This window comes from Jaculus jaculus, chromosome 1 (assembly GCF_020740685.1).
Source record: "Jaculus jaculus isolate mJacJac1 chromosome 1, mJacJac1.mat.Y.cur, whole genome shotgun sequence".
In the NCBI taxonomy this organism is placed as follows: Eukaryota; Metazoa; Chordata; class Mammalia; order Rodentia; family Dipodidae; genus Jaculus; species Jaculus jaculus.
This window is the reverse complement of record NC_059102.1, coordinates 241,176,917-241,281,859: the sequence shown is the minus strand read 5'-3', so window position 1 is coordinate 241,281,859 and position 104,943 is coordinate 241,176,917. Positions and strand designations below refer to the sequence as shown.

Sequence of the window (104,943 nt, the reverse complement as noted above, 5' to 3'; positions counted from 1 at the left end):
ACTGGTAGTGACCATCCCTGCACCCTTAGACCTGGCTTTGCCCCCTACATAGGACAGGATGAATACTGAGCTGTCCCAGAGTGAGGCTGGCTCTAGCTGGACCTAGGCCCGATGACATCCTTGGAAGCCAGCATCCAAGTCCTAATTTTATCACCTCCCCCTACCAGGTGGGAGCTAATTTGCAAATGGGAGAACTGAGGTTTGTGGCAGGAAGGGATTTTATCTCTTGAGTGGCTGAGTCCTGGCATGGCCCAGAGCCCTGATGGTTGATCTACTGAGCCAGTCAGAACTTAGATACACTCCTGTCCTAGCGCTCCTGAGCTGCTCTGAAAATCGAATCAACCATCCTTCTTTCCTTCCTTCCTTCCTTCCTTCCTTCCCCCCTTCCTTCCTTCCTTCCTTCCTTCCTTCCTTCCTTCCTTCCTTCCCCCCTTCCTTCCTTCCTTCCTTCCTTCCTTCCTTCCTTCCTTCCTTTCTTCCTTCCTGTGGCATATGTGTATGCCTGTCCCATGTGGTGCGCATGCACATGTGTGTGCTCATGAGCATGGAGGCCAGCAGTTGACATTGGGTGTCTTTCTCGATCACTCTCCATATTATCATGCTGGGCAGGGTCTCACTTGAGCCCAAAACTTGCAAATTCAGCTAGTTTAGCTAGCCAGTTTGTCCCAAGGACTCTGTTTTCACCTCCTGGGTGTTAGGATTACAGGCAGGACCGCCAACATGGCATTTGTGCATTTACATGGGTGCTGGGAATCCAAACTCAGGTCCTCATGCTTGCACAGAAAGCACTTTATCCACTGAGCCATCTCGCCAGCCCCTGGAAATGCAATTTATAAATACTTGGGGTTTTGTGTGTGTGTGATACTGTGGACTGAGCCTAGGACCTCATGCATACTAGGCAAGTACTCTACCACTAAACTATCTTCCCAACCCCCCTTTGTTTCACTTTATATTTTTAATCTATTTTATTTATTAGTTGTTTATTTGAGAGAGAGAATGGGCATGCCAGGACCTCTAGCTACTGCAAAGGAACTCCAGACACATGTGCCACCTTGTGCATATCTGGTTTATGTGGGTCCTGGGGAATCAAACCTGGGTCATTTGGCTTTACAGGCAAATGCCTTAACCACTAAGCCATCTCTCCAGCCCTTTACTTTATATTTTGAGACAGGATCTTCTTAAGGTACCCAAGCTATCCTTGAGCTTTCAACTGTCCTGCCTCAGCCTCTCAAACAGCTTGAATCACAGGCTTGTGCCACATGCCTCACTTCATTTTTCTTTAAGTAACAAATTAGATCTTGGATCTGCCTGTAGTTATCTGGTGAGCTATGTGTCTGTCATGTGACAAGGACATTGAGTCACATGTGGATCACCACTTATGTATATTGATACTGGTACTGTTAGGAACTGTTGGCCACATGTCATACTTCAAGTTCATGTAATGTCAGGTGGTCATACTTCTCTGTCATGTATGACATCATGACAACCTCATTGTCCCAATGTCCCCCTGGTTACACATGCCATATAGGATGTAGGGTACTCTTTTGGTCAAATCAAGCCCCCACTCGGTCCTCAAGAAAGTCCACCCTGAGGATCACCTCTGGAGGCATACACAAGTTGCAGGATATCAGCTGGGGTTCTTCTCCAGACCCGCTGTCCTCGTGGGTGATGTCACCATTACTTGGCTGGACTCAAGGGTCTTAAGAGGGCCATCAGGTGTCCCCAGGGGCCTCGGAGTGCTTGTCAAAGAAAGCAAAGTCCAGCCTGGGCTCCTGGCTCTGCAGACACTGGGCCGCACTAGGGGGAATGGGGTTGTTCCAGAGGCTGTGGGCACAGAGATGGGTGTCAGCCCAGAGCTGTTCCCTCATCCTCCGGTCTCTGTCCCCGCCACCCCCCAGGTGAGAGATGGAGGCCCCAAGTGGAAGAGCCCTGCTGCGTCACTCAGCGGAGGTACTGTGTGGAAGAATGCTCTACTGACATGGCCCCAGTGCAAGCCTGTGTGCCCGCGCTCAGCGCTACATACACTCACCACTACATACACTCACCACTCTCAGACTGATAACATCACCGTCCTCCAGTTTACAATTAAGCACAACAGGTTCAGAGAGGTCAAATGACTGATGCAAAGTTAACACAGTGGGCAAATAGCAGAGCTGGGATTAGATCCAGGTCTACTGGTTGCCACAATTCCTCTTGGAGTAGTCCAAGTCTTCCTAGGATATCCTCAACCCAGGCCTTGCCTCTTCCCACAGGAAGTCCCTTTAGATTAGGCCCCAACTCCCACCCCTGCGCCTCAGTTACCGGATGACTTGGATGCAAGAGCCCCGGGCCAGCCCTTGAGCCAAAAGCCAGGCTCCCTGCGCTGAGATCCGGTTCTTCTCCAGGCTTCCCAGTGGGCAGTGGGGGAAGGGCAAAGACAGGCAGGCATGTCTTTGAACTTCCCCATGTCCCTCTTCTGCACACTGCCAGCATACAGCAGGGGACTTGGGGTGGGACATGTAGGCTGAAAGCTATGGCTCAGGGAGGACCAAGCGTCACAGGGGCTTGGGTCAGACCCGAGTGTGCCCTCCAAGGGGGGTCTCTGGGGGGCTGGGGTGGTCCAGCAGCCTCTGGGCTTTCCCAGGATGTAGGTCCCTTCTGCCCTCCCCACTTCGGGTGAGCCTGTCATACTCCACTCTCTTCAGCTGGATCATCTGTGGCAGCACCTGGGCCAGTTCAGCAGCAGCCTCATCCCCAAGGAGGTTCCAGGACAGCCTGCAAAGTGGGGGTGGGGTGAGGTGAAGGGTGAGGATGGAGAGGACACCAGCGGGGGTGGGTACAAGAGGTGCTGCCTGACCAGGGACTCGAGTCCTTTCTTCTGCATACTTCTCAGGACAGACAGCTTCTTCCTACCTGCCTGCTCCCACCCCCACCTCCAACTCCTCAGCTGCTCTGATACCCGGAATCCACAGAGCTTGGGAACCAGCTGTCCTGGAGTACAAAAAGCATGGTCCTCCTCCTTACAACGTGCTCCCTCCAGGCATAAAATGGCCTCGATATCCATGACCTCACAGTGCCCGACACTACCTACACAAGACCATCGTAAGAGGAGGGAAAGACCGCGACATCAAAATAAAAGACTGATTGACATGGGGAGGGGTTATGATGGAGAATGGAATTTCAAAGGGGAAAGTGGGGGAGGGAGGGTATTACCATGGGATAGTTTTTATAATCATGGGAAGTGTTTTTAAAATTGAGAAAAAATAAAATAAGATTAAAAAAAAAAAGCATGGTCCTCACCACAACGTGAGGTGCGTGTCTACCGTCTCGATGCCTGCTCTACACGTTTGCCACGATCTGTGCACCTGGCTGATGGCTTTCTTTCAGATTCCCTCCCCCCCGCCCTATTCTTTAATAACTTCATGTCCAAAAGAAGCATGTGTCCCCACCACCCATGAAAGCACCTTGTGAAGGACCTAACGAGGAAGGCAGTAAAGACGAAAAATAAACAATGGCAAAATAGCTGGGATCTATGTCCTTCAGAATGTTGAGTCCCTGCCCACCTCTACCCCCACCACTGGTTAAAAAGAAAGGACCGGGCCGGGGAGATGGCTTAGCAGTTAAGGCGCTTGCTTGTGAAGCCAAAGGACCCAGGTTTGATTCCCCAAGACCCACGTAGGCCAGATGCCCAAGGTGGCGCATGCTCCTGGAATTCGTTTGCAGTGGTTGGAGGCCCTGGCATGCCTATTCTCTCTCTCTCCTTCTCTGCCACTTTCTCTCTTTCAAATAAATACATAAAAATATTTTTTTTTTTTTAAAAAAAGGGTGAGTGGTGTCAGCTTTCAAGATGAGCGAGGGCTGACCTGAGGCCTTCTCTGTGATGTGCCTCAGAGAATCAAGGTCTTTAGGGGCTGGTGGTGAAGGGCAGTGACAGAAAACTTGCCTAGCATGCATGAGGCCCTGGGTTCCACCTCTGGGCCTGTAAAAGAGCCATGACCTGAGGTATTTTCTGTGGTATAACTCAAAGAATACATGAGGTCCTGAGTTCTATTCCAAGCACCACAAACATAAAAACAGAAAACAGCAAAATTCCTAATTTTGAACATGCAGACTTAAAAAAATCCCCTGGTATTCACTCATGCCCTACACTTTTGGAAGTAGCCTTTTTTGCCACTGTGGAGAGACTAGCCCCAGCGTCTGGTTTGGCCATTTGGCAGCGCCGCCATATTCCAAGGTCTGAACCAGTGCAGTTGTCAAGGGGGAGCCAGGCACAGGCAGGTTGGGCAGCAGGATGTCCACCAGCATATGCCTCTGAGTCACCAACAGCCTTTCATGAACGGAGGCTCATAGGCCAAGCAAGATGCCACCCAAGGAAAGGGTCAGAACAGGGACCCTTCTTACAGTTCCACCTCCCCTCCCCACAGATGGGCAACAGGTAGGAGAGGCTGAACCACTTTGTCTTGGATTACTGGAGCTCACGTCATAAACTTCTAAGCAAGAAAGAGCTTCCCCCTCTACAGATGGGAGGACCCGTGGAGGAGAGGACAGCGCCAAGTCACACAGTGGGCAGGGCCATTCCCCCCCCTCCCCCGCGTCACTTGCTTCCCCCAGCTCAAGGGACCACCCAAACACTCACAAGATTTCTTCCAGGGCTGGGCAGAGGATGAGACTGGCAACAAGGCGCTTGGCGGCTTGGTCATCAATTTCACAGGAAACCATGCTGGGATGAAATGGGGGTGTCTGAGTCAGCAGCATCTCAGGAAGAACCCCTCCTCCCACAGCGAGAGCAGGAGGGAGCAGAGCATTCCGACGAGGGGCAAGATGGGAATCTTAAGACAGTGCCCTTCTTTCTTGACCCCTACCGGCGAGTCCTCTGTTCCTTCAGACCTTCTGGTGTGTGTCGGGCTCCTCAGGAGGAGGCTTGTGGCCCTACGACAGCCCTTCCTCCCTGGCACCCAGGGGAGGCTACTTACTCAATCTGTCTGAGCAGCCGGAACCCTTTGCAGAAGTGTGGGACCCCTCCAGCCAGCTTGTTCCCTGCCAAGCTATGGGTCAGGGGAGACGGCCATGAGGAACATTCTAGATCCTTTCTGTTTTGCTTCCTGCCCAGCCAGGACTCCCTACTCACATGATCTCTTCCATATTTGGACACCACTCTAGGGCCTGGACCAGGCGCAAGGCCCCCTTTGGGCCCAGGTGGCTGGATGGTAGGCTGTGGAAAGGGCAGGGCAAGAGAAGCCTAGGGTCGGCTCTGTGGATTGGGAGGTTTTCCTAAGCCCAACCCCCTCTCAACCTTGCCTCAGCCTGTAACAGACCATAACTGCTCCCCCCACCCCCTGCCTCCTGTCCCTGCCTAGCGAGGATCCTGATGGGTTTCAAGAGCTCCACTTTGAAACCAGGTGTGGTGGCACACGCCTTGAATTTAAGGCCACCCTGAGACCACCAGGTCAGCCTCGGCTTGAGCAAGACCCTACCTTGAAAATAAAAAAAAAAATTAAAAAATCTCTAACTTTGAGGTTTGACACTCAAGTTCAAGTCCTGGCTTCTCAATGCATTAGAATGGCAAGCTCTCCATACTTCACTTGTCCTAGCCTTATTGCCCTTCCTGGAAACTGAAGCATGCAAGACTCCCAGCCCCTGGGGCTACTGAGAGCTCAGGAGGCCCTGGGTTTCACCTGTGGAGGGCAGAGCCCTGGTCTTAAAGCTTTCTGTCTCATAGCCCTTTGCTCACGTGTCCTTGCCCATCCAGGCAGGCCATACTGACATTGGTAACTTTTGTTTTGTTTTTCGAGGTAGGGTTTCTCTCTAGCCCAGGCTGACCTGGAATTCACTATGTAGTCTCAGGGTGACCTTGAATCCACAGCGATCCTCCAACCTCTGCCTCCCTAGTGCTGGGATTAAAGGCGGGCACGACCATGTCTGGGTCTAACATTGGTAACTTCTTTTGCAGATAAGGAAACTGAGCCAGGGACAGGGCCAGCACTATGCTGGGTCTCCTGATGGCTCTGCTGGGACATCAGAGACTGGGGAGTGGCAGCTTGGCAGGGGCCCATGCTCTGGTTTGGTGTTAGGCCAGCTGATGAACCATGGGTTGCCCACTGCTCCCAGGCTCTCTCCCCACAAGCCCTGCATGCACACTGAGTGGGGTGGGGGACACTCACCTCAGGACTGTCAGGTGTGGGGGCAACCCCTGAGCCAGCTCCAAAGCTGTGGGATCCCCCAGAACATTATGGCCAAGCCTGAAAGAGGAGGGGGTGATGCATGGAGTGTGGGCAGCCTGCTCAGGACACATGCACTGCATCCCTGGAGGCCAAGAAGTCCAGGGGACCTGTACACACCCCACCTACGCAGGTACTCACATGACTTCCTCTAGACGCCTGCAAAGGGTGAGGGACTTTGCCAACTGCACTCCTCCAGCCAGGCCAATGCTGTTCCCTGAAAGACTGCAGGAGAGGGTCACGGTCAGGTTTCCCCACTCCCACCTCACCCCACCACATCTGTAGGGGCCCAAGGAACAATCCCCCCTCCCCGCATGCCTCCGACTTGATGAAACATAATGACTCAGAGGACAGGGACCAGGGTGGCTCATGGTCCTATAGCTAGAGCCAGAGAAGATCACCAAGCCCCCTGCCTGGACACAGAGGCTGGGGGAAGGAGGAACCTTCTAGTGCTCATCTGATTCAGAGGGTCAGTGTCGCCCAGGAGAACGGACGGCTGCTGCCTGCCCCTCTCAACAGGGCTGGTACTCACTCTATCTTCCTGAGCTCTGGAAACTCTGGCAGGATGGCAGCTAAATGCTCGGCACCAGTGTCCCCAATCTGAGTGTGGCTTAAGCTTAGGGAGAAAAGCAGAGGCCCAGAGCTATCAGTCAGCCGCCTGCCCATCTCTTCTTGTTCACACCACTCCCGGATGAGAAGCAACGCAGGCTAGGGCCTCAGCTCTTCTGAGAAAGCCTCATGGCCCTGTGCTCAGTGAGGACTCCCAACTCCTGGCTTCTGTTTAGGATGTTCCCCCTATTATTCATCCTAAGTATTTCTTCCTACAACTGATAGTCTTGTATTCTATCTTTGGTCTCCAAGGCTGTCCCCTGGGATTGGTTATGCAGTGTGGACACGTGTTTTGAAGGGGCTGAGACTAAGATATGACAAACACCCTTGAATAACTGGGCAGCAGCTCAGAGAGGCTCCTCCATCTGCCGCTGTTCTCCCCGACCAAGTCCAGTATCTCCAGTGTGGCCTGGGCCACTGAGTCCCACCATCCTCCTGTCTGCCCTTCTCAAGAGTTGGAGTTACAGGTATGCATAGCCACACCTAGCCTGGAAGCTGACCTTGGGTGGGCTCCCCAGTTCAGGCAGATGAGCTGCTTCTCTGAGCAATGGAAAGCTTTTCTCTCTCATTGTCACCATGATCATTTCTGCCTTTTCTCCACTCTGGCAGGCCCTGCCTCTGTGAGTGGCAAGAATAAAGTCAAATGAAATGGCCCAGGCAAACCGGCTCAGTCTCTTGTTAAATGTCTGCTTATCTAAGAGGTATTTCTTTTTTCCTTTTGCAGATACATTTCAGTGACCATCTCTCAGTGAATTCATCTTAGGCCCTGTACCCCTTCCTATGCCTTTATGCTGCTGAAGTTGGTCTCAGACGAAGCCAAAGCAAGGCCTGTGTCATTGCTTGGGTTTTTTTTTTTCTTTCTTCAAGGTAGGGTCTTGCTCTAGCCCAGGCTAACCTGGAATTCACTATGTAGTATCAGGGTGGCTTTGAACTCACAGTGATCCTCCTACCTCTGCCTCCAAAGTGCTGGGATTAAAGGTGTGAGCCACCATGCCCAGCTCATATGGGTTTAAATTTTTTTTCTTTATTTATTGGTGGGGCAGGGGGAGGAAATGGGCACACCGGGGCCTCTTACCACTGCAAATGCACTCCAGATGCGTGCACCACTTTGTGCATCTGGCTTTATGTGGATACTGGGGAATCAAACCTTTGGTTGTTCTGGCAAGTGCCTTATCACTGAGCCATCTCTCCAGCCCCATGTACATGTTTGTTGTTGTTTTGTTTTTTGAGTAGGGTCTCATTTTAGCTCAGGCTGACCTGGAATTCACTATGTAGTCTCTCAGGGTGGCCTCGAACTCATGGTGATCTTCCTGCTTCTGCTTTCTGGGTGCTGGGATTAAAGGTGTGCACCACCATGCCCAGCAACATTTTTTTTAAAACATATTTGTTTTATTTATTTGATAGAGACAGGGAGAAAGAGGCAGACAGAAAGACCGTTATGGGCACCCTAGGATGTTCTGTCACTGCAAACAAACTTAGATTTATGCGCCATTTAGTGTATCTGGCTTTATGTGGGTACTGGGGAAATGAACCTGTGTGGTCAGGCATTCAGGCTTGGCAAGCAAGCAAGCAAGTGCCTTTAATCATTGAGTCATCTATCCAGCCCAGATTTGTTTTTAGTCACAATATTTTGTGTTTGGAAGAACCACATTAAAAGAACATTGCAGAGCTAAAGTGAGACCCTCCCTCAAAAAACCAAAAAAATAAAATAAAAATAAAAATATTAAAAAAAGAGCATTGTATTTGGTTGTCAGGCAGGCAGGGAGTGAAGTCCAAAGGCAGCGGTCAAGTCTAGCCTTTCATGTCACGAAGTGTGGTCCATGGCCCCAGGTGCATCACTGTGGTGTTTGTTGAAAACACAGAGTGTGGGCATTTGGACCTGTGTGGTTTGAATTTGCATTGATGTGAAGGGCTGTTCTAGAGCTTGGACCTAACTCCCTCAGGTCTCCTGCATAACTAGGAGAAAGGTGGTTGCACTAATGGCCAGTGGGCATCAACCAGGGAGATACAGGGTTGTCCCTAGAGGGAGCCATCAAGGATCCTCAGGGAGACGCACTGTGCTTTCCTGGGTGGTGTCCCAACAGAATTGGCTAGGGGATGGTGTGTGTGTGTGTGGGGGGTGTCATTCTCTCACTTACCAGAGGCACTGCAGGACGGTCATGTGGCTTAGTCCTTGAATGAGCATGGCCAGCATGGAGCCTCCCAGTGGAAAGTGGCTGAAGCTGGGGAGAGGAGGCTGGATGAGCTTGGCATGGCTGGGGTGTAGACCAAGGCCCTGTCTAGTGGGAACTTGCAAGGCCTCTGGGTTGAGCGTACCCTGGGGCCTCCAGGACAGCCCCTCAGTGTGAAAAATATACAAAGCAAACAGCACCCGAAAATCCTACCTAGATTATTGGGGTCATGTGGGCAATTATTGGGGTTCTACTTTCTGAACACATGGACCCAGACACGGGGTCAATAATGGTGATTACGTAGTAAGTATGTGAAAGGCAACTTGATGTGCTCAAATCGAGACAGCCTCAGCCAGCAAGGATAGCCAGCACCCCACCAAGGGCTGAGGGCTGACCCCAGATGGCATCTCCTAATCTGGGTCCACACTCTTCGCCGTTCGGCTGCAGGGGGACAGCCTGAAGAAGATGGCTAGGTTTGAGGGGAGCTGGAGGAAATGATAGATCTAGAGAGGGATGAGGCCTCTGGGCTGAGGATCCCATCTCCTCCTTTCACACAGGAGTGATGGTGTGCCAACTAATAGATAGGGAAACTGAGGCAGAAAGTGGTGAAGAACAGTATGAGTACATGGGACCCAAGATTGAGAATGATGGGCCGGGGGTGGGGGACTCTTCCCTGCTGACCACCAGTTCCTAGCCCTGGCTCAGGCAACCTGGACACACAGATTTGTCAAGCACATGAATGAGCCAAAGAAGCCATTGGGTATCTAGCACTCAAGTAGAAGGCTCCAGGAGGCTGATGCCTGGGGAAGACGCAAGCAATAATTCTGCAGGAAGACAGGTGGCCTTGGGTGTCACAAATCCCTCTCATTACCCATGGCCCCGCACAGGACAAGCCAAGAGGGACAAAGGGGACTGTCATTGTTATGGGGCCAAAAGTCCAAAGGCTACTTTTTAAATACGCACTACATATGTAGAGAAAAATCTGGAAACATTCACAAGCTTCCTGTTCCAGGAAGGGTTTTCAGAGAGTGTCATCTCCAGAGGAGTTTGCCCTCTGGGTGACATACTTCTGTAATGATGGAATTTTTTTTTTTTTATAACCAGGGTACATTTTAGGTCATCAGAAAAAAAAATTCAGATGAAAAGCATAAAATGCAGTGTGTTCAATGTGTTCACAAGATACTGCTTAAATAGGAATCTGTCCAACATGGGACTTTTTTTTTTTTTTTTTTTTTTTTTAGGTTGGGCTGTTTCTGGAGGTTCTACAAATTTGGTGATTCCAAATTACCAGGGTGAGTAAAAGTGGCCAATTACTAAGGAAAAATTATAGACACGGGTAGTAGGCACTAGGGTGGGCCTGCCCAGTTTGTGTACCCTCCTCTGTTAGCACCAGAAGCATCACTCTCTAAGCTCAGAGGCCAGGATGGGCATGTGACCCCACCTGGCCAATGAGTCCATCATGATTTGTTTAGGTGGACATGTGACCCAAACTCATCCAATAAGTGTCCAGCTAGTCAAAGATGCTCCTTTTCCATGAAGATGAGAGAGTGAGAGGTGGACAGCCTGCCTTGGTGAAGGATATATGTTGACCAGTATCCAACCTCTGGATCCAGTCCTGCCTGGAATTAGTTTGCCTTTTAACTTTCTTTCTTTCTTTTTTTTTTTTTTTAAGGTATGGTCCTGCTGTAGCCCAGGCAGACCTGGAACTCATTCGGTAGTCTCAGGCTGGCCTCGAACTCACAGAGATCCTCCTACTTTTGCCTCCCAAGTGCTAGGATTAAAGGCGCACGCCACCATGCCCAGCTGCCTCCTAACTTTCAATGACATGAGCTTATAAACTCCTGCCATTGAGTTGGAGGTTTTGTTTCCAGGAAAGGTTTTGGAGGGTGTTTGGCTTACCTGTCTCCTCCAGAGACTGGACAGTGTGTTCACAAGAGACACAGTGATTCCTAGGCCTGCTCTGTACATCCCTCTCCATGAACCCACACTTTCCCCTCCCCAGTGGATTCCCCCCTCTCAACCCCTACCCACCCACACTTACTGCAGCCTCCTCAATTCACAGGTCCCTTGGAGGGCTTGCACCAGCAGCTCGGTGTTCTCTGCATCACACTGATTGTGAGAGAAGCTGGAAGGGACCAGGCAGGAGGCTAGGATCAGGCAAGCATGCCCAGGCCCTGAAATGGAGCTGTCCAACCAGCTCCCAGCCCCTGAGCTCCGGGGAGGCTGCAGACCCTAGGCTAGGCTTGTTGTCTTGCCTGGGTGAAGGCTGCACAGAGGAGGCTGGGGAGAGGGATAAGCATGCGTGCAATGATCCTTCTGTCCCTGCGTGTTCTCTGCACCCTGGCTCCATCTTCAGCTGAGGCAGAGCTGGATTGGGAGCCCCATTTTGACAGATGTGCAGTCCCAGCCCAGGGAGGAAGAGGTCAGACACCATGAATCAAAGATAAAGTCGGAACCAAAAACACAGTGTTCATGCTGGTGTGGGCCAAACTGGAGCTACTGGACTTGGTCAGGAGAACTGTGACACGTGGAAGAGCCTCTGTCCACCATACCACAGGCCATCTGTCTGCCCAGCCCTTCCCTTGGCTGGCCATTCCTTCCTGGGTCCCCACAATGGCTGACTCACTCTAGCTCCTCCAGGTGGTAACAGCATCCCAGTCCAGAGGCCAGATGGGTGAGGCCATCAGCGCTCACATAGCTGGAGGTCAGCCTGGTAGGGACCAAAGGGTAGTAGCAGGTCAGGGACCCTGGGCCGCAGCAGCTCTGAAGCTGGTGACAGGGACTGGGGCATGGCTGCTGGCTTGTTGTAAACCTCTCCCATATGGACTACTCAAGCCAAGATTATAGCCCAAGGCAGGAGCCAGGGGTGTCCTTTAAAGCACAGTCATCAGGGAGCAACTTTGTCAGCCAGGCCATGGTTGACTGGACTCTGGTCCAGCTAACACTGTTTACCACAGCCCTGCATCTTCTGGACAAGTACTAGAGAGAGGTCAATGACTGTTGGCTCTGATGAGTTTCTTTGCTATGTAGCCCAGGCTGGCCTCAAACTTAGAGTGATCCTCCTGCCTCAGCCTCCAAAGTGCTAGGATTATAGGCATGTACAACCACACCAGCTTAAGAGTTTCTCTTCTTCCTTCTTGCTTATTTATTTATTTTTATTTTATTTATTTGAGAGAGAGAGGGAAAGAAAAAGACAGATAGAGAGAATAGGCATGCCAGAACCTTCAGTCATTGCAAACAAACTCCAGATGCATGTGCATCCTTGTACATCTGCCTTATGTGGGTACTGGGGAATTGAACGTGGGTCCTTTGACTTCACAGGCAAATGCTTTAACTACTAAGCCATCCCTCCAGCCCACCTTCTTATTCTTTAAAAAATATTTTATTACTTATTTGACATGCAGTCAAATAAATAAGAGAGAGAAAAAGGCAGAGAGACAGGGAGAAGGAGAGAGAGAGAGAGAGAGAGAGAGAGAGAGAGAGAGGGAGAGAGAGAAACAGGCACATCAGAGTCTATACGTACCTGAAACTCTTCAGCTCACACAGGGACAGCAGGAGATTTCTCAGCAGCTGAGAGCTAGCATCGTCACCATTGCAGAGGTTCATCTGAGACAAGCTAAAAGGGTCCACGAATATTCTAGAAGAGTTTAAGCTGGGCATCTCTCAGGGGTTACTACAAGGGAAGGACCCTCTAAGAACTTCCCTATGCCATCCTGGGTCTCTGGTCCATAGGGAAGTGGGGCAGTGGGCTGGAGGAGACATTGGGGCAAGTGGAGAACTCTGGGCCACCCGCAGCCAGGGTGGCTGGTGCCAACCTGAGCTGCCGTAGCCTGTTGCAAGTCACCATCAGCTGTCTCACAAGAAGACTGTGGTGGGTTCCAAGATCACAGTGAGCCAATCTGGAGGCAGACAGGGAGGGGTAGTTTCTGAACACAGTCTGTTATGGGAGATTCAGTCTCTGCATTTCAGTGTAAATCAATGCTGGTCAAAGAACGTCCTACAATTTATTATGAACAGTGCTATGAAGGAAGAGTCCAGATGGGTAGCTTATATGACTGCACAAGTTATTCACTGCACAAAGGTGGGCACCTTGGCAAGGAGATAAGTTGGGCCTGAGATTAACCATGCTGTTTCCAGAGTGTGTACATGCATAGAAGTGTCCCCTCAAAAGGTGTAATTTTATGTTTGTTTTTTTTTTTTTGGTGGTGGTGTTTCGAGGTAGGGTCTCACTCTAGCTCAGGCTGGCCTGGGATCCATTATGTAGTCTCAGGATGGCCTCGAACTCTAAGTGATCCTCCTACTTCTGCCTTCCAAGTGCTGGGATTAAAGGCGTGTGCCACCACACCCAGCTAAAAGGTGCTATTTTAATATCCACCAGTTGGGTGTTACATGTTATAAACCCTGTGTCTATGAATGTGGATAATGGGAGGCCTTGGCTAGGTCTTGCAGGTCAGGGATCCTCTTTGAGATGGTGGAATTTAAGCAGAAGCTTAAAGGATGAAGGAATATGACTAAGTGAAGGAGGAAGAAAGTAGGAAGGAAAATGACGTTCTGGACAGAGAAAATGGCTTGTGCAAAGGCCCAGAGGTCAAAATGAGCAAGGTAGTATTTGAGGAACTGGAAGAAGGTAGGGGTGAATTGGGCTGCCACTGGGGTAGGGAGAGTGTGGGGAGCAGACCTGTTAAGCTGTGGGAAGACATCAAAGAACACTGAGCAGAGGCATAAACAGCATTAGTGTGAAGATGCCACATCTCCAGATCCCTGCCCTCAGCCACTCCCCTGAGACCCCAGGTACTGGGTCCCACCTGAGTGCCACAGCCTCTGGATTCTCTTCGTGATGGGGAAATTCCAGCTGGATCCACAGCTGCTGCTGGGTCTCAGAGATGCTGAGGAGGGAGAGGAACCAGCATGAGGCCCAGGGCAACTTGTCCTGGTGGGCTGAGCTGGGCCTGGCTGCTGGCTTGGGACTCCCAGCTTCCAGACCTCGGCATGGCTCTCTCTGGAGTGGGATAGGCTCCCCCATCACATGTACCAAAGGTGGCATCTTTCAGTTCTTTCTTTTTTGGTGTTGGGATGGGGGTCTAGGCTTCCCACTTGCCAGGCTGGTATTCCAGCTTGAAGCTGTGCCTCCAGCCTGCTGCCCAGACTGGCTTCTCTCCCCCAGGCTCCAATGATTTTCCTGCCTAAGCCTCATTTGTAGCTGGGATTCCAGGCATACTGGTGAACCTTTTCAGACCATGACAGAGCTTAAACAGACATCCAAAGGCAGTTCCAGAATTTTCCAAGAAGGCGCTGAAAGGTGGCAGTGTTGGGGGAAGAGCAGAGCAGGGAGGGGACTTGACTTCAGGCCATATTGGTACTGGAGCTCCCCGTCTGCCCAGATGCCAGGGTCATGGGTGGCGTAAGGGTGGGGCTGTGACTTGGGTAAACTTTGGAGATTGAGCTCAGAAAGATACTAGAGCCTTCCCAGGGTCTTTCTGGGTCACTCCTAAAGCAACCGAGGTGATGCTATGTGGCTGGTGGCCGCCCAGGCCTCTTCATCCCCTGCTCACCTGCTCCTCCAGCCCAAAGGGAGGGCAGGATACTGTTTCAGAGCTGGAGGCCAGAGAGGCACCGCCCTGAGCTGCGGCCAGCCACTCTCCAGGGTGAGATCAGCAGCCAAATCTTTGTTCCCAGTCACTCCTGTCAACCCTGGTTATGCAGGGGTCACTTCTGGGTAACCAGTGTGGACTCCCAGCTGTGTCTGCCTGGATAAACTCTCTCTCTAAACCCAAAGCTGCCCCCCTTTGACATTGTAGCCTGCTTACTATACAAGTCCCGCCAAACATGTAGTGCTCCTTGTGTATGTCCAGGAGCAGCTGCCACCTTAGGGCACAGAGAATTTGCTAGTGACACACCTGTTACCCCACAGGACAAAAGACTAACATCTAGACGAGTGGACGAGGGAGGGTCAAAGGACAGTCCTGTCCCCATGCTCATGGCAAGGCGAGTTCCCAGGGGGCTCTCCCTTGGACTCACCTTAGCTCAGCAATGAGGCCTAAGGCATGGGTACACACTTCCAGCAGGGCTGGCACTCCGACTTGGCCCACCCACGGCTCCTGTACTCTGTCAGGAAGGGACACAGACGACGTTTCCTAGGGTGAGGAGCCACTAAAGAGCATACTCTGGAGGGGTAGTTCCAAGAGGGGCCTGTGGGCTTTTGACTTATTTCACATAAATTATAAAATTATAAAATCAGTCATGTGTTAAAAAAGGAAATTAAGGGCTGGAGAGATGGCTTAGCGGTTAAGCGCTTGCCTGTGAAGCCTAAGGACCCCGGTTCGAGGCTCGGTTCCCCAGGTCCCACGTTAGCCAGATGCACAAGGGGGCGCACGCGTCTGGAGTTCATTTGCAGAGGCTGGAAGCCTTGGCGCGCCCATTCTCTCTCTCTCCCTCTATCTGTCTTTCTCTGTGTGTCTGTCGCTCTCAAATAAATAAATAAATAATGAACAAAAAATATTTAAAAAAAAAAAGGAAATTAACATCATTCTTATTCCAACAATAATTTTGCAACAATGCAAACCAAGAATTGTTTTACATCCTTCCTTTTGAGACAGGGTATCACTGTGTAGACAGCTGTATTTCACTATCATTTTATTTATTTATTATTATTATTTTTTTTTTTTGAGGTAGAGTCTCACTCTAAGTCAGGCCAACCTGGAATTCACTATGTAGTCTCAGGGTGGCCTCCAACTCATGGCAATCCTCCTACCTCTGCCTCCCAAGTGCTGGGATTAAAGGCGTGTGCCGCCATGCCTGGCTTCATTTTTAAAATTTAATTAATTTATTTATTTGAGAGACAGAAAGATGCAGATAGAAAGAGAGAGAGAGAGAGAGAAAATAGACATGCCAGGACCTCTGGCCACTGCAAACAATCTCCAGACACATGCACCATCTTATGCATCTGACTTACTTGGGGACTGGGGACTGGGGAAGTGAACCTGGATCCTTAGACTTTGCGAGCAAGTGCCTTAACTGCTAAGCCAACTCTGCAGCCCTCCTTTTTGTGTTTTTGAGACAGAGTCTCATGTAGCCCAGGCTGAACTTGAACTCCCTATGGAGCCAAGGATGACCCTGAACTTGTAATCTTGCTGCCCTTGTTTCCTGAGTACAAGGGTTACAGTTGGGGATCACTAAACTTAGTCAATTTACCATAATTTTAAGAAATCTGACTTTGGTGAACAATCAAGTCTTAGACGCCTTGTTGTGGGCTACAGTCAGCCATGCACAGTGCTGCTCCTGAAACCAGGTGTTGGAGTATAGACATATAAGCTCATCTCATGGAGTCTTTGTCATATCTTCTTTTTAAATTTTTTTAAATGTATTTTATTTATTTACTTATTTGAAATAGAGAAAGAGAGAGACAGAATGGGCACACCAAGGCCTCCAGCCACTGCAAAAGAACTCCAGATACATGCACCCCCTTATGCATCTGGTTTACGTGGGTCCTGGAGAGTCAAACCGGGATCCTTTGGCTTTGCAGGCAAACACCTTAACTGCTAAGCCATCTCCCCAGCCCTATATCTTCTTGATATAGCAAAGTCAGTGGTTAGAGGAGCAAGCTCACGGCACCACAAGGAAATGACCAGACACATCTATGGCCTGTCCCACCCTGAATGTGCCTGATCTCGTCTGACTAGACACATACCTGCAGAGGGCAGATGCAGCTGTAGACTAAGAGAGGGCAGAGCTGTCACTCTACACAATTTAGAACCTTGCAGGCTTGGACCAAGAGCTGGCTGTTTCACTCAGAGGCCATGTGGGAATTTTAGTTAGATAGGGAATTGCCACTGGGTTCCTATAATCAACCGCAAACTTCTTTATTTTTAAAGAGATTCATGGTTGAATATTTAGGAGTGATATTTTGTGAGATCTGTAAGTTAAAATACTTTAGCCAGAAACAGTATGAAGGCTGGAGAGATGGCTCAGAGGTTAAGAGCACTTCCTGTGCAACCTTGAGGACCTGAAGAGGCCCGAGAGACCTATTGAGTTTGATCCCACCGAAACAGCTAGGCATGTTCACACATGTCTATAAAACCAGTCCCAAAGTGAAGAAGAGATCACAAAAACAAGAAAAAAAAAAAAAAAAAAAGGCAAGCTCTGGGATCAGCAAGAGATTCCAGCTCACCAAAGAATGGGCAGAAGAATAAAGCCTGACACCCGAGGTATGTGTGTGTATGCGCATGCATGCAAAATGTCTGTGAGCATATGCTTATCATGGCGCATGTGTGGAGGTCAGAGGACGAGTTCAGGTGTCAGTCCTCGCTTTCTGTCTCTCTGAAACAGAGTTTCTCTAGATGGCCCAGGAGCATCCTCAGGGAGCCTAGTGTCTGCCTCCCTTCACGCTTTAGGCTTGCTGGGATGACCGACGTTCCTGCTACAGCGTCTGGCTTACATGGGTCGTGGGGAATTGAGCCTCGAACAGGGGTCTTTAGGCTTCGCAGGCAAGCGCTTAACCACTAAGCCATCTCTCCAGCTCATTTATTTATTTATTTTTGGTTTTTCGATGCTGACCCGGAATTCATTATGTAGTCTCAGGCTGGCCTCAAACTCACAGCAATCCTCTTACCTCAGCCTCCAGAATGCTGAGATTAGAGGCATGTGCCATCATGCCCAGTGTGATTTTTTTTTGTTGTTATTATTTTTTTTTCGAAGTAGGGTCTCACTCTAGCCCAGACTCACCAAGAATTCACTATGTAATGTCACGCTGGTCTCAAATTTACAGTGATCCTCCTACCTCTGCCTCCTGAGTGCTGGGATGATAGGTGTGTGCCACCACATCTGGCCTTTTTTAATTATTAGATATTGTTTCTTTTGCACTGGTGAGGATTGAACTCAGGCTGCATGAATGCTAGGCAATTTCTCTATCACTGAACTATACCCCCAGCTCTGTTTGTTTCATTAAACCCCAAAGCATGGCTTCCTCCTCTTCAAGGACAACTTTCCTGTGTGCCTGAGGAGTGGTCCTGGGACCGAAGGGTAGGGAGCAGAAAATGACCAGGCCATGATTCTGGGCCCTCCTCCCTCACCCTCCCTACCCTATCCCAGCCCAGGAGATACCTGAGGCCAAGCAGCCCCGTCTGCCGTCTCACGAGGCTCAAGAGGACTGTCAGCTGCTGCAGGTCCAAGTGGCACTGCGTCAGCCTGGGGACAGAGGTCAGTCAGTAGCATGGCTCTAGCATACACCCTACTCCTCAGCATCCCCAGGGTCTGTGCCCATCACTCACGAGAGCTCCATCAGCTGCTGGGCTTGGCTCAGGCCAGCGGCCAGTCTGGGCAGGTGCTCGGGCTCGAAGCTGCACTCGCTCAGCCTGAGGGCAGAAGGTAAGAACAGGGGCCTGGAGGGGCCATGGGCCACTGCCTCCCTGTCTAGTCTTCTCAGGACTTCCCAGCACTCAAAGAGTACAGACCTGGGCCAGGGCCTACGGAAGGTGCCTTGGGAGCTTTCTGACTATTTGTGAAGTCTCCCACCCCTCCACAGCCACAGAGCTATTGGAAGTCAGTGACTTGTGGAGCCTGACTCCATGCCAGGCACAGTGCCAGCCCCAGGGCACAGGGTGCCTGCCAGCTGCGCATCTCATTTAGTCCTCTCAGCATCGTGTTTGGGGAGCTGCTGATGGCTTGGGCGACCACTGACTAACCACAGTGCATGCAGCTGCTGAGTTATTTTCTCGGGAGGCAGAACTGGCTGGGGCTGAATCAGCCTGACTCCACCAGCTACTGCTTTAGTTCAGGGTCCTGGGGGAAGGGTGAGCCTGCGAGTGAGTTGTGACCCTGCCCTCCTCCGAGAATTTTCTCTCAGAAAGGGCAGAGGAGGGAATGCCACCCAGTGTGAACAGAGCAGAGAGGCTCATCAGTCAGGGCATTTTCATAGTGTGTGTGTATGTGTGTGTGTGTGTGACAGAGAAAGACAGAGAGAAAGAGAGAGAGAGAGGGAGGGAGGGAGAGCGCAAAGTCTTCAGGGCTGAAGCCTGTATGTGCATGCACATGTGTGTACATATGTATATACTATGTAGTATGCATTTTGTGTATATAGTAAGTACATATGTGATGTGTGTGAGTACATTATCGTGTATGTATTTTTGTGTGTATGTTATATGTACGTGTGTGTTGTGTCGTATGTAGTTTGGTGGGTGTTGTGTGTGAGGTTGGAGGAGGAGAAGAGCATGGGAAGTGGCACCGGGGTCTGGCTGTGAGCGATGCCATTAGGCTAAGGAATTTCAGTTGCATCTTGGGGACAAGAAGAAGCCATGGAGGGCTCAGGATGTACAGCGACACAGTCAGATGTGCACAGTTCTGCTCCTGACAGTGCTGTGGGGTGAGCGTGTGTGCGTGGGCGGGGGGAGAAAGCCAGGCTGGAGATAGAGGACTATTTGGAGGTCATAAGCCATGCAGAGGAAGTGGTCCAAGGCAAGGATGGCGGGGCTGGGCTGGGAGAAGGAGACCCAGCTCAGGACTGCGGGTGCTGCAGAGAGCCAGGCCTTTCCAGGTGCTGAGCGCAGCACTCACTGAATGCTCACACTCCCCCTACAGGCAGGCTGCACTGTGGTCCCCGCTGTTCAGAGAATAGAAACCCAGCGAGCTCAAGTACCTTGTTCAGCCTCACACAGCTGCAAAGTGGCAGGGCTAGGCTTCCTGCATCTTAACCTTGACCTCCAGAAGTCTCAAGACTTATAGCCAGCATGTAGGAAAGAGGAACGAGTACAATGCAAAGGTCCTGCCTAAAGTGAGACACGCAGCATCGTGGCTGATCTGAGGACCAAATTCAGGCAGCGAGCTAGAGCAGGTCCAGTGAGAGAGTCATGGGCCTGCTCAACACCCAACCTGTGATTACCTCAGTGTTATGCCAGCCTCATCCTGCTTGGAGAAGCGAATCCGGAAGTGCTGCTTGAAACCCAGGCTGTGAGAGAGGAGAGCAGGGAGGCATGACATCAGCATCCTGGGCCCCCGGGGGATGCAGAGAGCAGAAGGCTGGGCCCACGGCATGAGGGGAGATGGAAGGGTCTTTGTCTCCCAGAAACCCTTCACCCACTCTGCGTGGATGGGCACATCCGGCCCTCTCCATTCCCATAGCACCCACATCATGGACCCCCTGATTCCCTCCCGCAGAAGTGAGACTCAGTCACAGAGACACAAGGCTGTAGTGTAAGGCTCTTGCAATCCCCTCCATCAGTCAGTGGTTAACAGCTTACTTCACCAAGGCCTGCCGGATATGAGGGCAGAAAGGCAGGGTCTCCAGCAGGTGCAGGGTCCCTTCCAGAGAGATGCGATTGTGGCTGAGGCTAGGGGAGAAGTGAGATTCGGTGGGGGCTCTGTCCTGCCCCTTGCCTCCTTTTCAGCTTATCGTCTAAGATGCTGACACTGAGGCCCAGAGAGAAGTCCAAAGGGTTACTACTACCTCACCCAGGTGGCAAGGTCCCAGGTCCTGCATTCTCAAGACCTGGCCTTGCCATGCCTGTGGCTCCTGTGGTTACGGAGGCCAAGCTGGCCACTCCAGCCTGGGCTAAGTAAGGGATTCTCAGAGCATCCTGCTCAGTTGCCTAGCAACAGGTTGAATCATGGCTCTGGTGTCACTGGGGAGACAGACTGAATGTGTGTGTGTCCTCCTGCTGCAGGACATCTTACAAATTTGTGTCCCATGGATAGGATCAAAGAGATGTCAGGGATGCAATTAATAGGTGGCTGCAGTTCCACACCAGCTGGAAGGGATGAGATGTCGACTTCTTGCCTTGGGGTCAGCTTGGCTGAAGGGGACACGGAGGGGCAGATCCACCCTTCTATGAGCCAGAGTCTCTCTTCAGTGTCTGGCCGTGGATATGCCCAGGGTGGGCATGAGGGAGGAGGAAGCCCAGGAAGGGGGTCAGATCTCCCCTTGCCCTCATTGGTCCTTGCTTTCATGGGCCTGGGGACACTCTCTAAAGAACTCATGTTCTTGCTGCAGGCAGTTGCCCAGCTGTCTTGGGACTGTCCTCCACTTACTCAAGCCAGCCGGCGATGGGCAGCTGCGGCAGGTATTCCAAAATGTATCTGAGCCCATCGTCCCCCAAGAGGTTGTCTGTGAGGCTACAAGAGGAAAAGAGTAGTTGGGAGTGGTCACTCTGCTTCCCCACGCTCTGGCGGCTCCTCGTAGTCCCCATGGTCACTAGCTGCCTGGCCACTAGTCACACCACCACCACTCTGAGCCACCACGCCCACCTTCGCCAACCATCATTTCCATCACCTTGAGCATTGCCAACAGCTCCCGCCACCCCTACGCCTTCCCCTCACCAGCACCACAGTAAGCCAGCTCTCGTTTTCTCTGTTAATATCTGGTGATGCCCTGGGCTGGGGTCTCCCCTGCAGACTTGCAGGAGTTACAGGAAAACTAGCCAGCTTTTCCCTGCCCGTGGTTGATGCCAGTTGGAAGCCATAATTTCCGAACAGGAATAAACTCAGGAAAGGGAAAAAACATTTGGCAGACACGTGTATCTCACAGATTTCTTCCTTTAATTTGGGAGTGTGACATCAGAAACTGCTAGAAGCTGTATCCGAATGCCATGTCCTATTCCCTTCCTGGGTCTCAGCTGCACCTTCAGAAATGTAATCATGGTACCCTGAGCATCTGACTTTCTTCCTATCTCTCTGACCCATTTGACATTCGTTTATTTGGCCTTTTCCTGAGAAGCTTCACGTAAAAATCACTTTGTCTCACAAAGCCAACTAATAAAATGACCTTTAAAATTAAAAAAAAAATCCCCTTTACAATGAAAAGCAGAAAATCCTGGAGACATGTTGCTCATTCATCCTTTCTTAAAACACATGCTTTTGGGGACTGGAGAGATGGCTTAGCAGTTAAGGCAGTTGCCTGTGAAGCCTAACGACCCAGGTTCGATTCTCCAGTACCCATGTAAGCCAGTTGCACGAGGTGGCACATATATCTGGAACTTGTTTACAGTGGCTGAAGGCCCTGGTGTGCCCATTCTTTCTCCCCCTGGCCTCAATATAAGTAAATAAATATTTAAAAAAAAACACATGCCAGGCATGGTGGTGCATGCCTTTAATCCCAGCACTCAGAAGGAAGAGGTAGGAGGATCGCCATGAGTTTGAGGCCACCCTGAGGCCCTACCTTGAAAAACAAAACAAACAAACCACGCGCTTTTCACCAGCCGTGATGCTCTTCTCAGCCACATCACAAATGAAATGTGTGTTTTGATACAGGGTCTTGCTATGTGCTGACCTTGACCTTTCTATGTAGCCTGGGTTGGCTTGCCATAGCAATCCTTGAACCGAGGTTAGGTGTGTAACACCTCACCTGGCCACAAAAGAAATTTGAACTGTGTGGCTATACATTTATTTTTGTAGACGGTTACTTTCTCTCCCAATAGTCCTGGGCTGACTCCATCAACTGTGAACAAAGACTGCATTGCACTAGTTGTGTGATGCTGGACAAGGTCTTAAGTGGTGCTCCAGGCCCCACATTTGAAAATCTGCAAAGGCTGAATGTAGTGGGCCAGCATGAGGCTGGGATAGTAGCCCAAGCCTGTAATCCCAGGGTTTAAGAGGTGGATGTGGAAGGATCAGGAGTTCAAGATCATCCTCGGCCACATATGGAGTTGGAGGTCAGCCTGGACTACATGGGGTCATATCTCAAAAAACTAAAACCACTCTAACTAAACAAATAAACAAACCTCATAAGCCAAGATAAACCCTTCTCTCCCTCCCTTTCCTTCCTTCCTCCCTACCTCCTCCCTTCTTCCCCTCCTCTTCCCCCTCCTTTCTTCCCTCCTTTCCTCCTTCCTTCTAAATTTCTAAGTTGTTTTTGTCAGATATTTGGTCATAGAGATGAGAAAAGAAACTAGCCACAGTGGGTGCAGGACAGAAATAAGAACACAGTGAAGAAGGTCTTAAGGAGTGACTGAGTGTCCTGTGCGGTCCTTTTGACATCACATATAAGTGCAAGCTTACAGGGATTCACACCCTCAGGGATTCACACCCTCCAGCCCCACCCATGTGCACACTCCTTTCCCCTCCTCCTTCTCAGCTTACTCCAGCTGCCTGAGGGCTTCACACTGGCTCAGCATGTGACACAATGGCTTCATGTGCTCCTGGCGAAGGCTGCAGCCCGTGAACCTGCAAGAACAAACAGGGGACACGAGGCTCTCAATCCTGGCTTTTCCCAGGCGCCACCTGAGTTCCAGATGGTCCCCACTCCACCTCTGGAATTACCCATCATGCATGGTTCCTGTGCTATGAGGCTGGTCCCACTTGGAGCCCCACATCCTTCTCTGGGCAGGAGTGGTTCTTAAAATGTGGTCCCCAACCAACCATGTCAGCATTACTTGGGAACTGAATCTTGGGGTCCCACCAAACCCATGGAGTCAGAGACTCTAGGCCAAGGTCTTCTGGGTGATGGTGACTCAAGTCCAAGGGCTATAGCTCACCCCGTCCCCACTCCAAGGAGAAAACTTAGACCTGGGGACTGAGGGGAGGGGAGGTAGAATAAGGGTGACAGCTACTTTTACCAAGGGCTGGGATGTAAAGTGATAATAAGGCCGACTATGCAATGCTTACAGCGAGACTGCACAACAAGATAAATGGAAAGCCAGAAATTTTTTAACTTAAAAAAATTTAAATCCTAAAAATCAAAAGTTGCTAAAATTACTAGCTAAAAAATTTAGCCAGGCGTGGTGGCGCACGCCTTTAATCCCAGCACTCAGGAGGCAAAAATAGGAGGACTGCTGTGAGTTCAAGGCCACCCTGAGACTACATAGTGAATTCCAGCTCCGCCTGAGCTAGAATGAGACCCTACCTTGAAAAACAAAACAAAATCACCATGATTGCTTTAATTTTTCTGATTCTTTTAAAAACATTTTATTATTTACGTGTCTTATTATATTATGTGTATATGTCCTCTTGCCACTGCAAATGAATGCCAGACCCTTGGGCCATTTTTTGCTTCCAATTTCACGTGGGTGGCTTGGGAACTGAACCTGGGCTGGTAAGCTTTTCTAGCAAGAGTCTTTAGCCACTGAATCATCTCCTTCTCTAGAGTCTTAAATTCTCCATCACACTCTTCATATTGTCCTTAAACTCACCCTCTCTCTTTCTTAAAACAGAGTTTCTCTACGTAGCCCGGACTTGTTCTGAATTTAGGCTTCTCTTGCCTCAGCCTCCTGAGTGCTGGGATCACAAGCATGCACTGCGTGTGTGCTCCTGTTGCTTACTATTGAACGCTGTACAGACAAAGTGGGTGCTTCTGGGCTTGGAGCACTCAGCTGGTTGAGCTCTGCCCAGTGTCTTTTCTCCTTGCCGTGTGACCTCACTGTCAGTGCCTAGCAATGTTAGCCATTCACTGACTTATTCCACAGCCAGCAGAGGAAGGTAACGCCTCAAAGGGGCTCCCAGGGAGCTCACCAGAATGTAGCTACCTCTGCAGCTATATCCCTCAAAGGCCACCCTCTTCCCTCACTGTCCCGACTCCAGAGCTGTTGTCAGCTGAGCACTGTCACGAGTCTGTAGGGGAGGAACGTCCCTTGTCTGCGCATGCTCTGGGCCTTACATGTTGCTTTGTCCAACCCTGCCATTGCTCTGCCTTCTACAGCTATAGAAGCTGGGGGTGTCAGAGGGTAAGCTGCTGGCGCAAGGCACCAGGCCCTGGTAGCACTGGGACTCGAGAGCTACTGGGAAAGTTGGGAGGCCCTTTCTGCAGGCTGGGCCCTAGGCCCTGGTCTAGTTAGATGCATGTGAACTGCGAGTCAACCCTCTCTGGACCCCTGTTCCTGCGTGATGCAGAAGCTTGTATCCTGCACTCTGCTCTTGCTTCCCAGGAGTCGGGCCTATCTGTCACCTGATTCCACTGGCTGTCGGGAATGGGTGTGTAGAGGGGAAGACTTACCCACAGCACACTCCGTTCTGCTCCTTGCTGGATCCAAAGTGCAGGGCCACGTGATGCAGGGAACTGCAGCAGAGCGGACACCAAAGGCTCAGCCTCTCTTGGCCTTGGTCTTGGCCGTGGGGTGCTAGCGGGTGCGTGTGCAGGGGAGGGCACGCGCTGCTCCTTTACAAGCCCAGCGTGTGGCTTGGTGCTGCCAACCCCTCAAACCCACCGATCCTCCAGACCTCACCCACTAATACCATTTCCGTGTGGCCCAATACAATGCCCACCTGAGATCCACCTTCCGAATCCGTGGGCACAGGCCAAAGATGTCGGCCAGCAGTAGAGGGCTTCTCAGGGACAGGTCCGTGTGGCTCAGCCTGAGAAGTAAAGAGCAAAGCTAAGAGGGAACGTTGGCCAAGAAACCTGGCTAGGCCAGAGGAAGAGGTGGATGACATGGGTGACAGCTGCATGAAGCGGAAGAGGACAATAGGGACTCAAGAGGAAGAAGGGAGGCTGAGCAAGTCCACTGGAGTCTGAGTCCCAGTTTTATCCTACAGGCTACGTGACCTGGTGCTTGGTATCGCTCCCTTTCTTTGAGCCTTGGTCTCCTTGTCTGGAAAAATACCCATGACATTCCTTCCCCTCCTGTGGGTGAGGGTTCCACCACATCCTGCCTGGCATCGAATCCCTGCTTCTCCTTATTATCATTACTGCTATGGTGTGTAGCCACTAGCCCAGATTTGAAAGGAGAGCCCTTGCTGGCAGAGTGGGACCTTTCAGATCCTTGGGGTCACTATTGCGATTTGGGGCCATTGACGTTTGTGTGTGTGTATGTGTGGGGCTTAGTCCTGCATTCTGCAAGATGTTAGTAGTGTCCTAAACTCTGCATTCGGAGCCAGTCATAGCCACCCCCATCCAATCACAGCAACCACATGGCTCAGTGACTTGCTGCTGGGTGACCAGTCAGGCTTGACAGTCGTGGGGATGGAGCCCCTCTCTCTGAATCACAGCTTATTGAGCCAGGAACCCAATTGCAGGACTCTGGTAACTGGCCCAAAGAATGGGATCCAAATCACATCTCTGGCCCTGGGTGGAGGTGGGAGGTTCTGAATTGTCGGGAAGGTCACGAGATGACTTGTGTTGCTGGAACCTTTCCCATCAAAAACAAGGACCACTATTGCACCCTCCCTTGATAGTTCATCCACTGGGCCTGTTGGTCACCTGGGCAGGGAAAGTCTGGTCTAGAGACAGCTACTATATAGGTTGGCACAGTGGTCCCTTTGTCCACTGTCCACTCTCACCCTTGTGTCTCACTGCTCTCTGTGATGAACCTGACCTGGCCCTCCACCATGTTCTGAGCATCTCCTCTGAATTCTTATAAGAGTATAAGGACTGGGGAGCTGAAAGGAGTCTCAAAGCAAGATCCCAGCAACACCCGGAGGGGCAAGAGTACCTCAGTTGCAAACCGCTGTCTTAGAGAACATAAGGAGGATTCATTCATCTTGCCTGCAAGGTGCCCTTGGGTCTTTTAAGCCCTCCATCAGCTTGTCTTGTTAGCTCTACCTCTGATCCTCCCAGAACTGTTCATCATCTTACCCTGGCCACATAGCCTCTGCCTCTCTCTCTCTCTCTTTTCTATGTAGCAGTCAAGATGAACTTTATTTATTTATTTTCTTAAGATGAACTTTTGAAAATCCAAATCATTTGGTTGATTGTTAAATTCCAGAAATGAAAACTCAAACCTCTCCCTGGCTCCCAGACACTGTGTGACCAGCTGTGGCCATGTCCTTCCAACTCCTCTCCTAGCCTCTCCCTGCCAGCCGCTGGTCTCCTTGGTCTCCTTGGTTGTTCCCAGAACCTACCAAGCTCAGTCTTGCCTCAGGGCCAGATACATGTTGTGCCCCCTGCCTGGAATGCAGTTCCCAGCCCTCCCCAAGGCCAGCTCCCGCTCGTTCTTCAAAGTGTACTTGGGGTCTCCCCTCAGATGTCTCCTGATTATATCTCCATTATCTATGTCACCTTTCTAGCCACTTGCCACCTGGGGAAAAATATTACATTGTTGGCTACATTCGTCTTTTATTGTTTGCTTTTGATGAGACAGGGTCTTGCTCTATAGCCCAGGCTAACCTTGAACATGAGAGCCTCCTGCCTCAGCTTTTCCAACGCCTTGGGTTTCAGGCCTGTTCCTCTCTACCCACCCAGGTGGCTACCTTCATCTCAAGTTCGCTCTGCTCTTGGTTCAGTTCTCTTCACCAGCACCAAGAAGGGGCTAGTCATTTTCTTTCTCTGTCAAGTCAGTAACACCCTAGACAGCCTGGCCCACAGCAGGCGCACCAACAGTGAGGCGTGAGTAAAACAAAGCTGAAGCCTGGGCAAGAGCCCTGCTGTCCAGCTCGTTTCAAAGACAGATGCAGAATTAGGGCTGGTGCTCTGTGACTACAGCAGTGTGGATGTCAAGTGCCCCACAGCCCTGTGCCTTTGTGGTTAGGCCTCATACTCAATCCCCAGCTGGTGGAGCCTGTGGGAGAAGGAGCGGGGCTGCAGGAAGTGCGGCACTGGGGAGGACATCACCAAAGTTCATCAGCCCAGCTTGCTCACTCTTGCTGCTATGGCAAGACGTGATGCCCAGCCTCTCCTCTGCCATACTTCATCCACCATGATGAAACATTCCCTTGAAACTAGAAGCCTGGGATAAACCTTTTCCTCCCGTCAGCTGCTTCTGGTCAGGTGTTTGTCCCGGCCACGAGAGGGTAACTGGTACAGTGATGTAGGCAAAGAAAAGGCCCTTCCTGATGTGAGTTCTCTCACCTACCGCGCTGTCTATGGCTAAAGGGGTCCTTTGACCCATTCTCTCTGGACAGGGTGAGATCTGCTTGGGTTATGTAGCTGTTCTGTACTTGCTCACCTCAGGTCTCCTCCTTACACCCCTCTCTCCATCCCTCCCTTCTCGAAGGGCTGATGAGAAGCAAGTCCCAGGAGGCCATACAAGCAGTCTTCGGCATCCTAAGAGCTCACACTTGGTGCTCCTTGGTGTTGTTATGAATGCTGTGATTTAATTTCCTGTTGTATTTTTCCACCTCAGCTGTGGCTGCTTTCCCCACCCCAGCTAGAAGAATATTTAAAGTAAATCCTTTTTAAATTCTAACCAGTCTGCACTGAAATTAGAAAACAGAGCTTTAAGTATTTTGACGGATGCTGCTTAAATTCTTCCCCTTTGATGGAGTCAGAGGGTGACCTTCAAAGAAACAGTGTGAGATGTATGCATAACCTACATCTGCACAGGTCCTTTGGAGGGGCAGGTGACCTTTCTGTGGCTAGAGAAGCATGGCTGTCTATTGGCCACATATCTTTCATCTTTCAAGTGCTTTTGAGCTGGCTTCTGGCCTATTTGGTTCTCAATCCTGAGGATGGTTTGGGGTTATGAACCCCATTCGTCAGAAGAGAAATCTCAGACTCAGAGAAGACAAATAACTCATCCTGTTGTTGACAAAGAATTAAGGGGAAGTTAGAAGCAGATCTGGGTCCCCAGTTGTGCCAGATGAAATGCTAAGGCTACGTGAAGGAAGGAGGAGGGCAGAGGAGGACAGCTCCACCATGCCCGGGGGCAGCGGCCCTCCAGTCTTACTGCAGCAGGCTCAGCTGGGGCAGGCGGGGCAAGCTTCGCAGCAGGGTCTCCAGGCCCTCGTCGCTCAGGGTCTTACAGGACAATCTGTGAAGCAGAGGACCTGAATGAGGTGGGGGAACCGTCTAGAAAAGTTGGAAGCAAGTCTTCATAGCCAGGGCCTTCTGGAGGTAGGGCATGGCCAGTGTCTCCAGGGGTAGGACAAGGGAGTTTGGAAAACAGTGATCTGTATGAAACCAGTTTCCATTCCTGCAGGATTTCTCTGAGCTTGCAACAGCAGGCTACCAAGCCTTGGGAACCTCCTAGAGGCTGTAGTAGACTCCCCCAGACTACACAGGCTGGCAGGACTGAGGGGAGGGAGGGCCATGAACTGTTTGTGCCCTGAGTCGTGACGAAGCCACAGGTTGTCACTAGAGAGATGTGGTATCTGTGTCCCATAGGAACCTGCTAAACAGCTTATCACTTGTCAGAGCCCAGGGCATGCAGGAGAAATGCCAGATGTCCACACTTGGGCCTTTTGCTCTGAGAGGTGTGGGAGGCACATGAAACCTCCTGGGGGGGGGGCACTGGAACCACTTCCTGTTCCCAGAACCCTTTGGGCTGTGTTCTCTTCCTGCCTTCCCTCCTCTGCTATCTCTTTTTCCGTCCCTTTCGCTTTGCCCCTGCAGCTGTCTGGCCTCCACTCTTGCTGCATTCTCTGGTTGGCTGCAAGAAGCAGGCAGGAGCCCAGGATCAATGTAAGGAGGCCCGTGGGAGGAGCAGTGGCTCTGCAGCTGCAGCCCGCGGTGGCTCCTGCAACAAAGCTCAGCACAGCTCTGCGCTGTCTTCCCACCTGCCTGGCCTGCTCCCAGTCAGAGCTGGGGCCTTCCCTTACGGGTGCTTTTCCCACAGCACCTCCTTGTGTGGGCTTCTTTACACCCCAAGTCCACAGCAATTGGTCTCTGCCTGGTACAGGCAAGATTTACCCACACCGTCTTTAAAGCAATGGACACACGACCCAGTAGGTACAGAAACAATATGGACCTGTGGTGGTTGATCTTCGCTGGCATTGAGTATGCCCATGAGTGTTGGCAATAAGGATTCTGTAGGGGCATCAACTGATAAAGCACTCTCCAGTTCATATCCCAATTACAGCTGAGGAAGGGGAGGCTGAGACCCCTCTATGCTTAGACTCTCCCCCGCAGCTCTGCCTGGAGTTTATCACATGAAGCCAGGGCCAAGAAAACAGTGCCTAGTTAACCTGCACCCCCAGGGCCTACCATAGAGTGGGTGTTTAACAGGTAAATAAAGCAGAGATGTTTTGGGCAGCCTTGCTGCTCTGAAATAAGAAGTACAGCACAGCCTGGCTGCCCATAAAATGCAGCACCCTTGCTGTGGAGGGCCAGGATTCAAAGGCATTGATACAGAAATGCTCCTGTAAACACATCTCAGAAGCAGTGCCCTTGAATATAGATGGCATATTTGATTATTCTAAGGGATTATTGTTAATATTTGAAGTCTGACAATAGTTTTGTGGTTGTGTCAAAAATTTTAAAAAGGGGCTGGAGAGATGGCTTAAGCAGTTAAAGGTGCTTGCTTGCAAAGCCTAACAGCCTGGGTTCGATACCCCAGTGCCCATGTAAAGCCAGATGCACAAAGTGTTGCATGCAACTGGAGTTCATTTTCAGTGGCAAGAGGCCTTGGCTCACCCATACTCACTCTCTTTGTCTGCTTCTTTCTTTCTCTCTCTTAAATAAATAAATATTTGAAAATAAATAAAAAGTACTTATAGCTTTGTACACAAATGAAATTATAAGGCATCTTAAAAATGCTTTAAAATAATTTAGTGAGTATGTACATGGGCGTCCATGTGTTTATGTGGCAGCATGTATATGTATGTGTATATGTGCATGTGTGTGTACATATTTTTGGTGTTTTTTATTTTTAAAAAATATTTTTATTTATGTATTTGAGAGGAGAGACCAATAGGCAGGGAGTGAGTGAGTGAGAGAGAAAGAGGAAGAGACAGAGAGAGAGAAAGAGAGAGAGAGAATGGGTGCACCAGAGTCTCCAGCTGCTGCAAACAAACTCCAGATGCATGCACCCCTTTGTGCATCTGGCTTACATGGGTCCTGGGGATTGAACCTGGGTCCTTTGGCTTTGCAGGCAAGCACCTTAATCACTAAGCCATTTCTCCAGCCCCTCTTTTATTTTTTGAGATAGGGTCTTGCTGTGTAGTCCTGGCTGGTCTTGAACTAGCTATGTAACCCCATCTGTCCTTGAACTCCTGCTCTTCCTGCCTCAGCTTCTGATCACTAGGGTCACAGGCATGTACCACTGCACTTAGCTGTGTGTGTGTGTGTGTGTGTGTACGCGCATGCGTGTGTGTGCGTGTGTGTTGGGTTCATGAGGTGATAACTCCTAAGGGAGAGGAGGTACCCAAGAGTCATTTATACTCTCCATTTTTATATATTCTTTTTTTGTTGTTCATTTTATTTATTTATTTCTCAATTTTTATTAACATTTTCCATTATTATAAAAAATATCCCATGGTAATACCCTCCCCCCCTCCACTTTCCCCTTTGAAATTCCATTCTCTATCTTTATATATTCTTAAAAGTCTTCAGAACAATGCCTTTAATCCCAGTACTTGGGAGGCAGAGGTAGGAGGATGGCTGTGAGTATGAGGCCCCCCTGAGACTACAGAGTGAATTCCAGGTCAGCCTGAGCTACAGTGAGATCCTACCTCGAAACAACAACAACAACAACAACAACAACAACAACAACAACAACATGTCTTTTTAAAAGCTGTATAAACTACAAAGAAGCCTCACAGTGGGGAGATGACACAGTTAAACCCAGGCCCCTAGCTTAAATGAGCTGTGAAACAAACAAGGAAAAACTGCTAGCCAAACTCAACCAGGAGATGGCTTACAAAGCGATGGCTTATCCATTAAGGTGCTTGCCTACAAAGCCTAAGGACTCAGGTGTGATTCTCCAGAACCCACATAAGCCAGATGAACAGGTGATGCACGCATCTGGGGTTCATTTGCAGTGGCTGGAGGCGCTGGCATGCCCATTCTCTCTCTCTCTCTCTGCCTCTTTCCCTTTCTCAAATAAATAAATATTTTTTAAAAAGGACAGGAGCTGAATTGTATTCATAATAGGGGAAGAAAGATGTCAGTGGAAAGGCTGGCTAAGTTCCACCAAATCCTGAAGCTAACAGTCACTTCTACAGGTGGTTCCTTCAGTGTGCCAGATACATGAAGGTAATGCAGTTTGTAACTGAGGCTAAAACTGCTCTGAAGCACCTTGTTAAAAAAAATAAATTAGGGGACGGGTGTGGTGCCACAAACCTTTAATCCCAGTACTTGGGAGGCAGAGGTAGGAGGATCACCATGAGTTCAAGGCCACCCTGAGACTACATAGTGAATTCTAGGTCAGCTTGAGCTAGAATGAGACCCTACCTTGAAAAAACAATTCACCAGGGCTGGAGAAATGGTTTTGCAGTTAAGGCACTTGCCTGCAAAGCCAAAGGACCCAGGTTCGATTCCTTAGGACCCATAAAAGGCAGATGCAAACTTGTTTGCAGTGGCTAAAGGCCCTGGGGTGCCCATTCTCTGTCTCTTAAGATAAATAATTTTTTGTATATTTTTATTTATTTGAAAGCAACAGACAGACAGCAAGAGGAAGAGGCAGATAGATAGAGAATGGGTGTGCCAGGGCCTCCAGCCACTGCAAACAAACTCTAGATGCATGCTCCCCCTTGTGCTTATGTGGGTCCTGGGGAATTGAGCCTCGAACCAGGGTCCTTAAGCTTCACAGGCAAGCGCTTAACTGCTAAGCCATCTCTCCATCTCTCCAGTCCGCTACCCCTTTATTTTAGGTAGGGTCTCACTTTAGCCCACGTTCACCTAGAATTTACTATGTATTTTCAGGGTGGCCTCAAACTCATGGCGATCCTCCTATCTCTGCCATCTGAACACTGGGATTAAAGGCATGTGCCACCGCACCTGGCTATAATATTTTAAAAGATGAACTACATCTCTATGGCTTGATCTCCAGGGAAAGTCACACTGTTCGGGGACAAAAGCTAGATGCAGGGAAATCGCACACGGCCAGATCCTGCCTCTGTCAAGCAATGCACTCCTCACCCCCGTGTGTGGTTGAGCATAGGGAATGGTGTAGGAAGCTCATATTGGGGTGGGGGACATGGGCTATCTTGTTGGAAGGGCACTTGAGATGGAGTGAGAAAGCAGGACACAAGACTGTAGCAAACAAAGAAAAAGTACCCAGGTGTGATGTAAGCGTAACTGGGACCGCAAACACAGACTGTGCATCCAGAATGTGAAAACTCAAAATCCGAACTGGTATCATGTTGCAAGTGGAAAAATTTCACTCCTGTGACAGGCCGCAGGCAAAGTGCAGACACAATTAAAAATGCTGTACAACATTACTTTCAGGCTATGAGTGTAATGTATATATGAACCAGAAATGAATTGTGTACTTAGATCTGGGTCCTGTCCCCAAGACATCTCATTATGCATATGAAAACCTTCCCAAATCTGAAGAAATCCAAAATCTGTAATACTTCTGGTCTCACTCATCTTTGCTAAGAGCTACTCAATCAGCAGGTAAAAGTGGAATTTGCCAGAGGCTGCCAGGTGCAAAGGACAATACTGATTTAATGGGAGAAAAGAGCTGTTGAAATGAAGCTTTGGCTTCAAGCTCTTTACTTGAAGGCTTTATTGTATAAATTCACAGCAATGACATCCAAAGGAAAGGCTGACTGTCATTCTGCAGGTCCTTAAGTCCTTGAGGCCCAAGGACTTAAGGCCATATACCTCCAAGCCACTCAGCCTGCAGGTGACTAAGCCAAGACTTTTGGTCTATGGTGGTAGGGCCTGGGTGTTCTGGGGTGGGCGAGGTGTGAGTCAGGGCACGGGGCAGGGTTTCAGAAGCCAGGAGCTGCAGCCCCAGGGGAGACTTGCGTGGGGGACCTGTGGGGAGTGAGTGGGAAGGTGCATATCTAGCCTGATATGTGCAATGCAGACCCGAGGCCAGAGCTCCTTGGAGCTGGTCAACCCCCCCCCCACAGGTCCCAGAGCAGAGTCTGGTGGGAAAGGCCTGACTGAGAAAGACACATTACCTCCACCCAGGAAGCTCCCTCTCAGGTTTCTGTGCAGCCACCCACATTGTGCCCTCGGGGATTTGAGTCACTTACTGGACTTTCAGCGGCCCTGGGCAGTCCTCCAGAGCGGCACAGAGGCGGGCAAGGCTCGAGGGCTCTAGCTGACACTCCTGCAGACTGAGAAGGGGCAGAGGGGGAGATCAGAGAGCACTCAGGCCTGTGTTGAGCCTGAGAATCATCCAATCAAGAGCTGCAGGCCCTGGACTTCTCTCCCATCCTGCCCCTGGCAGGGCCCAGTGCCCTCTCTAGTCTTCTCTGGGGTCCCCTCCAATCCCACTACTCTGACAGCCACATTAAATACCTACAAGCACCCAGCTATCTCATCTGACCCTCCTAGTGCTGCCCACTGCTCTTCTCTGAGCCTAGGCCAACACCCTCACTTAACACATAGCCACCCTTCAGCTGCCACTCTTGCCTCTCACAAACCCGCACCTCTTTTTGCTTGTGTGTGTGCATTCGTATGTGCCCTTGTGGCACCTCCTGCACTCGCCTGTGGCAGCCAGAGCAGAACTCTGGGGTTTGAGCTCTACTATTCTTTTGCCTGTTCTCATTTGAGCCAGAGTCTCTTACTGATCTCAGAGCTTGTCAATTTTTCATGAGCTCCAGTGGATTCCCCAGTCTCTGCTTCTCTACGGGACTGGGGATAGAGGCATGCATGGCCATGCCCAGCTCTTTACATGGGTTCTGGAGATTCGAGCTTGGGCAGTCTCAGGCCCTCCTCATGCTTGCGCAGGAAGTGCACTTAACTGTTGAGCCATCGCTCTAGCCCAAGCGTCTCATCTTTTAACACTACAACTTTAACAAGGCCTCTCCATGCTTCAAATCCTCCATAGCTCCCTACTCCCCTTCAGCCAAAGTGAATGCCGCTCCTCACTGCACCCATCCTCTGGCTCTGGGCGGCAGCCCCTCTGAAATGGTTCCCAGGGGCCAAGCTTTCCCTCCTCCTGGCTTTTGCCCATGATGCCCCTCTTGCCTAGGGCATGGCTCATTCCTTTCTGGATCACTCTGCTGGGGCCAGCTGAGGAATATCTCCCAGGAAGATGTTCAGGGTCTCACAGTCCATTGTAGCAGAATTGAGAGACCTTCTAACTCCCAGGCTGGCCTCCAGCACAAGCAGTCTGCCATTCTCTCTGTACTCAGCATTTCTTATAGAAATGGTCCTAGGGCTGGGGAGCATGGTGAATTCCTTTCTGGAAATGGGAGTCCTAAAAGCAGATGGCAAGGTCAAGCAGGGCGTGGCTGGGCCTCCCTGTATGCTTCAGAGATGTGGAGTCATCTATGGATCATTTCAGACTCCTGGCCTGCTGAGTGGACCCAAGGGCCCAGCAGGCCTCAGCACTGGCCTTCACACCATGTCTCTTTCTTTTCCATTCACTAGCTCTCTTCTTTTTCCCCCATTCTATAGCTCTAACTCCTAGGCTCTGCCCACTTCCTGACCCCTGATCTCATCACAGTGATTTCCCAAACAGGAAGTGGGAGACAGTACCGGAAGCTCCTGGGGGTGCAGAGCTGTCCGAACCCTGAGAACTGGATGTCAATTGGGAACTCTGGCCAACATCCTCCTTCCAATACACACCTTAAAGTTGGAAAAGCATGGTGAAAGGCAGGTTTAAGCCATCTGCCTGGGACCCCACACCCGGAAGACAAGTCCTTGAGATGAGATGCTAGTCCAATCTCTCACTGTACAGACGGGGAAACTGAGGCTTGGAGCAGGGAATCCAAGCGAGGAAAGCCAGCTGCTCACACCTGTCTAGGTAGACAGCCCTTGACAAGGTGAGAGGAGGAGGATGGAGCCCCTCCCATGACCACTAACTTGGTAGTACCACGATATTCTTTGGACTTCAACACCCCAGAGGGTATCCCCAAAGTACAGGACCTGGGACCCATCTCATATAGCCATGCTTTCCCCTGACACAGTAAGTAACCCAGAGAGCCTGTCTTTAAGCCTCCTCGGGTGAGGCCAGGATGCCTGTTGCCACGAGGGGGCAGCAGTGGGTATCTGCGAAGTGCTGTGATAATCTCAGTTTTTTTCAATGGCGTTAGCCTGGCTTTGCTCTGTCCTGCCCGCCCTCAGCTTGGCGCTCCCCTGGCAGACAGAGGCAGCTGCATTCTGACTACTGAGTGCAGTGGCAACATAAGTGACACAGCTTTTGAGGGTCACTCTCAGGCTCAGTGGTCACCAAGTATGTGGGCATGGGTCACTGCAGGAAATGTGGAGAGAGGACAGAGCTACAAGGGAATTCACCTGCCCCCCCCCCCCCAGCTCTTCTCCTTACCTGCTTGCCTTTTCTCCTCGAAGGAGGACAAGCTCACTCTCCAAGCTGAGAACAAGGGGAGACAGCTGACAGATGAGGCAAATGGTCCCCTGCCTAGAGCCTGGGACCAGAGAGTGGCCTGCCTTCTTGGTTAATCTACTAACAATCGCGGATCAATCAACCGCCACATTTATCCAGGACCTTTATCTAAGCAACCTTGCAAGAGGAAGTCAGGAGAGAAGGTAGGCTTTGGAGCCCTATTTTGCAGATAAGGACAATGAGGCACCCAGGTCTGCTCAAAGCTGGGAAGTAGCCACATTTGATCCACCTGCCATGGTACTTGCTCTTGGGGCTTCTCAGGGAAGAATGAAGGGAGCAGAGTTCCCCTAAAGCTACAGAGGCCCTGTATCTAAGAGCTCAAGGCCCCAGGGGCTGGCTTGTGTCTTCCTCCAAGCCTCATAAGTTCTATATCTTATGATTAGGAAAGCTCCCCAAGCTCTAGCTCCCAGCTTATTTATGTGTCTAAGGACAATATGAAGCGTGAGGGAGTCTTTGTCCCACAGGGAATTTAGATAATTTCAATGTTTCTGGGGTCATATTCTTCACTCACTCACTCATTCACTCACGTGGTAGACTCCTAGCATGTTTTCACTGTACAACACATGGTGACCTGACAGAGGAGGGGCCCCAGCAGGAGTGGATAAGGAGTGGGGAGGCCACTCACCTGATGTCCAGGTGGAAAAGCCACTTCAGGGCAGACATAGACTGGGCCAAAGTGAACACAGCATTCAAGGTCAAGCCATTCTTGCTGAGGCTGGAGATCACAGGGGTGACATTGGCAGAGGCCACCCTCGATTCAAACATGCATTCTTTTTGTCAGAGCGCAGGGTGTGTGTATGTGGGGGGAGTCTCTGATGGTGGGTGACAGACCCCTACTAAGTCCCAGGATACCCTAGAGTACCCCTCCAATTTCTCTGCACAACTAGGGAGATGGGGGCCAGAGAGAGGCTATGGCTCACCTGAGGTGACAAGCCACATTGTTGACAGAGCTCAGACTGGAACCTAAGCCTTCTCTTACTATGGGAGGAATCTAAGCAGGACGTTTTAGCCCAAGCTGAGCTCTGCTTCTCATGTGATAGGAAGGGATTAGACCAAGATCAAGGTAAAAATAAAATCTCTAGTACAAAGCAAGGACAAAACTGTCCATTTTCTCAAAGTGTCTGCCCACCTATTATGGAGCTTCTTTTCTTTTATTTTTTTAAATTTTATTTTATTTGAGAGAGGGAGAGAGAGGCAGAGAGAGAGAGAGAGAGAGAGAGAGAGAGAGAGGAAGAGACAAATAGAAAGAATGGGTGCACCAGGGCTTCCAGCTGCTGCAAACAAAATGCAGATGCATATGCCACCTTGTGCATCTGGCTTACATGTGTACTAGGGAATCGAACTTGTGTTGTTAGGCTTTGCAGGAAAACGCCTTAACTGATGAGCCATCTCTCATTTTATTTATTTATTTTTAAATATTTTATTTATTATTTATTTGATAGATACAGATAGTACACCATGCTAGCCACTGCCAATGAGCTCTCAGACGCATGCAGCACTACGTGCACCTGGCTTATGTGGGACCTGGAGAATCAAACCTGGGTCCTTAGGCTTCGCAGGCAGGCGCCTTAACTGCTAAGCCAACTCTCCAGCATAGCCCTTTTATTCTTTGCATGTGCATATGTGTGTTGACACTGAGTGTTTTCCTCCATGACTCTTTATCTTTTTAAAATATTTTTTAAAATAGTTATTATTATTATTTTTTTTTATTTGAGAGAGAAAGAGAGAATGGGCATGCCAAGGCCTCTAGCCACTGCAAACAAACTCCAGACACATGCGTCCCCTTGTGCATCTGGCTTACATGGGTACTGGGAAAATGAACCTGGGTCCTTTGGTCTTGCAGGCAAATGCGTTAACCACTAAACCATCTCTCCAGCCTGACTGTATCTTTTTTTTTTTTTTTTAATTGAGACAAGGTCCCTTGCTTTAAGCCCAGAGCTCCCTGACTCAGCTAATCTAACTAGGTAGCTTGGCCCAGATTCGGCTAGATGAGGTAGCCAGCTTGCCCTGGTATTCCCATCCCTGCCGACACAGTGGGCCCACAGGTACGCTGCCACACCTGCCCAGCATTGACATGGGTACTGGAGACCTGAATTCAAATCCCCATGCCTGCCCAGTAAGTGCTTTACTTACTGAGCCATCTTCTCCAGCCCATGGGCTTCTTATTTGCCATTTAGTGTCCCAGCACTCAGGAACGGGGATCCTAGTAGGATGCATATGACCCTCATAGGCACCCTGACACCCAGGCATTCACAGTGTTAAGAAGACCACCTGGGAATATGCCTACAAAGATTAAGCTCATTTTCTGCCCAGGATCAGAGGCTACCTCCTTTCCTGGCCAGCCTCCCCCAGATATGCCTCTCAGTCAGGAAGGGTTCTCAGGACATAACACCCATTCCAGAGGTTACAACCACAAGCAACGGCCACACCTACAGTTTAAGTGTTTACTGATAGAACGGGCCTCAGAGAGGTAAGGCCACACGGTACATATTATCAGTTATCAGAGACAACCAGGTACCTAGCACCTCGGCCACTCGCGCGGGTTCCTCTTAGTTTTGCCCAAGAACACTTGAACTGTGGGAGTCATGAATACCTAGGACCTTTTAGGGTCTAGGAACTTGGGTTTGCTGCAGGCAAAGTGGTGGGGGGGGGCACCCTGCCTGCTGCCAGGGTCTACATCCAACAACACCAGACCCCTCTCTTCTTTCTACCAGTCCTCAGGATACTTGTGCTGCCCTCAGGACATTTGTCCTCCCTGGTGTCCTCTGCAGTGTAAATCCTCCCTGTCTACACAGCCCCAGGCCCGTCCAACGGCTCCTTTCTGTACAGGGACCAGAATGGCGGCCAGCAGCCACTCATCACCTAATGCTTCCTCAGGCTCTAATCATGCTTCCCGCAGGGCTCCCCACTCCCCTCTCGCTATCAGCGCCGGCCCTGCCCTGCCCCAGGTGTGAAGAGACAAGAGGATGGCTTTCAGAGGCGAAGCCCCGGGACAAAAGCTGACGTACCGGACTGGCAAGACAAGACGGCAGAGCCTAACCATCTGGGTTTGATTTCCCCAGGACCCACATAAAGCCAGACGCACAAAGTGACCCATGCATCCGGAGTTCATCTGTGGTGGCTAGAGGCCCTGGTGTACCCATTCTCTCGCTCTTTCTTTCTCCCTCTCTGCAAATGTGTGTGTGTATATATATATATATATATATATATATATATATATATATATATATATATATAACTGACATGTTGAGTCTGCGTGGTTAGTCTAGCCAGGATGAATACAGTGCCAGGGCCTCTGCCTTGATTGTGCACTTGCCCACGTAGGGACTGGAGGCAAGGAGTTCATATGCATTTCTGTTGCTTTTGTTTTTTCTTTCTTTCTTTTTCTTTCTTTTTTTTTTTTTTTTTTTTTTGGTTTTTCGAGGTAAGGTCTCACTCTAGCCCAGGCTGACCTGGAATTCACTATGGAGTCTCAGGGTGGCCTCGAACTCACGGCGATCCTCCTACTTCTGCCTCCCGAGTGCTGGGATTAAAGGCGTGCGCCACCACACCTGGTTGTTTTTTTTTTTTGTTGTTGTTTGTTTTGTTTTGTTTTTTGAGGTAGAGTCTCACTCTAGCTCATGCTGACCTGGAATTCACTACGTAGTCTCAGGGTGGCTTCGAACTCATGGTGATCTTCCTATCTCTGCCTCCCGTAAAGGCATGTGCCACCACGCCCGGCGCATTTTCTGATTCTATCTTTACCATGTGAGGGGGGTGGTGGGGCAAGGGGACCCAGAAAGCCTCCATCCCGCTGAGGGCAACCCCAGAGTTCCCATGGGACTGACTGCTTACTTTAAGGATTGCAGGGGTCCCAGGCCTGGGAGCCACTGAGCCAGCAGGGCCAGCCCTTCATCGCTGAGAGCGTTGTCTGACAGGCTGGAAGGGAAGGAGAGGGAGGTTCGTGGAGGATGACAGTGGAGGTTTGGTGACAGCGCAGGTCCCCCACTCGTCTCCCTGCCTGCTGCTCCTGGGCAGAGGACCCAGCCGGGTCTCAGGACATCTCACAAAGGGCGGCCAGGAACACCCCAGACTCTTCCCCTACATTTGTGGTCTCTTGGGAGTCAAGAGTGGACACAGAGGACTGTGGGGCCATGTGTGTGGGGAGAAAGTCACATTTCTTAGGCCTTTGCAAGATTCTCCCCGTCATCTGGGAAAGAGCTCAGGAAGGAAATCTTCAAAGCAAACCCCTGCCCCCCACCACCAAGGAGCCCCCGCCCCACTGCCTTCCTGGTGTAGGCAGACACTCACTCCAGGTGCCCCGAGCTAAGGAGGCAGCCGGCTCCCAGCGCCTTGCAGAGCTTCTCTATGTGCTTGGCCCGGAAGCCGCAGTGTGCCAGCCTGCAGGGGACGAGATCCACATCCCCACCCTCTGCCACTGTACCCAAGGGACAGCTGCCTGCACCCCAGATTTAGGCAGAGTTTGCTGGGCAGGAGGGAGAGGCTATGATGATGACACTGAGATAGAGGAGAGGGACAAACACGACACTGATACATTTCATGCCTAAGGCAACGCACACAGACAGACCTGGGGGAGACAAAGAAACTGACAGAGGATAGACAAGGTTAAGGGCCACAGAGAAAGAGACAGGGAATGAGATGGTCAGGCAGATCAGCAAAAGGGAGGTGTGAGGGGGTGGACTGAGCTGAGCCCAGGTAGAGGCCCAGGATTGGGGGTTGAGGGCTCATTGCTCCCCTTCTCACCATGCAGGGTCCCCCTTCTGCTGTAAAGATTAGGAAAGCTAAGCGATGGGGCTGCCTAGGCGGCAGAAGATGGCCAAGGGGCTAAGGAAGCACAACGCCTGGACACAGCAGGGGTTTGGTGCTCTCCAGGGTGCCTGTGGGATAGAGGACTGAGGCTTTGGGGTTGAGGAAGGGAGGGGGCTGGACACCGCCACTGTACCTGATCCGTCGGGGGCCCAGGGGTGGTTCAGAGGCCACGGGAGGTGCAAGGCTGTTGCGCATTGCCGCTCTGAAGGGACACAAGGTCATGCCGAGTGTGTCATCCCGGGCTCTAAAGTCCAGCCCTCGTCTCTCTGTCTGCCTTTCCGTCTATGTCTTCAGCCAGGGGTCAGTGGGACTTTGGTTTCACGTTGGCCTGATTTGTTACCTGGGACGGGTCACCTCTCTCTGTGGTAATACGCTGTGTGTAGTAAATGATCAAGTAACCTGGCCGCTGTCACCGTTAGCATCATCATCACCGCCCTCATCGGGGATGTCAGAGATGGCAGCCTCCCTCCAACCAGCCCTCCAAAGCTCAGGCTCTGCGCAGGAGCTTACGGGTGGATACTCTACCCATGGGCAAGACCAACCCAGGAAGTCACTCTTGGAGAAGGGAGAGCAACACCTCGTGAAGGGTCCTCACACAAAAGGAGCCAGAAGTTCTGACTAAATCAGAGTCCCAGACCAGCCACCCTCTGGGTTTAGGCTGAAGGCACCAGACTGCCGAGCGTCACGTGTCATCGTCTAGCTGCCGCTCCAGTCCATCTTGGCATGTCGCCCACATCCTGACCTCAGGACTCCCTTTAGTGTGTCTTCTGCTCCTTCTGCCTCAGGGACATGCCCCTGCTAAGCCTGCTTACTTCTTGCCCTTTTGTGAATTCTTGTCAAGGTTTCCCTGGGTCAGGCTCGATGACGTTCCGTTCTTACCTCTCCCCACTGCCCTCCTGCCCCCCTGGTTCCTGGGCAAACATGAGTACCACAGTGTTGCTCAGCAGGCTGTGGAAGAAGACAGGGCAATAATTGTAGGTATGTCCTTGTTTAACCTTGACCTGGGGGGGTTACCCTTATGGTACTGCCCTCTCTCCAGCCAAGCCTTTTTCTCTGACAGAGGCTTTAGGGCTTAAAGACTTTCTGTTACAGAGTTTAGGTTCTTCCCTGTAGCTGGCTTGTGCCCCAGGCTGAAACCTGCTTCTGCCAGTTAGGATCCTAGAGGTGCTTTGGAGCACTCTCTGGACTGTGGGAGCTCTGCCTCTTTCAGGGCTGCAAAAAGTAGGGGCACCCTTACACAGTTGAAGAATGAGGCTTCCTGAAGAGTGGGAGCAGGGCTGACACTAATTCACCCTGCCTCAGCTCCTCATACTAAAGACAGAGTTGCAGGGATGAGGTTGGGCCCTGCCTTATGTGGGTTTCCCCAGGAGCAGAGCTGGACCACATGTCACTTGGTCATGTGATTGCTTTCAGGAGAAGGTGGTGAGGGACTGAGGGTAGGTCCCTGGTCTGATCCCAGGGGAGCTCTGAGGTACAAAGAGTACTGCACTGTTTGTCCTAGCTGAGGCGAGAGACTGGAGAGATGTTCTCCCAGCCTGTCTGTGCCACTCCTGGTTGGGGGCTGGAGTTCAATGCCTCCAGGCCTTTCTGAACCATAGGACCCCCAGGACTCACAGTGGCTGGGAATCAGTAGCATCTTCTGGGGGTCCCTAAGGCCTGGGGCCAGAAAGAATTCAGAGGTCTTCAGAGAGCACAGTGAGGCTCAGGGCTAATGGGAGGTTACAGTGACATGCAGGGAGCCTACCTGATGCGCAGTTCTGTCAAGGTCTGGCACATGCTCATGGCCCTCAGCACATAGATCACCCCGGAATCAGAGAGCTCATTGTGGCTGAGGCTGTGGAAAGGCAGCATTAGTAGGCGCTATGGACCCCAGGCCTGGACAGCTAGCGTCCCCTCCCTGCCGTGGCTCTACAGCTTGCTGACTGTTAAGATTCCATTGTCCTGGGACTTCAAAGAATTCTGGCCACATGGTAAGCCAAGAGACCCATGATTGCTGCCACTCACAGAATCAAGCTTTCCAGCTTGAGCTGAAGGACCTGGCTCAGGATTTCCACTTCTCTGAGCCTTGCTTTCCTGGTCTATAAAATAACACTGGTGGCCAGGCGTGGTGGCGCACACCTTTAGTCCCAGCACTCGGGAGGCAGAGGCAGGAGTATCGCTGTGCGTTCAAGGCCAGCCTAAGACTACAGAGTGAATTCTAGGTCATCCTGGGCTAGAGTGAGACCCTAGCTTGAAAAGAAAAAAAAAAAGAAACCCCCCCCCCCCAAACAAAACAAAATAAGCTGTGACTCTTTGACATAGTGGGCTCTGTACCAGGGGCTTCAGCATACATGGTCTCATTTAACCCCATCTTATAAATGGAAAAACTGAGGTCCAGAGACATTCCATTACTTTCACAGGGTCACAAGTTCACTAAGTGACAGAGCTGAGGCCAAGGCTTCAAAACCACATTTACCCACCTTACCACTCCACACCCCAACCCAAATCTGACTCAGCACAACCCAAAACACCACCTCTGCCCCATCCCCACAGTACAGCACACCCCGCCTTCTCATCTAACCACCCCCAGAGCCTGCCTCTGTATCCTAACTGCACCTCTACCTAACACACCACTTCCCCAAACACCCTGACTAGATAGCCCCTGCCCACCCTGCGTCTCAGCCGCGTCCCAGCAAGTCCCCTTCCCACTTAGAGCTATTGCCAAGATGACCTGGCATGCAAGTCACTGTGTTCCACATGAGAAGAGTTGGATAATGAGACTATTACTGGCTCAAGGCAGAAGCAAGGGCAAGGCATGGTCAAATGGTCAACTTCCCAACTTTGCTTGGAGCAGAGAATAGAGGAGAGAAGAGGGAAAGGGAGGGGAGGGGAAGGGAAAGGAGAGGAGAGGAGAAAAAGAGAGGAGTGACAGGCTGAAGCAGGAGGACCAGGGATGGCAGGGGCCAGCCAGGGCTTCCCAGAGCCTCTGCTGTTATCCAGCAGTGGGGTGTGCAACTCACTCCAGCTTCCTGGTGATGCGCAGCTGTTGTGCAGCCTCTGCCAGGAGTCGGCAGCCTTCATCTTCCAGATAGTTCTCTGAGAGGCTAAAACGGAGGGGCTGTGGGACTGCACTCACTCAAGCCCTCCCCAACTCGAGGCCATGCGCCACTCCCTTAAATGAACCTTAATACTAGAGGGGACAGGCTACACGCCCCAGTCCCATGTCTGCCGGTGGTCCCGGTGACGTGCTTCGTTCTCACAGTCTTATGAAACATGCACTGTCACTATCCTCATCTTACTGATGAGTAAATGGAGGCACAGGGTGTTTATGGAACTGACTCATGGGTGGGCCTGGATCTGAAGACAGGCAGTCTGACTTGAAGTTCCCACTCACCACCATTCTTTGATGCCTCAGCAAACATAATAGCTTCTTATGACCCACGTCATGATGACAGAGACATCTGACCCAGTGTGGGGGTCAGAGAGGCATTACTGAGGTTTGAGCTACTTTCTGGAAACACCTGGAGTTCTACAGGTAGGATTAGGGGAGACATAGAGTGGCAGTGTCCCTGTCACATTCAAAGGCCCTGCGGCAGAGTACAGATGTACACCCAAAAGGAAGCCAGTGTGTCTGGACTGGCAATTGAGTGGGGGCAGCAGGGTGAGAGAGAGTGGGAGAAGTCGGGTCAGGGTTCTGGGCCCTGTGGGGTTTGGGCTTTCTTCTCCTCAGTGGGAAGGAGTGAAGGGAGCAGGCGGCAGTGAAACACGGTTCACTAGGCCAAGAGGAAGCGGCCTGGTGGAAGCAGTGGACCGGAAGTTGATGGGGTCACCAGGTGAGATGAGGGGGCTCTACCAGGAAGGTAGATGAAGAGACTGGAGGAGACCACTTAGAGAGCTGACTAGATTGGACTCGTGATGGAGAGAGGGCCAGGGAGCTGCGAGTGTTTGACCTGCGTGACCAGGTGGGACTAGGGTCCTTGCTATAGGTGACAGTCTGGGGGAGGCAGGGTTGGTAGAAATCTTCTGACCCTGTCCTGGTTCTCCAGATGGAACCAGATCATAGGTCAACAGCTGATCACCAAGGCAGCCCTCAACTGGTCCATACCCTGGGGTGGGGGCATTAACCCCCCAAACCCCGTAGCATCTTATTACTCTACCTTCAATGTCTTCTGGAGGATTCTGCGGGACTTCTGCCCCTGGGTTTCCCTCCTATTGCATGGCAAGACCCCACATGAAACCCTATTCAGGAGGCAGACATCATGGGAACTTCTCTAGCCTGAAAAGAGTGGGTCATCTCAGGTGCAGGGGTATCTCATCTACCAATGGCCATGACGGGGGGGGGGGAGCATGAGCATGGGCTCGGGATCGTGGCCCAGACTTTTCCTATCTGTGTGACCTTGAGCAGAGGTTCCTTGTGCCTTCATTTCCTCCTCTATAAAATGTGGATAGATATGGGTCTTATGCCATGGAGATGAGAGGATTAAACATGATGTGCTTACTCCCCTCCCCAAATTATTCTGAAGTCAGTCAACTGATTAGTCAGGCTAGCTCCTGCCCTGGCTTCCCACTTCCCAAGATACTCACTCCACTTCCTCCAGCCGGGGGCCTTCCTGGAGCAGTTCTATGAGGGCTTCCACATCATGGACCCTGAGATGACATTTCTGGAGTCTGGGATGGGGTGGAGAACATAAGAACTCAGAGGGGAAAGCGGAACCATGCCGCCTCCCCACCGTGTTGAGTGAGGAGAGCCTCACGTCTGCGCTCTGCACACTTCTCAGCAGTGGTGCCATCTTGTGCAGGACACTTAATCTGTCTATGACTCAGTTTCCTTTTCTATCAAAAGGGGAGTAATAATGTGCCCTTTACAGGCCTTCCAAAAGGCTCCCCATGAGGCACTGGGCGTCATAGCCAGCACAGGGCAAGGGCCTGCTTCTCAGTCAGGTGCTCCTGCCTCAAGCCGCATGGCTTATTCATGTCCTTTCTCTGTTCCCATCTGCTTTTCCCTGCCCTGGCGCCCTCTTTGGAAGCGATCCTCCCCCAGACCTCCCCCTTCTGAAGGTACCTGAGTGCCAGACTTCTTCTCTGCCCTTCTTTCCTCAAGCTGTCTTCATCCTGTAGGCCTGGAGCTCTGGAAAGAATGGATTACACACTGATCTAGGCTCAGGTGCTGTGCCTGATGGAGACTGTCTCTTCCTTTTGCTTCTTAGGCTGGAGGCTTTGCAGCTAGCACCCCAGGGTTATTGAGTTCCAAAGACAGCTGCTGGAAGGCACCCATGGAACAATTCAGGGGAGCAGTAGGAGCTAAGGGCTCAAGGTCAAAGGAGCCTTTATTCATATTCCGTCTCTGCTAGGCCTAGAAGCAGAATTTGGATAAAGGCACCTGTGTGGCCTCAGGCAGGTTGTTTAACCTGTCAGTTTTACTCTCCTAAGGTGAGCTGGCAATCTTTAAAACAATTTCCGAAGGACTGAATGAGGCTGCCTATATTTAAGTGTCCAGCAGAGGCACAGGATGGAAGCTTAGAAGACAGGGCTTCTGCTGGTATCCATCTGATGTGCCCTTTACTTCAGAGAGTAGGAAACACGAGTGGCCAACGTGGATCCTGGAGGTTGGAAGCCACAGCCACAGGGATGGGGGAAGGCCAGGGCTGTAGGGAAACTCAGATATATAAGCTAGTTTCGAGTCTAACAGAACTTTCTATAATGACAGAAGGGCTGTGCAACCTGGGAGCCACCTGAGTCCACCAAGCCCTGGAAGGGTGGCACATGCAGCTGGTGAACTGAAAGCTACTTCATTTAAATAGCCACGGGGGTCTCTGAGCTATTGTTGTTCATGGAAGCTCTAGACGGTTGTAGGGGAAAGGGCCATTGGTCCTATGCAGTCATGGTACAAGTGAGGAGACTGAGGCTCAGTCAAGGAGGAGTGTGGGGAGCATGGTAGGATTGTTCTTCTGGGTAAAGCAGCTTCCCTCTCATCACCCATCCAAGGGCCAAGTGAGAACCCATGCACAGCCAGCTCCAAGCGCTGTCTGCATGCCAGCCATGCTCCAGGCACATTAAACTCAGCTGTTCATTTCATTCCCATGAGCACCCTGAAATACAAGTGCCATCCTTTCCCTCTCTCTTATTTGTCCTTTGGTTTGAATAATTTTCCAGAGTGTCAGTGCAGTGATGCCAGGGTAACAGTATCTTCAAGTTCCCCCTAAAGGCCTGGATTGCTCTGAGACTTTGGGGACATTCTTCTGCCCAGGGGCCAGCTGTGGCTCACATACGTAGGGAGAGGGAGACTGTTCCCCCAGCTCTGAGCAGGAATTCATCCCCATGCAGCAGCAGTGGGAATCTCTTCCCTCCAGCTCTTTCTGGGCTTCCACAGCCACCTTTCCTTCCCCTCACTGCAAAGGACCAGGTAGATCCTTCTCAGAATGGGCCCAGAGCACACCTCCCTGGCTTCTTACCTTGGTTGCTCTGTGGCTGTCTCTGGGAGTGGAGAAAGAAGAAAGACGAGGTCTGACTCCCTACAGGGTTAGAAAGAGACCTTTGAAGCCCAGAGACCAGAAACCAGCACGTCAGCCCTGCCGGCTCATCCTTTCCTGCCCCGACAATCCACAGGAGCGGATTTCCCACTTGACAGAGATACAGAGAACTGGAAAAGTGCTCCAAGTCTGCTTATTGAGTCCTGCAAGAGTATTTTGTAAAGTCAGGACAACAAGGTGAGAGGGGTTATTTTTTGTTTGGTTGGTATGGTACTTTGAATGCATGTTCTCCATAGATTAGGTGTTTTATTAAAGCTTATAACTTGGGGGCTGGAGAGATGGCATAGCAGTTAAGGCGTTTGCCTGAGAAACCAAAGGACCCAGGTTCTGCTCCCCAGGACCCAATTAAGCCAGATGCACAAGGTAGCACATGAATCTGGAGTTTGTTTGCAACAGCTGGAGGCCCTGGCATGCTCATTCTTTCTCTCTCTGCTACTTTTTCTCTCTCTCAAAGTAAATAAAAGTAAATCAAAAAATTTTTAAAAAGAGCTTGAAAGTTGGATCTCCAGCTGCTTGGCTGGAGGCGGTGTCACTGGGGACAGGTCCTGAGGGTCTAGCCTAAAGGTGTGGAGGACAGTGTGAGCTGGGCAGGGGTCCCTGCTGCTTGCTGCAGGTTTGTGTTTGCTCTGTCTGGTGTTTTCTGGCTGCTGGTGGTTTTTCTGTTTGCTTGATTTATGAATGGGAGCTGGCTTCTTGCACCATAGATGGAGCGTCCCCTGGATCTGTGAGGTGACATAAACCCCTTCCTCCTATAAACTGTGTCTGGTGCAGATGTTCATCCCAGCAGCGTGGAACTGTCTACAACAGTTGGTTTTACGTTTCTGGTGTGTCTCTGTGTGCACGTGTAGGAGCACATGATGCGTGTGCATGTGTGAATGTACACTTACGACAGCACAAGTGCAGAGGCCAGAGAACAGCCTCCACGTGTTGGTCCTTGCCTCCCACCTTTTAAAAATATTTTATTTAGGGCTGGAGAGATGGCTTAACAGTTAAGGTGCATGCCTGCAAAGCCTAAGCACCCAGGTTCAATTCTCCAGGTCCCACGTAAGCCAGATGCGCATAGTGGCTCATGCATCTGGAGTTTGTTTGCAGTGGCTAGAGGTCCTGTGTGGCCATTCTCTCTCTCTCTTCTCTGTCTTTCTCTCCACCTCTCTGTCTTTAAGAAGTAAATAAAAATAAATCTTTTAAAATATTTTACTGGGCTGGAGAGATGGCTTAGTGGTTAAGACGCATGCCCGCAAAGCCTAAGGACCCTGGTTCGATTCTCCAGGTCCCACGTAAGCTAGATGTACATGGTAGCACATGTGTCTGGAGTTTGTCTGCAGTGGTTAGAGGCCCTGGTGCTCCCATTCTCACTCTCTCTCTCCCTCTCTCTATCTCTAATAAATAAATAAATAAAATTTTTTTTTTTTAATTTGAGAAAGAGAGGGAAGGAGAGAGAATGGGCACATCAGAGCCTCCAGTCACTGCAAATGAACTCCAGACACATGCATCACCTTGTGCCTGTGGCTTATATGGGTACTGGGGAATCGAACCTGGGTCCTTAGGCTTTTCAGGCAAGCGCCTTAACTGCTAAGTCATCTCTTCAGCCCATCTTCCACCTTGTTTGAGACAGGGTCTATCTTTTTGTTTGCTTTTTCAAACACCAGACTAACCCGTCCAAGCACTCTGGGATCCTCCTGTCTCCACCTTTCATTGCCATAGGCAAGTTGGGATTACAAACTGTGCACCACTGTGTCTGGCCTTATGTAGGTTGTAGGAACCTATATTCTGTTCAAGTTTGCACAGCAAGTGCTTTTTTATTTTTCCATGGTAGGGTCTCACTCTGGTCCAGGCTGACCTGGAATTCACTATGTAGTCTCAGGGTGGCCTTGAACTCATGGGATCTACCTACCTCTACCTCCCAAGTTCTGGGATTAAAGGCGTGCGCTACCATGCCAGGCTCAGCAAGTACTTTTAACTGCTGTCATCTCCCAAACCCTTAGTTTATTTATTTATTTTGTTTTCAAGGTAGGGTCTTGCTCTAGCCCAAGCTGAACTGGAATTAGTCTCAGGCTGGCCTCGAATTCACAGTGATCCCCCTACCTCAGCCTTCTGATAGCTGGGATTCAAGGTGTGTGCTACCAAACCCAGATAGCTTTTGATTTAAAAATATTTATTTATTTATTTATTTGCAAGGAGAAAGAGAGAGAAGAAACACACATAGACGCACGCACACACACACACACACACACACAAAGAATGGGCACACAAGGGCCCCCAGCTGCTGCAAACAAACTCAAGATGCATGCACCACTGCACATCTTACTCTATGTAGGTATTGGCGGAGTCAAACCCAAGTTATTAGGCTTTGCAGGAAAGTGACTTAAATGTTGAGCCATCTCTCCAGCCCCCGCCCCCAAACATTTTTAAAGACAAGATCTCATGAAACTCAGGCTGACCTTAGACTCCTCATGCTCTTGTCCCCACTTCCCAAGTGCTTGGATTATAGGTGTGCACCACTATTCTTGGATGAGAGCTTTTGTCTGTTTGTTTTTAAAGTAGAACAAGAGTGTTCATTTTTATAGGGTTAAGAAGCTTGACACCTAACCTACCCGGGAGGCAATGTTGCTTCAGCACCACGGACAGCGACATGCCGCTAACATTTCAATTTGGCTATCCTTAAACCTCACTCATTTCTTCATTCATCCAACCGCTTGTTATTTACGAAGCATCAGGCCCGAGTGCGGTTCTGGAGCTAGCTGTAAATTAAACACTGCCACACACCAGAGTTCTTGTACACTAGGCGCCTCTTCTTTTCCTCTTCCTCTCTTTGCCCTCTTTTTTTCCTCACGACCTTGCAGGCCCAGTTCTTCCTGCTTACCTGACGTGCAGCTTCCTGACAGCAGGGCACGTGACGGCCGCTTTCACCAAGCAGAGTAGGGTGGATGTGGAGAAGTTGTTTCGGCTCAAGCTGCATGATTGTGGCAAAGGCGTCATGGTGGGTTTCCCTCCCATGGTCTGCAAGGGAGGGTGTGACCCAGGCCCAATGGGGTGGGCTGGGAGGAAGAGTAAAAAGACCACTTACTCTAGCTTCTGGAGCCGTGGCAGACAAGAGAGTAGCTTTATGACCTTCAGCACCTCTGAGTCCTTGAGCTGGTTGTCCTGAAAACTACAGAGACCGGCGCCTAGTTCCTCAGTCCAGGGGACAAACACTTGGAAGCCCCAGGTGGTCTGTGGCAGTCACGACCACCCTCATATGGAATACACAAGACAGGGGCTCAGAGGAAAAAAAAAATAGGCAGCTTGATTTCTGTTCTGGAGGAAAGGACCTCTTCGGGCCTTCCTTCTGTCCCTGTTTGGGAGTTCCTGCTTGGTGGCCCAAGGGATCTACATGGCAGACTGTGGAAGTCCCTTGAAGGCAGTGAGGAGACCCAGTGTCCTACTCCCAGACTTAGGTCTACAATGTGTCTGAGAATCAAGTTCATCAGGGTCTCTTTGTCCCCAGGAGATGAGCAAAGTCTTTCTAAGAGGCTAGCGATGACCACCGGCCTCAGCTTTGGCTGTGGCTCACCAAACTCCCAGGACGAGTCCATTTCTCCCTGACCCACAGTCCCTGCCTGTCAGTGGGAGTGAATCCTGCCTGGGTTCCCGGCGGCAGGGACACTAAGGAGATGAGACTGTGGTTGATACAATGGGGGGGAGGGTGTTGGTGAGATCAGAGATTAAGGGTCACTCTCAATAGCCAGAAAGTATCAGTAAGATTCTAGCGATCACTGTCCAAAGGCATCCAGCTGACAGGACAACAGGGACTGTCTGGCTTATGTTTCATACAGTAAGTGCCATGTCCCAGATACAGGATGAGCCTGCCCGGATGCACGGGGTTGCTTTTCCACATCTCAAGAAGAGGCCATGTAAGCCAGCCATGGAGGGTCCCTGCCCCACCCCCTCAAGCGCTCACCTCCAGACACAAGGAAAGAGGATATTTGTGCAAGTGGGCTCAGCTTGTGTGTGCTGCATCTAAGTGTGCCCCTCTTGGGCGTGTCTATGAATGGGCATGGGGGACACACGCTTTATTAGGTAAGTGCACTTCTGGTTATGGGTGTGTGGAGGACAGGAATGTAAAGGTATGTGCTACATGCATTTATGGGTACCCACAGTGCCTGCCTCCTCTTCTCCTAGGGCCACAGAAAGAGGAGAGGGACCCTTGAAGCTCATACTTCTTCAAGGTGGCCCAAAATATTAGCCCTACCCTGGAATCTTGGAGGCTTGTATTTGGATTCAACCTAACTCATTTGTTCTTAGACTGAAGTTTCCCTCTCTTGGGTCTCATTGAAAAAAAAAAAAAAAAAACACCTGATGGAATATACAGGTAGCAGCACAGGCCTGGGGTGTCTGTCCTGAAAGCTAGAAAGTGACCCCCTTACCCCAGCTGGGGGCCTTCCTGGAGATCACTCACCCAACCTCCTCCAGCTGGGAACAGAGGGGCAGAACTTGCATCAGGTGGCCAATGCCTCGGGCAGTGACTTGACTTCCGGTTAGCCTATGGGGCAAGCAAAGATGGTGGGGAGGAATGGGATGAGGAAAGGGAGCAGGCTAGGGATCTGTGGTGCATGGGGTCAGGGAGGAAGCAGCCCAGCATTCATTCGGAGCTGCAGAGTTTTCCTGGTCACAAGCATGTCTCACCCCAGCACCTGCAGGCTCCCCATGGTCGGCAAGCTCCTGGACAAGGCTTCTGCAAAGGCATCCCCACACTTCCTGCTCTTAAAGCTGCAAGAGAGAATGAGGGAGACTGAGGCAGGGGGCAGTGCTGGGCAGGGCTAAGTACTAACCAGCACCTTTCCCCTGACAGCTGTCCCAGCTGCATCATGTGCTAAGGGATGGGGGTGCAGCCATTCAGGATAGTTGAATTCCGGTGACCCCATAAACTTAATGTGTTCTGAATGCTGGATCTCCAGCCAGTAGCAATTTGGGAATTGGAGCCTGCTGGAGACAGTATATTGTCAGGGGCGGGCTTATGGGTATTATAGGCAGCTTCCCCTTGCCAGTGTTTGGCACACTCTCTTGCTGCTGTTTTCCACCTGATGTTGGGCCAGGAGGTGAGGTCCACCCCCTGCTCGTGCCATGATTTCCCTTACCATCATGGAGCTTCCTATCGAGTCTGTAAGCCAAAATAAACCCTTTCCTCTCACAAGCTGTTTCTGGTTGGATGTTTGTTACAGCAAGGAGAAACTGACTGCAATAGTAGTCAAGACTAATCTAGTCTCCTTGGCCAGGCTGGTTGGTCTCAACTCTCCCAAGGCCCAATTCCTTTCCAAGCTCCTGGACTCACCTGAGATTCTTCACCTGCCCACAGCCCATAAGAGCCTCAGGGCAGTTGGGCTCCAGCGGACAGCCATCAAAATCCAGTTGGATAGGCATGGCCCTGTGCTCAAGGATGCTGACCAGCGCGGCTAAGTCTGCATGGGTCAGTGGGAAGTTGTGGAAGGACAGTTGGAAGGGGAGGTTTTGAGCAGTAAGTCTAGCCAACTCTGGCTCCTGGGTCTCAGCCACACAGTGACACAGTTCCACCACCTTTGGTCCCGTGAACTTGCGGGTGGCCAACTTCCTCAACACTTGGACAACAGCAGCTTGCCTGGTGCCCACCCAGGCTTCATCCCGCTGGGCCAGGTGGCTAAGGAATGGACGACAAGCATGGGATGCCAGGCCTGCCAGGAAGGTGGGGAGGTGATCGGAGAGACCGTGTCTAGTTTGGGTCCGAAGCACCCAGTGAGAATTGAGGGTGACGTGGCAGGTGAGTTTGTCTGTGTTCGTCCTGTCGCTGGCCATCAGGTGCAGTGCAGCAAGAAACTCTTGCAGGCTGAAGTGGGAAAAAGCATAGCCTGTCTCTTGAACCCCAGGCTTGGTGCAGATGGAGAAGGAAGTCAGCAGGCTGTGGACAGCCCCAAAAGCCATCACAGATGGAGGGATGTCTTCTGCAGAGAAGATGACCTTCCCAGTATCCAGGCCTTCCAAGGCCACCTTCCCAAGGCCCAGCAGGGAAGGGTAAGACAGAGTGCCACGAGGACCGAGGGAGAGGAGCATCTGCAGGTAGAGCTGGGTCACAGTTGGCAGGAGGGCTTCAGACTGACCTGGGGGGCTTCCTGGGAGCAGGTGGTGGAGGCAGAGGCAGGCAACCCTGCACAACTCAGGTACTGCGCACATGCCCCGGAGCCGTCTATTGGTCCTCATCTCTGCCAGGGCCACCTCCTGGGACAGCAGGTCCTTGAAGAAGTAGCTCATGTACTTTTCTACCCGCAGCCCATCAAACCCCCACATGTAAACCAAGGCTGCTTCTGTGGGCACACAGGTGGGCAGCTTCCCAGGACGGGAGGTCGCCATCACCCAGCACCCAGGCAGGAGAGTCCCACGGCAGAGGTCAGAGAAGAGGGTGAGGGCTGAGCGTGCACCATCAGCAGCCACAGGCTTCTTGTTGGAATGGAGGTGAAGTGCCTCATCCAGTCCATCAAAGATCAGCAGGACTTGGCGAGCATTCTCCTCTAGATACTGGAAGACAGCATCAGGTTCTGACTCGGGGCTCAGGTACAGATCGAAAAGGAGCTGGGACAGTGTCAGGAAACACGTGATCAGATTGAGATGGCGGAACTCAAAAAGAAACAGGGCCTGGAAGTGGTCCAACTGGCCACTGGCCCACTTTTGTCGGAGCCAATGAGCTAGAGTGGTCTTGCCCATGCCGGCCTTCCCCAAGAGTACAGTCACTCGCGGTTCCTTGTGGGTCTTGAAATTGAAGAGGTCCTGGATGCTCACATCAATGTCATCGTCTAGCCCGAGGTCGTTCTCACCAGCCTCCTCCTGAGCATCCAAGGGAGTGGAAGCCCGGCTCCACTGCAGGATTGGGGGAACATGGGCTAGTTGGGAGGCAAAGTGCTGCTGGGTAAAGGTCTTCAGTAGCTGCAAGTACTTCTTGACCAACTCTGCAACAGACAGAGCAGCGACATGAAGACAGGAGGCCCCTCACTCTGCGCCTGTCCTCAGGCCCGAAGACCAGGCCACTGGTCCCTGCTGTGTGCGCCTAGTCAAGTCAGGTGATCAAGGCACAACGGGGGTTCTTAAGTCATCCAAATTCCTAGAGGGAGTGATTATAGAACAGCCCCAGGCCTGAAACCCCTTGCCCAAGAAAGTGGGGATGGGGCTATGGCCAATGCCTGTGGCTATTCTGCGACTAGGCAGGTGGTGTAGTTTTTTTGAATTATATTTTTTAAATATTTTATTTTTATTTATTTGAGGGAGAGAGAGAGAGAAACAGAAATAGGCAGGTAGAGAGAGAGAATGGGCATGTCAGGGCCTCCAGCCACTGCAAATGTACTCCAGATGTGTGCACCCCCTTGTGCATCTGGCTTACGTGGGCCCTGGGGAACCTAACCTGGGTCCTTTGGCTTTGCACCTTAACTGCTAAGCCATCTCTCCCAGCCCTAGGTGGTGCAGGTTTTTTTTTTTGTGGTAGGGTCTCACTGTAGCCCAGGCTGACCTGGAACTCACTATGTAATCTCAGGGTGATCCTCCTACCTCTGCCTCCTGAGTGCTGGGATTAAAGGCGTGCACCACCACGCCTGGCCTGGAGCAGTTTTTAATAAGCTGGGGAAGGTGCTTGTTCAGCAGCAGTGTATTAGAAAACTCTCTTCTGGTGTGTCAGGTGTCCTTCCCCGGGTTTCAGTTCATGCTCAGGAGTGGGTGCTAACATCTTGTGTGTCCCACCCTGGCTAACTAAACCATGGGAAGCAGCCCCCAGGCTTGCCAAGTTTTAACCCCTTCATCCTTGGATCATTGGGAGGACTCAGGGGGCCCCAAAGGAAGTGCTAAGGTAGTGGCCTGGTTTGTATAGATGCAAATCCTCTGGCTGTGCCCATGGATGGTGGAGTGTATGTGTGTATGTAACTGTGGGGGCAGGTCAAGGACCATTCTTGGCTATTGTAGAGGATGAGAGAGCGTCCTCCTCCCCTCCTCCCTTTGCCTGCCGGGACTCAGCAGCCCTTGTCTTCCCTACCTGGGGCATTTCCACCATTCTCCATCTCCACTAATCCCTAAACTGGTCACTGACAGCTCCACCCCTCTGCTGCCCACTCAGAACCGCCAGTCTTTTCTCTTCTGAAGGCTTGGGAGACAAGTCACTGGACTCCAGAGGCTTGCCAGCCAGAGACAAGGTCCAAACGGGCCTGTGATGGGCTCCAGAACCACCCAATTCTTTATGCTGGGTTCCCCCACACCCTGTACCCACCTAGCTGTTGTTTCCTGCACTGCTTCCGGCGGGGTGAGGTGCCACAGCTCTGATGAGGGCGCTTGAGGCCTGGAAAGAGTGAAAGAAGGGGTGGAGGGGTAAACGGGGGCCTGAGCAGCACCTTGAGGCATGCCATTCCACAAACAGCCACAGGTGAGCAAGAGTATCACACTTCTCAGGGACTATGAGAAGGTTGACCGGCAAAGGCTGCATCCACACCAGGTCTTGTGTGAGGAGCTGGCGCTAGCCTGGGGTGGGGGGGCGGGAGATACAGGCATTGGGCGCGAAAGGAGTGTCTCTCATCCAGCATGCAGGGGCCAGGCCCACAGCTGGCTGCTTTAGGCACTAACTGTGTATCCACCAGGAAAGGACCAAGCTGTGGCAGAAGCTGGCTTTAAGAGTGAAGCTTCCAAAGGCTTGGCTAGGCCTGCCACCTGCCCTGGTGTCCCTCATGGCATGTCACCAGCCTTTCCTCACGCCCCTAAATAATGCCATGATGCTTTACCTGGTTGCAAGGATTCAAAAAAACTTTTTTATTTGTTTATTTGCAGAGAGAAGGGAAGGGGGCGCCAGGGTCTCATGCCCCTGCAAATGAATTCCAGAATGCATGTGCCACTTTGTGCAGCTGGCTTTATGTGATTTCTGGGGAATCAAACCCAGGTCATCAGACCTTGCAAGCAAGTGTCTTAACCATTGGGCAATCTCGCCAGTCCTGGTTGTGAGGATTTTTTTTTTAATTTTTATTAACATTTTCCATGATAATAAAATATATCCCATGGTAATTCCCTCCCTCCCCACCCCCACACTTTCCCATTTGAAATTCCATTCTCCATCATATTACCTCCCCATTACAATCATTGTAATTACACATATACAATATCAACCTATTAAGTATCCTCCTCCCTTCCTTTCTCTTCCCTTTATGTCTCCTTTTTAACTTACTGGCCTCTGCTAAGTATTTTTCTTCTCACACAGAAGCCCAGTCATCTGTAGCTAGGATCCACATATGAGAGAGAACATGTGGCGCTTGGCTTTCTGGGCCTGGGTTACCCTGGTTGTGAGGATTATTAAAGTCTCTACTTACTTTATGGAAAAGGAAACAAGAAACCAAGAAGGCAGAGGAGACACATATGAGATGGAAGAAAGGCAGGAGGGCATGAGAGAGAATTTCAAGAAAGAAAGTAGGATTTTCTACAGTAAGCACCAGCGAGCAATCAGGACAGTCGCTCGTCCTGCCGGTGTCCAGGTGTTGGTTGTGGAATTGCAAAGAGGTCCTGAAGAGGTGCTGGAAGTGCTATGAGGGCATTTTAATATATGCCTTATATTCACAGGAACCCACTGGCTGAATATGACCTGGTCACAGCCATGCAAAAATTACGCCGCAGGCTGTAGAGAAGGCTTAGCAGTTAAAGCGCTTGCCTGTGAAGCCGAAGGACCCAGGTTTGACTCCCCAGAACCCACATAAGCCAGACACACAAGGTGATGCATGTGCATAGGTGGTGCATGAACACAAGACATGCCACACACGCCTGTAGTTCATTGCAGTGGCTAAGGCCCTGGTGCACCAATTCTCTCACTTTCTCTCTCTCTCACTCTCTCTCGCTCATAAAAACATTATACCAGCTCAGTGTTAAGGGCCTAAGTGGGTCAGGGACCTGAACATACAGCATTGCATCGCTGGGGAACTTGGATCATAGAGTGGGTATTTTCTGCTAAAGGTGTGTCTGGTGGGCCCAATTGTAACTGAAAAGCCCAGCACTGCTCTAATGAGAAAGGCCCATAAATGGGCAAAGTGGTCGAAACCATTCAATCTCTGTGTCCTCTAACAGCCATCAGAAAATCACTCAGAGGCTCCCTGCATGGGTACCAGCTCCTGATGGGGAGGCCAATTAGGGATTCCTGGAGAAGCCTGACTCTGGCACTGGGGCGACAGGGTCCAGAAGGTCAGTGACAAGAAAGTGAGACCAGGCTCCCTGGGTCATACCAGACAAAGACATGGAAATGGTCAGGAACTGATACCCACAGACTCTTGGGTCCCTAGGTTAGCTCCCAGTGAAGGGACACTGGGGCAGGCCTTGAAGGTCACAGAGTTGGAGAAGGTGGGGGTATGGTCCATGAGCAGAGACGGAATGGCTGTCACCAGCTGCTGCCAGCCTCCTCTAACTTCATAACTGTGTTGGAAACCCCAAGCCCCAGCCCCAGCCCCAGGCCTCACCTTGGTTCAACTGAGGTCCAGACTGGCTCTCCTCATCAGTTGCCAGCTGCCTGGGGAGTTCTGCAAGAAAGGGCAGAACAGATCAGACCATAGGGATATGAGGTGCCCACATAACTCTGGCTAGTGTTTGCATGAAGGCTCAGCCACAGGCTCCATGGAAAAAAATTGACATTGGTTGTCTGATGTGGAAGCTGTGGTAAGTCCTGAAGGCAAGGGCAGGCAGATGTATGTGAATATGCGTGGAAGTGTATGATAGTGCAAATTTATATCTGTGGAATTTACATGCATGTATATGCTGTCTGCACATGGGTGCACGTATGCATATGGCCCTCATTGGTAGAGCTCTTGGTTGAGTTCTCACTATATATCCAAGGACTCAGTTACTCCCAACGTCTCATATTCCCTCTCAGTGCTGCGCGAACAGCAAGTGTGCCAGTAATATCAGCTGAGTGGATAATTGAACCTGCCTGCCTGTTGTTTAAGCTCTGACATCTCCCTGTCACTGCTTCTGACTACACTGCCTTAAGAAGCCTTTTGGGAACTACCAGTTTTTGGAATGGCTGCCTCTGTTATGACCTCTGTGTGAGTCCCTCAGTGTGCTGAAGCTCTGTTGGGCATGGGACTGTGCTGGTTGCCTTGCATCCCCCCGGGCCTGGCCTTACCATCGTCTTGGCCCCAGATGCTCAGCAGAGGCACCTCCAGGTGCAGAGGCACCTCTAGCTCCATGCACAGACCATAGATGAATGACTGCCAGGTGGCCTGTCCCTGGGCATGCAGCTGTCTGAGCTGCCAGTCAGGGTCAGGGGTCTCATCGCTGGAGCCCATGCCCATGGTAGGGAGGAAAAACCTCATCTTGGTGCTCAGCCATTCTGGGTGTTGACTGACCAGCCTCACGAGCCAGGCCCATAGGTTTTTACTGCTGAGTTGGACACTGACGGGGTCCATGAGGAGCTGGCTCTGAGAAATGAGAGAGAGGTACGTGAGCTGGGGAGCAGGGGAGCTGAAGGGTGGGGTGAGCTGAGGGGAAGCCATGGGTACAGTCAAGTCCCCCACATCTGAGCCGCAGGTTGCAAGTGAATGGGCTCTCTGTAGACTCCTAATTCTGCCCAGAATCAGACCCAGAAATTGTCCTGATTCTGTGTATACACACACACACACACACACACACACACACACACACACACACACACACACGCTCATCTGTACCCCTACCCTGGCTCTCTGGAATGGTGTAGTTCATTCCCGGTGGATGGTCCCCTGAGGATTCATCTTGTTTCCATGGATCATTTGTGCTGTTCTAACTCTGCGTTTATTCGTGGAAGAGTCATCTAGTCACCCCCCAATATTCTCCTTTCTTCACTGGTACTAGAAATCTTGAATGGTCCCTGGTCATCCAGAGTAACTTCAGTTCCCAGCCCCCATGATCGTTACATGTAGCCATATCACTGAGGTTCGGCCAGAGGGATGCAGGTGGAAATGCTGTCTGTCTCCATTTGCTTCTTTCCACTGGTTGCCTGGACCTTGGTATCCATGTTGGATTGTTGGATCATGAGGAAGATACCAATGCTGAGGGATATGTGGGGAAACTGCCCCAGAAAGCCTTGATCCAGTCACGACTGCTTCAGACAACTTATCCTGCTTCAGCACCACCTGTGCATCTAGCTTACATGGGTGCTGGTGGATTGACCCTGGGTGGTCCTTAGGCTTCACACAGGTAAGCACCTTACTCACTAAGCCTTCTGTCTAGCCTGGAAGTTCCAAATTTAAACATAGGCTCCTTAAGACTCAAGAAGGTAACGAGGCTCAGGACGTAAACGCCTCACAGGCCTCAGGAAGAGTACCTGAACCTTACGTGGTTCACAAACCCATCACCAAGGTGGCTCAGGAGAAGAGACCGCTATCAGGGAGCTGTGTGCTAGTTCTGCAGCAGCTCCTTCTGGGAGTCGCCCACACTGGGGTGGGCTTTTTGGTGATGCAAGAGCTGCCTTGGGATTGGACACCTTGGGGTTGTCCACACTCCTGTAAGTAACCCCAGTAAATTCACTGGTTCACCATGTTGGACTCTGATGGCATCGTTATGTCAGCCTGTTGTTGGATTCCTATCTGGGGCTGAATGGATGTTTGTTCATGTCTCTCCAGGACAAGTTTCAGGACACTAACCCATCTTTGGCACTTCAGAGCCCAGGAATGCCCATGCTAGAAGAGCTACTTACTCCTGGTTTCCATCCAGCGAAGGCAAAAGGACACAACCGATTGCTGGTACAGGGAGGCGGCGCTGGGGGTGATTTAAGGAGATTTAAGTAGTGGATAGGCAGGAAAAGGGAAGGCAAGTGGAACACCTACCTGGCTTTTTGGATCATGACAGATGCTCCAGTGTCCCCACAGAGAGGGTCTCAATGCCTGGGCCCTGTCCCCTGCGCTGCCATTTACAGGCTGTTTCCATAGTCAGGTCCTAAGGAGAGAGAAGACAGGTTGTTCTCCCACTTGTCCAGGCCCAGGAAAAACACTGCCATGATGATGTAGCCCCCCGCCTACAGAGGTGCCCCTGAGGACACATGATCCATGAAGATTCCTTCACATTGTGCCAAGTGAGTTCTTCCCAGCCAAGCTCTCCATCCCTGGAATTGGCATGGCCCAGACTCAGGGTCACTTCCTGCCATACCAGAAAGAGAAGACGACCCTCTTCCTCCTCCGACTTGTAACCTGGGTGTCTCAATGTGATTTGGCTTTTCTGGCAAGCGCCTCAACTGCTAAGCCATCTCTCCAGCCCAGATTTGGTTTTGTTTTGTTTATTTATTTATTTATTTATTTGTTTATTTTTTTTCAAGCACCATTTCACTATGAAGCTAAGGCAACTTCAGATCAACCCGAGTAGCCGAGATCATAGGCGGGAGCCACCATTCCAGCTATTGTAATTTCCCATCTCTTCTGTTTTCACACTTGATGTGGTTTGCTTTATTTTGGATAGTTCTCTTTATTACATTTTCCAGCTGTTGGTCTTTGGTAATTTTTGTTGTTGTTTTCTTTGAGACAGAGTCTTCACTTAGCCCAGGCTGATCTGGAACTCACTCTGTAGTCCCAGACTGGCCTTGAGCTCACTGGGATCCTCCTACTGAGTGCTTGATTTAAAGGCATGTGCCACCACATGGTATTTTTTATGTTCAAAAAATAATCATAACGAGGGCTAGAGAGATAGTTTAGCAGTTAAGGCACGTGCCTGCAAAGCCAAAGAACCCAGGTTCAATTCCCCAGGACCCACGTGAGCCAGATGTACAAGGTGGTACACATGCCTGGAGTTTGTGTACAGAGGCTAAAGGCCCTGGTGCAACCATTCTCTCTCTCTCTCTCTCTCACTCTCTTTCTGCCTGTCCTCTCAAATAAATAAATAAAAATAAAATATATGCCAGGTGTGTGGCACAAGGCTTTAATCCCAGCACTTGGGAGGCAGAGGTAGGAGGATCAACGTGAGCTCAAGGCCACCGTGAAACTACATAGTGAGTTCTAGGTCAGCCTGGGCCAGAGTGAGACCCTACCTTGAAAAACCAAAAAAAATAAATAAATAAATAAAATAAAATATTAAAACAATAATCATAAGGAATGAGGATATGTCTCAGTTGGTAGGTGTATGAAGCCTTGGGTTTGATCCCCGGCATTCCATAACAGGACATGGTGGCTCACTCTTGTAATCCTAGCACTTAGGAGGTGGAGGCAGGAGGGTCAAGAGTTTGAAGTTGCCCATGGCTATTTAATAAGTTTGAGGACAACCTGGGCTAATAAGACCCTATCTCAAAATAAAAAATTTTTAAAAGCTAAGCAATGAAAGTGGTTAAGGACTATAGGTTTATAGCAATTCATGAAGCCTTGCATTTTTATTTTTATTTACTTATTTATGAGAGAGGGAGAAAATGGGCATCTTTTCGAACTCCAGATGCATATGTCACCATATGGTTCTGGCTTATGTGGGTTCTAGAGATTCAAACTTGGGCCCTTAGGCTTCACTGGCAAGCATCTTAACCCCTAAGCCATCTCTCCAGCCCTCTATATTTTTATTTATTTTTTAAAAATACTTTATTTATTTGAGAGAAAGAGAGAGGAAGAGGCAGAGAGAAAGAGAGAATGGAGTTGTCAGGGCTTCCAGTCACTGCAAACGAACTCCAGACACATGTGCCCCTTGTGTATCTGGCTTGTGTGGGTCCTAGGGAATTGAGCTGGGGTCCTTAGGCTTTGCAGGCAAACACCTTAACCACTAAGCCTTTCCCCTGGCCCCACATTATTATTGTTTGTTTGTTTATTTATTTATTTATTTATTTTGGTTTTTTGAGGTAGGGTCTCTATCTAGTTCAGGATGACTGGAATTCACTATGTAGTCTCAGGGTAGCCTTGAACTCATGGCAATCCTTCTACCTCTGCCTCCCAAGTGCTGGGATTAAAGGTGTGTGTCAATATACCTGGCCATTTTTATTTTTTTAAAAGCATTATTTATTTATTTACTTGAGAGAGAGAGAGGGAGAGAAAGAGGCAGATAGAATGAGAAAGAATGGTGTACCAGGGCCTCTAGCCATTGCAAACAAACTCCAGACACATGACCCACCATGTGCATCTGGCTTACATGGGTACTGGGAAATTGAACCTGGGTCCTTAGGCCTTGCAGGCAAACACCTTGACCGCTAAGCCATCTCTCTAGCCCCCTACAATTTAATTTTTATTTGTGTTATATTCTACAGCAAAAAGTTGATTTTTTTTTTAACATGTGTGGTGCTAGGGATCAAACCCAGGGTCTTACATATGCTAGCTAAACACTATCAGTGAGCTATTTAAGCAAAAAAGGTTAAACATTTTTAAGAGTGAGGACAAAACAAATTGGGGGCAAGAAAGAGACTCAGCAGTTAAGGCTCTTGCCTGCAAAGCCCAACAACCAAGTTTAATTCCCCAGGACCCACGTAAAGCCAGATGCACAAGGTGGCACATGTGTCTGGAGTTCATTTGTAGCACCTGGTGCACCCATCTCTCTGTTTCTCTTCTATCTCTCTTTGCTTGCAAAAATAAAAAAAATATTTTTAAAATACTTTTTTTTTTTATAACAGCAATGAGTTTATTTCAGTTAGTTACAGAGCCCAGGTATGATGAGGTAGTTCTGGGAGGTTTAAAATCATCTTCATGCCCCCCCCCCCCGACCCCATGAAATACTTTTAAAAGGGCTGGAAAGATGGCTGAGTGGTTAAGGTACTTGCCTGTGAAGCCTAAGGACCCAGATTCGACTCTCCAGAACCCACATAAGCCAGGCATATAAGGTCATGCATGCACACAAGGTTACACATCCATCTGGAGTTTAACTGCAGTGGCTAGAGGCCCTGGTGTGCCAGTTCTCTTTCTCTCTTTCCTTCCCTCTCACATTAAAAAATAAAATAAAATACTTAAAAAAATAAGTTGCTTAAAAAGAATTTTAGGGCTCAGGTTGTAGCTCAGTGGTACATAGGAGGCCCTGGGCTTCACTCCCAGCTTCACAAAAATACATGTATAAATGAACTAATTGAAAATAATTTCTCCCAGGGCTGGAGGGATGACTTAACAGTTAAGCATTTGCCTGCAAAGCCAAAGGACCCAGGTTTGATTCCCCAGGACCCACGTTAGTCAGATGCACAAGGGGGCGCATGCATTTGGAGTTTATTTGCAGTGGCTGGAGGCCCTGGTGCACCAGTTCTCTCTCTCCCCATCTTTCTCTGTCAATTCTCTCTCTACCCATCTTTCTCTGTCAAATAAATAAAATATTAAAAAAATAATTTCACCCAGTACTCGGTAGGCAGAGGTAAGAGGGTTACTGTGAGTTTGAGGCCAGCCTGGGAGTGGACAGTGAGTCCAGGTCAGCGAGACCCTTAGTGGAAAAAAAAATTTCCAAACTAGAGAAGAGCTTGCTAAGAATGTCATGAAACTAAGAAACCTTAGTTTAAAAACTGGATGAAATTGGTCAAATATAAATTAAAAGTTTTAAATTGCCCCAAAATATCCCAAATAAAGTCAAAATACAAATTGCAAACATATCTGATATATTCCAGACAAGTCAAATGTTTTGAATATATCCAGAGTTACCACAAAGCAGTAATGAACAGACCATCAGCCTGATAGAAATAGGGCAAAGGGGCTGGAGAGATGGCTTAGCGGTTAAGCGCTTGCCTGTGAAGCCTAAGGACCCAGGTTCAAGGCTTGATTCCCCAGGACCCACATTAGCCAGATGCACAAGGAGGTGCATGCATCTGGAGTTCGTTTGCAGTGGCTGGAGGTCCTGGCACGCCCCTTCTCTCTCTCTTTCTCTGTCTGTCCCTCTCAAATAAATAAATAAAATTTTGAAAAAAAAAAAACGAAATAGGGCAAAGAACACAGTTTACAAGAAAGGAAGCACGGGGCTGGAGAGATGGCTTAGCGGTTAAGCGCTTGCCTGTGAAGCCTAAGGACCCCGGTTCGAGGCTCAGTTCCTCAGGTCCCACGTTAGCCAGATGCACAAGGGGGCGCACGCGTCTGGAGTTCGTTTGCAGAGGCTGGAAGCCCTGGCGCACCCATTCTCTCTCTCTCCCTCTACCTGTCTTTCTCTCTGTGTCTGTCGCTCTCAAATAAATAAATAAAAATTTAAAAAAAAAAAAAGAAAGGAAGCACGAATGGCTCTCAAACGTATGAGAGGGCGCTCCACTCCTACAACATGAAAGGAGTCTGTATCAGGACTGAAAACATGGACAACTTGATGCATTGCTAGGGGAGGCTAGACCACTATCTGTGTCTACAAAATTATATCTGCCATCTAATTGTACCCAGCAATTCTATGCCAGGGCATTTGGCCTTCAGATATGCCCAGAATGTATAAGGTAATGTTATAGGGCCCAGTGTCACACAAGTAAGACCATTGACTCACGGAATGTGAGGGAAAGTTTTATTGGGTAAAGAAAGATAGAAAAGATAAAGGAAAAGAAAGAAACTGGTGCATCAGGTCTACATCCCAAAAGTCAGGATTTCAGGATGCAGCTCCAAACAGTTTGGAGTGTCAGCTTTTATTGGAAATAACCACTTGATACTTATAGCAAAAACAGGATGGGAGTTAAACCACAAAAGTTACATACTATTGAATAAGGGGGGGGCTATATTGCAAGAAGTCACCATGTTACATAGGTCACATAGGCGGAACTGGGGCAAGAAACATTCTATGCTATGTAATCACAAAGATACTTAGAAACAAGAGATATAGGAAGGTCATGGTACATTGCACACCCCATTCCTTTAGGTAACAGTGAACACTTGCATTGAACAGAGGGATCATCTCATTCCTCTCACATTCCATTTTCCAGTAATATGTGCCCACAGGTAATCAATGTGGCCTTGCTTGTGACAGCAAAAGCCTGGAAAGATGCTAAGCATTCATCAAAATGGACCTGTTATGGAAAACTCATGGTACATGTATACAAAGGAAACCTATGTAGTCACTGCAAAGAAAGAGAGATGGCCTGGCGCAGTGGCGTATGTGTTTAATCCCAACACTCGGAGGGGAGGGGAGAAAAAGGGAGGGGAGGGAAGGGAAGGAAAGGAAAGGGATTGGGGATGTAGTTTAGTGTCAGAGAACCTGTCATGAATTCACAAGGCCCTGGGTTTGATCCTCAGCACTGGAGGAGGGGGAGTAGAAGGATATGGAATGATATGGAACAGTGTCCAAGATACATTAAGTTAAAGAAAACACCCCCAAAACAGGCAAGGAGCCTGGGGCGATAGCCCAGCAGTTAAGCCTGCTTACAGCTCAAGCCTGAGGGCCTGGGAGAACTGGAGATCTCTCAAATTCACTTGTGTCAGAAGCCATATAGAAAGCTGGGTGTGGTCACACTCATCTGTAACCCCAGTCCATGGGTGAGGGGACAGAGAAGGAGAATCACTGGGGCTAGTTGACCAAAAGCAGCAGCTCTGGTTCGAGGGAGAGACTCCATCTCAAGGAAGCACACAGCTGAGCAGGTGAGGACACCGGAAGTTCACCTCTAGCCACCACATGGACACACATGCCAACCCCACACCACATGCACATACATGCATCCACTACACCACACATATTCTACATACACATACACACTAAAAACAAATCAAGGGACAGACAGGGTATAGAATATACTACATGTGTGTAAAGAATAAGTAAATGTACATGTTTACAAATACATGCGGGCTGGGGACGTAGTGCGGTGGTAGGACACTTTCCTAACTTGTGCTAGGCCCTTGGTTCAATCCCCAACATTGCAAAACAGCAACAATAAACCCCTGAGTTCATGAATATTTCTGGAAGAAACTCATAACAGAAATTGTCCCCATCAAGGGCAAACCCTAGAATTTTATACCATATGCATGAGTTATCTAATGAAAATTAAGTCGGGTGTTGTGGCATATGCCTTTTATCCCAGTACCCAGGATGCAGAGGTAGGAGGGTTACCGTGAGTTCAAGGCCACCCTGAGACTACATAGTGAATTCCAGGTCAGCCTGGACAAGATTCAGACCCTACCTCAAAAAATAAAAACAAAAACAAAATTAAATTTAGAAAGTTAAATTAGGGCTAGAGAGATAGCTCAGCAGTTAAAGTGCTTGCCTGCAAAGCCTAATGACCTGGGTTCAATTCCCCAGTACCCATGTAAAGCCAAATGCATAAAGTAATGCATGCATCTGGAGTTCATTTGCAGAAGCTAGAGATCCAGATGCACCCATTCTCTCTCTCTCTCTCTCTCTCTCTCTCTGCTTGCAAATAGATAAATAAAAGAGTTTTTAAAACTTAAATTATATCTTTTAAAGTTAAGTTACCTCAATTATACTGATTATCACTAAAATCTTTGTTCATGTTTAGTTGATTTGAGGGTATCCATCAAAGAATAAGAGACATTCTCAACTGCTGTGCTTTTATCAATTTCTCCAGGCATAAATTATCGAAATTCATGTGACTTTGGAGGCCTGTGTTACCCCAAAACATGAGGATTTGTTACTGTTCTACAGAAAACAAGACAGCAGAGCTGTCTTGCCATATGTGTGCATGTGTATGCCAGGCTCTCTTGCCACTGCAGATGCCTGTTCAGCTTTATATGAGCACCTGGGGAATTGAACCCAGGCTGGCAGGCTTTGCAAACAATGTCTATAATCACAGAGCTATATCTTAGCCCCTGTATTTTAACTGTTGGTCTGAAAATGTTACCTCCAAGAGTCTCAAACCTGTCTCTGTCAGGTTAATTATACGCCAAGCTTGGGGAAAGGTGGGGGAACACCTGATGTCACTTGTCAAGCTGTGCGGGAACACCTGATGTCACTTGTCAAGTCACACATTCAAGCATTAGGATCTACAACGTGTGCTCTCACCACTTGTGGTCCAGCCCGTAAGGGGCCTGGGTGTGATTTCTCCATCACCTGCTGTCTGCGCCCAAGCCTTCCAGGACAGCATGAAAGAGCCTGAAGATCAGCCCTGGGCCGCTGTCCTCGCTGTTCCTCTGCCTAGGGTCCTCTCCCACCTGTACTGCACACACGAGTGTGCATGCATGCAAGCTGCATGGACCTGCCCCTCTGCATACATTCGTACTCCTCAGCTCATCGTGGCATCATTTCTGCCTAATGCCCCAATCGGCATGAGCACCCAGCGCCACCTCCAGGTTAAAGTCCTGCCATGGGACTGTGCCCTCCACAGACCTGATGCCTGTTGGGGATCCAGAAACGTGATGACGATAAGCATGGCTTTTCAGTACGGTCCCTGGCACTCTCTCTTCTACCCAGAAGATGCTCGTGCCATTCTCTTTCACAATCTCTGCCTCTCACATGCTCACGAGTCAGAGGTAGGAGGATCACTGTGATGTGTTTGAGGGCACCCTGAGACTACATAGTGAATTCCAGGTCAGTCTGGGCTAAGAGTGAGACCCTACCTTGAAAAAACAAAGGGGGAAAAAAAAGAAAGGAAGGAAGGAAGGAAGGAAGAAAGAAAGAAAGAAAGAAAAGAAATGTCTTCTAGACCCAGCCCACTCTCACTGCTGCCTGTTCTGGGAGGTCTGCCCTCCCTCTACTTCCCTAGCCCGAGTCTGGTCTCCACCACTGACTTCATTCCTTGGAGTTCTCTCCTTTCTCCACTGCTGAAGGTCTGTCCACCCTGCAGTGTCTTTCTCTGAGCAGGCTGGGAGCTCCCAGGGCAGGCACCGTGCTGGGTCCTGGCACCAGGGCTCCGGACTACTAGGTACCAGCTGTGGGGCCTTATAGGTTTCTCAGCCTGTTGTTACTTCAGTGTCCTCATCTGTAACATGGGGACAGTCTAGGCCTGGTTCCTAGAAGCAGAGCCCCAGGCAGGGAGTCTATACAAATTCTTTATTGAGAGGTCAAGAAAACAAGACGGCTACAGATTGGAGTGTGACTGATGGCCAGATTGGTCCTTCCAAAAGATGAAAGCTCTGCACTGTCCATCTGTGTGCGTCGCTGGCTCTGGGCCATGCCTGGTGGTGGAGAGGGAGGCAAGGGGAGGTACTTCCAATAAGGTGAGGCCGTCAGCCAAGGGCCATCCTTTGGAGACAGGTACAGGGGTGAGCAGGTGACTAGAATGGATGGGTGCAGGTGGGCAATGGTGTCTGCCGCTGGGTCTTCATCCCAGCTACCTGGGCAGGTGGCTGTGAAAAGAGGCATGTCAAATCTCAACTGAGAGCTGGAATGCGAGGAAAGCTCTGCCCCTACTGACTACTCCACCACTAGCCTGCACTGTGCCTTGGATTCAATCCCAGTGGGGGTGGGCAGAGAATATGAACGTGTGATATGAGCTATAGAGTAATACACTGAATAAAAAGTCAAAACCAAACCACCAAAATATCCTGCAGTTAAACCACATGGACACAGTGCTTTACAGATGAGAAAATGAAGCTCCTTATAAGAAAGGAGCCGCTCAGGCCACCAGCTAGAGCCTGGATTCATAGACATTTCTTTCCTCATGGCCCTCTGGTGTGGACAGAAAGCATCTAGAGAGAGCTCCTGTGCTGCTTCCTGCCCTCCCTGGCCTGGCCCAGCAGTCTTTGTCCCAATACAACCAGCCTCTCTCTTCTTGAATTTGGGCCCCAGCCCACACCCCATGCCTTTGAGCTGCCTCCTGCCCTAGCCACCTTCCTGCTCAACACTCAGACTTTTCGTAAGGCCCCTAGGATTTACAAATGCCCCTGTGGTTAGCTTTAGTCTGGCAGGCACAGTAGATGGCCAGGGAGAACTTGCTTCTTTCAGCCCTGGCCTCTTGGATCCACCATTCAGACATGGCTGGCAGTCAGAGAGACACTCCCAGATTCTAGGGCCTCTAAACTTTATTCCCTGAGTCTCCAGACCAAGGGTTCCAAACTTGTGTCCACATTCAAATCACCGTGTGTTTGCGAGTATGTGTGCATGTGTGTGTGCACATGCGTGTGCATGTGTGTGTGTGTGTTCCAGCAGCCCAATCTTTGTGGTGGAGCTCAGGCCACAGCTCTTCTGGAAGGCTCTCGGGTGGCTGGTATACTGCCCACTGTGCCAGGTGTCTCCATGGGAGGCTCAGATGGTGGCTTTACCAGATCTTTTCTTGCAGGCACAGCCCAACATGCCAAACACCAGCAAAAACAAAGCTGAGACTTGGAAATCCCCACCTTAGCTCTCAACGGCCTGGTCTAACATGACCAGAGGAAACTTCCCTGGTGTGGGAGGCAAGGCAGGGGACAAAGAAAGTTCCAGATATGAAAGAGACAAGGCCTGGATTCTGAGGTGCAGGCTCATGGCCTGGAACTTGGCTTGCATACTTCTTCAGGCATATTGCTAGTGGCTTCTAAGTCTTTGAACCCATACTAAGCTTCTCAACAGAAAGCCACATGAGAGTCAAACAGCAGGAGTGCTGGGGGCTATGAACTGAATGTTTCTGTCGGCCCACCCACAAGTCCTATGCTGAAATCTCAACTCCCAACAGGAAGGCTTTGTGAGGGAAATGTAGCAGGTGATTAGATCACTAGGGTGGGGCTCGAGAAATGGGACTGCTGCCTTCATCCAAGACCCCTGCACAGTGCTCTGCTCTGGTCCTGTCTGGTGTGGTCTGGTTTGGTTTGAAGCAGGATGTCACTCTAGCCCAAAGTGACCTGGAATTTACTCTGTAGCCCAGGTTAGCATCTAACTCATGGTGATCCTCCTACCTCAGTCTCTAGAGTGCTGGGACTATAGACATGTGTCACCACAGCCAGCAAGAGCCCAACACATTCTCTCTCTTTCTATCATGTGAGGGTACAACCAGGAGTTGGCATTCTGCACTCTGGAAGAGGACCTCCCCACCAAGCCCAGACAATCCTTGCTTGCACCCTGACCTTGGACTTTTAACCTCTTAAACAATGACAAACACATTCCCAGGGTGGCTAAATCTCTTTCCCTCCCCCACCCTGGCTATATGCCCATCATAGCAGCTGGAATTAACTCAGACAACCAGTGTGGGCTAAGAAAATTCTGTCAGCAGTGCTTAGACAACCCAGATCCACAACAAGCTTGTCACTGTATGGTGGGTACAAAGGTAATGGACTATAGGTACTCACAGCTGGATCCTCAAAATGCATTTTCAAATAAATGAGACATGTTGCATAATGACACTGCAGTATGCTATCCACGGGCAGGGTCAGCTAGCTTCTGGTTCAGTCCCCAACACTGCAAGAAAATAATGGAAAAGAAACCCTGTACTGAATCTAGGGGATATTTCCTTGCTGAAACATGATGTTATTGTCAACAAAAGGCCAGTCAACTTTTAAAACTAAATTATCATTTCTGTCTACAGAAAAATTATTATTTTCTGCATATAAATACAGCCTTGCTCATTTGGAAAGTTCTAACAATTACAAATATAAGTAGCATGATGTTTCCCCCACACCCCACCCTTCAGGGAGGTGTGCAACTTCCTAGACCTGTGGGCCTTCACTTTGTCCTCATCTGACAACCAGAACATCACTTCCTTCAAGCTTTTCTGGAACCCCTGTAACTTTCAACTTTATTCTTTTTTTTTTTTTAATTCACTAGGAATAGAAGTTAACCCCCAAAAGGAATTCATGTTTGTGTACTTGTATATGTACGTGTATATGTGTATGTGTAGATCCCTATTGGTAAAGGCCTCCTTGGACTCTCTTTGGAAGAAGACACAGGAGCCCAATGACATCACATGCCTTCAGAGACAACTGTGTAGGTGGAGATAGGGGAAGGAAGGAGATTTACTTTTCATCCATATCTTTTTGTCTGATTTTAACTATGTGAATATATTAGCTATTCAATTTTATTTCATTTAAATTTATATCTTTGGGTTTTTTTTTAAAATGACCTCAAATTTTTAATAAAAAACACAGACTAGCAGATTGGATGAAAAACATGACCCATCTATTTGTTGATGCCAAGAAATACACCTCACTGACAAAGACAAGCACAGCTTAGAGTAAATGGATAGAAAATATATTCCAAGCACATGGAATTAGAAAGCAAGAAGGTAAAGCTGTACTTATATCTGACAAAATAGACTTCAAATCAAAATTAGTAAGAAGAGATAAATAAAGCCACTTCCTACTGATTCACTGCTGAATTCTACCATAAGAACTAGCACCCCAAGCCATCCATAAAATAGAAGGGAAAGGGATGTTATCAAACTCATTTTACAAAGTCAATATGCCCTCTCTCTCTCCCTCTCTCTCTCTCTCTCTCTCTCTCTCTCTCTCTCTCACACACACACACACACACACACACACACACACTCACACTAGGCCTGGGGGTATAGCTCAGTGGTAGAGCACTTGCCTAGCATGTATGAGGACATAGGTTCAATTTTCCGCACAAAAATAAACAAGCAAGCAAGTAAACAAAAAAAATGACTTTTCTCAAAATACAAAAGCAAGGGCAAGAGATGGCTTAGCAGCTAAGGCATTTTCCTGTGAAGCCTAAGGACCCAGGTTTGATTCTCCAGAATCCATGTAAATCAGATGCACAAAGTGGCACATGCACTTGGAACTTGTTTGCAGCAACTGAAATTGCAGCAGCTGGAAGCCCTGTTATACCCATTCTCTATCTCTCTCCTTCCCTCCCTCTCTCCCTCCTTCCCTCCTTCTTTCTCTGAAATAAATAAAAAAGAAAATACAAAAGCAAAACAAAGCCAGTATTGCCTTGACACCAAAACCAGATGAACACACAACAGAAAGGAAAATCTCTCATGAAAAATTTCTCAATAAAAGTAAACCAAATTCATAAACACAACAAAAATAACAGTTACCATTGTCAAACTGGCTTCATTCAAGGATGCAAAGAAAGCTCAATGTACGCAAATCAATAAATGTAATGTATCACATTATTGAGACAGGGAGGGGATATGATGGGAGTGGATTTGTGAAGGGGAAAGGGGAGGGGGAAGGAGTTATCATGGTTTATTGTCTATAATTATGAAAGTTGTCAATAAAAAAAAAAAAACTAACCAAGTAAGTGAAAAACCTCTTCAATGAAAATTTAAAAACACTTAAGAAAGAAATTGACCAGATGTGGTATCATACATCTTTTAATCCCAGCATTTGGGAAGCAGAAATAGGAGGATCTCTGTGAGCTAGAGGCCAGCCTGAGACTAGACTTCATAATAAATTTCATCCAGTCAGCCTGGGCTGGAGCAAGACCCTACCTCAAAAAAACAAAAACAAAGAAAAAAAAAAAAGAAATTGAAAAAGATGAAAAGACAGCCAGGCATGGTGGTGCACACCTTTAATTCCAGCACTCAGGAGGCAGAGGTAGGAGGATCGCCATGAGTTCGAGGCCACCCTGAGACTACAGAGTGAATTCCAGGTCAGCCTGGACTAGAGAGTGAAACCTTACATCGAAAAACAAAACAAGAAAAAAAAAAAAAAAAGAAAGATGAAAAGACTTTCTTTTTTTCCTTTTTTTTTTATTAAGTAGAAACTGCATATGGACACATCATGTGTTGGCAGGAAAGGCTTTCCATGTTCATGGATTGCTAGAATTAATTTTGTGAAAATGGCTACAGTACCAAAAAACATTCTACAGATCCAATATAATATATATCAGAATTCTAATGACCTTCCTCACAGAATTGGAAAAACAATCCCAAAATTCATTTGGAAGCACAAAAGATCCCAATAGCTAAAGCAATCCTGGGCAAAAAGAACAACGTTGATAGTAACACATCTGACTTCAAGATACACTACAGAGCAATAGTAACAAAAATATAGTGGGAAAAAAAGAGAAAAAGAAAGAGGCTGGGTGTGGTGGCGCACACCTTTAATCCCAGCACTCCAGACATAGGAGGATCACTGCGAGTTCAAGGCCAGCCTGAGACATAGTGAATTCCAGGTCAGCCTGGGCTAGAGGAGACCCTACCTGGAAAAAGAAAAAAGAAAAGAAAGAAAAAGAAAAAAGAAGAAAAAGAGAGATAGGCTTCGGAGTCATAGTAAAAAACATTGTTAGTACCATGTAAATACACAAAACAGACCTGCAGATCAGTAGACTAGAACAAAGACCCCGAAAGAAGCCCATACAATAGCCACCTAGATGTGACAAATTTGCCAAAAACATACATTAGAGAAAAGACAGCCTCATGAACAAATGGTACTAGGAAATCTGTATATTCACATGTAGAAAAATAAACTATATTCATATTTCTTACCCTGCACATAATCAACTCAAAATGTATCAAAGACCTTAATGTAAGATCTGAAACTCTGAAAATGTTAAGAGAAAACCATAGGCAAAACACTTTAAGATATAGGCATAGGCAAGAAGTTTCTGGAAAGGACCCAATAGTCCAGGGAATAATACCAAAAATTGACACATAGGATTTGCATGAAATTAAAGAGCTCCTAGGGCTGGAGAGATGGCTTGGTAGTTAAGGCACTTGTCTGCCAAGCTTAAGGACCCATGTTCAATTCCCCAAAACTCACACAAAATGGCACATGTGTCTAGAGTTCATTTGTAGTAGCTAGAAGCCCTGGCACACCCATTCTCTCACTACCCCCCATAAATAAATAAACATTTTTAATTTTAATATAGCTTCTATACAATAAAAGAACCAGTTAAGTGAGTTTTCACTCAGCCTACAGAATGGGAGGAGATCTTTACTAGCTATATGTCTGACAGAGGGTTAATATATGAAGAACTCAAAAATAAATTATCAAAACCCCACATATTACAATCAATAAATGGGCTAATGAAATGAACAGACAATTCTCAAAAGATGAAGCATAAATGGCCAAGGAACATAAATTCTCATCATCTTTTCATCAGAGAAAATCAAATTAAAATAATACTGAATTCCATCTCACTTTAATCAGAATGGCTAGTCTGGTGGACTGAATGTAAATGTCCCCCATAGACTCATGTGTTTGAACATTTGTTCCACAGTTGGTGGTGCTATTTGGGAAGGTTGTGGAATCATTAAGAGATGGAGCTTTGCTAGAGGAAGTGTGTTGCAGATGGCAAGTCTTGAGGTATTACAGTCTGGCCCATCTTGCTATTCTCATGCTGACATGTCAGTGTAAGGTAGCTTCCTGTTTCTGTCATATTTTCCCCACTATGATGGGCTCTACCCTCTGAAACTATAAGCTGGAGGGGAGGTTGTGAAAAAAAAAAACAAACAGGGCTTGGGAAATAGCTTAGCAGTTAAGGCGTTTGCCTGTGAAGCCTAAGGACCCTGGTTCTATTCCCCAGAACCCACATAAGCCAAATGCACAAAGGGGTGCAGATGTCTGGAGTTCATTTGCAGTGGCTGGAGGCTCTGGCATGACCATTCTCTCTTTCTCCTTACTTCTTCCTCTGTCTCTCTCTCTTAAACAAATAAATAAAATATTTTAAAAAACTTTCCTTCTATAAATTGCTTCTGGTCATGTATTTTGTCCCAACAGTGAAAAAGTAATTGCTACAGTTATCATCAAAATAAGAAAACAAATAACAGATGCTGGCAAAGATTCAAGGAAAGAGGAAACCCTTATAAACTGTTGCTGGGAATGAAACTTAGTCCAGCCTATATGAAAATAAATATGGAGGTGTCTAAAAAAAAACCTAAAACTAGAATTACCATATGACCCAGCTATACCACTCCTAGAAGTACCCAAAGAGCTCTGAATCAATGTACACATCTGTGTTTACTGAAGCATTACCCACAATAACCAAGTTATAGAATAACTCTAGATACCCATCAACAGAGGAATGGATACAGAAAATAGGGTACACATTCACAATGACATTTTACTCAACCATAAAGAATAAAAGGATGGTATTTGCAGAAAAGGGATGCAACTGAATGTCATCATAACAAGTGAAAAAAAGACAAAGTCATGGGCAGGAGAGATTGCTCAGTGGTTAAGGCACTTGCCTGTAAAGCCTAGGGACCTGGGTTCAATTCCCCAGTACCCACATAAAGCTACATGCACAAGGTGGCGTATGTATCTGGAGCTCATTTGCAGTGGCTGGAGGCCCTGGTGTCCCTATTCTCCATCTGCCTCTTTCTCTTAAATAAATAAAAATAAAATATATTTCAAAAAAATTACATTTTAGAAGACAGACTCAGAAAGACAAATATTGCATGTTTTCTCTCATTTGTGGATTCTAGATTTTATATGGATGTATAAAACCATATATATGTCACATGTGTATACAAGACATAAAGGTGGAAGCACGACTTTCCAGAATAATGAATGGCAATATTGGGAGAGGGAGGGGTGGGAAGAAGGAGTGCATGTGGTCAAGGTACAGGATACACTTACAGGAAATGTCTACAAAATTCCTATACCACTATGTGCAATACACACATATCAATCCAAATTTTATACTTAAATTAGGAAAGAGGGTTGGGGATATAGCTCAGTGCAAGAACATCCACCTAGCAGGCTGATCCCCAGCACAAAATAAAAAAAAAAAATAAAGTAAAACAAATAAAAAAGATTTGTTGCATTAAGGGGGGGGGGGGAATCACACTATTAACACTACCACTGTGAGAAGGGGAGTATATGTGTATATGGTTGTGAATGCGGACATGGAAGTGGATATGTCTCTGTTTGTATACTTTTATAATTACGTGTATATGTAGATTCCTGTTGGTAAAAGCCCCTTAGACTCTCTTTGGAAGAAGACACAGGAGCCTGATGACATCACATGCCTTCAGAGACAACTGTGTAGATGAAGACAGGGGAAGGAAGGAGATTTACCATATATATATATATATATATATATATATAGGTTTTTTGAGGTAAGGTTTCACTTTAGCCCAGGCTGACCTGGAATTCACTATGTATTCTCCGGGTAGCCATGAACTCACCAGCAATCCTCCTACCTCTGCCTCCCAAGTGCTGGGATTAAAGGTGTGCGCCACCACGTCAGTGAGATTTACTTTAGATCTCTATCTTTTTGTCTATGTGAAGATATTAACTACTTAATTTTCTTCCTTCCCTCCTTCCTTCCTTCCTTCCTTCTTTCCTTCCTTTTTCTTTCTTTTTTCTTCTTTTGGTTTTTCGAGGTAGGGTTTCCCTCTGGTCCAGGCTGACCTGGAATTCACTATGTAGCCTCAGGGTGGCCTCAAACTCAAGGCGATCCTCCTACCTCTGCCTCCTGAGTGCTGGGATTAAAGGCGTGCACCACCACGCCCGGCAATTTTATTTCATTTAAATTTATTTATTTTATTTTATTTTTTGAGATAGTGTTTTACTCCATAATTAGGCTGCCTCCACTTCACAATCCTCCTGCCTTTGCTTCCCAGGTTTTGGAATTACAGATGTGTACCACCACACCCAGCTTAATTTTAAAATAGCATAGGATGGGCTGGAGAGATGGCTTAGCGGTTAAGCGCTTGCCTGTGAAGCCTAAGGACCCCAGTTTGAGGCTCGATTCCCCAGGACCGACGTTAGCCAGATGCACAAGGGGGCACACACATCTGGAATTCGTCTGCAGTGGCTGGAAGCCCTGGCGCACCCATTCTCTCTCTCTCTCTGCCTCTTTCTCTGTCTGTTGCTCTCAAATAAATAAATAAAAATAAACCAAAAAGAAAAATAAAATAGCATAGGATTTAGTTTTGCTTTAACACAACACATTCCACACTTTTTTGCTTTAACAGGTGAGATTCTATTTTCCTTTTTATATGAGTCTATTAAAACACAAATAGAGGGTTGGAGAGATGGCTTAGTGGTTAAATGTTTGCCTGTGAAGCCTAAGGACTCCGGTTTGAGGCTCGATTCCCCCGGACCCATGTAAGCCAGATTCACAAGGTGGCACATGCATCTGGAGTTCGTTTGCAGTGGCTGGAGGCCATGGGGCACCCATTCTGTCTCTCTTTCTCTTAGATAAATAAATAAAAATGAAAACACAAATAGGAAAGAAAAGAAAACCACAAGTAGGCACACACAGAAAAGGCTCTGCATGTAAGTTCAGTGTTTCCTCAGCAATTTATAGTTCTTCTTTGCCAAACATCAGTGGCAAGCCAGCCAGAGGTTGGCCAAAGTCTTTCTGGAGGGTCATTTTATGAGAGGACTTTGAAGCAGGGCCCAGGATGGAGCCCAAGCCCCATCACTGTCAAGCTCGAGCAGGAGTGACGACTGAGCTCAGGGCTCCTTGACTCCCTTCTCCCTGCCCCTGGACACTGGCAGGTATCATGCCCTAGTCAGTCACGGTGAGAAGGTGATCATAGAGAGATGAAGAAGGACCTGGGTCAGAAGTGGCCAGCAGAATAAAGCTCCACTTACCCCAGTGCACAGAGAGCTTGGGAACACTCAGAATTTCCCTAAAAAGAAGAAAGGGAACACTCCAACTCTACTGGATCTCAAGGACCCAGAAGCCCCACGCAGCCAGGTGACAAGTCCCACCAGTGCTACGTGATCCCCAACTTCTGCTTGGTTTTGCAGAGGACTCTCCAAGGTGGTCTAAAGGCCAGAAGCTAGGCTCCCCAGACATCAAAAGCCAGAATGAACCATTTTTCTGGTTTTCTTTCAAATCACCAAGGTGTTTTCCCTGCAGTATCAATAACCCATATTCAAAAAAATAGATGTGATGAAAAAAAACAACAATAATATTTTCCCTCCTGAGAACACTTACAATGAATTTGATTTTTTTGTGTGTGTGTGCTGGGGATTGAACCCAGAACCTTGTACCTGCTAAGCAAGCTCTGACCACTGAACCATACCCCCACACAATTTTCCCCATGTTTCTCCTTTCTTGGTCCAGTTTCAGTTGAGGTAGAGGAGAGGTGCTAGAATGATGTGTCAACTATGGTAACAAAGTACCAAGCAAGTAGGCCAGAACGAGAGAGTTTGCTCTCTGCTTGCTAGAAGCTGGAGGTCTCTAGGCTAGGCGTGAGCAGGGCAGGGCTCCCACTGAGGGCACTAGAGAAAGATCTGACCTTGCTTCCTGCAGCCTGCGTGGTGGCTCGATTGTTGCTGTCTCTCAGCTTGTGGTTGCATCTTGCCAGCCTCTGGCTGCCCTCCACAGGGTCTGTGTTCACATGTGGCTCTCCCCTACCAGGCAGCAGTGATAGTGGACCCACCTCAAAGCTCATCTTAAGTGGCTGACTGCAGCCACTTTATTTCCAAATAAGGTCACATTTGGGGGGTGAATAGAAGTCTCTTTTAAGGGGCCCAACTCACACATTCTAGAAAGTTTTACTGGATTCTCCTCAGAAGGGGTAGGGTATGTTGGGGTGCAGAGACACAGAGCAGACCCTGTTGCCATCTGCTTGGTCCAGGAATGAGGCTAAGCAAACTGTGATCCTCCCTAAGGCTTCAGCTCTCTGTCCCCATCAAGACCCAAGGCTCCTCACTCTTGTGGCCCAGACCTGTACCTACTGGGTCTCATTCAATCCAAGAAACAACCCTTTAAAAAATCCATTGTGAAGCCAGGCATGGTGGCACATGCCTTTAATCCCAGCACTTGGGAGGCCAAGGCAGGAGGGTCACCGTGAGTTCGAGGCCACCCTGAGACTACATAGTGAATTCCAGGTCAGTCTGGAGTGAGATCCTACCTCGCTAAACAAACAAATAAACAGACAAAAAAAATCCATCATGAGGCTGAAGAGATGGCTTAGTGGTTAAGGTGTAAGCCAGATGCACAAAGTGGCGCATGCATCTGGAGTTTGTATGCAGTGGCTGGAGGCCCTGGCATGTCCATTCTCTCTTTCTCTGTCTACCAAATAAATAAAATACAATAAAAGAATTTTTTAAAAATCTATTGTACCTGTGTTACAGATGGGAAACCAAGGTTCCAAGAGATGAAATGATAGCTCGTGGCCACCCAGTAAGTGCCAAGAGCTCGAACTGGTCTCCCATCCAGGACAGGTAGCCAGCCAGCATGGTGCTCTTTCTGGAGACAGAGCAGCTGGGCATAGATACTGGTGAGGGGTTTGAGGGAAGAACGCTGCATGAATGTCCCTATGCTCCTCAAGTCATCAACTCTCCTTCCCTCTCTTGTTGACAAGTCCAGAGCTTCATTTAGGAATTTTTGGGGAGCTGATGAATGAGACCAGAGCCTTGCAAGCAGTCCATCACTGAGCTACACCCCAGCGCACGTCCGCTGCTCTTCTAGCTTTCTTTTTCCCGTAAAGAGAAGATAAGTGACTCAGAAAGACAAGACCCAGGTATGGCTGGACTCCAGCCACCTTAGGCTGGAAATTGTGAGAAGCCATTTTCAAAGTGGCTTCTATAGGACTCTCAACCCCTTCAAAAGAGAATGGGGGCCAGGGTGCACTGGTGCACGCCTTTAATCCCAGCACTAGGGAGGCTGTCAGCTCGAGGCCAGCCTAATTCCAGGTCTGCGAGGGCTAGAGCAAGACCTTACCTGGAAAAAATGAGAGGGAGAGGGGGAGGAGGAGGGGGAGGAGGAGGGAGAGGGGAGGGGGAGGGGGAGGGGAGGGAGAGGGAGAGGGAGAGGGGGAGGGGGAGGGGGGAGCCAGTATAAACAGTGCTAAAGGCAGGATTCTCTCTCACACCCTCACATGGGGCCACCCTAGCACCGAGGTGGTGGCTTTCCAAAAGACAAGTGACTAAAGACCACATGGCAATGGTAAAGGCAAGGAACAAGACGAACCCCGGGCCTTAGCTACTTAGGCGTCTAAGTGTCTATCAGCAATAGTGGCCATCTGATACTAACAAATTGTTTTAAACAAAAAATTAGAATGTGCAAAAAAAAAAAAAAAAAAGAGAGAGAGAGAGAGAGAACGCCATATGTCCGGCTTAACAGAAATAGTGGTCTTTTCAGGGGTCGCTATTTCCATTAACTCGCTCTCGTATCTGACATGTGTTTCACAATAAGGGTTAGTAGAGCCGAAACCATCGGCCTAAGGTTGGATAAACGAGTGGTGAGATCAGCCAGCCAGCATAGCCCAGTCTGGTCCAATTCCTTCTACTGTTGTACACTGTTGGGCCCTCCATAATACAAGGGTCTTTTAAGCTAAAACTTGGGAACTGTGATATTTAAAATGTGACTTCCATAAATCTTAACAAGGCAATGAAAAGTTGAAAAATAATAATAAGAAAAAAAAAACAGCAAGCGAGGGTATCTCCAGGGGGGCGACTGGTGTGGTGCAAGAAGACGGGAGCACAGCCATATAGCCATATAGTGTGGCCCCCCCAACTGGACGACCCCAGACTTCCTGTCTTCTGTAGCCCTCAACTCATCCTCCCAACTGCAGAGTGGCCACCAGTCCCGGCGTCCGTTCACCCCTCCACCGCGTCTGCACCTGGAGCTGCAGGGCTTGAGACACGCCCCTCTCCCCCCCCCCACCCCGGGCGTGGGATTTGAACCCGGTGCCACGGCCGGGGGTCCGCGGCTGCCGCACTCACCCGCCCGCGCTCGGCCGCCGCTCCCGCTCCTGTGCGCTGCGCTGCGCCGCGCGCGAAACTGAAAGTCGAGCCGGGCTCCCCGTCTCGCCAGTGCTTGGAACCCGCGCCGCTTATGAGAAATCACGTGGATTCTATGCCAGCCTTGCGCACGGGGAGGGCGCCTGGCTCTCCCCCGCTTCCTGTCCTGCGCCGCTCGGGAACCAGCCGGCTCGGGCCATCCCAGCCTGGGAAGCAGGCCACCTGGGAGGGGCGCAGGTGGGCTCACCTGTGCTGCGGCTCCAGCCTAGCCGCCTCCTCCTAGGCTGGACAGGGAGGGATGAGGGCGATGGTTTTGAGCACGACTGGCTCACAGGAATCCCTGACTGCTGAGACAAGTGCAACTGTGTCGCCTTTGGTCCTCAAAGAAACCCCGGGACAACAGGTGCAAGGGCCACCTAGTCAACAGAAGAGACAGGACTCTCTAAGCCGCAGCGAGGGGAGGGACCTCGCCAACAGAGGAGGGAGGATGGGAAGAAGGGGACAGCCCAGGAAGAGGCAAGCAGCAGTCAGGGACAGGTCTGAAAGTCCTGTTGAGAGACTTCTCTTACATAACTCCTCCAGCCTTTTTGCCCTTGTCCTGGGACGGGAGGCCAGCTTCACCCTGTGGTGGGCTGTGCGTTCAAGGAAGACTATGTCCCCACCTCCTGGTGACATCCCTCAGGTGTTGTGGACTCGAGCCACAACAAAAGGGATCTGGATCACGCCCATGAGTAGCAGACACCAGGGGTTCAAGTCTTCTCTGTCTGCTGGCTAGGTCACACTGGCCAGATGCCATGACACTGAGCCTCCGCTGGGTCTTCTAAGTGTGAGGTGGGATATGGTAATGGTAATGGCACCTACCATCCAGTGGTTTGATGACTTGACATTGGTGCACATGCAGCCCGCGCCTGAAGCCCATAAGCTACCCTGGTATTTCTGTTCTCTTCTGCAGGTCCAAGAAGCCAGACAAATAGCCTACAGTGAGGCAGCACTGATTTTTCAGTCCGTTGCTTGGATGTAACTCCCAGCTCACCCACTCCTGGCTGACCAATGACTTGATCTCAGCCAGCCTTATATGCCATATGATGGAATCACAGCCTCACAGGCCACTGTGGTGTGTGGGGGGCAACTGTTAGGAATGTAGGCTCTTAGCTCTGTATGTGGGAAGATTTTTGTTTGTTTGTTTGTTTTTGAGATGGGGTCTCACTCTAGCTCAGGCTGACCTGGAATTTACTATGTAGTCTCAGGGTGGCCTTGAACTCATGGCAATCCTCCTAGCTCTGCCTCCTGAGTGCTGGGATTCAAGGTGTGCATCACCACACCTGGCAGAATTGTTTCAACAGTAGGGTCAGCTCACGTGTCCCAACCCTTATGTGTGACCGGCCCCACACAGAAAGACTATATCCTGCTCCCTGCACAGGCAGAGTGGGTGGGTGCACACGTGGACAGAGTCCCCATCCAGACAGACAAGAAAAGACCACTTGTATGTGCACGTAACCCTGCACAGACCTGTGAGGAGGGCAGGACACCAGTTACCATCTTGTGAGGCATGGGAAGAAATGAGGTCTCTATTCAGTGAGTCACACAGAAGTTAGGAGAAGAGCGGAGTCTTGAACCCAGTGCTCTTTCCACCAGCACGGTGTTTTCAGGTCGGACAAGAAAGGTTCTGGGAGAGCTAGAACCCCAAATTCCCCCTATGCTCAGCCTGGCATATGACCTAAAGCCTCTCCATCAGTACCCAGCTCCTTTGGCTGAGGGTGGGCATCCTCCTTCTCTGGTGTAATTTTCATGGCTCTCTGCTTTGAAAAAGCCAGGTGGCTATGTATGGAAACCGGCTCAACACCTCTTGCACATCAGCCAGCGTCCAGGTGACACCACATAGGAGCTGGCGAGATGAGCAAAAAGGCTGCTTCCATGGTGAGCCTGACAACCTGTGTCGGGGTGAAGGAGACAGACACTGAGGACACTCAACATGCACCAAAGAAATCCAGAAGCTGCTGAGAGTTCAATGCTAAAGTAGACTTAGAACCACACCTACCACAGCTCAGGGAGCATTGTAGAAGAGGCGGAGGGGCTGACTGCTCTATTCATAACTGCATGGTGAATACCAGTTACCCCCCTGGGAGGGCCCTCAGTGGAATGGGGGCAGGGAGAAAGGGAACAGGACTAACACATGATTTGTCCGTGAAACAAAATTTCTAATTCATAAAACTTAAAATTAATGGGCTGGAGAGATGGCTTAGCGCTTAAGCACTTGCCTGTGAAGCCTAAAGACCCCAGTTCAAGGCTCGATTCCCCAGGACCCATGTTAGCCAGATGCACAAGGGGGCGCATGCGTCTGGAGTTCATTTGCAGTGGCTGAAGGCCCTGGCGCACCCATTCTCTCTCTTTCTCTACCTATCTGCCTCTTTCTCTGTCTGTTGCTCTCAAATAAATAAATAAAAATAAATTTAATTTAAAAAAAAAACCTTAAAATTAAAAAAAAGAAAGTAAACTTGGCCAGGTGTGGTGGTGCATGCTTCTAATCCCAGAACTCAGGAGGCCGAGGTAGGAGGGTAAGTTCAAGGCCAGGCTGACACTACATAGTAAGTTCCAGGACAGCCTGGGCAACATGAGATCCCTTACCTCAAAAAAACAAAACAAGAGGGCCGGGCGTGGTGGCGCACGCCTTTAATCCCAGCACTTGGGAGGCAGAGGTAGGAGGATTGCTGTGAGTTCGAGGCCACCCTGAGACTACCTAGTGAATTCCAGGTCAGCCTGGGCCAGAGTGAGACCCTACCTCAAAAAAACAAAAAAAAAAAAGAAAGAAAGAAAGAAAGAAAACTGGCTCAAGATGCTGTGACTGCAGAAAAGCAGACAGATCCAGGACTGCAGAGCGGTTTGGTGGGTCTCAAGGACAAAAGTGTTCCTTGGGTGACAGGAATAGAAGTGGACCTCATACCCCAAGGAGGGAGGAAGGGATTTCTAGGCCCAGCTAGACAATGCTGAGCCACGGTCAACTGGACTGTGGCCTTTCTCAATAATTGTTAGCATGCTTAAATGCAATCTGGGCATAAGTGTTCAGCTGCCTGTGTTAATGATTTGGTTCTAAAGGGCTTGGGAATTGCGGACGTGTGCCAGGGTCCCCACACTTTTATCTTAGACCTGGGTCCAACCTTCTCTCCCCTCCGCCAGGGACCCATCTTGCCTAGGCCCAGTAGCTTCAGTGGCAGGATGTCCTTCCTCATGGTCCTGGCCTCAGGAAGGAGAAACAGGCACAGCCGAAGGATTCTAAGCTGATCAGCCAATACCTGACCCAGGCCTGGAAGCCTTCCTGGTCTTCTGACTTCAGTCCAAGACATGGCTTCCCTGCTGGGAGGGAGGGAGCAGGTTTGGAGAAGAGGCCCAGCACACTGATCCAGGTCTAGCAAGCCTGTGCCCTCTGGGACACAGAAACATCTGCTACATATGCTCTTGGGAAGTTTGGGTGACAGAAAAGTGACCTCTGGCTCACACCTAGGGACCTGCTTCCAAGGCCAGGGAAGGAAGCTGACACCTACACCTACCTTCATTCTGGAGCAAGCATGAGCACCAGGACCCCAGCCAGGGGACGGGTTGTGAGGGCAGTGGTGTCTCTATGTCCCTTAGTGATGGCAAAAGAGTATGCAGCTTTCTAGGGCTGCCAACTTCTTCTGCTATTCTTTTTTTTTTTTTAAATTTTTGTTAGCATTTTCCATTCTTCTGCTATTCTTGTGGCATTGAAGAAGGACCTTGGGCCAGGCGTGGTGGTGCACGCCTTTAATCCCAGCAGAGGTAGGAGGATCACCACGAGTTCGAGGCCACCCTAAGCTACATAGTGAATTCCATGTCAGTCTGAGCTAGAGTGAGACCCTATTGCCCAGTTTGGACACAGGAGCTAGTAAGCTCTTTTGCCCTTGAAGAGTTCTCCTCTCTTCCCCCAATGCCCCATGTTCCTTTAAACGCCTTTCTCTAGGGCTCCAGGGGAAGAAGGAAATGGGCCTGAGAGCTCTTGGAGGGAGAAGGGAGACACTGGAAGAAATTCAACTCAAGGGATAGAACACTCCTCTCAGATCTTCTTAAACCTTTCTTAAAGTCATTCACCTGTCCACCATTCCCTTGTCCCTTGCCTCCTGGCTGTTGTAATAACAAAGGCCAGGCCCCTTTGCCACTTCTGTGCAGTGGGACCTACCTGCTGTTCTGACCTCATCATCTCTCATTCCAGCCTTCTCCGAATGCTTGGTGCTACACTGGCCTCCTTGGCCTTTCTTGGATCTTCCATGATCTCCTCTGCCCTAGTCAACTTTGCACAGACCAGCGTCTTGCTGGACGTCTTGGACTGTTTCCACGTGCTCTAACCAAATACCCAAAGCTGCATAGTGTATACAGAAATGCCCACTTGGCTCACAACTCTGGAGGCTACGAAGTCCAAGACCACGGCACTAGAGAGGGTTTTGAGTGCCTCCACACATGGCAGTGAGCAGAATGGCAGGTGGGCATGGGTGAAAGGGGCAGCCTGGCTTTATAACCATCTGCCCCGCAGTCACGAATCCAGCCCTGAGAGATTGGGACCTCACTACCGTGAGAGTTGGTGGAGTCCCTCGAAAGAGGCACTGGTCTCCTAATGACCTCTTACTGGCTTCACCTCTCAATCCTGCCACAGCCTGGCAGGGCAGTGACAAACCAGTCCTACTTGGCCAATGTGCAATGTGTTGGCCATACCTGGAGAAAATCTCCCAAGGCTGGGATGAGAAGAAAATCCCCTTAGACAGACTGCAGTATAATAAGGAGAGCTGGAAAGCCTCACATCGGAATTTCTCTTTTGCACTGAAGCCTCACTCATCTGCCTGTGTGGAGAATCCATCCTCCTCTTCCATTGGAAACCAGACCTCTGTGAAGCCTTCTCTCTCCCCTCCTGCTCTGGGATTCCCTCATCCCCCCTCACTTTCTATTCATTATGGAAACCATTTGGGACAGGGGATGAGTCAGATCCTGGCTTTGGGCTCAGGCAGGAAACTAGTCACAGAAAGGGAGCTTTGATGGTGGGCAAAGGGCTGAATGGAATGAAGGTATTGTGGGGGAGGGGGAAGATGGAGCCTAGTGATACTCTGCTGACAAGGGTATGGCCTCAGGGTGTGTCCTGGCATGTAGGGCCACCATCCGGGAATCTGCAGGGACCTTGAGAGAATGGAGGATGTTGGGTCCATGGGTTCATCAGCATGTTGCTGAGTGAGGAGCGAATGGTGTGGCTGGGCCCAGCCCGCTGTCCTCTCTGGCTCTAGCATCTTTTCCCGTGTGCCCACTTGGAAATTGCTACTCAGCCGATAAGAAATATCTTAACTGTGCCCTCTTCTGACTGTTGTGAGCTGCGGTTCAGGTGGGGGGCCTCCCCCTGATTTCCAGCTTCCTCAGTGAGCTGCAGTCCATCAGAGTGACTCGAGCTGGGTGGGTGGTGGTGGTGGTGGTGGGGGGAAATCAAGCATTTCTCCCAGGCTCAGCCAATCACAGCCCTGGGTCTTGGTGGGCGTGGACCCCACTTGAGATGGTGTTCCCTCAGCGGCACCTGATGACACCTCTGGTTGGGGGTGGGTTGCTGATGACCAGGTGTTACTCAGAGGTACAAGCTTGGCATTGCCAGTGTGAGCCCCGCCCCCCTCAGCCCCCAGTGTGCTCCTGTCTCCACTGCGCACTAGGGTTAGAGTCTGTGCTTTGCTTCTGAGGGCCTGGATGGATGTGACATCTGTGCCTTGGTCACCTTGTGTCCTTCAGAGCCTCAGGTGTGAATTGAGGGCCATAAGCAGCACACATGCTGTGTGAGCTAGGAAAGAGTCATTGGAGGTTGGACTGACCGCCACAGATTCCCTGAGAGGCCGGCCTTGATCTAGCTCCAGGATGGCGAAGGGCTCCGTAGGGCTCTGAGGTGGGCACCTGCTACAGGGACCTGCCTGGACTAGCCAGCCAAGTGGGCAACGCTGACTGATGTGAAGGGGACAGAAGGGTCTGGCTGATGGTTGCTGTTTGCAGCTGAAGTCAGAAGGTGTGCCAGGGCCTGACTGGGGACAACCTTCAATCTCAAGCTGAGAAGTTTGGGTTTCTCCAGGAACCAGGGAGCTGTGGAGGGCTTGGGAGCAGCTGTCATGGAAGGACAGAGCGGAGGATAGATAGCCAGGGCTCAGCTTGTCGATTTGTTTAGCAAAGAGCAGGACAGGCCAGCAGTGTCTTTTCTTATTTTTTTCCTCTTTTCTAAATTTTTTTTATCTTTTCATAATTTTTATTAACATTTTCCATGATTATAAAAAATATCCCATGGTAATACCCTCCCCCCCCAGCACTTTCCCTTTTGAAATTCCATTCTCCATCATATTACCTCCCCATCTCAATCATTCTACTTACATATATACAATACCAACCTATTAAGTACCCTCCTCCCTTCTTTTCTCTTCCCTTTATATCTCCTTTTTAACTTACTGGCCTCTGTTACTAAGTATTTTCCTTCTCACGCAGAACAGAGGAATCTTTTCTTTGTTTCATCTCCTGTATCCCCTTCCACAGAAGTGCCCTCCCATCTCTGGGCAGAGTATTTAACACCAGGGAGCCTTAGAGAGACAGGAACTGAGAACCAGTTTCTACCTTCCCGCCCCCATCCCGATGCCCACCACCGTGATGCCCAGAGATGCCGGGGTCTGATGTGAGAGCTCCTAGTTTAGGCTCTGCAGGAAGTCCACCAGGAGGTGCTCTGGGAAGCCAAAGTCCATTTGCAACAGCAGGAAGCCCTGCAGGTGACAAGGACAGGCTGAGCTGGTTCTTAGGCCACCAGCAGTAAGTTGCTTCCCCAACAGCCACCAATCACTCCAAGACAGCTGTCTGGGGCTTTCTGGCTGAGAGACAGGGTATGGGAGGGTCTCCCCCCACCTGCCAGGGTGGGTTGGACTTTTACTCACATCATGAGTGATGATGTCAGGATCGATGATGTCGAAAAGGTCAAGGCCTTTCCTGTTCATGAGGGTTGTAAATGCCGCCTCGAGCCCTGGGCAGGGAAGGGAGCAGGGTCAGCCTCGGGCTGGGGCACACAGGGCAGCCTCAGAGGGGCGATGTTGGGACTGCTGATGTTCTGTGAGCCCCTCTTGGCCACGTGGCCTACAGTTGTTGAGATCTACCCTGCTTGCAAGGTGCAGCAACAGTCGCCCACACCCAGGCATGCCCCGGTGGTCACTCCTCGCTTGCAGGAGCCTCTCAGGGGTTCTTTGAAACCACACACAGCCTCCTTTGCAACCCATTTCATTGTTCACTCTGGAACTATGTATTTAGTTGACTTTTGCAGTAGTGGAGACTAGGCCCTCACACACACTAGGAAAGTGCTCTACCACTGGGCTACATCCCCAACCTTGTATTTCTTTTTAAAAGATTTAAAAAAAATTTTTTTACTTATTCGAGAGATAGAAAATGAGACAGATAGAGAATGGGTGCATCAGGGCCTCCAGCCATTCATTGCAAATGAACTCCAGACGCATGTGCCACCTTGTGCATCTGGCTCACCTGGGTCCTGGGAATTGAACCTGGGTCCTTTGGCTTTGCAGGCAAGCGCCTTAACTGCTAATCCATCTCTCTAGCCCTATTTCTCTTTCTTTAATATTGATTTATTTGCAAGCAGTGAGAGAGAAGAGAAACAGACAGAATGGGCATGCCAGGGCCTCCAGACACTGTAAACAAACTCCAGATGCATGCACCACCTTGTGCGTGTGGCTTTATGAGGGCACTAGGGAAATGAACTCTGGTCACTAGGCTTTACAGACAACTTCCTAAGACACTAAGCCATCTCTCCAGCCCTTATTTCTCTTTTGAGTCTCACTAAGTTGCCCAGGCAGTACGTGAACTTGCTCTGTAGCCTAGACTAGTCTCGAACTTGCAATTCAGCCTCCCAGGCAGCTGGGATCACAGGCTTGTTCCACCATGCCTGGCTTCCCCTATAGCTTAGCTTCATGAGGCTAAGAAAGACCAAGACTTTTAGCCAGAGTAAGTCCAGATTTTATTCCTTCCCTGTCTACCAAAGTCTTGTGGACAAGCTGATTTTTTAAAAAATGTTTTATTTATTTATTTGTAAGCAGTGAGAAACAGAGAGAAGAGAGACAGACAGACAGAGAAAATGGGCATGCCAGGGCCTCTAGCCATTGCAAACAAACTCCAGATGCATGTATCACTTTGTGCATCTGGATTTACGTGGGTATTGAGGAATCAAACCCACGTTGTTAGGCTTTGAAGGCAAGCACCTTAACCACTGAGCCATCTCTCCAGCCCACCAGCAGATATTTAAAATTAAGGCTCATGGGACAAAGGGAGATGGAGATTATAACTAAAATATATTGGAAACCAGGTGTGGTGGTGCTCACCTTTAATCCCAGTACTCAGGAGGCCAAGGTAGGAGGATCACTGTGAGTGCCAGGCCAGCCTGAGACTACATAGTCAATTCCAGGTCAGCCTGGGGCTGGAGTGAGACCCTAACTCAAAAAAACAAAGCAAACAAACAACACACACACACACACACACACACACACACCTCCAGCCAGCTCAATATATGCTGTGGGAAATGAAACAAAGAATCCCCTGTAGGACCTTGTCCTAAATGCTCCCATACATCTGAAGTGCCATCATTAGAGTGGTGTGTATGGATAGATATCTTACAATGCCAGGGTCCAAAGAGAATTTAAGGATCAGCAAGTCTGATACTGTCATTTTATAAGAAGGAGAAACTTAGGCTTGAGCTGGGTTACTGTCTTCCCAACCATCATGGTTCTTTCTGCTACTTCTGCAGATTGCTATTAGGAGACATGTGTCCCTAAAGTGGGTTATGGTTTAAGTCAGCGGTGGGGTGACACAACAATGTTCTTAAGGAGAGCCAGAATCAGGGGAGCATGCACCTAGGTACTATTGGCATTAATTGCCAACAGCTGGGAGAGATGCCTGGGAAGGGACGCGAGTGTTACTAGATGGAGAGACAGCTCTGGTTCCTCCTAGGAGGGGCCTCTGCAACTGAGCAATCCAGAAGTGGGGACAGGGAGACATCAGATCCCATTCCTAGCCTTTCCTTCAGCCCACACTTACGAGACATGACCTCAGGGATACCCACGGTGGTGACCAGCAACTTCAGGAAGCTCTGGATGGACTCGGAGCTGCTCTGCCAATGAGAAGCCCACGGTGAGTGCTTCCTAGACTGTACACGTGACCCACAGGGCAGATGGCTATGCAGAAGTGCTCATTCCCACACCCATGGAAACGTGCATCCAGATGGACCCAGCCCCCTCCTTGTGCTCCCAGACAGTGCCTCTTCCCAGAGTTCCTTTCCAGGCTTTAGTTGGGTTTTCACCCCATTCCACAGAGGAGAAAACTGATCCAGGGAGAGGCCACTTGGCTAGTACTCTCCTGCCCCCTGGTCCACTCCGTCATGATCCCAGCAGCTTTCCAGACAGACAGCAGAAGAAAGGGCTATCTGGTCTAATTTATTTCGGTCCCATTGTCCAATTTCTCTTAGGGCCTTCTGTCTGCTTTCTTAAAGGCATGAGGTCTCACAGGGCTTATTTCTGCCCCAACTACCTACCTCAGCCATATTGGAAGCAGTCTTTGGTTTCATCCTGAAATAGAAGAGATGATAAGAAAATTAAAAGCTAGAGGAGCTCTACTTTAGCAGGACACAGTATAGTGGTGTGCTCCTGTAATCCCAGCACGTAGGAGGCTGAGGCAATTAGGATCATTACCTCTAGGCCAGCCTGGGATACATAGAGACACTTTGTATCAAAAACACTAGGGCTGGGCTGGAGAGATGGCTTAGCGGTTAAGGAGCTTACCTGCGCAGCATAAGGACCCAGGTTTGATTTCCCAGAACCCACCTAAGTTTATAGTGGCTGGAGATCCTAGTGCATAGCCCTTTCTCTCTCTTTCTGTCTCTCTCTCTCTCATAAATAAATAAATAAAACACTAGGGCTGGATAGCCTGATAGCATGGGCCTGTAATCCCAGTTACTCGGGAGGCTGAAGCAGAAGGATCACAAGTTCAAAAGCCTGCCAGGGTAACAGTGAGAATGTCTCAAAAACAAATCGAGGGGCTGGAGAGATGGTTTAGCGGTTAAGCGCTGGCCTGTGAAGCCTAAGGACCCCGGTTCGAGGCTCGGTTCCCCAGGCCCCACATTAGCCAGATGCACAAGGGGGCGCACGCGTCTGGAGTTCGTTTGCAGAGGCTGGAAGCCCTGGCGCGCCCATTCTCTCTCTCCCTCTATCTGTCTTTCTCTCTGTGTCTGTCGCTCTCAAATAAATAAATTTTAAAAAAATTAAAAAAAAAACAAAAACAAATTGAGGCTAGGGATGGAGCTCAGTAATGAAGTGCTTGCTTCATACAGGAGAGGCTCTGAATTCAATCCTGGCCATCCTCTCCATCTCAAAAAAAAAAAAAACATAAAAAGAGGGTTAGGAAGATTGCTCAGGGGTTGGAGGCACTTGCTTGCAAAGCCTGCTGGCCTGGGTTCAATTCAATTCCCCAGCACCCAAGTAGAGCCAGATATACAGAATGGGACATATATCTGGAGTCCATTTGCAGTGGCACAAGGCCCTGGCATGCTCATTCATATTCCGTGTGTGTGTGTGTGTGTGTGTGTGCCTCTCTGTCTCTTTCTCTCTCTCTGATGGCAAATAAATAAATATGATAAGAATTCAACCCTTTTTTGGGCTTCTTCCTATGAAACCCCCAGAAAAGAAACTCTCAGAATCCTTTTTTAGTTTCCTTATCTAAAGTATAAAGCCTCTTCCAGAGGAGCCCTTCTGACCCTCTCTTGAGCTTCTCCCCTGCACAATGGTGTCTTTTCCTCAAAATGCTAACAATAAGGAGGGCTCTGCACTCCCCGCAGACACTCCTACGTCCTTGAAAGAAGGAGCCACAGGTCCCCACCAGGTCCCAGTCCTGTGCCTGCCCCCATAGGCCTGAGACAGGTTTGCTGAGTCCACCCTCAAACCCCCAACCCCGCAGCACATACTGGAAATCCACGAGGCGTAAGAAGAGCTTTTTCTTGGAATAGGAGGCTTGGACGGTAGCAACAATGTCCTGGGGGAGACAAACCAGATTCCATGAGCTGAGCTTGTCCCACAACAAAGAACTGTCCTCTGAGCCCAGGGCTCTTGCCCCTCTGCACGAAGCAATCAGAGGCATGAAGAGCAGCGGGTCCTGGGGAATCTCCGGAGTAGGTTGAACTACTGGTCTTCTGGAAATTAGAAGAAGGCTGGAGACATAGTTCAGTAGAAGAGTGCTTGCCTAACATATGTGAGGCCCTGGGTTCCATCCCAGCACCACAAGCAAAAATAACATGCGTCATGAAGAAAACAGGAATGTGGATTCACACACAGGATAAAAAGGCAGCGACAAGCCGGGAGGGGTGGCACATGTCTATCCCAGCACTCAGGAGGCAGAGGTAGGAGGATCACCATGAATTTGAGGCCAGCCTGAGACTACATGGTAAATTTTAGGGCAGCTTGGGCTATTCTACCTCCAAAAGCCAAAAAAGAAAACAGAAAGAAAAGAAAAGCCAGCAACAGACATTCGTAGAGTGTTTGGATATTAAAAAGAAAATAGGTCTGGAGATGTAGTCAATGGTGGAACACATGTCTAGCATGCTCAAGGTTCTGAATCCATCCTTGGCACAGCAAAAAGTTTAAAAAAAAAGTTTGAAAAAGTCAGACTGGAGAAAGTTCCCAGTGTCTATGGCTTTGAGTTTCAGATTTAAGAAGTATGGAGGGCACTTCCTTTCCTGGTTTCTGACCTGCTCTCCTTCTCAGTAACTTCTTCCTGGCTTGTGGAAATGACCAAGAATCAGGACTTCCCTGAGTCACTCCCACCCTCCACCTCAGAGGGGGATCCCTCTGCCAGTGGCCAGATGTGTCCACATTCTCACACTCTGGAGATCCAATGCCCCAGATGGCTGGTGCCCCAAGTATGATCTTGAAGCCAGGCAGCCTCGGCACCAGCGGGGAGGAAGGACCATGTTGCAAACGTACATTCTTGGGCCCCGCCGCATGCCAACAGCAGATGCTCAGGAAATGGACCCAGGAACGTGTGTTTAGCTAGCCTCCCTGGGTGGTGCGTACACATGGCAGTATGTAAGACCCAGACTCCAGATAACCTTCAAACTACCTTGATATGGAGTATAAGTTGTTTAAATGCCTTCCCGGGCCATACTTCTTATTTTTGTATCACTGGGCAAAATTAGAGGTTATAGTCTTTTGTTTGGCTGGACAGTTACTATCGCTGCCCATGACACTAAGTTTGTTGGCCTGACGTGGTCATTGGGAGGGAGGCTTTGTATTGTGTATGGTTCTTGCTTCAGGTGGAATCCGTACGTAGAGAAATGTCAGAGTGCTTAATTGTAGGGACCACTCGAGAACCTCTATGGGGTGTTCAGCAATATGTCTGATATATATATTTCTTTTCCTAAAATATACAGTATGTTGAACCAGGAAAGCCAAGTGGTACCAATGACTATGTGGACAGGAGGTATGACCTAAGTGACAAATCCCTGTGGGCCAGCACTCACTTAAGAAAGAAGGAACTATTAGAAAACCTGCAGACATCCTGTGTGGACCCCTCATAGCTTACACCCTGTGATCATGAGGATCAGAATCCACGGATAAGAATCAGCCAGACCAGCAGAGGTGGTGAGGCGAGCAGGGAGATTCCAGAGGCCCTCAGCTCCCCGCCCCACGGGCCACCCACGACCAGGTCCCTCACTCTCCTCCTGCATCCACCTCACCTCTTCGAAAGTGTGAGCCACAGAGCCTTGCCCATCCTCACGTGGGAAGAGAAATTCCACTACCACGGCGGAACTGACCACCACGCCCTTACTCTGGCAGGAGATCGTGGGCCTCTTCGGGCAGTGGACAGTGACTCCAACTGGGCTGGTGGGGGAGCTGCTGAGCAGCTGTGGGAGGAAAGGGTCCATCAGAGGGGCTGCAGGCACGTTCCCCAGAGACAGATGATCCTGACTGGGGATCCTGAAGGCAAAAGAGGGAAACAGCCCAGGGTGGTGGCTCAGGCCTCAGGGTGTACCCCAACACTAATTTGCCAGTGACTCTTGTCCCCTCTGGCCTTCCATTTTGTCACCTGGGTGCCAGTGATGTCTGCTTATAGGGACATGGTAAGGATGGAGTCACTTAGTCTTGTGGGCCTGATCTTCTTGTCTATAAAATGGGCATGACAAGAGTGAGGCTGAAATCAGATAGTCCATGATGGAGTGGAGAGCAGGCCCTGCTGCATGGTGACCCTTTCCAGACACTTCTGTTGCTGCTAAAGATATTCATGGGGGCCTCAGTGGGCTTTGGTCCTGGGCCAGGAGGTAGGTTCAGCAGAGAGCTAAACACACATGGCCTCTGCCTAGAAAACTTAACATTCATTGGACAATCAGAACTATGTTCAGCTGTAACTGATGAGTATTTGAATGGAGAGATAGATCAAGCTGACCTGATCTAGACTGAACGGTGCCTGGCACACAGTAGGCACTCAATGAATGCCCATGGCTGTGCATAGGCCCACTGTGCTGTTTGCTCCCCTCAGGCTGAGGTAGATCAAACAGCTGTTCACAAACCTCATCTCCTTTACCCTGAAGCTGGACCTGAAGGGACAGGTGGATGGCCTGGAAGCAAAAGAAAGCTGTCCGGGAGAGAGTGGAGGGAATCAGATGGGACAAGGGGAAGGGGCCCTTTGGGTAGAGGTAATAGTGTGAGCCAAGATCCTGTGGAAAGCACAGTCAGTTCACAGGTGGGCAGAGCTATGGGATGTGGGCTGGCAGAACTAGGCTAGAATCCTCTCAATCAGCCAATGAGTACATTAGAACAGAATGTTTTTTTTCTTTTTTTAAAATCTTTATTAGCATTTTCCATGATTATAAAAAAATATCCCATGTTAATTCCCTCCCTCTCCCCCCCACACACTTTCTCGATTTTTTTTCTTTTTAAGGTAGGGTTTCACTTTAACCCAGGCTGACCTGGAATTCATTATGCAGTCTCAGGGTGGTCTTGAACTCATGGCAATCCTCCTACCTCTGCCTCCCGAGTTCTGGGATTAAAAGTGTGTGCCACTGCGCCCAGCTTTGGCTCAAAGTTTAAAGGCTTGCAAAGCCTGACAGCCAGGCTTTGATTTCCCAGTACCAATGTGAAACCAAAGGCACCAAGTGGTACATGCATCTGGAATCTGTTTGCACTGGCAAGAGGCCCTGGCATGTCCCTTCATTTATTCTCTCTCCCTTTTCCCTCTGCTTGCAAATAAATAAATACAAACACAAATTTAAAAAAAAGGGGGGGTAGAGAGACCAGCAGTGGTTTGCTGCAATTAATTGCACATCTCAGGTGATTTAGAACAGAATGTTTTAACTAACACATGGCTAAGCTCAAAAGAAGGAAAGGGGCCATTCTAGGTCCTGAAGAGGGAAAGTGAACTGAAAGCTTGGGCAGTCACAACAGACCCCCAAGACACAGGAGAGGATGTGACCCAAAACTGAGCTTTGATGCCCTCAGAGAGAAAGTGATAAGGTACTGACCTAGAAATTAGGTATTTCCCTTTTGTGGAAAGGAGACTAAAATCTATACTTGCCAAAGAAAGCCACAAGGAGGTTTGGGGTGGAGTGAAGGGCATACATTAAAAAAACCAAGTCATGGAATGGGGAAATGGCTTAGAGGTTAAGGCAAATCCTAAGGACTCAGGTTCGATTCCCCAGGATGCACATAAACCAGATGAACAAGGTGGCACATGCATCTGGAGTTTGTTTGCAGTGGCCATGCCCATTATCTCTCTGTCTGCCTCTCTCTTTCTATTTTTTAAATTTTTTAATTTTTATTCATGTATTTGAGAGTGACAGGCAGAGAGAGAGAGAGAGAGAGAGAGAGAGAGAGAGAGAGAGAATGGGCGTACCAGGGCCTCCAGCCACTGCAAATGAACTCCAGATGCGTGCGCCCCCTTGTGCATCTGGCTAACGTGGGTCCTGGGGAATCGAGCCTTGAACCGGGGTCCTTAGGCTTCACAGGCAAGTGCTTAACCGCTAAGCCATCTCTCCAGCCCTGCCCCTCTCTCTTAAATAAATAAGTAAATGTATTTTTTTAAAGCCATGCCAGGGCACAGTGTTTCACACCTGGAGTCCTAGCACTAAGGAGTTGAGGGAAGAGGATCAAGAGTACAGGACCGTCTGGCTTATACAGTGAGTCTGAGGTTAGCTTACACTACGTGGAAAGTTCTACTTGAAAGTAACAACAATGTCACAAATAAGAACAACCCAAAAATATTAGGACTGAAATATATGTTCCTACTTTAGTCTAGCATAGTGTAGGACCTCCTGAGCCAGAAATTAACATAAAAACACATCCAGACCAGGGGCTGGAGAAATGATTCAGCAGTTAAATGCTTGCCTGCAAAGCCTAAGGACCCAGATTTGATTCCCTAGTACCCATGTAAAGCCAGATGCACAAGATGGCATCTAGAGTTCATTTGTAATGGTTAGAGACCCTGGCATGCCCATTTTTTCTCTCTTTCTCTATTTGCCCCTCTCTCTTATAAAATAAATAAATTAAAATTAAAACTTGAAAAATCACATCCAAACCAGGCATGGTAGTGCATGCTTTTAATCCTAGCACTTGGGAGGCAGAGGTAGGAGGATCACTGTGAGTTCAAGGCCACCCTGAGACTATATAGTAAATTCCAGGTTAGCCTGGACTAGAGTGAGACCCTACCTCGAAAAACAAAACAAAACAAAATTCAGACCAATGAATGACCATTAGTGCTCCTGGCATAATTAAATGCAAAACTGTCCTCGTAGGGAGTTTAGATAATCCAGTAAGCATAGTCTGTCCACAGAAAAACCAAATTCCACTAGAGATGTGCTCAGAAGTAGACAAGAAAGAGAACTCTACAAGAAGGCCATCATTCATGGCAGCTACTTAGCAAACACAACAAACATGAGGGTAAGCACCCCAGAATACAGGATCTGAACCCCAAGATTCTTTTTTTTTTTTTTTTTTTCGAGGTAGGGTCTCACTCTAGCCCAGGCTGACCTGGAATTCACTATGTAGTCTCAGGGTGGCCTCGAACTCACGGTGATCCTCCTACCTCTGCCTCCCGAGTGCTGGGATTAAAGGAGTGCGCCACCACACCCGGCTGAACCCCAAGATTCTTAACTGATAGAAAGGAAGAACAGCCTGGTCCACGAGAGAGGCACTGAGCTAAATTGCCCTTTTAGAGTTGGTGCTCTATTAGACTCATGCCTAGGCAACTCGATGGGGTCCTAAGGCCAGAAGAAGAGGGGCAGCGGCTAGTGTGCATGATGGGATGGCTGGGGCCAAAGAGAGAGAGAAGCTTTGGTTTTCCAAAGAACAAAGGGAATGTCTGGCTTTTATAGAGTTCCAAGGGAAGTGGGGAAAATTCCATGCCATGTGACTCAGCCTACATGCTAGGAGTCATGGAGGAAGGCATGGAGGAGGAGGATGGGAAGAGACAGGAAATGCCAAGTTCAGAATTCAAGTGGTCTTAGAGTCCCTGACCATAGAGGGGCTGCTCTTACTTTCCTGCTCAGCCTTGAGCCCTGAGCAGCTGTGCCTCTTAAAGTGACTGTATCTGCGGCCTACCATTAACCTTTATCTTCTGTGAGTTTGAGGCCATCACCGCCAGGTGAGCAGTCAGTATCGCTTCTTGGGAAGAGGGGGGGAAAGGTTGTAGAGGACATGACTAGAGATGGGTCCCCAGAGGACGTGATGGCAGCTGGGCCTAATGGAATGCAAATGAGAAGTGGACAGACTCTGGAACAGAGAGGACATAGGATGGACAATACTCGGCAAGGGCGGTAAGGGCGGCCAGGTCAGGGGTATGCTGTGGTTCCGAGTTGCACACCCGGAAGGAGGGAGAAGAACTTGCAGGGCTGAGGAAGCTGGGGAAGACTGAGAGGGGTGCTGGGGGGCGGACTGGGAGCAGGATGCCGAAGGAGTTCTGTTGGCTAGGGATACCACCCAGCTCCCAGGGAAGCAGCTGGTACTGGTTACTGAGTTTGTGGCAGAAAGATGGGAGGGGGGCTGGAGATCTGAGGGATGGCAGGGAAGGACTCTGAGCAGACCATCACGGTGGGGTAAGGGAGTGAATCTACCAGAAGGCTGAGGGAGGTTTAACCAGAAAGAGCAACAGTGCATTCAACTTTGCTCTGAGGAGTGGAATCATGCAGAGCAGAAGCTGTGTCCCTGTGAAGCCCACATGAAGCTGGCTTTGGAATCAGCAATCAATAGTTGCTATCATGGGAGCCCTCTGAGCCTGGAGTTGACCCTGGGGTTCCAGCCTCTCACCCCAGGGGTCTATGGGCTGGGTTTTTGGAGCAGGAGCATAGAGCAGACTCTTTGGGGCAACAGTGGCTCAAGGCCAGTCCTGCCACTCAGTAAGCTTCCATCTGGAGAAATGGGGTTCAAACAGTGCCTGGCCCTCAGGGTTTAATAATAGACAGAAGGTCTTAGCTCAGTGTTGGATACCCAGGAGCTCAGTGTTTGCTGTTAAACTTGTCCCTCGGCTGTGATTGGCTGCAGGGTCAGGATGCTCCTACAATAGAAGAGGATTGGGGTGCATCAGCTAGACCCCACACAACAGGCAGTTACCTCTGGACTGATGACCTGGTCGGTGTTGAGTCGCCACCTTTCCAGCACAGCCTAAAAGAAGGGAGGGAGTGGGTGAGAAGGTCACTCCTCGGGAAGACACTGCAGGGAAGGGGTGCAGTGTCAGGGACTGGACCCTCCCCAGACCCAACTCCCAATGCCCCAGACAAGATCTGGATAAGGAACTCTAACCTGGCTGGAGGCTTGCCACACTCAAGCTGTGGGACACTGAGAGGTTTTTCTTTCTGCTTCCCCAATGATTTACTGCTAGGCACAGACTGGATGCCACCTAAGCATTTCTAGCAGTGCTTTTCTGGCTCTGAAGTCACTTCTTCCAACCTGTGCGGTCTGGGACAAGCACCTATCCGCTCTGAGCTTTGTTGTGTTTTTAACATGTCTCTCATTTTAATTTTTGTTTATGAGCTGAGAGAGAGACAGAGGGAGAGAGAGAGAGAAGGTGTGTGTGTGTGGGAGTGAGTGTGTGGGTGTGTCAGTGACTCTTGTAACTACAAATGAACTATAGACACATGTGCCACTTTGTGTTATCTAGCTTTATGTGAGTACAGGGGGATTGAACTCAGCACAACAGACTGCAAGAAAGTGCTTTTGGGGGACTGGAGGGATAGCTTAGCGGTTAAGGCATTTGCCTGCAAAGCCAAAGGATCCTGGTTCAATTCTCCAGGACCCACGTAAGCCAGATGCACAAGAGGACGCATGTGTTTGGAGTTCATTTGCAGGGGCTGGAGACCCTGGTGTGCCCACTCTCTCTCTCTCTCTCAAATAAATAAATAAAATTTAAAAAATAACTGCCAGGCGTGGTGCCACATGCCTTTAAAAAAAAAAAAAGAAAAGAAAGTGCTTTAACCACGGAGCCATCTCTCCAGTCCTGTTGTAGTATTTTTAAAATTTTGTTTGTATATTTTTACAAAATAAAACTGGCAGCGCTACTTATTCACAGTGAATGCAACAAAAATAGTGGTAGCACAGATATTGAGAGCAGCTTATATTTGTTGCATAACTACTGTGTGTCAATATGTCTATATATTCTTCTGCCTAAGTATCTGCTGATCAATTGATCAATCTTACACCACAGTGGGCCTCAGTAAATGCTGGACTTTAATGTTATGGCTATAGTGGGGATGGCCATAGAGGGTTTCCTTGATGCTCCCCACAGGTGGGCATGCATGCACATATAATACACACATACACACACACACACACACACACACACAGAGAGAGAGAGAGAGAGAGAGAGAGAGAGAGAGAGAGAGAGAGAGATGTCCCAGCAGCCCGCCCTATCCCCTACCTTGAACTCTGTTCCTGCCAAGCTGAGCTGCAGGCGGCCATCCTGGAAGGCAGCCTTGGCCAGGGAGTCGAGGACTTGCTCAGAGAACCAGAAGTAAAGCATTCGGGCGTCCCCCAGCAGCTTGGGTGAGAAGGTGGGCAGGGGGAGGTCCTCCGAGACATTCTTGTAGATAAAATGACCCTGGAGAAAACACGGGCTGAGGCTCTGACTTTCCAGCCACAGCATGAAACTGTAGAGGTGTGGCCAGGGGACAGTCCGACCTGTTCGCTGGGTGAGAGCTGCAGGCAGGTCAGGTAAGCACTGAGCCCTGGAGCTCCCGGGGAGGGAAGCCTGCTCCCCTCCTACCACACCCACCTTGTGATGGGACTCCAGGTAGGTAGCTGTGATGACAGGCGATCTTGTCAAGGAAATGTCCACCCCGATGTCTCCATCAGAGAGGATGTTTGCTGAGGGGAGGAAGAGGTCAGAATGGGGACAGCCCTGGCTGACCGGCTCCCTGCACCCAAGCACCCTAGCTCCAACCCAGAGACTCACAGCTGTACAATGGATCTGAGGGCAAGAGGACATGAGCAAAGAGAGAGAGAGAAAGGGGTGGAGGGGCGGGGGAGAAGGAATAAACTTCATTCTCTCATCTCTCAGCTTCTGTCTGTCGGTGGGGGGGGGGGTCCATCATGTGGGAGTCCTTGGGGAAGAAGGGCTCAGAGTTTGAGGACCAAGGCTGTAATCCTGCCTGACCCTCTATTGTAAGTGACAAATGGGAGGCAGTGACCTGCCTTCCCTGGGTGACCTGTGTCCTCACCCCAAGGACGGTGTATATATCTGGGCTGTGTGTTCCCTGAGATCATTGGTGCAAAAGTTCCTGGGAGAGAGATAGCACCCAACACAGGGAGATCTTTGGAATCTTCTCCCAGAAAATGTGGGGGGTGGGATGGGAATCTGACCTGAGGTCTGCAGTGAGGGAAGGAATCTGCAAACTTTTTCTTCTGTAAAGGACTAGGTAGTAAATACACTGGGCTCAGTAGACCCCACCTATCCGTGGTCACTAACCCTAATAGGCTGTAAGGCTTATTAGTGGGCATGGCTGTCACTCAATAAAACTTGACTGACACAAGCAGATCACGCTGGAGTAGAAGCCAGGAGTAGAACCAGGATGGGGCACAGGTCGCTCTTCCTTCTCCTCCCTCAGGTCCTGTCTAGAGCCTGTCCTGGGTGCAACTATCCATGTCTGGCCAGTCAGAGTTCTGTGTGTTTAGACCCACCCAGAGAAGCTGGCCCGCCCCCTCCCCTAACTCTGCCCACACTCCTTGAGGGTGGGGTAGTGCCACCCCCATGGCATTCCAGAGACTGCCGGATTCCAAGTCCAGGCCTCAGCAGCGAGGACAGTAGGAAGGAAGCCAGTGGTTTGTTCCCTCCCGCACTGCTCCTGTGTGCCCTGGGCAGCAGGCTAGGCTACTGAGGAGGGACCCGGCCTCCCCTCCCAAATTAGCCAGCAGAGGCCCCTGATCTCCTGACTTGGTTTTTCTTGCCTTCCTTGCTACAGTTGGCAGCATCTCCACTACTGCTAGGAATCAAGAACAGATAGGCACTCCATCCTTAGCGGACCTGTGTTCAAAGCCTGTGCTGGAAAGATGGCTCAGCAGTAAAAGGCTCTTGCTTGCAAAACTACTGAAGGATTCAGTTCCCCATTACCTATGTAAAGCCAAGATGCATAAAGTGGTGCATGCATCTGTAGTACCACTGCAGTAGCAGGAGGCCCTGGCACACTCATCCCCCCCACTTTTTTTTTTTTTTTTTTTTTTTGGTTTTTCGAGGTAGGGTCTCACGCTAGCTCAGGCTGACCTGGAATTCACTATAGAGTCTCAGGGTGGCCTCGAACTCACGGCGATCCTCCTACCTCTGTCCTACCTCTGCCACCACGCCCGGCCTGTACTCATCCCCCTTTTAAATAAATAAATAAACACTAAAAATAAAACACAGTAAAGTTAGTTTAAAAAAAAAAAAACAAAAACAGGGGCTAAAGAGATGGTTTAGTGGCTAAGGTACTTGCCTGCGAAGCTGAAGGACCCACGTTCAATCTCTCTCCAAATTCCTCCTAAGCCAGATGTGCAAAGGTGAAGCAGGTGCAAAGCTGCATATGCCCACTAGGGGGCGCAAGCATCTGCAGTTCGATTACAGTGGCTGAGGTCCTGGTGTGCCAATTCTCTCTCTCTCTCTCTCTCTCTCTAAAGAAAATCTTCTCTTCCATTTCCAACTGGGTGGGGGCCCTCTCAGCACAATAACTTTATTTCATTATTAGCAAGATAAAGTTGGTGATGGTGAGAACTGCCTAGCTATAGAGGTAGGGTGCTGAGCAAGTAATAAGGCCAGCAAACAGTGGCCCTGCTCATTGGTATGGGACAGTACATGGCTGCCCACTCTGTACAGCACCTACTCCACTGTCTTCCATTCCTCCCAGTGACCCAGGGATGCCACCACTGGACAGATGGTAACACTGAGTCCTGAGGGTTTCTTCTACATTGCACAGCCTAATAGGGGCTCCTTCCCAACCCAAGGCCTGCTGAGAAGTGGCTCCAGGAAGCACAGGGGAGCACAGGACCTCTACACTGCCTTCTTCCTTCTCATCTTCCATCCATCCATTTGCTGCTGGTGGGCTTGGTGCCAGGGGCATGGGGTGGTGAGGATTCTACCTGTGATCATAAGAGCTGGTGATGCCCCAAATACTGTCTTGTGCTTCTTAATTCATTTTCCCCCTATTCACTTCACAAAGCCACCCTATGAGGTAGGTGTTATTATTATCCCCATTTAAAAAAACTTTTTATTTATTTATTTATTTGAGACAGAAAGAGGGAGAGAGAAAGAGTGAGAATGGGCACACCAGGGCCTCCAGCCACTGCAAACGAACTCCAGACACATGTGCCCCATCGTGCAGCTGGCTAACGTGGGACCTGGAGAATAGAACCTGGGTCCTTTGGCTTTGCAGGCAAATGTCTTAACCGCTAAGCCATCTCTCCAGCCCAAGTCCCATTTTTATCCATGAGGAAAGAAGGGTTCAAAGAGGTTCAGTGAATTACTCAAGAGCACATAGCTTATAAGGCTACAGTGCCAAGAAGGCAGTGACTTGTCGTAGCTGTGACATAACTAATCAGCAAGCGTCAGAGCCAACTATGAGAGCAGCTGTCCCAATCTCACGCAGTGACGGGACGGCTTGCTGCTTCTGCACCATTCAGATAGAACTCACCAGCCCTTGTCTGGACAAAGTCGGCCATGATGTTGGAAATGACGTTGATCTCCTTGCAGATCTGGAGTGGACAAGGCAGGCTGCTCACCAGGCAGGCAGGGAGGCCAGAGAAGAGGCAGGCAGCGCCTCCCTCCAGCTGTGTGGGGGTGGCCCCTGGCAATGGGCACAGGGAGGGAAGAGTGGGGAGGGCTGGGGGACTGGCTTGCAAGCATGGCTCTGGACCCATGTGGTTCAGCTGGCCTCACTCACCTGTCCCTTCAGAACCAGCTTCAGGGTGAAGGAGATGAAGTTTGTAAATAACTGCTTGATCCATCCAGGCCTGGGGGCGGGGCGGGGGGGTGGCAAGAACCACAGTGGGCCTACATGCAGTCATGGGTGTGCATTGAATACCTACTGTGTGCCAAGCACTGTTGAGGGTTCTGCTAGCTTCCTGATCCTCCTAGAGCTCAGGAGGAAGGCGTTAACCCCACTTCCAGCTGAGAACATTAAGCCTCACAGTGCCTCAGCCCAAGTGTTAACAACACCACTGATTTCCTTAGGGGGGACCGCTTTCTGTCACATTCACACCCGCCCTGTACTCAGACATGCTCAAAGTTCACAGTCAAACATGAATCCGTTTGCTACAAGGGCAGAGAGACGCCTGTTCCCAGGCCCTTGTCACCAGATTCCTTCTGAGGTCCCAGTCTGGTTGTGTGTGGGCTTCTCTGAACCTCAGGACCCTACTCTTTGCAGTGGGCCTGTAGTGCATTCTCAACATGGAGTTACGTCTTTTTCCATATTTCAACCTGTACTGATGAGGAGGGGGCGGAAGTGGCCCACGTGAGAGATCTGGATGCCCCAGTTTAGCTATCCACCGGTATGCCCTGAGTGGGGTGGCCACGGAGAAGCTAGGCATGGGGCACATAGGATGGGGTACAAAGAAAGGGGTCACCAAGGTATTCACTTACTCACGATCTCCTTGGAGATGCAGGAGTAGCTTATGGAAGGACAAGGAGCAGTCGGGGGTCTCAGTCCGCACTTTACCAGAGTTGCAGGCTACAGAGGGAGGCCCGTACCCATCAGGACAGCCTGGGCTACAAGGTAGCACCCATGGGCTACTCAAGGCAGCCAAGGATTCTGGCTCTGGGTTCCCCTGAACTGCAGTCTTAGAACATACTATCTGCCCAGCCTTCCCTCCCCAGAGCCCGGTCTCCCACCTCCCCAAGGGAGGCAGGCACATACTGAGCTGCGTGTTGATCTGAAGGTCAATAGCAGACTCAATCTCGAAGTCAACAGACTGATCGATGCCCAGCCTGCAAAAAGCAAAGGACCCAAGCACCCTCATTTCTCTGCCCCCATGGTTCCTTTATTGTCCCAGAAAGGCCACCAGGTGGCACATACACTCATGGGAATGCTTACCCCCAGGCACCCATGTAGCCATAGTTTAGGGTCCCCTTGAAGATGACAGATGCATTCTGAATGGAGACATCGACGGACTTGGCCTCCACCAGCTCCACCTGGCTGCTGGCAACAGACAGATGGCTGATCTGGATGCTGCAAGGACAGAGGGCGATGAGGAGGGTGCCGTGAGCCAGGGAGCTGTCCCTGCCTTCCTCCCCGCAGACTCCACAGACCCTGCCCCGTCCTGTCCTCCTGGTGTTGAGTCCACGGGGGAATCATCCACGCTGACCTGGGTCTTTCAGTGAGCCTTGGAACCAGCCTCCAAGGTTGCCTGAGGGGCTGCTGAGAGTGCCAAACAGAACGGTGACCCTCTAAACATCCACCTCCCAGTCTTTGAGATATAGTTTGAGGTGGCAAAAGGGAAGTGACTGTCGGCAACCAATACAAGGCAAACATAGCACCCTGGACTGCGGAGGCTGGAGAGAAGAGGTGGGGACATGTGATCAGGGAGGAGCAACAGAGATGTACCCTTGCTGCCCTCAGAGATGCAGGGGCCACAAGCCAGGGCCTGGTGGAAGCTTCTAGAAGCTATAAGAGGCAGGGAACTTCATCTCCCCTACGACCTCAGAAGGGAGCCCTACTGGCACCTTAACTATAGCTCAGTGATATCCCATTAGACTTTGAACCTTTTCCTTTAACTGTAAGATTTAAAAATAAATGTGTTGAGGGAATTACCATGGGATATATT

The 104,943-nt window shown here is 49.6% G+C and overlaps 2 protein-coding genes across 2 annotated transcripts in view; both read right to left on the bottom strand.

The window, feature by feature from the left end:
* Window positions 1-1,381: 1,381 nt before the first annotated feature.
* Nlrc5 (NLR family CARD domain containing 5) lies at window positions 1,382-58,750 on the bottom strand. The gene is made up of 45 exons (XM_045142712.1): window positions 58,458-58,750; window positions 57,806-57,855; window positions 55,591-55,659; window positions 52,648-54,289; window positions 52,002-52,085; window positions 51,775-51,858; window positions 50,404-50,487; window positions 50,200-50,289; window positions 47,259-47,318; window positions 45,869-45,934; window positions 45,391-45,474; window positions 43,827-43,910; window positions 42,572-42,661; window positions 41,707-41,775; window positions 40,961-41,029; window positions 40,309-40,398; window positions 39,853-39,936; window positions 36,644-36,733; window positions 35,941-35,985; window positions 33,698-33,781; window positions 28,498-28,581; window positions 25,160-25,249; window positions 24,891-24,953; window positions 23,042-23,125; window positions 20,996-21,079; window positions 20,209-20,298; window positions 19,851-19,916; window positions 18,244-18,327; window positions 18,077-18,160; window positions 14,996-15,082; window positions 13,783-13,863; window positions 12,793-12,876; window positions 12,501-12,593; window positions 11,604-11,687; window positions 11,019-11,102; window positions 8,945-9,028; window positions 6,730-6,813; window positions 6,339-6,422; window positions 6,141-6,218; window positions 5,108-5,191; window positions 4,953-5,024; window positions 4,616-4,699; window positions 2,671-2,754; window positions 2,302-2,385; window positions 1,382-1,824 (listed from the first exon to the last, which is right to left on the bottom strand). Exons 1-45 carry the CDS (start codon window positions 58,748-58,750, stop codon window positions 1,713-1,715), a joined length of 5,403 nt encoding a protein of 1,800 aa, XP_044998647.1. The 3' UTR covers window positions 1,382-1,712.
* Window positions 58,751-87,267: 28,517 nt separating this feature from the next.
* LOC101614940 (cholesteryl ester transfer protein) overlaps window positions 87,268-104,943 on the bottom strand; it is a 21,976-nt gene continuing 4,300 nt past the window's right edge. Inside the window, exons 3-16 of the mRNA XM_004670734.2 lie at window positions 104,214-104,348; window positions 104,037-104,107; window positions 103,763-103,850; window positions 103,065-103,134; window positions 102,816-102,876; window positions 99,932-100,023; window positions 99,578-99,757; window positions 98,275-98,325; window positions 93,411-93,578; window positions 91,644-91,711; window positions 90,219-90,252; window positions 89,726-89,798; window positions 87,568-87,653; window positions 87,268-87,399 (exon numbers count right to left, since the gene is read on the bottom strand). Of these exons, the coding sequence (XP_004670791.2) occupies window positions 87,325-87,399; window positions 87,568-87,653; window positions 89,726-89,798; window positions 90,219-90,252; window positions 91,644-91,711; window positions 93,411-93,578; window positions 98,275-98,325; window positions 99,578-99,757; window positions 99,932-100,023; window positions 102,816-102,876; window positions 103,065-103,134; window positions 103,763-103,850; window positions 104,037-104,107; window positions 104,214-104,348 (1,252 nt within the window). The 3' untranslated portion in view covers window positions 87,268-87,324. The remainder of the gene's footprint in view (window positions 87,400-87,567; window positions 87,654-89,725; window positions 89,799-90,218; window positions 90,253-91,643; window positions 91,712-93,410; window positions 93,579-98,274; window positions 98,326-99,577; window positions 99,758-99,931; window positions 100,024-102,815; window positions 102,877-103,064; window positions 103,135-103,762; window positions 103,851-104,036; window positions 104,108-104,213; window positions 104,349-104,943) is intronic.

Coding starts and splice junctions, on each gene's coding strand:
- Nlrc5 (XM_045142712.1), bottom strand. CDS start 58,750: ATGGACCCCGTCAGTGTCCAACTCAGCAGTAAAAACCTATGGGCCTGG. Junction 41,776..42,571: donor TTGACAGAACTGCGCATCAG/GTAGGCTCCCTG, acceptor CTTCTTCCACAG/CCTGCTGAGCAACACTGTGG. Junction 5,192..6,140: donor CCACACCTGACAGTCCTGAG/GTGAGTGTCCCC, acceptor CCCTTTCCACAG/CCTACCATCCAGCCACCTGG.